The sequence below is a fragment of the Leptidea sinapis genome, chromosome 19, assembly GCF_905404315.1.
Source record: "Leptidea sinapis chromosome 19, ilLepSina1.1, whole genome shotgun sequence".
Lineage (NCBI taxonomy): Eukaryota > Metazoa > Arthropoda > Insecta > Lepidoptera > Pieridae > Leptidea > Leptidea sinapis.
In genome coordinates this window covers 8064559-8208737 of record NC_066283.1, presented here as the reverse complement: position 1 = coordinate 8208737, position 144179 = coordinate 8064559, and the positions used below count along the sequence as shown (strand labels likewise).

Below are 144179 nucleotides of genomic sequence, written 5' to 3'. Positions count from 1 at the left end.
GCGCAAGCGCATAGTGGAGGCCATTGACTCGGTATACGTGCGGCCGCCATATTGACGACGCGACGCCGTGCGCGGGTGCGGCATTGAGCGCAAAACTAGCGGCTTCTGTTGTGCCAGTTGCTACTTCGAACAGATCCAATGTTTTGAATAAGAGAATATACTTCCTCATCAATTCACAATAGGAACCTTTAGGTAGACACATGTCTGATGTTAGAAGAGAAAATTCAGTTTCTTTATAAGTATTATAGCTTTACAGTTTCAAAGTACCTACCTAATAGATACTAACTAATTTTGTCAACAAAATAAGAGTTACGACTCTGTACCACAAAGCAAAAAACTAAGTAGGTAGACCGTATATCTTATAGGAATTGATTATCATTGATTACTTACTTACAGGTATCTAGGTAGGTTACCCACCTACTAACGTCGATGTATGTGAAGGAAAAATAAAAAAAAAATAAAACAATGAGAAAAAAATTGAAATGAAGTTAATGGATACATTACCTTACGCAGAAATTATCTATGACCCATATTATCTAGGTACAAAAAAAATTACAGCACCTACGTCTCTAAGCAGTAGTACCTAAATTAAGTAGGTTAGTAAATAAAAACAACATAGAAAGGTACTTACTTATAACCGTGGTAGTTTTAAAAAGTTGAATTTGGTTACTCCTGATTCCAACGCTCCAGCCAACATTTTAAACGGCAAAATAAATTATAATCATCTCAAGAACGCGTTACATTTAGAAAAAGTGTTAATAAAAACTATAGAAGAGGTAGGTACATTGGTAGAGTTGCCAACCGTGCTCTAAAATAGAGTATTGTACCTACTCTATCTCATATATATACTCGCACCAATCAAAAATCATATTCATCATTTATACCTACAGAATTCGCAATATACCTACAGCATATCAATTGCAAAATAGCTACTCTGAAAAGCAACTTAGTAAGCAAGAAAACTATGCAAACAAATACAAATTCGATGTCTTGTCTCTTGGTGTTTTGATTTTACATCTAAAAATTAAATTTCAGTTCAATATTATGCATTAAAACACAAATTCATCCCGCCGCATACAGTCAACCAATCTAAGACGACACATCAACTATAATAGAACTGTTGCGGTATTAATACCCACTAATTCGAATCAATATCGTAGTACAGTAAAATGTATACGATAAGCGACATTTTGTAAAGGATATTAGTTTGTAATGGGGTCACATGTTGCAATACCCGAGCATGTTTTCGATGTTAATAGAAACTTATTTTCCCTGTTGTACGTTGCGCAAGAATATATTCGCGAACAGATAGCGAAGTGGGTACGAGCTGTGTGCCCCTCCATGCTCTCTTTAAGAGTCAGTTTACTTACATCTCGCTCACACTTACTGCCACACCTTACTAGCTATCTCGCTCGCTCACTATGACATTAATTCGAGTAGGTATCGTTGCGAAACGACGCAGATTATATAGCAGGTGGAATGCGCCGCCAAACTAGTTTAAATAAATGCTTTCACATGTTCAAAATATATAAGCGATATCATTATTATAATGAACTCTACATCAAGATCTTTTCTCGCATTAATTAGCTTGCACACTCTTTCACTTTATTTAAGTATTTTGTGCTATATAAATATATTACGAGTCAAACAAATTAACATTATATTTGGCTACTATATTATCTTAATTTATAGCAATTTAACTTTGAACGTATTTATTTGACATAATGCATTGTTAATTAACATTATCATCATCAGCCGGAAGACGTCAATTGCTGGACAAAGGCCTCCCTCAAAGATCTCCACGTCGATCGTTCCTGCGCTGCCCTCATCCAACGTATCCCGGCGATCTTGAGCAGATCGTCGGTCCATCTTGTGGGGAGGCCTACCAACACTGCGTCTTCCGGTACGTGGTCGTCGTTCGAGGAGTTTTCTGTGGCAGGAATGACGTGTTCTCCTATAATTATTGGTAGTACATACAAATGTTAATAGATATAAGGCATGTGTTAGATGTAACTTAATATGTACAACTGTAGATCCATCCAGGTTTATTACTTTAGTGTGAATGACAGCTACGTCTTACACTCGCAGTTTTAGTGTGAGTGCGTTGCGGAAAATAGACGTTATCAGTTCGCCGCTATTTTTTTCGACGACTGCACAGATGTCTAATTAGAAGTATAAATTATCTAAGCTCATTCCATTCGCCGCACATCCTAGACTATGTGTGTCATAAGCCGGTAATATATTTACCAGTGGGAGGCTCCTTTGCACCGGATGCCAACTAGATTATGGGTACCACAACGGCGCCTATTTCTGCCGTGAAGCAGTACAAGACATCTTATGTCTCAAGGTGACCAGCGCAATTGTAGTGCCGCTCAGAATTTTTGGGTATTTCAATAATCTTGAGCGGCTTGAGAGCATCAGCATTGTAATGGGCCTACCAATGACTATCATTTGAATGTCCTGCTCGTCTCAACCCTTATTTTCATAAAAGAAAAAAAATATGTGAAAGTAGAAATATGTTTTGATAGTAATCATACATCTGTTGGTATATAATAATTTAATAATAATAATAATATTGACACACTTTTTACACAAATTATCTTGCCCCAAGTTAAGCATACGAGGGCGGCACTGATAATTTCGGGAATCAAGGAAGTGACACAAATTACTATTTAAAATGTATTTATTGCTTTTCGAAGTATTCTCCGCGAAATTTGACACATTTTTCCATACGATGGAACCAATAATTGAAGCAACCGTTCCATTCGGAAGTTGGGTCTCCAAAATGGCCGTTTTGTAGGCATCCACAGCTTCTTCAGGTGATGAAAATCACTGACCACGCAATTTATTCTTTATTTTAGGGAAAGTATAGAAATCATTAGGGCTTAGGTCGGGGCTGTACGGCGGATGGTCTAATAATTCTATGTTTTCTTGCTCTAAAAACTCTTTATTCTGTGCGCGGTGTGAGAACTCGCATTGTCATGATGGAGGATGATGCGTCGGTTGCAGTGCTCTTTACGGAGTTCAGAAACGACCTGTGGAAAATAAATGCTAGCATACCATTCTGCATTAACCGTTCTTTGTCCCTCAAGAGGAATAGTCGCAACATGGCCGGTTTTGGAGAACGTGGCCACAATTTTTTTTGCAACACTCCATGAACGAACAATTTTTGTTGGCTTTAACTTATTTTCGAACACCCAAAGTCGTGACTGGTTTTTTGTTTCAGGTTCGTACACATATATCCAGGATTCGTCACCTGATACGATGTTGTATACAGCATTTGAGGATCCTGCGTGGAATCTTTCGAGAGTTCTGACGCACCAAGTAACGCGAGCCGCTTTTTGCTCTTCACAGAGCAAATGCGGTATCCATCGGGAAAACAACTTTTTTACACCTTATTGTTCATGCAAGATTATTTGTATTTGACTCATGCCAATGTCTAAAGTTGCCTGTATTTCGCGGTATGTCACATGTCGATCTTCCTCAATCAGCTTACGCACAGCATCAACGTTTTCTTTGGTGACTGCAGTTTTTGGACGACCTTGACGGGGATCATCACTGAGCTTGACACGTCCACGTTGAAATTCAGCAAACCAGCGATAAATGGTGGTTTTGAATGGGGCTTCATCACCAAATGCAGAAATCATCCAGTCAACACACTGTTTTTGTGTTAAACCACTTCGAAAGTCATAATAAATCATCGCTCCAGAATATTCTCGAGTCAATTCCATTTTCTGAACGACTAAACAAGTTTGAAAAGACCTTGTGACAAGACCGAGAATCTTTTTTTAAATAAATAAATGGTATTCGATTTTTAAAACCAAGGAGTTTTCAATTAAAAAGATTTTAATATGACAGGAACAGTGGAAATATTCCATTCCCGATACTTTTAGTGCAGCCTATATATAGCCTGTGTAATGGGTTACAAGACAATGATATATTTAATACAATATACTTACTTAAACATACATAAATTCATATAACCGTACATAAATACATTTAAACATCCATGACTCGGAAACAAACATCCATATTCATCATATAAATGCTTGCACCTGCCGGGATTCGAACCCGGGACCTCTAGCCTAGTAGGTAGGATCGCTAACCACTCAGCTATACCTATAGGTACAGATTTTCGCGCATTCTCGCAGTTATTATTCACGTATAACTAACTATAATAAGCAATGTGCGTGTGTTTGACTCCTGTTGCCGGCACGCGGCAGCGATACTGATAAGATAACAATAATCAATATTTTCGTGTGATTTGATAGTTTGACCGCTTCATGCTACGACTATGGCACTATGATGGGACACCGCAAAACATAACATATATTATGTAGAGTCTGTTCTACATTATCTATGCTCACGGAAAATGCAGTTATTAGGTATTATAGATAAAAGACCACCACTATTACCTGATACTTTATTATGAAAATAAGGGACCTGACGAACACGTTCAGCTGATAGTAATTTATACGCCCTGCCCACTATAATGCAGTGCCGCTCAGAATTCTTTAAAAACAAAGAATTCTGAGAAGCACTACAATTGCGCTCGTCACCTTGAGACAAGATGTTGTCTTATTTGGCCCAGTAATTTCACTAGCAACGGCGCCCTTCAGACCGACCCACAATAATGCTTTCACATTACTGCTTCACGGCAGACAAAATCACCCTTGTTGTACCCATAATGTAGCTGGCATCCTTTGCAAAGAAGCCTTCCACTGGTAAATGCCCTGGGACTTCACTATTATTCTTATGCCCCGGGGAAGCACAGGGCAGAAATCATTACCTAATTAATATTTAATTGCAATATTTTTTTAGTACAAGATAATATACGAACCGTATCGTTGTATTGATACCTACAGTGCCATCTTGTGTCAAAAGGGGGAGTTACGTCATGAAATCTATCTATGTACATACTGAATCTACCTACTGTATTACTATTGCATTGAAAATAATAAAAAAATTGATTTAAAGTCAGATATTACAGTATTGTTAAGATGTCCGTCTTAGTTCTATTGCATTCATTATTAGCATTAAATAAAATTACATAGCAGACGGTAATCACTGGTTGGCTCTGCACAGGGTTTCCCAGTGAGCCATCCAGAGGAATTTAATGCATTAAAGGTGCCTCTTTGTTTCTATTTTTGAGACTGAGACTGCAAATTTATATTAGGCATGAAGACCAATGTATGTAATTATAATTAATAATAAATAAATGAAATTGAAATTTGAAACACCGCGCAAGGAAGCTCGTTCTACAGTTTGATTGCACGTGGCATTAAGTTACTTGAAAACTACGCTGTGGAGGCACTGATGGTGGTGATAATATCCAACTTTGCAGCAAGCTATTGCAGTACACAGATCCTTTATGCTCCACACAGGTTGAAGATGCCTTTTGCAGTCAGCTGTTGCTTGTTTACGGCACATATTCTCGTGGTATATTGAACTAATCAGCTGTTATATTTTAATTATCAATACCTCGCACGCATGACTTTGTGATACAGCGCCATCTATCGTTTTGTAAGATTATTTTGTTTTGTTGTTCATTTATTGATTTAATTTTCACAATAGACTTTTAATAGCTGTAAAATGAAGGCATTTCATTTAAAAAATAGTATTATTTTAGTTCGACTTGCCTATTTTAGATTTGGAAATTTTGGATCACGAAAACTTTTTTCTCCGTGCAACAATTTTGATCAAATACAATCTAAATTTTTCTCCAGGCTTAGTTTAGGCATTCGTGAAAGTTTCATGAAAGTCTGTCCACTACCTTCAGAGATAAGTGGGTACAATAAACAGACGCACATTTTGCATAAAATTTGTATTTTTGTGTTCACATTATACCTACTTCCTTTACTATATCTACTTACCATCGGTTTTATGAAAAAAAATCCAATATACTCAACGACTCCACAGTTTTCTTATAAATTAGGGTAATTAAATACTGCGCAAATTGCTCAAGGCTACGCTGAAGGCATTCATGAAACTATTATGAAAGTCTGACGAGTAGTTTTAGAGATTAGCGTGTACAATAAAAAGAGACAGACAGGCAGACAGAAGGTAATTTTTTTTAAATCGTATTTTTGTATACACCTCCATTATAACCTACAATCAGATTTACGATAAATATCCGATGTACAAAAACGTCGACTCTACAGTTTTATATATAACTGTAGAGTTATACTATAGGATGAAATATATATGCTATAGATATTTAACAAATAATTTCATTTTTCTAATCAATATGGTTAAACTTACCGCAGTTCGAAGATCATGTAAGATTTAAAATTATTTAAGGATCATAGAGATCAAAATTTACTTTTATATTATACCATTTTAATAGCTAAATAATAATATAATAATTAAAAAAAAACGTTCTTTGATGTTCTCTACTCGGCGAAAGGAGTACCAAATTTCAAGTTTCAATATTTAACTTTTTATCTCTTATTATTATCTATTATATAGATTATGCATATTTTTCCATTTTAAGTTGTTCATAGGTACGTCCATTCTCACTTTCCGAGAAAGTGTAGAATAAACGTTATTCATTAAACATTTTTTTTTCACATTTTCGCCTGGTTCCACCTTTATTATGTAGGTACCTATTGTCATGGGTCCTTTAATGATACATAGATAATAAGTATTTTTTTTAGTTATGCCATGTAGCCAATTATTCCATAGTAAGTTTAAAAATACTTCTAAAGTACAGCGTCGGTGCCGCAATAGGTTGAACCATTGACTTTCATCACGGAGCCCAAGGTTCGATCCTTGCCCGCGTGTGTGTGTTTGTGATGTGTTTTCGAATTTATAAATCAGATTAAAATCACTTTATGTTACCATGTAGCTCAAATATATGAACACTTATGAATGTCAAAAAGTTTTCTTTTCTTTTTATATTTACAGCCACTTCGGAAAGGGTTTGAGGTTTAATGAGTAGAAGTGGCAAAAAACTCAATGCCACTCTATTAAATCAACATTTACAGATTCATCTGTTTACAAATCTATACTAATATATAAAGCTGCAGTGTTTGTTTGTTTGTTTGTTTGAACGCGCTAATCTCTGGTACTACTGGTCCGATTTGAATGATTCTTTCAGTGTTGGGTAGTCCATTTATCGAGGAAGGCTATAGGCTATGTTTTTTTTTTCAAAATTAGGGATCCGTAATAAAATTGCTATTTTGTAACACAAGGTGTAAAATCGAAAACCTATTTTTGCGTGCGCTGCAAAAACTATTGACAATAGAACAAAATGATGTACAGGCTATAATATAGGCAATATTTTATTACTTATAAAACTATCGCGTGAATTATACTTTATATGGCAAAACAACGTTTGCCGGGTCAGCTAGTACAATATATGTAGGTAAAGTGATGCAACAAAAATACACAAACATAAAATACTCGGTGCCTTACACGAGTAAGTCAGAAAAAAGTAAATCTAAATTAATACGTTAAAACAAAGAGTTATTAAGTACAGTAGATGCAACAGAATATGTACATTTATTCGACGCTTTATAAGTGATTCCTCTGGTGTTACAAGAGAGTGTGGTCTGTGGTGATCACGTACCATCAGATGACCCGCATTCTCTTCCATAAAAAAAGTGTAGGTAATCACCAGGAGCGTGCATTCAATATAGGCAACTAGGCAATGCCTACTTTAAGAACCCAAATTAATATATACCACAAGTGTGAAAGTTAATTTAGTTTCGTTATTCTATATACAAATTTCTATTGAACACCCGGTAATTTATGTGTGGAATACCTAAATTTATTACAATTATATTATTAGCTATATCTTTGTCTACCTTGCTGAAACACCAATGCACGCCCCAGATAATAACACATTTAAATTCATAATTTCATTCATTTCTAACTTTGTCTCCGTCGTCTCTTTTTTACATTTGTTGTATTCGTCTAGTATAGGTGTGCACTTAATTGTAAAAGCCATCCGTGATTAATGATGTATTGCTGGATTTCGCTAAGCGTTGTTTCAGAAAGCCACCGTAATTGAGTGATTTATGGATGTGGCTCCATTATATTCGACACGGCTTGGTTCCCAAGTGATGAAAGAATCCTGGATTTACGACATGTGTTCTGGGTCACTGCCATTTCTTTGGCAAACGATGTTGTCTGCTCGCTAACTGCTAATGATGTTTATGATTGGTAATGATAGCTAAAACGTCTTAAATGACAGTAAACTGTGGAAACTTACTGTAGTTAGTTGGTCAGTATGAATTTATAGCGTTGTTACTGAATCGACACACGAAGTCTAATATAAAGTAGAGCTTTTAATCAGCCCACAATCAACGTTCTTTTTAGAAATTAATGTCATCGTATCCGGTAAATTCGTTCACTACTCAAGATTCTTGTCTTATGAAGGTCATCGGCTGAGTCACCGAAATGTAGGAATAAATAATTAATGTAAATTTTGCTGAAGTATTTTTTTAAGTACAGTTTTAATTTACGCACTTTAAATTTTAATGTAATAATTAATTTTATATTTATAATTTACTTACGACAACTTCCTTCTGGACTTCAATTGTCAATCGTTAAACAATGTTTCTCTGCCTTTTACCATCACGACATTGATAGCCATCAAAAACATAACTTGTAAAAAAAACAAATCTTGCAACTCAATTCTTCTATCGTAAAATGTTGTGAGATAGCAAGTCGTTCAATTATTTAGTCCCTACTTAAGGCGAAGAGTAAGAAGAAAACACGCAAACATGGAGTTTTGAGACAAGTTTTGTGGTGAAAGTATAGCATTTCGAGCTATGAACACTACTTAGCCCTGTTACACATATCCTTCAGTGTTATTTGTAGGTTGCTAATGCTTGCTGTTGGTTATAGTTAACACTGCCGAGCCTTTTTGAACTACCACTTTTCTTTGAAGTTAAACAAGTTTTTTGGCATGGCGTGACGCATTTTTTTGGTACTTCTCTCAGAAAAGTTATTCTTATAGCTTGTACTTTTTTGTGTAGGTTCACTTATTCAGATTAGTAGTGAATAACGAGGATTGTTAGCATATGAACTGTTTTCCACGCAAGAATTTTGAAAATATTGGCTTTGTTACATAGATGGCGGGCCGGCAGCCGTGAACTCATATCGCTCAAGGTCGCTGGCATTTAGTGTCGCCTTAAGGGTTACCTACCGTATCAAGTTATAACGTAATTAGCCTATCAGCATCTAACAGTGACCATATCAATACTGAAAATATTTTATGTTTTAAATAAATATGTAGATTAACTTGGCCATCGCATGAAAACACAGTCTGTTTTATATTTTTTTATTACAAACACAATATATCTCAGAAGAAATAGGTACATATTATATTTAACATTTGAATGTCATTTTCTCCCACTATTGTATGAACGATTAACTTAGAGTGATAAAATTTGAACATGTAGGTATCAGGGACCGATAATAATACAATATTTTTATAACTTTGGCTTTGTAAGCTAAAATAAATTATAATTTAACAAAAATATAAGACATGGATATAAAATTTATTTGGAACGATACGTCAATACATATTTAAATATACCTTACAAATAAAGTTGGTATAAAGTTATAACTGATGATAAACAAAGAAAATGCAAAATGTTTACAATATCGTTAACAACACTGTCAATACAATGATAACTCTGAAGTTCAGAATGACAAGCTGCCTTGCAAATAAACGCGGGAAACGTTATACGTCCGAACAAACCATTTGTAAGTAAAATGTCTATTTGTAAACATTTTACATATTCTTGGTTTATGCTTAGTTATAACTTTATGCCAATTTTATTTGTAATGCCGTATTTGTTTTAGGTATTTGTACGCTTTCTTAACCTAACTTGTAACTGTGAAACGTACAGCTAGGCTGAACTTTGTCATTATATTATTGAATAAGCAATCTTGGACACCAAATTAATTTTGTATGAAAAGATAAGAAATGATTTATTAGGAAATAAATAGAATGACAAGTTGCTTTGCATCTATAGCAGCTATTCAGAGTGAACTTTAAGACTCCCGTCCCAGGATAAGCCGTGGTAACAGCTCTTGCAGATATCTTAGGGCTATAAGAATATAAAAGTAATAGTTTGTAGTTTTGTTTTTATGTTAACCAAGGACGAGATGGGTAGGACGTTCAGCTGATGGTAATTGATAGCCCTGCCCATCAAAATGCAGTGCCGCTCATGATTCTTGAAAACCTTGTGCGGTGTTTCCGGGACGATACGACATGGGTACCTTCAAAAAAAGCGCGTACACCTTCCTTAAAGGCCGGCAACGCTCCTGTGATTACTCTGGTGTTGCAAGAGATTGTGGGCGGCGGTGATCACTTAACAACAGGTGACCCGTAAGTCGTTTGTCCTCCTATTCCATAAAAAAAATCTGGGTGGCACTATAATTGCGCTCGTCATCTTGAGACATAAGGTGTTAAGTCTCATTTGCCCAGTAATTTCACACCGAAACACAATAATGCTTACACATTTGACATTACTGTTTCACGGCAGAAATAATCGCCGTTGCAGCACCCCATGTGTGGCACCCATAATCTTCATAATAAAGTTTTATCGGTAGATAAATACAGAAGCTCATATCATAACAGTTTGAGTCACTGCTGTGTTCACATTGGTACGGCCTGTTCGTATTACAAACATGTGATATCAATTTAAGGTAGGTAATTGCTTTTTCAAAATTTAAATTATCTTCATCATCCTCAGCCAAATCACTACTGGAATAGGTCCTCCCCCAAAGATATCCAGATCTATCGGTCCTGCGCTGCCCTCAACCGATCTATTTGATTCGATGAGGGCAGCAATATCTTGACCAGATCATCGGTCCATCTATTCACCCTATACCAACAGTGCGTTTTACAGTACGTGGTCACCATTCGAGGACTTAACTACCCCAACAGCCATCTGTCATTCAAGCTATGTGCGTTGCCCACTGCCACTTCAATTTCGCAATTGTCCGGGCTAAATTGATGAGTTTGGTTCTCCTACGGATCTCCTCATTTCTCATTTGATCTCGCAGGGAAACTCCGAGAATAGTCATCTCTCTATTTCCCTCTGAGGAACCATGAGCTTCCTCATCACGCCCATAGTGTGCAACCACGTCTGCTTTCCCTGAGACATCACAAATAATCTTATTTATTTATAAATAAAAGAATAGATTCATTATTTGTTTTATTGTTTGTTTATATACTTAGGTAATTATGGCTTGTTGAAACATGCGTATTAAAATTCTTTAATAGCAGGCAAATGGTCTTATGTAAGTTCCTAGACTAGGAAAGGAGGCTGGAATGAAACAGCCAATTTTTTACACAAATTGGACAACTGGGCTAATGTTTGTTTAGTACCCAGATGAAACCGAAAGAAGACATATAGACGGGAAAGGCATACAGAGAATACTAGGAAGCTCAACTAAAGATCTGAAATGATATCTTAAACAGCAAACAGCTTTCCGAAGAGTCTACACTACTTCAGCGATACATTGTTTCAATAATCGGATACACGCATTATAGCATTAGCAGATTTCAATGACATCGAGTTAATATTAAACACGGAGTAAAGCTTAACTAGTCGAGTTGTCGCTCGCGTTAATTCCCCGATCACGCATAACAATCCACCCCGCGGTTCTCTTGACTTACTTAATAGTATTTTTTGTGGCATGACGGCCGATTGCGCTACGCCACCCTTGGGCTTCGCGCAAAAAACCCTCAGCTCACGAAAACGTAGAATGTTGTTTCGGAGGAGAGGAGGGCGGGAGGGGTAAGTTGCCGCGGAGATGGCTATCGCACGCACACACCGCGTAGTGCACGCACTCGGCGTGACTATCCTGCGCTGGCCACTTAATTGTTATATTGCCGCAGTACAAATGACGAAACTGAAAGTTTAATTTTGTATTTCCATAATTTACAGAAGGGCGAATTGCTCTGAAATGATAATGAAACTATAAAATAACCTGAGAGCTAGATAGATCTTTTAGCCGTGGTTTCGTTTTGATCATTAGGTATTGAAGTATTTAACCCTTTCTAATACAAATTATAAAATTACACATTAATTAAATTACCTACCTACATTTAGTTAAATACTGATATATCTACATAAATAATTAATAAAGTAGGTAATAATAATAATAGGTAGATACGTAGGTACTTACCTTTCTAATTAAATGTCTATAATCCATTAATAATCCGAAATTGAAAATGAGCGTACGTTTTATGCCTTAATATTGGATACCTTGGTAAATAAGTAGGTGACCATATGCCAAGGTACCACTAATTTATACTTACCATCTAGTTATTTAATAATGAATGTGTTTCCATCCTAATCAGTTAAGTAGTTACTTAGTTTTATGAAAAAACTGGAACTAACATAAAATTGTTACTCCAGGTTTACTTACCGTGTCCGTAAAGAATACCTACATGAATGAATCAAGAATTGGATTTGGATGTACCTACTTAGGTATTACAAATCTGCGAGATCCTGCAAATGAAAGGCTATGTTGGGCAGGCTTTCTGGAATGTGCAACACCAGAGCTGCCAATACTATGTCAAAGTGGAATCGTTGAGGCCAAAACTGACAAAGGATTATAGCGCTATTTACCTAATACAGCCTACGTCCTACCACTAAAGTAATACCTACACCATTAATAGATAGGTATAAGGGGATAGAAACAACATTCACATGGAAACCATCTCAAAATCATACTGTAATACTCAAAATGAACATAGAGTCCTTAGGAGTAGGTAAGTAGCCAAAGGGCTTATCAAATTCATCCAATTAGATTCAAATATGAATACTTTTAATGCAACTGCAGTTGACTATTAGTTTCATAGATACCTACTGAAATAGAAGCAAAGCAATGCACACCATGGAATATATAACTTATTTATAGACAAGAAAACAAAATATTATAGATTATAGACACAGCTATAAGAGTTGCATTGCATTGAAAGTAGCAAACGCCTTCGATGAGCGTCAACAAGGCAAGATAGTCTCGGGGTGGAGTGCGGGGTCGGGGCGGGAGGTCTATCAGCATTTCGGCGCGTCCGCGGCCACACTCCCCCTCCCCCCGCCGCCGCGGCCCTCGCCCCTTCCTCGCCCACTCTAATTCGCCCTGCACCGTGCACCTCATAACCCGCGACGCTCCCCTCCTAGCTTCGCGCTAACCTTGAAAATAGTTTTACAGACACGAGGGTATTCACCCCGAGCCCGAATTCCGGGATCGGTCCTACACACCAGGATTGTTGACAACGCAGCCGAATTTCTTATAAGAAATGTTGGTGCGAGCGACGAAACGCCTAATGTGGTGCTGTATTTAAGTTTACGCGATACGCGGCAGGCAAAGGATATTTGATTGTTGTTTTTTCGTCGGGTCGTGTATTTAGTGCTTTGTATGCACAAGGAATAACATTGAAACTGAGCTTTGTGTCAAACTAGAATTTAGCATACGAGTACTTACCAAAAATTATATTACATTTTTATCATTAGATTTTAGATTAACCCAATTTACTAAGTGATATTTCTAGGTATCTACTTCCCAATTTAGAAAAACTGCAGTTTTCTTAATCAATGCTTTCTGTTATCTTTTACTTGTCTACCTAAAATACTTAATACTGTTCTTAGCCGATAAGAAGTTGTACCTAATCAGAGCAATTTTAACTCACTTACATGACCGAACTGTTAACAATTTTGTCTGAAATAGTTATTAATGCCACTATCAAGAAATTATTAGGTACCGACTATTGTAAAATGATTATTGATTGCGCAAAATCTAGCTTTATTTACTATTAGGTACGGCTTTTATCTTGCACGAAATACAAAGTCAAAATACATTTGTATCCAATTCCATAAAACCCTCGGAAATGGTCATACCCAATTACGAAACGATCTGTAGGACGAAATATTTTTTTGTTATGGTTGCGGATTTGTATCGGGTTAGTTACGAAAAAGAAGTACGAAAACATTTAATACAGAATTTCTTTATAAGTACTATCCTACTTAAGAATAGGTACCTTGTAAATTTCAGTGCTTAGGTTGTTTATAAAATAAAAAGAAACCGCATTAGATCAGATGGTGACTTACTTACCTATCGCTAGGTGTTAACTCAGATAATATTATTATAATTCTTGAAGACTAGCAATACCCAACTGTCTTACGTAGACCTATCTACCAGTGGGAGGCTCCTTTGCACAGGATGCCGGCTAGGTTATGGGTGTGGTGAAAACGGCGCCTATTTCTGCTGTGAAGCAGTAATGTGTAAACATTACTGTGTTTCCGTCTGAAGTGCGCCGTAGCTAGTGAAGTTACTGGGCAAATGAGACTTAACATGTCTTAACGTGACGAGCGCAATTGTTGTGCCGCTCAGAATTTTTGGGTTTTTCAAGAATCCTGAGTGGCACTACATTGTAATGGGCAGGGCGTATCAATTTCCATCAGCTGAACGTCATGCTCGTCTCGTCCCTTTTTTCATAAAAAAAAAGCTAATATAAGGTTCTTATGATACCTACAAATTGTGCCCAGTTCACTATTAGGTGTTTTGATACCGTATTGAGTTTCTAAACAGTACCTAATATCAGCAATTTCTATATCAACGAAAACCTTTTGAATGTATTACAAAACATAATCCGAGTAGATAAACTTGATGATCTAGGGAGCAAAGAATTAAAAAAAACAAAAGATAATGCTGGACGCTATTCAGCAGACTATAAACAGATCGCAAGAAACAAGGCAAGGGTGAGGCAGCAAAAAGTAAAGAAATAAAACATCGTTGCGCCCGCGCATTCACAACGTTCCTCACTTTGTTGGTCTTGCCCCTTCCCCGCGCCTCGCAACCCGTTTAAGCACTCCCTTAGCCCCTCCTCTTAATTGCATACCTACTTAACTGCGGACTTGATGCAGGCATGCACACTGCATGGCTTATGATTTAAAGAAAAATAAAAATTTAATAATTTAGTGTAGATTTGTTACAATTCTATAGCATTTTTCCAGACTATCTTTTTATTTAGCATGTCGTATGAAGTCCTAATTGAAGTTATTTTAATTTATATATAGGTACTTCACCTTCTTGAAAAATGCCTCCCTGTTGATGTGATTACGTACAGGTATGGTGTAAAAAACCCATTACTAATGTGGTTTTGCGGGCAGTAGATTTAGGTGCCTAAGGTATATGAAAATTCATATAAGTATAACGTATTATTCACTGACTGTTTTCAATTTTATTTGGACGACACAGATTACGATACTAGTCATTTTCAACTGTGCCTTATTCTTTAAAAAAAAGCTCTTAAAAAGGCTTTAAATAACGATCCTTTGCATTCAATTAGTTGTAATTGGGCATGTAATTTATAAGGTATCTAGTAATTTTCAATAAAAATTTCTTTCTTTCTTTCTTATTTTTAAATAAATACATAATATAGGTTTTATTAAGATTCCATTACTTTACATAATAGAAATGCATTTTTATGTCTTACAAAAGCTATGGCCACACTAGGTAGATACAGTCGATGCAAAAGATATTGTGAAGAAATACAGTATCGGCCTTACAAATAAACTTGGTATATAGTTATACCTGAGAATAAACCAAGTATACGCAATATTCTAGACAAGTTTATGGTTGGTTTGTTCGGACGTATAATGTTTTCCGCGGTTATTTGCAAGGCTGCTTGACATTCAGAATTATCATTGTATTAACAGTTTTGTCAGCGATATACGGCCGTTCCCAATATTCAGTCTATATCTTACTTGAGATAAAAATCGTAACTATCGTTGACTTTTCTGCCCCAATAAACTTATCCACAGTAACTCACCTTACTCGTCCACACTGTCTGTCAATGGGACGACGTATAGCTTACCAGCGATATAAGTTTGTATGGAAATTGCAATTCACACGTCCCAATATAAGACGATAAAAATGACTTACCGAGTATATTGGGACAGCTTCAGATTATTGACAGCTAATTACTGACAGTAAAAGCTAGTAATTTATCTCTATCTGTAGATAGTATATTGGGAACCGCCGTAACTATATTGGACATATAACTATGGACAGATAAGATCTTATCATTAAACGGTGATAGTAATGTATCCGTAACTAGAGATACGTTATTGAAAACGGCTGTTAAAGTATTTTGATGTTATCTATAATTGTTACAAAATAATCGTTTGGTCACACTTCACGATTACATCCTGTAGGTATAGAGATCTACTGGAAAAAGCGCCTTTACGAGAATTTTAGCAAATCTTCGTTGAATTAATTACGATACGAATTGTACAAAAGTCTTTAAGTAAATATAATATAATTGTTGTATCATATAAAATTCTCATGTCGCGGTGTTTGTAGTTAAACTCCTTCGAAACGGCTTGACCGATTCTCATGAAACTTCGAGTGCATATTGGGTTGGTCTGAGAATCGGACAACATCTATTTTTCATCCCCCTAAATCTTAAGGGTGGTCCACGCCAAATTTTTTTGACATTTTTTTTTATTAAAAGTCAGAATTAAAAAATACACACAACTTCAAATTTTCACCCATCTACGATCAACAGTTACTTTTGTATCGCGATTTTAATATCAGCAATACAACGTTTGCTGGGTCAGCTAGTTGCATAATATTCTTTAAATGACAGAGAGCGAAGTGCGATGTTTATGGGGTCGTATCGCATACCATAGACATAAGTATAGGTAATTTATTTGTTATTTCACAATGTTTTAAAACTCAACAATTCTTTTTAATTGTCATTGTAGTGGACATCAGTTCATACTAGTTTTCATAAGCATTTTTGTTCGAATAGCGGCCTAACAATGTTTTTTATACCTATTTATTTAATGATTTATAACAGTTAAAATTAACCATCGTGACAGAACTATGGTTATTTTAGTGATCTAATAAATTATTATAGTATAAGTTTAATAATACCTACTAAATACTTTAATCTACGGTCTGTCCATAATCTCTTGCTTTGTACACCTGTATAACTTCCTTCTTCAACAATTCATTTACTGTACAAGCTGTTAACCTATGGAATTCTCTTCCCTCTGAAATCAGAAAGGCTGAAACTCTCCAATCTTTCAAAACATAGCTCCATAACTAATATATTACTGTGACAATTAAAACAATAATTAAGACAAATTCATTACTAGTTCTATTCTTGGAATTATTTACTGTATATTTATGTTTAAATTGTATTATATGCATATCGATAACACCACCTTCTGTTATCTTTTCAACTAAAACTACTTCATTACAGGTTGCCTGGTAGAAATCGCTCTTAAGCGATAAGGCCGCCTATTGCTTTTTGTAGTCTCGATTTTTGTTATATTTAATTATTTTGTGGTGTGCAATAAAGATATATTTCATTTCATTTCATTTGCTTTTAAGCCACTCTGGTTTTACCAAAGTTATTGAAAGAAAAATCATTTATCCGCTCAGGCCAAAATTACACTGAATAGTGTTAAAGATGCTATTTCGGAAAAGTTGAGCTTTAACGAGAAGAACTCTTTTAAATCTTATTTCGAGTTTCAACCATTTTCATTAAGCATTTTTTATACAATAATATAATATACACAAAATTACTCAAATGTTTTGACTTTATCACAAAAAAAAGGAAAACATGTGATTTATATTACAAAAACACCACAACCAACAAAAACTCAAAAGAGTAATGAGTAAATAAGTAGTGACATCAAAAACATAACTTGTAAAAAAAAACCAAGTCTCGCGACTCAGTTCTTGTAACGTAAAGAATTGTGAGATCCATGTCGATCAATTTATTCAGTCCTCACTTAAGAGTCCTTCTTACCTCACTTAAGAGTTCGTCTTAAGTTATTGCGTAATTGCGTAACCTTATAGTGACCATATCAATATTTAAAATCCTTCATGTTTTAAATAAATAAATGAACTTGTCTCTTGCATGACACAATTATTTTATTCACTAAACACAGTGTATCTCTCAAGTAATACATACAAGAAAGTAATACTGAAGACGAAGGTTTTCAATAAGTGTATGTTGCCAGTGATGACTTACAGCACGCAGACGTGGTCGCTTAGTATGGGCCTTATGGGAAAGCTCATGGTCGCTCAGAGGGCAATGCTCGGCTATGCTCGAAATTTCCCTGCGAGATCCAATCAGAAATGAGAAGATCCGTAGGAGAACCATAGTTACCGACATAGCAAAATGATTGCAGAAGTGAATTGCTGAAGTGGCAGTCGGCAGGGCACATAGTTCGACCGACAGATGGCCGTTGGGGCAGTAAAGTCCTCGAATGGCGACCACGTACCGAAAGACGCAGTGTTGGTAGGCCCCCATAAGATGGACCGACGATCTGGTCAAGATTGCCGGAATGGGTTGGACGAGGGCAGCGCAGGACTGATCGTCGTGGAAATCTTTGGGGGAGGCCTTTGTCCAGCAGTGAACGACTTACGGCTGATGATGAATACATATTATAATAAATTAGAGTGTTTAGTCCGATGGCCAAGGTAATCTATTTATTTAAAATTTAAGTTTATTTAAACTTTAATAGAGGTGCCGGGTGCGACACCATTGTTGCACATACGCAGGGATTGGTTTCCCTATCGTGCATTGTTTATTCATGTAGCTTTAACAAATATTTTCCGATAGCTATTCGAATCCATTCAATTCAAGAAGAAAAATATCTGTAGGTACGTGCCGTGTGATAGGTTAACTAAGATTAAGGACTCCTTCAAGTATACACAGTATAATAGAGGACTCTAGGATAGTATTTAAGTTTTTATTTTATTTCTCCACGTTGGTCCAGTCACTTTTTTAAGATCGGTTTACAATGACTGTTATACCCAATTTCCTATTTCGCTTTTGAGATTGTACATATCAGGATATGACATAGCCATTGTAAGGCACTTCTATTTGATTGAAAAGAGCGGCCGTTGAACTTCATATATGTTCTTTTCACAGGCTTTATTTTTACCAAATATATATGTAAGATTGAATAAAGTTTTTTTGACTTTGACTACAGTATGCAAAAATTCAATCTTGGATTCCTAAAATTAGAATACTTGAGCTTAAGTCAAAGTTATTTTAAATCTGCATTTTAATATTCAAAATGAAACAATTATAATGATCTAACAACAATGCAACATGGCGACGCTAAATTAAGATAAGGAACTACTTACACTCTACTTGACTTGTGTCAATGTCCTGCGCTCTGCTGTAGGCCGGACAGGGAAAACCTTGGAGTAGCACTTAAATAATTCTTCCGGTCATAATAAAAACCTTCGTCAGTTTCCTTCAGGGATTTAAGTTGATCGTAATAGACCACGTATTTAAGTACCTATTGTAATTATGCACAATCAATAAACATTGTTTGAGCGAAATGTTTTTAAATTCGAAGCAAATATTTGTGAACCGTCGATGGCGCGGTGGTTGTTGTTGACTCTTGCCACGAAGCCCTCAGTTCGATCCTTGTACCAATTTGTATTCTACTTAGTCATCGCACGAGTGGGGTGACTAAGAAGAATACAAATATACTAGGGTCAGCTAGTATATATATATATTTAGTATTATATATATATTTAGACAGACGTTGTTCTGTATATAATAAATAAAATAACATCAAGAATTATTTAGTAAAATATGCTATGTTATAATGCAATAAAGTTGTTATAATGTTTTACAAACCGTGCGTCAATCAAGCGTCAATTTCATAGAAAATATGTCTATACAAAACAAATACTGGAAATAAAAATAATTAAATTAAATAAATTAAATAAATAAAAAAGTATCCTATCTCTCAAGTTGGACTTAATTGTACACCATGGGTATTACCAAATTAAAATCCGTTGATTATTTTAGGAGTCCATCGAGGACAAACAACGTGTCACGTAATTTATATATATTAGATATATATATATATATATGTGACGACCCATATAGCCGAATGGTTAGTGACCCTGACTACAAATCTAGAGGACCCGGGTTCGAATCCCAGTAGGTGCAAATATTTATATGATGAATATGGATGTAAGTGTCCGAGTAATGGATGTTTATTTGTATTTATGTATGTTTACCGTTGTACCCATAGTACAGGCTATGCCTAGTTTGTGGCAAGATATTTTGTGTTAAAGTGTGTCAATATAATTATATATAAAATAGTAATGGGATGCTGGTTTGCATAATATGCCGGCTAGATTATGTGTACAACGGTACCTTTTTCAGCCGTGAAGCAGTTATGTGTAAGCATTATTGTATTTCGGTCTGAAAGGCGCTGTAGCTAGTGAAATTACTGGGCAAATGAGATTTAACATCTTATGTCTCACAGTGACGAGCGCAAGTGTAGTGCCGCTCAGATTTTTTGGGTTTTTCAAGAATCCTGACCGACACTGCATTGTAGTGGGAAGACGTATCAATTCCCATCAACTGAAAATCCTACTCGTCTCGTCCCATATTGTAATAAAAGAAACGAGGAAATTTAATTAACAAATAAATAAACTTTAAGCCTGTATTTTTTGCATACATTATTAAGAAACTATTTATCACAATTCGCTACTCCACTATTAATTGAAAACATAACCCCCATAACAGGGCCGTACGTAATTTTTTGAAACTATTGGTTAAAATATTAATTACTTACAGGACCATCCATAGACTTACAATATACTAGTGAATAAACAAACAAAGCATGCAAGGTAGAACATCTCTAAAAGAGATACAGAAAGATAGAAAAGAAAAGCGAATCTATTGTTACTGTAACAGATTTTGATTGACAAGTCGTAAACAGTCAGCCACGCATGACATTAACTCCTTAGTAATTTAAATAATATTAAACTTTAACGGCCTTACAAATAAACTTGGTATAAAGTTATACCTGAGCATAAGCCAAGAATATGTATGTAAATTGTTTACAAATAGACATTTTGCTTACGAATGGTTTGTCGGACGTATAACGTTTCCCGCGTTTATTTACAAGACAGCCTGTCATTAGAAAAACTTCAGAGTTATCATTGTATTGGCAGTGTTGTCAACGATATTGTAAACATTTTGCATTTTCTTTGTTTATCATCAGTTATAACTTTATTCCAAGTTTATTTGTAAGGCCATAATTATTTAACAACATTCATAAATCAAAATTGGCCACTAATTAGGGCTGTCAAGTCATCTATACGCTAGTATATAAAAATAAATATATTTTTCTTTATTTTATGAAAATTTGTGACGAGACGAGCAGCACGTTCAGCTGATGGTAATTGACACGCCCTGCCCATTACAATGCAGTGCCGCTCAAGATTATTGAAAAACCCAAAAATTCTGAGCGGCACTACAACTGCGCTCGTCACCTTGAGACATATGATGTCAAGTCTTATTTGCCCATTAATTTCCCTTCAAACCGAAACACAGTAATGCTTAGACTTTACAGCTTCACAGCAGAAATAGGCGCCGTTGTGGTACCCATAATATAGCCGGCATCCGGTGCAACGGAGCCTCTCACTGGTTAAATATTTAAGAAGACCATAATATATAAGTAGACCATAATATATGCTATTTACCAAAATAATAACTAAGTCCAGTTAGTTGCCTAACTTCCGATTCTGATTCTGCTTCTCTTGTCGCTAAAATCTGTGTAAGTGACGTACTTGATCGATTTATGTCATTATTAAGTTTTTTTTTATCATCAATATGGGTATCATGTAGATTTCTATCCGGCTCATTTAATGGTAGGCTGCTATCAATCTAATATTACAATTTACAACACCAAATGAGCAATTCTAAAAACAAACATGAAGGAAGTAAGTATATCTAGGAAGAAGTTATACATGGTGTGGCCAATATATTGGATTAATTATAAATTCAAATATTTTTATTCAAAATAGTATGTAAAAATATTAAAAAAAAAGGATGTGACGTCACTTATTGAAACTCAAAAACTACCACCCATTCTAAAATGAATGCATCAGACCTGAGAAGAATGGGCGCAACAAACTCAGCGGGCTTTTTTTTCATCAAAAAAATATGTTTAGAAAGTAATATTATAGGTACACTTAAACTTTTTATTTGTATAAACTATTTATTAGTCATTTATGTTATAGGTACCACACAAACGTTTTTAAACAATTCTTTTAAATAACGTAAAACTTTTGTTTCAATCATTTTCTGGGATCTTGTTGTAAAAGCATATACATCGCCTAGAAAAAGAAAAAGACTTACTAAATCGATTTAGCCGAGTAGTAGACTTTATAAGTTTATGTCTGTTACTGGTGTTAACATTATGGTTATAACAGTTTCTAGAAAATTCACTTGTGTACCTATAAACATTATCAAAAATATATTGAGGGCAATAGTCAAAATGTTAATTTCTTTGAATTTTAGGACCTAGGTTACAAATAGCGCGATGAGCCCTCTTCTGCAGTACTTATTCAAGTACACGTAGCTATACAATATTCATAAATGTTAAGCCCAATTAACTGATGTTAGCTTCGAATTTTAGTATAAATAGCTGTAGTAATGTTTATAAAATGTGGTGTAACGTTCGTGCCTTTACTGATAAGGCCCACTCATAAGTTCGCAGGTCCCCAGACCGCCATTATCTCACGAAATGATCCAAAGGTCAACGCGAGTCGATAACTTTGTTTTTGCACATTACACTTCATTGTCTTTGACATAAAAACGAAGAGTACTTACTTATTTGGTTGAATGACTTGTGGTGGCTGGATGATTCTCTCACCGGGAAATATGCTTCATGTCTTTTTAATTCTTTTATTTTATTATTTTTTTTTAATTTAATACAATAGCTATAACTATGTTTTTACTTATTAATTTACATTTTTTTTAGTTACTCATATAAGGCATCGAGTATTTTGTTGCTTCACTTTGCATATATTTGTAAATTTTTTCACGTCAATATTTTTGGAAGGTTATTTACCGGGTTTTGTAACGTAAGTTTAGAATGCATACAAATTAATTCATAAAGCGCTTTTTTAACGCGTTTTAATAACAGCTTTAAAAATAAAGGTATATTCAACGAAAGTCAACATGAATTTAATTTTCTTAACATAGAATTTTTTTGTATCTTAAGTTGGTGTCTTTATATTTCTGGAGAGTGAAAAAATTTTGACGCACCATATGACAGTTCGGCTATGAAATTGTTTCATTCAATTATTACTCAAAATAGGATTCAAAATCACTTATTGAAAACTACCACCCTTTCAAAATAGTCTGCCTCAGACCTGAGAAGAACGGGAGCAAGAAGTTCAGCGGGCTTTTTTTTATATAAAAAATAGATTACAATGTGATATCGTACAATAAACATTTACAATTAAAGAGCCTGAGGGTGTTCGCTCCATTCCTAGTCTGTTGTGTCATTGAGAAAATCGTTCATGCTATAGTAACCTTTCCCACACAAACGTTTTTTAACAATTCTTTTAAATTTCGTAACACATTTGTTTTGTACATTTTCTGGGATCATATTGCAGAAGCATATACATGGCCCACTAAAAGACTTAACCTACAAGCACATGGAAAAACGTAATAAACAAAAAACATTTTAAATTTCAACAGAAAATTTTGTATATTACCTATATGCATTTGTTTAGGTGAAGCCAAGTGCACTGGTCACCAGCTATATATATATACATATTAAGTATATAAATAAATACCTATACGCATTTTATTACAAGTTTTGATGGAGTTAAATTTTTTGTTTTCTAAATAAGTGTGCACCCCTCCTCAACCGACCCCTATACACAAAGAATGCACAAGTCACATAGGCACCTGTGTATCAACGTATTCTATTCACCTGTAAAACGTATAGCAAATAATAATGTGTGGACAAGATAAAGATAAAAAAGCAGATTAAGTGCTTCAATGAGGATTATAATATCTTACTATATATAAATTACGTGACACGTTGTTTGTCCGCGATGGACTCTTAAACTAATGAACGGATTTTAATGGGGATTACTTCATGGAGTGCAGTTTGGTCCAACTTGAGAGATAGGATAGTTTTTATTTCGATTCGGGACCCATAATTATTTTTATTTTCAATATTTATTTTGTATGGACATATTTTCTATGAGAGAATTTAGTGATGCACGTTTTGACAGTTACGCTCTGAAACAATTTCATTATAACAACAGTGAGCATTTTTTACGAAATAATTCTTGATATTATTAACAAATTCCTATAAAACAGTATTTTTTTTTAATTAACTACAGAACAACGTCTGTCGGGGCAGCTAGTCATATTATATAGACATATTATAATTGTAAGTAGTACTTACTAATGCACATGATGTTTACTTACTAATGCATATGATGTTGCTTCGCATATGAACTATTATTTATATTTTTAGACAAGATTTAATTTGATCATCATTCACCATTTTGATTAGGCCGATACATTTAACATACCTAGCTACTCTCAATTATTCAAATAGAATTCCATATTGAATAACGGCCGTTTTCAATAACCTATCTATCCTTAGTTTAACTTACTAGAGGTAGACAAATCTATTGTTTTTCGCTTACTTACATTTCAATAACCTAACGACATAAAGCATTAAACTTTAACTATATTGGACATAACTATGGATAGATAAGATCTTGTCATTAAAAGGTGACAGCAATGTATCCGTGACTAGAGATACGTTATTGAAAACGGCAGTAAGCCTACTTCGTGTCAATCAAGTGTCAAAACTACAGTTGCATCGGTAAAAAATCTTAAATAAAATAATTTATTCCTGTTAAATCATGACCTACTTAACATAACACAGATAATCAATATCTGAGTAGGCATGTATTCAATCCAATTTAAAATCAATGAAATTGTTAACAAAATTAAATCCATTTCCACATTATCATGTAGACAAAATCTACGCGGACATAGTCGAGGGCTGCCGCTTGTCTTAATAAAATATTACTTTCGCTGAGTTACAACAGTGTTCGTTGCAACCGAATAAACTTTATTGGGACACTAGGATAAGGGTTCGCCACAAAAAATGCACAGTGAAAGGCCTGCGTGTCGCTTAAATTTTAACAAAAACTACGTCGGACCCCTCACACTATTTTTTTACTTTTTAATATAAATCTGGAAGCAGGTAGACAGCCCTCTCGCAAACTTAATAAACTTAATATTTTACATAATATACTTTATTAGATACTTTTACGTTATCATAAGTTTTAATAAGGTGCAGTCGATTCAACTACCTACCGTATTAAATTATTTTGAGGTAATATGAATACATTCAATGAGTGTTTTTTTTATAATTATTCTAATATATTATATAGGTACCGCAATGTCATAATAGGTACATACATAGGCTGCACTAAAAGTATCGGAAATGGAATATTTCCACTGTTCCTGTCATATTAAAATCTTTTTAATTAAAAACTACTTCGTTTTAAAAATTGAATACCATTTATTTATTTCAAAAAAGATTCTCGGTCTTGTCAAACTTGTTTTGTCGTTGAGAAAATGGAATTGACTCGAGAAAATTCTAGAGCGATGATTTATTATGACTTTCGAAGCGGTTTAACACAAAAACAGTGTGTTGACCGGATGATTACTGCGTTTGGTGATGAAGCCCCATTCAAAAACACAATTTATCGCTGGTTTGCTGAATTTCAACGTGGACGTGTCAAGCTCAGTGATGAGGTGGTCAAAACCCAGAACCCCGTCAAGGTGGTTCAAAAACTGCAGTCACCAAAGAAAACGTTGATCCTGTGCGTAAGCTGATTGAGGAAGATCGAGATGTGACATACCGCGAAATTAAGGCAACTTTAGACATTGGCATGAGTCAAATACAAATTATCTTGCATGAACAATTAGGTGTAAAAAAGTTGTATTCCCGATGGATACCGCATTTGCTCTGTGCAGAGCAAAAAGCAGCTCGCGTTACTTGGTGCGTCAGAACTCTCGAAAGATTCCACGCAGGATCGTCAAATGCTGTATACAACATCGTATCAGGTGTCGAATCCTGGATATACGCGTTCGAAACCGAAACAAAAAACCAGTCACGAGTTTGGGTGTTCGAAAATGAGTTAATGCCAACAAAAATTGTTCGTTCACGGAATGTTGCAAAAAAATGGTAGCCACGTTTGTCTCCAAAACAGGCCATGTTGCGACTATTCCTCTTGAGGGACAAAGAACAGTTAATGCAGAATGGTATGCTAGCATTTGCTTGCCACAGGTCGTTTCAGAACTCCGTAAAGAGAACTGCAACCGCCACATCATCCTCCATCATGACAATGCGAGTTCTCACACCGCGCACAGAATAAAAGAGTTTTAGAGCAAGAAAACATAGAATTATTAGACCATCCGCCGTACAGCCCCGACTTAAGCCCTAATGATTTCTATACTTTCCCTAAAATAAAGAATGAATTGCGTAGTCAGAGATTTTCATCACCTGAAGAAGCTGTGGACGCCTACAAAACGGCCATTTTTGAGACTCCAACTTCCGTATGGTTGCTTCAATGATTTATTCCATCGTATGGAAAAATGAGTCAAATTTCGCGGAGAATACTTCGAAAAGCAATAAATACATTTTTAAATAGTAATGTTGTGTCACTTCCTTGATTCCCGAAATTTTTAGTGCAGCCCTCGTATTAAGTATTTAACAGTTATTGTGAGCTTTCGGAAAGTTTTGTAAATATAGAGAACAGCCTTAAAAATCTAGGCTTGTTGTACGAAGTGTGCATTAACAGGCGAATGATTTTTTTTTATGAAAATAAGGGACGAGACGAGCAGGACGGTCAGCTGATCGTAATTGATGCGCCCTGCTCATTACAATGCAGTGCCGCGCAGGATTCTTGAAAAACCCCAAAAATTCTGAGCAGCACTACAACTGCGCTCGTCACCTTGAGACATAAAATGTTAAGTCTCATTTGCCCAGTAATTTCACTAGCTACGGCGCCCTTCAGACCGAAACACAGTAATGCTTACACATTACTGCTTCACGGCAGAAATAGGCACCGTTGTGGTACCCATAATCTAGCCGGCATCCTGTGGAAAGAAGCCAGAATGGTAAAATATAATAAATAAAATAAAAATGATCATAAGTATTTTTTTATGGAAAAGGAGGACAAACAAGCGTACTGGTAGCCTGATGTTAAGTGATCACCGCCGCCCACATTCTCTTGCAAAACCAGAGGAATCACATGAGCGTTGCCGGTCTATAAAGAAGGTGTACGCGCTTTTTTTGAAGGTACCCATGTCGTATCGACCCCCGGAAACACTGCACAAGGAAGCTCATTCCACGGCTTAAAAAAGCTCCTTGAAAACCGCACTGTGGAGGACCGCCCCACATTCAGATGGTGGGGATGATATCCTAATTTGTGGCATGTCGTGCGAAGGTGAAATTCGGCGGCATGCATCAGGTCTCTTCAGAACACTTTCTCTGATAAACGTGGTAGAAGACACACAATGAATTTTTTGCAGCTCAACGATTAGCCAGTCGTGATCATGCAATTAGACTTATTTACTTATTTTATTTATTTATTTAGATAGTTACACCAACAACACATCATTATACAATTAAAATTTTAGCAAGTACACAAGGGATAGTACAATACGACATGTCTTTACAGGTGTCAACAACATTTACAATAGTGCGAAAAGAATAACAAATTTGAACAATTAAACATAATAAAATTAAAGAAATGAAGAGTTAAACAAAAATTATGATAAAAAATGACTTAAATACATTTCTATTATAAAAAAAGAGTTTTATAAAATATATAACTATACAACGATAAAATAATTTACTTCTAGTATTTAACTTATATAACTTAGATCTTAATATTTTAATGCAGTCGGTTTTAAATTTATATATATTAACCATATGAAAAATATCTATATTACCATTTTTGGCAGTGATATCCTTATAAGTGCTCATAATTCTGTTTAAGGGGGCGTTTTTACCTATATTAGTTCCTTGAAAACCGCACTGTGGAGGACCGCCACACATCCAGATGGTGAGGATGATATCCTAACTTGTGGCGTGTCGTGCGAAGGTGGATTCGGCGGCATGAATCAGGTTAAACAGCTCTTCGGAACACTCCCCGTGATAAATGCGGTAGAAGACACACAATGAAGCGACGTCTCTACGCAACGCCAAGTGATCCAGCCGTTCACAGAGCACTGGGTCCCCGACAATTCGAGGTGCTCTGCGTTTCACGCGAGCTGATACTGGGGTGCGCCAGACCAGAGATGACAGCAATACTCCATGTGTGGCCGGACCTGCGCTTTGTAGAGCGCTAGTATGTGGGCCGGCTTGAAGTATTGCCGTGCTCTATTAATGACGCCCAGTTACTTTGAAGCCAATTTGGCTTTGCCTTCCAGATGACCACGAAATTGGCAATCGCTCGAGATTTCGAGACCCACTATTCTGATACTAGGCGAGGCTTTGAGGGAAGTGTTGTCGAAGAGCGGTATACGACAAATGGGGTTTTTTTAGTGGTAAACGCGCAAACTTAAGTCTTCTGGGGGTTAAATTGGACAAGGTTCAATTTTCCCCATTCCGCGACCTTCTCAAGAGAGGACTCGATAGAAGACACAATTTTCTCCCGGCACTGGTCAACGATTTCCCGAGAGAGACCTGCATGGCCCGTGTATATGGCATCACCAGTGCTGTCGTCTGCATAGCAGTGAATATTGGAGGTGTCCAACATATCATCGATATGCAGAAGAAACAGCGTGGGAGACAGCACACAGCCTTGGGGCACTCCAGCATTCACGGGCTTCGAGTTCGAGCAATATCCGTCGACAACGACCTGTATGCTACGCCCAGTGAGGAAGCTGGAGGTCCACTTGCACAAGCTCTCGGGAAGCCCAAATGATGGAAGTTTGGAGAGGAGCGCCTTGTGCCATACACGATCAAAGGCTTTCGCTATATCCAGGCTAACTGCCAGGCCTTCCCCCTTGCTTTCAATAGCCGCAGCCCATCTATGTGTCAGGTATACCAGAAGATCACCTGCCGACCGACCATGGCGAAACCCGTATTGTCGGTCGTTGATCAACTGGTGACCCTCTAGGTATACCAAGAGCTGACGGCTAATTATGCTCTCCATGATTTTGGAGAGCATGGAGGTAATAGCAATAGGCCTGTAGTTTGCCGGATCCGAACTGTCTCCTTTTTTTTGGATCGGATGGACAAGGGCAGACTTCCATGAGTCAGGGACTACGCCTATAGAATAAGAGTGCCGGAATAAACGCGTTAGCACCGGCGTCAACTCAGGGGCACACGTTCTAAGCAAGATTGGAGAAATGCCATCGGGCTCACTCGACTTCCTGACGTCCAACGAAAACAGAGCTCACCTAACAGTTTTCTGTCTGAACTGTACTTCAGGCATAGAGCTCTGACACCGCGGGATGGTCGGCGGTGTTTTTCCGTTGTCGTCAAGAGTCGAGTTGGAGGCGAGAAGAGTGCACAAGAGATCGGCTTTCTCTTTTGCCGTATGGGCCAGGGTGTCATTCCTCATGTGCAACGGCGGTATGGACGACTGGCTGAAGTTACCAAGAGCAGCTTTCGACAACGACCAGAACTTGCGTGTTCCGCTCGGGTAACTGGAAAGCTGCTCGCCGATTTTGACGACGTGCATAGACTTCGCACGAGCGATTTGCCGCTTAAAAAATCTGGAGGCACGGTTATATTTCCTCTTAAGAACTTTGCAGTTTGGATCCTTTGTGCCCAGCGCCGCAACCCAAGTTCGATACGCCTGTTTTTTGAAGTCAGCTGCTTTAACTGACGCATCGAACCAGGGCTATGATCTGCCACCGATGGGTACTACAGAGTTTGGTATAAAAATATACATACATATCGGATACTGCAACGGCGCAGGCACTAGGATCATCCGAAGGGAAACAAACCCTGCCCCAAGGGTAGGATGCAAAAAAGGAACGCATCCTATCCCAATCTGCTGACTTGTAGTGCCAAACGTGGCGGGTCGCTGGTGGTCTGCGAAGTTGGCGTCGGATAGGCACTACCACTACCTGACCAGGCAATGGTCGGACGTTCCGAGAGGGGCGTCGACAAAGACCTGGTAACGGGATCTGCTGGCATCGGGATGTGTAGTCAGCAGAAGATCCAATAAGGACGGCATGTGGCTATCCACATCCGGGAGCCGCGTAGGCGACTCAACCAATTGGGACAGACCATACGCCAATGCAAAATTGTACACAGATCGCCCTGCGTAGTCTGTGGTACGTGATCCAAGCCATTCGGCATTATGCCCGTTGAAATCATCACCGGAAATGGCCACCGGTCCTCGACACTAACCTATGCGAAACATAGCGGCACTGGGCCGCTACTTCACGCCGGTATTCTGTGTGAGTGTGGTAATTAACCCGGACGAGTCTGGCCCGATTGTGCTGACGTCAAAAGTTGCGGGCAAAAGTTCTGCTGATCGTTGGGCTGAAAATATTTTTGATAGGGAATCTTGGTCTGTTTCTAGGGACTGTAAGATTTACATTTATAAGACATTCTGGGGATATGATTCTACCATGTATAATTTTATGTAAAGTTGAAGTTAAGTTGTATTTTTGTCTTATTTCCAACGATTTGATATTGAAATGGTCAAGTCCTGTTTTATAGTCTGCACTATAGGGGCAGGTTTCATCTTTAAAAGCTAGAAAGCGAGTGAAATTACGTTGAATACGCTCTAATCTTTCAATATGGACATTATATTGGGGATTCCAAATTCAATTCAATTCTGAAATCTTTGCAAGTACGCTTAATAAAACCCAGCATTTTCCAAGACTTAAGTATGATGTTATCAATATTATTATTATTATTAAAATTTAGTTTTTTGTCGATAACTATACCAAGACCACGAACTAATGATCTCTGTTCCAAAGGAACATTATTAACGATGTAAGATGATGCAGTGTCAGTTCTATTTCTAGTGATCTTGATATGTACACATTTTTTTCCGGATTAAGTGTCATTTTATTTATATTACACCAGTTGCAAATATTATCCAGGTAACTTTGAAGAAGTCTTATGTCATTCTGAGACTTAATTTCTTCATAAATTTTTAAGTCGTCAGCGAACATTGAACATTTGCTAGATGTTATTTGATCCAAAATATCATTAATAAAAGCGTTAAAAAGAACAGGATCAATATGTTAGCCCTGAGGTACGCCTGATCTAGCAAAAAGGTATGTGAAGTGTAACCATTTGCAGTGACCCTCCGCCTTCTCTCTTTTAAATAAGATTGTAACAAATTTAATAGTTTACCATAATTCTCATAGAATTTTAATTTTGATAGAAGTATTTCATGGTTCACTTTATCAAAAGCGCTGGAAAAATCTGTGTATATGCAATCAATCTCAGCTTTGTTGTCTACGCCCGAAGAAAGATCCGTTACATAACCTAGAAGGTTACTGATAGTTGACCTGAGTCTACGGAAACCATGCTGTGCATTCGACATAACGTTCTGCAGATGTCTGGTTAAAATGGGACAAATATTTGTTTCGAATATCTTAAGAAATATGCTTAAGATTGATACGGGCTAATAATTTTTGATATTACCATTATCACATTTTTTGTGTATGGGTACAACATTCGTAATCTTCCAATCAGTAGGAAATATCCCAGCATTAACAGATTTTTCAAATCTGAAATTCAAAAAATTTTGAGAGTAAGTGTTAACTGCTTTACAATCTTTTTATTAAATATTGGAGGTATCCCGTCCGGTCCAGCACCTTTACTACCGTCAATTAATTCTGCTCTGACATCCAATACAAATATGTCCAAATGATTTGAGTTTTCTTTAGTGTTAGTTCCGCCAATATTTGTCGTGCCAGATTTCGGCGAGACAACACGTCCTGAGGATGCCTCGTGTAGAGGCGAAATACGTTTCGAATTGTTTAAAGACAAATATTGGTGGAATCAACATTAAAGAAAACTCAAATCATTTGGATAGTTATGGATTTCCGCAAAGTAACGCCTACTTCAATATTTTGTTTTTAATACAAATATAATAAATTTCTGTATATGTCTACATTTAAAGCTGGATGATGAGTATCGAGTTTGCTCAATGGGCTCCCACAATGTTCTACAGACATACCTTCAATGTTACAGAGTATTAAATCTAATAATTATTGTTCTGAACCAAGTTGTTTAAGGGCATAAAATCGATTAAACGGTATCCTAAATTACAATTATAATTAATTGGTAGCAAATGAGAGGAGCTGCTACTATCATATTTCCTGTTGATAAATCCCAGATTAAAGTCACCTACGATGATGATTTTGCCAGAATAAGACTGCATAACGTAACTACAATTGTCTAGAAAGTAATCCAGTGTGGTGGCCGTAACCGGAGGGGGTAAGTAAAGTGTAGAGAACAGTATTTCCTTGTAGACTTTATCATTGTCAAAACGACATTTCACTGATAGCCATAAATCTTCGCTGGTGCTTTCGAAATGGTTGACTCTTCTTGAAATTAAATGTTTGGAAACAGCCATAATAACAACTCCTCCATTTGCTTTGGATGAACTACTAGGACTACGATCTTTCCTGTGTACATCATATTTATCTCCAAACAGATCACTTTCGTGAATTCCGTCATCTAACCAAGTTTCTGTACCAACAATAATATCATAGTTTGATGTAAAGGTCGTTAGTATCACTTCTTTTACTTTGGACTAGAGTCCTCTAAAGTTTTGGTAGTAGATATTGAATTTTGTAATTTAGTTTAGATATTATATTACAGATTATTATTGGGATTGACGGATAGGCAGATCAAAATTTGTTAAGCGAATCGTAACACTTAATTTGTTTAGCGGGTGATTGATCAATTTTTCTAACAAATATGCGGCCGTTGCGTACCCATGTATATTTATATTGTTTCTCACGAGCAATTTGTCTTGTATGAGCATGTCAGTGAGCAGCAACAAGCACTGGCACCTTGGTCCCACCGTAGCCTAACGCCCTTATTCATAATGGTCCGCTAACTTTAAACAGCCGCTTAGCAGTGTTTTTTCTCATTCTGACTTAGGTCAATAGAAGAAGACAGAGTGAGAATTAGCAATGCTTTAAGTTAGCAAACTATTATGAATAGAGGTGTAAGTATGCAGAATTCAATTTAATAATGGAACTACTTTTGTTGAATTTAGTGACATACTTGACATTCCATATGCCTTAATCCGCAGTTACACCAATAATACAAGAGAAGAGAGAGAATGTGGGCGGTGGTGATCACTTAACACCAGATGACCCGTACGCTCGTGTGTCCTCCTTTTCCATAAAAAAAAATACACAGTTCAAACATCGTGTTATCATATAAAAAATACTTGATCCTTTTCTAATAGAAGTGGAGAACAAACGAGCGTACGTGTTATATGTTAAGTGATGACAGCCGCCCACATTCTCTTGCAACAGCAGAGGAGCCACAGGAGCGATGCCGACCTTTAAGGATCTGGTCTAAATATAGATTCCAAGTTCTCAAAAATATAATGGATCGATGTTTTTGTGGTGATCAGTTTATGATGATGAGCTAGACAGGTGCTGTTATGTCAGTACAATATGACTTCGTCCCTGGACCGTATTCCAGAAGGCGTCTCAATACATAACCTGTGTCTTCAAGTATATTGTTGACTCTTTTACGCATACTTATAAAGACAGTGACAAGACACACTTGATCACGAATACTAACTCAATACTGATTGAGACGACGTTATGTTTTCGAGCGAGATGACATGGGCTAGCAAATTATTAAATAAAAACGACTAAATTTCGCCGAAAAACCTCAAAGAGTAACTAATAAATATTTATCACGGAACCACCATCGCAACCCCATCCCTCATGTTATAAAAAACAAACAAAATCTAAGATTCCCATGCCCTCTTAACCACATTTTCGTTTTACTTTTTGTACGGTGTTCGTACTCATATTATTTGAATCCAGAAAAAAATTAGTTATTTTCTCATAATTCATTCGCAATCAACGTTATTATTATCTATTGTCTGTCTAGCTTTTTCTTATTAATCGTATTAAAAGTAGCAAAACACAATAAATTGGAGGTCAAATCTACATCAAAAATTTTTTTGCTGATAAACCTAATCGAAGCAAATTGAAAAATGATTTAAATATTCTTATTTTATTGTATTTTGGTTTGAGCTGAAGGTCTTGTTACCAAAGCTCTAAAGTCTAAATAAATAAAACTTTTTTTGGTTTCTTCGTCCCTCTTCGTCCAATATTAGGAGTTCAAGCCCATATAGCCAATAAATAAAACTAACTAAAAAAACTAACTTATTGATCGTATTCGACCTGTCAAATGTCATTGTCAGAAAAAAGCTTTAGAGTTTAGACATTTTCATTGTATGAACTCGAAGTTTTTTTTGCAATAACAATTAACTTAGATCTAAATACAATACGAACCAATTATACTAATTCGTTGCGTGATAAGAAAATTAAGTATTATTACTTTTAATTGAATAACTAACATATCAATCGGCATCCTGTAATCGCTAAGTAAAGTACAGCGATAAGTCGTAATAAAATATGGACTTTACAAATAAGGTTAACAAAAATTACTGTTTATAAATCTTTTAAAAATAGAAAGACATTTTTCAAGCATTATTTTATTATTACAGAATTTTCCACCGCTAAAAAACAGAAGGCTGTTAGATGCAGCTGCAGGGAAAGAAGTAGATAAAGTCCCTGTTTGGGTTATGCGACAAGCCGGCAGATATTTACCGGAGTTTCAAGAAGTTCGTGCCAAAAACGACTTTTTCACAGTGTGTCGCACACCCGAATTAGCTTGTGAAGTTACCCTGCAACCACTTCGACGATACGAACATTTAGATGCCTCAATAATTTTCAGTGATATTCTTGTTATACCACAGGCACTTGGTATGACAGTGGAAATGCATCCCGGTTTGGTAAGTTACTATTTATCGATATCTTAATGATGTGTTTTATATCAAATTTTAGATACATCCCTGTATGCTACTTGAAATTATGTTAAATGTCTAATATATCCTCTTAAGATCAAAGGTAAGGTGGGTTTCAATAATAACCGAAGCTACTCTGTAAACATCCAAATTTTTGTAGTGATAAAGGCTGAGCACTTCAACTAAAGATTTTTAAATCAATAATAAGTGTTATACATATCAGATTGACTTGAAATAAGTGTTGAGGCTTTGTATAAGATGTTTTGAAGAGATAAAAATAGTTGTTTTAAAACTACTTCCGGTTTTAATCACTACATTAAACAAAAAATTTAAAACAATAAACCATTTGAAACTCTTGCAGAATTTTAACTTCATATTCATAATATGTAATTTTGCACTATAAATATGGTTATTTTAAGTAGAGATGAAACGGATATCCGGTAACTATATGGTATCCGGCGGCCTTAATACTATCCGTCCGAATACCGGATAACTACCTACTATTCATTTATTTGCTGTATTAGTAGTTAGTTTTAGTATCACTTAAGAATTATAATTAGTTTAATTTTAGTTGTAAATTTTTAATCACACCATAGTAAATGAATGTAATAGAAAAAAATTAATGAAGTAGTACTCATACTGCACTAAAATGCAAATTATTTGCTGCCTATGCGAGTCTGTGTTTGTGTGTGCGATATACCAAACGGCTAAGTTCGGACGGATATCCGGCGGCCGGATATTTGGCTATTCAGCCAATTGGTAGGCTGAATATCCGGTATCCAGCCAAACTGCTATCCGTTTCATCTCTAATTTTAATACATTTCAAAAATCGAGGTAAAGTAATTGTTTCAATATATTATAGGGCAACATTGTAGGTTTTAATGGATATCAAAAATTATCTAGTTAGCTCTAGTTTTTGTATGAAATTTAATAAATATTAGATTAATTGATGATCATTTAAGATTCTCTTTCCATTAAAACCAATTTCCATAAAAACTGAAAAATTTAAAACTAAAATGTTCTTATTAGTTAGTAAAGCTAGATAGTTTGCATAGGACTATTATTATTTTTTAAAATTTAAATATGAACTACTAGGCTATTTTAAAAACAAAATCACTAAATAAAAACTTGAATGAATATTAAGACCACACCACCAAAGGTCCTTTGCAAGGTTCTATAAATGTTTGATTTGGACTCTTGATTGGAATTCTCAGGAATGGAATGAAATTCACTAATTTTACTTTTATTACCATTCAAAATTGAAGTGATAAACCTAAAGATTACTAACATTAATTGAGATTATTTCACCTGTATGTAATGTGCATACCTCTTTTTTTTATTGAATATTAGGATAAACAAGCGTATGGGTCACCTGGTGTTAATATAATATGACGAAGTAAACAATGCTCTATGTGACATCATGTACTGGTTTAGCGCCAATAAGTTATTGTTAAATTATCATAAAAGCAAATATATTAAATTAACCGCGCCAAATGTCAAAAATGTAGATGCGAATATTTTATTAAATGGAGAGGTGGTAAAACCAGTGGAATCTGCTATATTTCTTGGCATTACTCTTGATTCCAAATTGCAGTGGGGCTCCCATATTGAAGCATTGGCGAATAGGCTTAGTTCTGCAGCATATGCGGTTAAGAAAATTAGACTGTTAACTGACATATATATGGCGAGATTAGTATACTTTAGTTATTTTCTTAGTATTATGTCCTATGGTATATTGTTATGGGGCAGTGCGGCCGATATTAATACTATCTTTGTGCTGCAGAAGAGGGCTATTCGAACGATTTATAACCTTGGTCCTAAAGAATCATTAAGAGAAAAATTTAAAGAAATAAACATTTTGACTGTTGCTTCTCAATACATTTTTGATAATGTTTTGTATGTTCATAAGCACATTGAGGAATTTTCTAGAAACTGTGACATTCATAATGTTAACATGAGTAACAAACATAAACTTGTTATGCCTACTACTCGGTTGGGTCGAGTTAGTAAGTCTTTTGTTGGGCGATGTATATGCTTCTACAATATGATCCCAGAAAATGTACAAAACAAATGTGTTACGAAATTTAAAAGAATTGTGAAAAAACGTTTGTGTGGGAAAGGAATAGCATAAACGATTTTCTTAATGACACCACGGACTGGGAATAAAGCAAACACCCTCAGGCTCTTTAATTATAAATGTTTATTGTACGATATTACATTGTAATCCATATTTTATATTAAAAAAAAAAACCCCCGCTGAGGTTCTTGCGCCCATTCTTCTCAGGTCTGAGGCAGTCTCTTTGAATGGGTGGTAGATTTTGACGTTCAATAAGTGATTTTAAATCCTATTTTGAATAAAAATATCTTGAATTTAATATAAATAATCTTGCAACACCAGAGGAATCACAAGAGTGTTGCCAGCCTTGAACACCTCTATGTGCATCTAGTACTTAAGCCCTCTATTCACAAATTGCAATCTCTAAAGTCATCAACAATATACTTACTTTTTTACTATTTGAATTGGAATGAATACTAAAGTTTTGGTACCTTCAAAACCAGCATTGGTGTTAATTGCAACTTGCAATTTCAAATGCCTTAATGACTATGATTATTTGGTCCATTTAAAGGGTCCTCCGGGCTTACGAGGATATATATGTTACATACTACAAAGTTATACTATTTTTTAGTTTTGACTTAATGATAGTGACTCAATTGCTTAAATTATTTTGTAATAATAGTAAATCAATAGAATCATGAATTTTCTGAAAAGAGTAGCCGATAAAATATATGATAGTGTGACAGAAATATTTATTTTGTAGTATTAAAGTTATAAATAAGAAAATTGTTTATGTTGCAGGGGCCAGTTTTTCCAAACCCATTGATGAGTCCTGATGATATGGAACAACTTCAAGAAGATGGAGCTGTGTCTAGGCTGCTGTATGTTGGACAAGCTATCACCCTAACCAGACATAAAATAGAAGGAAGAGTACCACTGATAGGCTTCACAGGAGCACCTGTAAGATTAACATTTGTAATATGGCTTTGGTTACTTATGGCTTCGATATAGTTCGATGTACAGTATGTATTTTGCAATAATGAATTAAAGGTAGCCACATACTTGTTATGGCAACTTGAATCTTCGCACATCAAAATGCCATGTTGCAATCCTGCACACTTCAAGTTCGAAGACAGTTTGTCGGACAAAACAGAAGCAATGTTGCCTGTTCCCTTCTCACTGTGACTAAATGCGTCGGACCGTCCTAAAGCAAAAGAACGCGAACTGGCTTAGGGTAAGGCACAATCTATCGATAAATAGTGTTTAATAATATCGATTTATACCCGATTCAGAAAGCTATTTAACTTTAAATACATAGCGCAGTGTTTTCTGGGTTGCCAATGGAAAAATTACTCTGTTTTTTTTATACTTTTCAAAAATACCATAATTAGACCCCATTTTTGTATATCTAAGTAACTTACATAATTCAATGCACGAAAGCACAAATCAGTAGTATTCAAATGAAATTTTCGAAAATAAAGTTCAATATCCTGATGTGACATAGACACTAATTATGATGAACAATTCAAAATATTATAAAATCTTAACAAACTCATTTACCTATCCTATATAATTATTTAAAGTAATTGTTTTTTAATGGTAAAAAATAATTTTCATCAACAAGAACTAAGAATCAATGGTCAATCATTGTATGGTCTATTCTCCGCAACACAAATACTGTTGCGCGCCTATTTATGTGAAACTAACATGATTAACTCACATATTCTATTATTGGTTGGTTACGTGTCATGTACGTGATGACTTAACATCAGGTACCGACACTTGTCATACAGCCCGTACACATGTTGTCTTATTCAATCTTTATTGTTAGAGAATATACTTTGATAGTTCGAGAATTTAAAAATATTCCATATATATATATAAATCAAAAGAAGTAAAATAAAAATATTTATAATACAAGTACTATTTTACATTATTAGTAAGTGAGCTCACCTATGCAAATTAATATTTGGCCTTGCATGAGTTTATAATCTCAATTAATTTGTTAATTATTTAATTGAACCATCTTTGTTAAGACTTGAACGATTTGAAGGTTAAATACCTATTGTTAAAATTTGTACCCGGTATTGATATTTCCCAATTCTTATATCCAAAACCATTAAATAAGATATGAATTTGTTTTGCCTTTGTGTTAATTGGTACCGGACTGAAATAATCACTGGTTTTGTATCACTAGTATCATAGTATACAGTATGGACTGCATACCTATGAAATAAATAAAAATATAAGTAATACTAGTCCACAGAACAATCGCAAAATTAATAATTTAATTAAAAATATTAAATTGAAAAAGTGAAACTTTCAAACAAAATAAATAAATGTGCTAACAGTGAACACTACTGTACAGTCAATGTACATTGACCTCTGGATCGTCGGCTTCACCTTTGATTTGTTTGATTATTTGCGACGCAATAAAAATTCACTGTGTTCATTCTTACGAACACTTTTTTATTTCAGTATAACTGAACTGAACTTGAAATTCAATATTGTGCATCTTGTTTTATCTTCAAAAAACAAATTCACCCGTATACGCAAACGTCAAAGAAAAAATAAATGTCAAATTCACCGTAAAAAGGTCACCGTAAAGTGAAATAGTTGTTAGTGTTCATTTCAGTGCTTGATTCCTTCGAAAGGCAAACACGTCATAATCTATTCGCCCAGAAGACTCGCGATACAATGATCACTGATGAGTGATGACAACTGGTGAACATTCAAATAACTAAAAAATAAGTCTTTAATAGGGAAGACCTCACAATTATAATTTATCGATAATTTTTTACACTTATTTAGTAATTACCAAATACCTACCCAAGGCTAGGATACAACGATTTTTATGTTATTCGAATGTTATAATAATTTAAACAAATTATAAATTTAATGAACTTTTAAAAAATATTTTTTTACGATTAAACTTACGAAACTACTGTTTTGTGAGTTGTGAGTGACTACAAGGGTTTTTTGATGTGGCAGAGTCATGGTCTCGTCCTGTGACGACAGTACGCTAACTAAAAAACTCGAATTGTCGGGGATCCAGTCTCTGTGAACGACTAGATCACTTGGCGTTGCAGAGACTTTTCCCAACAACTGCTTGACCTGATTCCTGCCGCCGAATTCCACTTTCGCACGACTCGCCACAAATTAAGATATCAATTCCAACATCAGGATGTAAGTCCTTCCCTTACAGTGCCTTTTCAAAGAACTTTGATCCTTGACATACATATCTTCTCTTTAAAATCAGCCTGTACACCTTTCAAAAACCCCGCTAACGCTCCTGTGATTCCTTTGGTGTTGTAAGAGAATGTGGGCGGCGGTGATCAATTAATATCAGGTATCCCGTACCCTCATTTATCCGTTTAAAAAAACCTGAGTAGCAATAGGTAAGTTGGTACGGTTTTTAAAAATTAGATTGCTTTGTATTACAATTCATGTAAGACATTAAAACACGTTATTGTTTATTTCTACTTTGTTTATAATTATTATCTGTTTACTATTTAAACAAAAGAAAAATAATTTAAATACTTAGTGTGTAGTGCTTTAAGGGTTTTTTACGATATTTCTAGAAACACTGTGCGCTAAGTATTTAAAGTTAAATAGCTTTTTGAATTGGGTATTAATCGATATTATTAAATGCTATTTATCGATAGATTGTGCCCTACCCTTAGCCCGTACGCGTTCTTTCGCTGCTGTTCTTTCCGACAAACTGTCTTTTAACTTGAAGCGCGCGGGATGACAACATCGCTTTATGATGTGCAAAGATTCAAGTTCATTGAACCATTGACTTGGGTCAATTATTGTATATATATATGGTATATAATATACAGCACGATGATATTGGTTTAAAATTAAAAGTACATTTTGACCTAATTAGCGCACCGATTTCGTTCATGTTTTGTATATCGTCAGCAAATGCTATAACAAGTATGTGGCTACATTTAATTCATAAAAGCAAAATACATACTGTATATAGACACCCTAAAGCGGTAAAGAAACTACGCACGAACGTTCGAAAATACGCACGCACACAGACGCAGGTCTCAACAAGGCCAATAAGCGGACATGCACGACACCTACTTATGTATGAGTGCATTACATCTAACGTTTATATGTATTCTATTCTATTCTTCCTACTGTGACTTCTGTGGAAGTTATACCACAAGTGTGCCAGTGTCACGTTTAGGTAGACCACCAAGCTTAGAGTATTTGTTTTCTAATTTAAATGGTAGTGATCGTTGCTAAAGATTGAAACAAGTTTTATTTTCTTATACCTGATGCAAATATACATGCTGTTAGACTATAAAGGACATACACAAATATAATTACTTAGACATTTAAATAGGGCGGAGAACTTCAGGGGGTATAAAGTTGTACAAAGAAGGTTGCATTAAAGGGCGATTTAAGAATAAATGATCCACATTTCCCTCATGTAGACCACATTCACAAAGGGAATTGTCCCTAATTCTTAGTTTAGCTAAAAAAAATCATTTTCTATTTTTATTAATATGGACGTCTATCCATCTTTTGTAAATAATAGCGGTCGAATTCCACCACCGGACATTACGTCAAAATGCTAATACCACCCATATAACGTTGACGACTGGTATTCCACAACCGCGCAACCGCAAGAGCATACTCCCATGAGTATCCCACCTTAAAGGCCGGCAACGCATCTTTTGACACCACTCCCTATTCCGAGCCTCTTGCCCGTTTGCCCCCTCTTATATATGTTATATATGATACAGAAAAGGCAGATTTATCAAGAATTGGATATTTTCAGTTCACACTGATGGGATATATGATAGAAGGCGGAGGAAGTAAGACTATGTCGAAAACCAAGGAGTGGCTTGAAAATCATGCAAGAGATACTCACATACTTCTGAGTCTTCTAACAAGAGTTATAATTGACTATTTAGTTATGCAGGTAATAATGATGTATGACTGACAACCATACTCAAGAATTATTGTGCAATAGTTATTTATGCAACTGTTGTGTAATAAGGGGTATTAAAACACGAATGTGGGTGATAATAGTATCACATGAGTGTTTTAACACCTAATTATCAACAGTTGCATACAAGACTTTATCTACACCCAGAATATGAATCATTTAAAAGATTCTGAAACAGTTAGCTTACTGCTAACATTAAAACAGCCAGTCCTAGTAGTAACTTAATATCATACATTACTGATTTTATACAATTAAACTAAGTGTTAATGAAATACTTAATTATTTATTTTAGTAGTAATTTACATCTTGTATTGTGCAATTATTAAAATTCACTTGAATATTATGTTCTTTTGGAGCGTCTAAAATATCCGGCGGTGTGCTGTCAAAACTTCAATCGCTCATTTTTTCAAGAAAAATGGCGGGGTTTCGAATAACCTACTTTTTTTTTACGGCGCGCCAGGTTCTGGTAGTGTGGAACGCGCGTAAACGAAACTGTTCTTTTTTTGAAATTCATACAGTTACCACGCATCGAGCAATAAAAATGAGGCTGTTTGTTGATACTCTTTACGCATGAAGGGATCGAAAGATCGACCAAGGAGTGTTGTTATGAAATTCAGTACAACATTACAACACTCGTTTGGATGATGTAATGGTTATTACGACATTGGGTGTTTTAATGTTGGTAATAAGCTAACTGTTTCAGAATCTTTAATAGAGGATTTAAAGCAGTGGTGTAAATATATGTGTGTATGAAGATAATTAATATGACTACAACTGAATATATTTTTAAGGTTGAAAGTGGAGCACAACTATTACAAGTATTTGAATCCAGTGCTGATCACCTAACTCGTGAACAATTCATACAATTTTCCGCTCCATATTTGGCTGACATAAGAACTGGCGTCCGGCAACAACTTGGAGAGAAAAAACTGGAGCAAGTTTGTATGGTAAGAATATGGTTTATTAGGTCACATGATTAATTAAACTATCGATTTACATATGTTATAAGAAATGATGGGACTAGATTGTGATTATTTTATAGCTTTAGAAATGACTGTACAATATTGTATATTTTTATTGAAAAGAGCGCAAAAAAAGAATGCTGGGAGAGTTTGTTGCGCCGCTTCTTCTCTCTCAGAGCGCCATTTGTTTCCGAAGCGGTAGTAGTATCTAGTAGTTATTAGAAATGACATCAAAAAGAATTCTAAAGGAATCAATTTTGAGAAAATAAATTCCTTTTTTATGCCTTTTAATAATAGTTGTAAATTATATCTACTTGTTGAGATATTGAAGCAACACCATGGCTTACACGAATAAGATTTTGTTGTAAAAGAAACTTGAACTTGGGATGCTCCATATGATCAGATGACATGTGTAAGATTCCAGTTTTCTTTACTTATGAGATCTTCATTGTATGGTGAGAGATGCGCCTTCACGATTACAATCCAGCACTAGCCACGTTATAAGTGAAAAGCTACTCGCACTATTCAATTGTTGTTGAAATATGTTATGTTATTGTCGCCGTAGCTAGTGCGATTTCCTGGCTACTGAGACTTAACATCTTCTTTCTCCAAGATACGAGAGACTGCAGGTTTCACTGCGCATCTCGTCACTATTCCTCATATGAAAAATAATATTTATCTAATCTGTTTATTAGGTTGATAAGAGATTTATCCTAGTGTTAGTATCCTATATCACAATAAAGTAATAGAACAGTACTTTGACTTTCTAGAATCTTGTGGAACTCAATAGTTATGTCTATTGAGTGCGCGACATCAATCTTTTTGTATGTACCAACCCTAGCGGAGCGCCCTGACGTAGGTATAAATTTGAAGGAGACTGACTGAGATAGACTACTGACTGTTCTATTACTTGTATTGTACCTAAGTTATATTTTGTTAATGTGGTGTCAAAAAAAGTGTAATAAATAAATAAAAATATCTGTGAAGGGTTTTAATTTCCGTCTGTAATTTTTTGTAATTTTTTAAAACAAAGTCCCTGCTGTTGCTGCTACTGTGTTATGTGCGGCCCTTAGACTTTTTCCATATTTATGCACCACACCACAATGCATCCTCAAAACTTGATGTACCGGTTACTATTTTTCTTTAAACATTATTGTATTGATAGCTATTAGTATCTTAGAATAAGAAGGGGCCCATTAACTCCTAGGTTATTTATCTGTACTGATATTTTAAAGAGGTAGTATGTGAGGGTTGTAGTTGGATAATCTCCTAGATCTATTGAACTAATTGTGACAATTCTGATACCAATAGAAAGCCTTATTATTTGTGAGTGTCATAGGCACTAACCCGAAAAATGAAGACACAAGAAAGTCTTCATTTTTCGGGTTAGTGCCTGGTAGTTGGACTTGCAAAGTAATAAAAGGGTCAAACACTAAAAAAAATTTATGTGGCAAGTATGTTTGCCGGTTCAACTAGTATTAGTATTTGTAAATTAATTTGATGTTTAATTTTTCAGACAATATTTGCCAAAGGTGCCGGTGAATCTCTTGATGTCCAAGCTAAATTGGGTTATGAAACTATTGGGTTGGATTGGACTGTCGATCCAATCAAAGCCAGAGAAATTGTAGGACCGGATGTTACATTGCAAGGCAATCTGGATCCACAAGATTTGTTGTACAAGAGTCCTGTGAGTACTACCTTATCATTTTATGGTTGACACAACCATTTCTACCTTTTATTGGTAGTTTTTGACTTTCAATAAGTGATATCATATCCTATTTTGAGCAAAAAATTTTGAATTTGAATTCTGATAATCAACAGTCTTCCACAACACCATACCATGATAGTACTGTAAATGTATCAGGCACGTAAAGAAGGAGAACAAACGAGCATACGGGTCACCGATATTAAGTGATCACCGCTACTCAAATTCTCCTGCAACACCAGAGGAATTGAAAAATTTTGTTGTACAAGAGTCTTGAAAGTACTTCCTAATCATTTGATGGTAACCTTTACTACCTTTTTTATGGGAAAAAATAACTGCAAATTATTATGAGAGTGATTATGAGCAATGATGCTGCTGGAAATAAGGTGCCAGTCAATTAATAATTAATTCCATGATTCTCTTTAATATCATATATGCTACATTTGTTGACACTTTGGATATGGCATGCAAAGATTGGTCAAGGAACAGTTAAGGCACCCTATTCTTTTCAATAGTATTAATATTTTTGTGTTCGACTTGTTTTAACACAGACTTGGTATGATATGGGTTAATGGCAGACTCTTTTATAACTAAAGTTTCATAGAGAATTCAAATATTATTAACTGAGTTACAAAGTGGAAACAGATTAATAACATGGTTTCATGATACAAAATATCAGATTAAAACTTGTATCAAAAATATTTGTAATTTTTTAACAAAATTCTCTTGAATATGAAGCCACAACTTCGTAGGGCAAAATAAACCGGTATTATATGGGTTAATGGCAGCCTCTTTTAAAACGGAAGTTTCATGGAAAATTCAAATGTCAGTTAGGACTGACTTGTAAAGTTGAAAGGGATTGATAACATGGTATCGTTTTGTATCAGATTCAAACTTGTATCAATAAAATTAGTATTTTTTAACAAAATTCTCTAAAATACGAAGCCACAACTTCGTAGGACAAAATGTAATGAAAAAATTTAAACTGCATTCATAGATTTTACAATAATTGCCTGATTGAACCGGGAATCAAATATGATAATGTCAGCTTTTTTTTTTATTCTTCTGAACAATATTTTACATCCAAATGTTAAAATTCATTGTCTTCCTTTTATTTATATTTTTTTTATTGAATCTACCGCTTACTATGTTAAGGGTTGATCCACTCTTTAAATCAAGATTTACATTTCCATCGATTTAAAAATCATTTCAATTACAATATAATGTGTAAAATTATGCAACACACATACTCAATGTCAAAAGTAAGCCAAAAAAGTAAATGTAAATGAAAAGTTATTGAGTACAGTAGCTGCATCATCCACACACACCTTAAATAAATAAACGTATTCTTGTGAGCATTTTATAAGCGATTATAAATAAAAATATAAACAATATGTTATGTTTTTAAAGTGATAACCCTCACTTCTAGGATTAATACACAAATAAAATTTGAAAAACAAAATTTTATGAACGATGCGAACCCACGACCTCCGGCGTTCCGTGCCAGTGCTCTAACCAACTGAGCTAACCATTCGAGTACCGTCTCGCTACAAAATTCTGTTTGCTTTCTTCAACTCTCAGGTTGTGGCTTCATCTGATCTACTTTACAGGATCTACTTTACAGTTGATAAGCTGCTCAACCCCAATATTTGCATATTAGGAAATTGACTTGAGATGTCGCTCTTGTAAATCTAAACATAATAAATATATATATATATATATATAATAAATTTTAAGAATCTCCTTATGTTATGTAGCAAAAAATAAGCCTTATTCGTTCGGTATTTATTATAAGCTACAGGGTATTTTTTTTCTCGTGTAACGGGTTCAATTTCCAGTTCCTCAAATATTTAAAAATTTATGAACGGAATTTAAATTGTTTCAAGTGAAAACTTCTTAAGCGTTGTGATTTGAAAGTCGATGTAACGAAATAGCGACAGTAAAAAGATATCGACACATAAATTAATAAGATTTAACGTGGGAGAAAATGAGAAAGGAAGCGTTATACAGTGATTTGGTACCAGGTGATCATAGTTAAAGAAGAGATTGTCTTATGTATGACACGAATATATTCTGACGACATGCGCACGTATTACTACATAGACACCAGGAGAACATAAATATGATAGCGGTGTTGGTAATGTCTTTTATGGCGGTTGAAATGAAGAATCATTTGTCATCCGACCAACATGTACCAGGACTTCATATGCAGTTTAGAAGTTCATACCCAATGTACATCTTAAAATTATTATACAAGGGTAGTGTTGAACCGTTGTTGTTGTTCGTTGGTGTTCGTGGTTCTCTTTGTGCTCTGCTTTGTACCCTCTCCACTCGTGTTTACCAAGGCATAGCGGGTGTTATTACGTGTTTGTGCGCGCATGCGTAGTATAAAGCTTGAGAAATAGTTATTTATGCAACTGTTGTGTAATAAAGGGTATTAAAACACGAATATGGATAATAGTATCACATGAGTGTTTTAATACCTAATTATCAACAGTTTCATACAAGACTTTATCTACACCCAGAATATGAATCCTCTACAAGATTCTGGAACAGTTAGCTTACCTACCTAATATCATTAATTACTGACTATATACAAATAAACTAAGTATTAATGAAACAATTATTAATTTTAGTAGTAATTTACATTTTGTATAGTGCAATAATTAAAATTCACTCGAATATAATGTTCTTTTGCATCGTTTAAAATGAATCGTTTAAAATGTTTTGTAAACAAAACAATAAAAATATCGAAGAAAAATGGCGTGGATTCGAATAACCTACTTTTTTTACGGCGTGCGACGTTCTGGAAGTGTGGAGCGCGCGTAAACGAAAATGTTCTTTTTTTGAGATTCATACAGATACCTACCACGCATCGAGCAATAAGAATGTGGCTGTATGTTGAAACTCTTTGCGCATGAAGGGATCGAAAAAAACATAGGCGTTTTGTTATGAAATTCAGTACAACATATGGTTGGAATGGTTATTAGAACATTGGGTGTTTTAATGTTGGCAATAAGCTAACTGTTTCAGAATCTTTAATAGAGGATTTAAAGCATGGGTGTATAGATAAAGTCTATAAATAAAGAGTTTATTTCATCATTTTTATAATTAATAAAATTCTTCATAATTTTTGAAGGTTTCACTTCTACCACGTGTGAATTGCACACATGTTTTATTTTAAATTAAGATAAAGTCTTCTTTTAGTAAAATGTTACATCTATTTATTATATATATTTGAGGTATGTGGCATACCCGCGGGACGCCCTGTATCATCTACCATAAAAAAAAAATATTTAACAACAAATATTTATATTTTTGTTAAGATTAAAATAAATTATCTTTTTCTGTTTTAGGAGGAGATAAAAAGGTTAACAATACAAATGGTCAGAAAATTTGGAAAACACAGATACATTGCGAATTTGGGGCACGGAATAACTCCACAAACTCCTCTGGACAGCATGACTGCATTTACCCAAGCTGTACATGAGGCGTTTTAAATGTTTTTTTAGTATATGAAATGCATTATAGGTGTCTTATTGGGATATGATCTGTTAGGTAAACAGGAAACTAAATAAAATTACATTTTCATTGTCAGGGTTGGATTTTTCTTGTACGTAATATTTAAGAATATTTTTACTGTCAGATAATTGGTAAATAAATAATAATAGTAATATAAATTGTGTCGGTGGGGCTATGGCTATGCCATTACTTCTCATTTTAATGTATGTCCACCTGCGAAGACATTCAAAGATTGAATTTTAGCATCTCGAACTGGGGTTAAAAGACTCAGGTTGTTTTAACACACACTATAGGCACACAGTCTACTGTCTATGTTGAATTACAGATAATAGCTAGCATTTAGCCTATATATACCTATAATTGTCAGTAGTATATACTTATAATCTCTTGGATGTTGTATATAAAATAATTTAATCTATGTAATGGGCTGCATAAATGTCTATTATATTTATGAGTTATCGGGATGATAAATAATTATTACACTTACAAATTATGAGTGGTATTTATTAAATATACTTACAATATGACTTATGAGTGTATATTAATTTGTTATTAAATATTGTTTAAATTGCGTATGTTTTTAAATTCTGACTTGGTGCTGGCATATCTTCATCGTGGCAACCCGCAGATTTCTTCACATACTGGAATGAATTAACAGTGATTAATTTTATTTAAAACTAACTTGACCCGACAGATCTTGTTCTGTATATAATAAATAAAATAATGTTTTTATATGAATTTGCCAATAATATATCATAACATAAAAAATTACTTCGTAAAATATGCACCCTGCTGTCGTAATGAAATTGTTTCACAGCAAAACTGTCAAACCGTTCGTCAATAAATTCTCTCCTAGAAATCTGTACTGTACATCAAAGGAAAAACAAATTTGTTGTTTTTATTTAATTTTGCAGCAATTTCCTATTTATTCACCTTTTAAACCTTCCCTGGACTTCCACAAATAATTCAAGAACAAAATAAGCCAAATCGGTCCAGCCGTTCTCGAGTTTTAGCGAGACTAACGAACAGCAATTCATTTTTATATATATAGATGTATATCTGTTCCGTCTGCAAACAGTTGAAGATTATCACTGCACATCATACACTATTTAGATAATGCTTGTCATGTGCAATAAGTGTGTGGGGATACTCATAGCATTTCTTATAAAATGATGATGGTCAAAAGTTAAATAAACTTTATTTAAGTAGGCTTAAACTTTTTTGAAACATCACTTATAATATTTCTTTTAAATTACTGCATCTACCTACCATATGTTCGGAATAATTAGAGCTCTTGAGAAGAACATACAAGAAACTTAAGGCACCTCTTTTAAATCAATAGAGTACAATGGCTGTAATATACAAAATAAATGCTGCATCCACTAATCGTATTCAAAGTTAAAAGTGTTTTAAGCATCAAATATATCATATAAAGTAATAAAGAATAAACTGTATAAATATAAGTTATCATATATTGGATCCATCAATCTTTAGAGCTTTAATAATTCAGTGTTTGTGTAAGAATTTTTTGTGAAGATGAGAGTTGTGATTACTGTAATAATAAGTAATCACATCCAAACACAAAATGATTTATTAACTATCGACGGTCGACCTGGCACCACAAGCAGCAAAGAAAGGATAGGAGGACTTATAGTATCATACCTGGGGATTGACTTGGATTTGTTCATCCATCTCTTGTATATATTGGTGGAGCTTTGTGCAAGCAGCAATATGCTGTTCCAGAACACACAGTGTGTCCGGGGAGGCATACTTCTCAGGACTATCCAGAAACACGACCATTCCATCTTTCTGGTTTATCATAGCGTATATTTCGCCCTCTTCAATCTTAAAAAATGTTATGTAAAGTTAAGAGAGTATATTTATTTTTAACAATTTGCCATCAATATCAAAACTAAATATAAGATACAACTTGTGTGAGATTAGATCCACATATAAGCATTCGATGTGAGATTACATCCATTCGACATATCTGCAAAAGGCTTTTTTAAAGGACTGCTACTCTCTGGTTCTTCTGGTGTTGCAAGAGAATGTGGGCGGCGGTGATCACTTAAGATGAGGTGACTCGTACGCTCATTTGTCCTCTCTTCCATAAAAAAAGCAAATATGAAAAATAATGTTCTTATTTTGACTACAGTAATAAAACTTATTTTTTTATGTGGATATGGATGCAAACATGGATTGTGGATATCATCCATTGATGTACAATAAACAATTAAACTCACAATTACCCTCAAAAATTGTCTGAAGCAAAACTCTGCCTACGCGTCTATTAGGCAGAGTTTTCGTTCAGTTGTGTTTCGGCCGCGATTTTAATTCAACACCACGCAATGACAAACTGTTATGTGAAAGACTGTCCAAATAACAGCATAATATCCAAAGATAAAAAGGATAGTGTCGTATTTCAGGTAAGCCCCTTTAAATTAACAAAACTGTGTAACCGACTTGGCTTTTAATCATTTTGCTAAAAGGTATGTTCTTGCTTCGTGTTCGCATCTCTCTAGCGCGTGACGTAGCGTTTCTAATTCTATACAACAGACTTCGATCATTACTAGGACATAATAAGGTGTATGAATGAATGTTTTAATGTTCTCTTAATAGATTGGATTGCGATTGGGGGTCATGTTGTTTAGATCAATGATATTATCATTCTATTCTATAAAAAGTAATTAATTTGACTAAAAAAGTTTTTTATAGCTTTAAATGAAGTTACAAATTCTAAATGAGTTAATTTCTGACATTGATGGAAATATATTAGCTCATGGTCAATACAGTATATCTAAACACCCCAAATATATTAGAATGGTAGGTTTTCAAGTTATATCAACTATATATCATTATATATATGAAAAGAAATGAAAAGCTTGTAAGTAGTTGTATGTATATATATCATTGGACAAATCTCACGGCGACAGGGTTCTCTGAAGGTGTCAATATTATATTATACATACCATATTGAGTATATAAGCCTCAGCCTGCGAGGGTCCAGATAATTGTACTCGAGATGCGACATCAGTTAATGACAGTGTTAAGAATGTTTTAGTTAGACGCTGTATATTCTTCTTATACATTGAATTCAAGACCTTAAAATACAGAGAGAAATATAACAACTTCTTTACAACATATTTGCTAACAAGGAAGAAGTTATTCATAGGATTATTTATTCACTTTTACTTATAATGTATAAAGCCGGGTCCGCTGTTCCGTGTTTTCGTGTTTGTTAACACAATAACATGTTTTATAAAGCGATTACGGGCGTGGCTTAACAGTTTTGTTAAATAAAACATCTTAACATGTTTACCGCGACAAATGGATGACATCACCCGCGTTCGCCTGCGGGGAGGGATAATATGACAGCGTTCACTGAATGAAGACGTATTATAGTAGTTAGCAATAATTCTATTTCTTTTTTTTGTGATCGAGTGGAATAAAGAAAATACTTGCTTTTTAAACCTGATAACCGAATCATTAAAATAAATACAATATCGTTATATTATAGTTTTGTTAAAATATTGGCGTAGCGGACCGGGCTTTACTATTTCTACTTTTATAATTGACAACACAGTGAAAAGATTTTGCTACTACTACAGTCAATAGACTGAGTATTATAGAAATGTAAAAAAAAATGATTGACCATAAAAATTCCAAGATTCAGGCAGCAAATTTCTAAACCGAGAGACTTTAACAAACACCCACACATACGGTGGGTATCAGATCTATATGGGTGAGTGTTCCAAGAGTTATTTGACCGAATTCGACCAGCAAAGTTGGCATGAGAAAAATTCAAATACCATTCTTATTTTTTTATTATTCATAGCTATTATTGAGTTGGACGGGAGCACCAGTGGTGGTAAATATTTAAAAATGTCAATATAAAATTAATAAATATATTTAAGTACCTGATTTACTAGACCCATATTCTTATCCCTAATAAATGTTTCCCTATGTTTTACGGCTGCGTGCTGTGATGTTGCCAAGTCATGGTAGGCAACAGACAACGGTTTCAAAAACCGACTCACTACTTGTGAGGTGTATTTTGGAGTTTGAAGAATCTGGAGACACAAATAAAAAAAAATCACCCAATTATTTTATAACATTAGTAAGTATTAACATCTTTTAGATCATTACAGTTTATTTTTTATTTTGCACTAAATAACTTATAAAATTTTTACAGTGAATAAAGATTTTTTTTGACTTTGACTTTAATAATCGTTTAATCAAAAAACTTAGCTATACTTCAATCAAATAGGTACTAGTTTCAGCTTTGCATGTATACAGCGCAAGAATTTGGCTATCCATGAAGATATACAGAGGAATACAAAAATATCGCCAAGTAAAAAAGTCAACCAGATTGTTTGTACACACACCCTAGCATCTAACGTATTCCTAATCTTGTGTATTGTTTTAGTAAACATTTTATCACTATTTACAAAACCTTTTATAAGTTTACGTAAGCATGTTTCGCACGTTAATTAGTTCTTAAAAATGCCCAACGACAAAATATTACAGTTTATTTTTTGCAATTCTTTTAAGGACACACTCACAGAGGCATTTAGAGCACATTCGCACGTTGGCGGTGGTTGATCATAGTAATCACATATCATAACACATGTTTAATTGTGTTCTTAGGGCTAAATTCTTTAATTCTTGATTGACATATTTGATTGAGGAAAGTAAGTTAATTGTCAGAAAAAAGTTGTAGCCTTAAAAAGAAATTATTTTATGTCCCTTATAGTCCTAACAGCATGTATATTTGTTTCAGGTATAAGAAAATAAAACTTGTTTCAATCTTAAGCACCGATCACTGCCATTAAAATTAGTAAAAGAATACTCTAAGCTTGGTGGTCTACCTTAACGTGACATTGGCAAACTTGTGGTATACCTTCCACGAGAGCCATAGTAGGAAGAATAGAATAGAAAAAGAAATTATTGATATACATACTTGTTATACAATTGGATATTTTAGGGGCAGTAGATAGCGATTTCTTTTCATGGAAACGAGCATACGGGTCACCTGTTGTAAAGTGATCACCGCCGCCCACATTCTCTAGCAACACCAAAGGAATCACAGAAGCGTTGCCGTCCTTTAAGGAACGCGCTTTTTTGAAGGTACCCATGCCGTATCGTCCCGGAAACACAGCGCTAGAATGTGGGTCCGGCTTGAGGTATTGCCGTGCTCTATTTATGACGCCCAGCTTCTTTGAAGCTAATTTGGCATTGCCCACCAAATGACCGCGGCATTGGCGAAAGGATGGCAGAAAGCCCGGCACTTAGTCTGGATATCGCGAAGGACTTTGATCGTGTATGGCACAAGGCACTTCTCTCAAAACTTCCATCATTTGGGCTTTCCGAGACCTTATGCAAGTGGACCTGCTGACAGCTTCATCACTGGATGCAGCATACAGGTAGTTGTTGCCAGTTATTGCTTGAACCCGAAGGCTGTGAATGCTGGAGTGCCCAAGGCTGTGTACTATCTCCTACAATGTTTCTTCTGCATATCAATGATATGTTGGACACCTCCTGTGCAGACGACAGTACTGGTGATGTTGTATACACGGGCCATGCAGGTCTCGTCAACCAGTGCCGGGAGAAACTTGTGTCTTCTATCGTGTCTTCTTGATAATGTCGCGTAACGGTTGCTGCAACTACTGCAACGGCACACTTCTAAAAGGCCCTAAATGGATACCCTTGGGCCTGGGCCTCCCTATTCTATTTAAGCCCCGGGGAAGCAAATCCAAGTGATCCAGTAAATGCACATACAAGCAAGCGAAAATTCAAATAAAACATAACCTTTGGAAGTGGAATTTGGTTACTATTTAACTGCAACTATAACTTATAAAAATTTTATTATTTAATTCAATTATGTCAAATGATATATTACCTTTCCATGTAAAATTAATGATATTAGAATATATTTCTTGTGAGCTTCTAACATAATATGGGATACAAGTATTGCTGGAACTGTTACAACAACTTCAAAAAAATATAAAGCTCTTTCATAGTTTTTTAATGCAGCATATATCATCCCTCCATAATAATAATACAGCAGGAAGTGTTTGGAATCATTATTTCCGCCAAGCTAAAAATATAATTTATTACAACAGTGATGAGAAAATTTAAAAGTAGTTTATAAGCCTCAATTCAATTTATATATGAAGTGGAAAATGTAACACAGGCACACAATTCACAATAAAACAATATTTTTCTAAAATTTCAAGGATACCTAACCTTTAACTTTTTCAGATCTATAACAGCATCAGCTGGTTGGAGTACAACAAACAGACACACACAATGGCCCAATCAAGGGGCTAAGTGCCTAAATGGCTGTTTAAGTTGGGCAGTTAAACTAATTTAATACTGAAATCCTTAGATAATTTATACATCTAGACAGACCTCTTGCTACTAGATAAACAATGAAAACAGTCCAGTTTTATTACTTGAGTGTGTGTGACAAGCTATTTCTTACACTTGAGATTTGTGTGTCAGTTTGCATTAGTGTGTGAGCATTGCTCAAAATAGAGCTTAACTGTCAACCTCATTTGACATTTTCACAGCTGTACCAGTCAGTCTATGTAGACATATAAATAATCTAAGCTGAAATCATATTAAAATTATCCAGATATGTAGAAATAACAAAGATCTGGTCTTTCTAAACACTCTCTTGACAACTTTATGGTTGCTGGTTTTATTAGGTTGTTGTTATATGGTTGTTTAGGAAGACAACCAAATGAACCAAAGGGTTTATCACTATTTTCCAAAATTTCCTTGAAATATAAAGATAAATAAGCTTACCTCACAACTAATTCCTGTCACATCTGTGTCCAAAAATTCAAGGGCAGGTTTCATACACTTTGACAACAAGCATAATTGACATAAATCAGCGTGAATTGATGTAAGCTGGGAATCAAACAGTTGGATTTTCCGAATAGCTTTTTTCAAGATTTCTATACCCTGAAGTGGTTGTTTTGTTTCAACCAAATGATCAGTTAAATGGTGACATAGTTCTGCATCTAAAAAATAATCCCATAAATTCATTTGTATGACTAATACAACAGATTGTTATTAAAATGACTTCAAAGTTCTTCAACATACATAATTCAGGACAAAACCGTACTTGTTCTCCATTGCAGTTATTTATAAAATCACAGACTTGGTGGAACAAATTAGTCTTATCAGCATCTTTAGCCTAAAAAATAAAAAAAAAACTGATTTTATATTAATTTACATAACAATCCATCTCTTGGTTTATTCCTGGACAAAATGACATTAGTTAGACATAAGTCTTGGTAATTATGTGTGTAAGAAAATTAAAGATATAAACAAAGAATTTTATATCACATGCAGAGCAGAATGTATGATGAAGTATTGTTTAATCCTTGTCTTTTCCATGATCTGAATAAGAGTTTACATGAAAGTGTTGATGTCAGTGGAAGAAGTCATAGAATTATGTGAGGGTAGAAGTATGGGTATACAAAGAGAGGTCCATTGTGCCTGCCTATGCTAGATACTTGGTAGTTATCATGATTGTTGAGGTGTAACACATAGAAAAACTTATGATTCCATGATTGTACTAAAATTATAAATATTAAATCCCTTTTTATGCTCTGACAGAAAATCTTGCTTACACACCCACATTTATACATTCACTGCATACGCCAGAGTTATGATAATACAGCCAGACATACAATACAAATTTACACTTTCATACAGGTCTTGGTTATAAAAAACACACACATGACTCAGGGATGTGTTGTGTTTAAAGCAAAATGAAGTGAAGTTACAGTTAAAATAAAAAGACATGGTATACACTATTTCATAAAACTCTTGTAAAAGTGAACACAAATAGGAAAACTTAAAAGGAATCAGAAGAAACTAAATAAGAAAGTTATTGTTTACCTGTGCCACAAGTACTGCTAGGACTCCAAGGGAATGCTGTTGAACATCCAAGGTTTCAAGAACATTGATTAAGTGGGCACTATTTCTCTGTAGTACTTCATCAGACTTGAGTATAATATCAGACAAATCCCTAAAATTTCCTGGAAAAATAATCTTCTTAGGAATGGCTTTTTAGCACGAATTTTATCATCATAGATGAAGACCAATATCTAAGGAGATAAATAAATGTTTAACTAATTGGCGACTTTTTATTCCTACTACAAGATAAGCAAGAATTAAACTGACCTGATGCTGATATGGTTCGTACATTATTTACAAATTGCTCCAAAGGTGATGCCATCATAAATTGTCGCCTAAAAAGTTTAAACCAGCAATAATATTGAGAAATGTCGCAAGTAAATATGATGCACTTTGAACACAAATACAAAACATTAGAATTTAGGCTCCTAGCCAACTAGGGCCTAGGTAGTTGGAGGGACCACAGCAGAAAGTTCGCACTTCGCGAAAAAGAATATAATTACCAAATTATGAAGGTAGATACCGCGAAAAAATGCAACACGGTCACAAGCAATTCGCATCTAGTGTTTTTTACTCTATTTGTCGGTTGTCCGGTGCAAAGAATATTTTTACTCTTTTTCACTGCTGACTGCACAGTGCACACAGGTTACAGAATGTCAGAATAATAATCTCATTAGAGTAAATGTACTACATGATAATGCACGCTACAGATAATAGAAAATTACCGACTTTTTACATGCTCTTTGGAATAGTTTGGTCGCGGGTCGAATCGCACCACTACACTGACACCGCTCAAACGCATACACGTAGTACTTAAAGTTAATTGCGGGAATAAAATGAATTTGATACTTTAGCAAGTTTGAATTTAGTTTTTTTTAATACCTATGTATTTTTGATATTGTTGATGATTTTGTTAAATATTAGAACATTAGATGGCAATTCTGTCGCATAACATCGTGTGCAGTAAACGCAGTTTTTTTTTAAATCCAAGATGGCCGCCGCGCAAAATTATGAATTCAGCAATATGGGTATCGTATACGAGGTTATCGAGGGTGCAGAGAACGATCTTGGGATCATTTTTGAAATCGAAGATGGCCGCCGCGCAAAATTATGATTTTAAGAATATGGGTTTCGTATCCGAGGTTCTCGAGGGTGCAGAGAACGATTTTGGGATCATTTTTGAAATCCAAGATGGCCGCCGCGCAAAATTATGGTTTCAACAATAGGGGTATTGTCTCCGAGGTTCTTGAGGGTGCAGAGAACGAATTTGTGATCATTTATGAAATCCAAGATGGCCGCTGCGCAAAAGTATGGTTTCAACAATATGGGTATCGTATCCGAGGTTCTCGAGGGTGCAGAGAACGAATTTGGGATCATTTTTTAAATCCAAATTGGCTGCCGCGCAAAATTATAATTTCAACAATATGGATATCGTATTCGAGGTTCTCGAGGGTGCAGAGAACGAATTTGGGATCATTTTAGAAGTGAAACTTCTTTGCCCGCATGAGGGTTAATTTTTACGGATGAAACGGAATGAAGCGTCACGAAAATGAAGGACGTTTTTATCCAAGAAGAGGGGAGGGAGATTAAGTCTGATTGAGATAGAGCGAGAAAATTCGAATGTAGCATGAAGCAGACGATACCGCTATGAAGTAAAACAACTTCACTACTAGCGTTGTATCATGCAGGTTTAGCACGCGGCCGCGAGTATGTAGAACTACTAGCTTTATATCGTGCAGGTTTAATGAGTAATAATAATAAGTAAAACATCTAATAATTTCCAATATTGACAAAAATCAATTGATTTAGAGAACAGATTAGGAAAATAATTATTAATATAAACGAGATTTAAAAATTGGTTTTCACAAATAAGTTTCACTTCTAACATGTGTGCTTTGTACGCACGCCATTTTTTGTGTGGTCTGGTGCTTTGGACGTAGCTGCCCCCCTAAGGATACCTCCCCTAAAATGGAGTTGAAAAAAATATTAGAAACTTACCTTGTGGGGTATCGTTGGATAGGTCTTTGAAAGTTAAATTCAGGTTTGATACATGACATTTCCTTTGGTCTTTTGAAAATAATGCGGTATTAAGGAAGATATACGTTACATTTATGTAATAGCATATACCTTATGATTACAATATCTATTGAAATAACTCTTCTTGACATAATATGGTGGTAATAATTGATAAGAAGGGTACCACAAGAAGTGGTTTAAAAGGGGATGAAATTTTTTTTGCATGTAGGGTATCATTAAATAGGTCTTTCAAAATCAAATTTTGAGATTTTGTAATTAGATTGGTAGCGGAATGTGTTTTGTAAATATTTTGGGTGAAAAGTCGAAACGTAAATATTTCTATATTTATTATTGTTATTGTTAGACAGGCCTTTTATAATATTATTTAAGTTTATGAATGAATTCTAATTTTGACGAAGTAAATGACACCATGAAGAAAATTTTGTAGATTTCATAGGCGCCATCTTGAATTTCGATTTTGACCCTGTATTCATTATTGTTGACCCCGAAAACCATGAAAATGACACCCATGAAGAGAAGTTGGTTATTTTCATGGATTTCGATTTAATAAGACCTTATATTTAGAGATGAACTTATAAATCACTAATTCTTCAAAAAAATACAGAAAGAAAATTTTTTGAAATTCTGACTGCGTACAAAATATGTAAAGTATCAAAGACAGTATTGTAGAGCTTATAAAAAATATTCATGTTCGTACAGCGATCTTATATCTGCTTTCCTTACGTAATTTTTAAGAGACAAAATTATGTAAGTAGTAGCAGAAAACTGATCCTGAATGAAGGCCCATTTCGTCAATTTTGAGTGAAGAGGTAACGGATAATCGTTTTTACGACATAAAATATCAAAATTTCAAATCAAAAATTTACCGCTAATTGGAGATAAAGAAGTAGGTAATCAATTTGTGGCAAATTTTAGTTTTGTTAGATTTAGTTTCATTTCATCACAAACTCTACCGAAAAATATCTTATTTTTGTCGGATTCGTAAACGCGTCCTTATACGAGTAGATCCGCGTTCAATAGACTCGCCGAGGCAAGTCGTATCGAATCACCGAAGGGCGCCTACTATACGGACTGTCATTGTTAAATGTGACCAGCCGATTATTCCGTAACCCTTATAGATATAAAAAAAAGCACGTTACCTAATCAGTTTATTGATATCAGTAACTCATGAAAATCAAACGAGAAGTATCCAATATTTTCATATTAAACTCTCCCATACATTTAGAATAAGATTAGTAGAGAGGTTTGAATTTCCTTGTTTAAAGTGGTATAGGACTCATTCCACACAATCATATATTACATAAAATAATGATTTTCAAGTAGATACGTCTTGAAGATTATTTATTTGAACTGGCTGGAAAGCAACACACTCCGAAAAATAGATACTCTTGAGTTTTGTTCTAAATTCAAAAACTTTGTCGCGTGTTTTGGGCGCCAATTTATTGTTTTTGTTATTTGCGTGATTGTTCCATTGATAGATTGAAAAATGGAGATCGGATTATTGGGCCATATTTTACAGTGGAACCATAACCGGACAGAGACATTAATTGCTTGAACCCGAAGCCCATGAACGGTGGAGTGCCCTAAGGCTGTGTGCTGTCTCCGACACTGTTTCTTCTGCATATCAATGATATGTTGTAGGTGCAACATACATTGCTATGCAGACGACAGCTCTGTTGATGCCGTATACACGGGCCATGCAGGTCTCTCTCGGGAAATCGTCGACCAGTGCCGGGAGTAACTTGTGTCTTCTATCGAGTCCTCTCTCGAGGTCGCGGAATGGGGTAAATTCAACCTTGTTCAATTTAACCCCCAGTAGACTCAACTTTGCGCGTTTACCACTAAAAAAAACACATTTGTTGTATCACTGCTCTTCGACATTTCCCTCGCCTAGTATCGGAATACTAGGTCTCGACACACTCGACGAGCGATTGCCAATTCCGTGGTCATCTGAAGAGCAAAGCCAAATTGGCTTTGATGAAGCTGGGCGTCAAGGAGGGGACATATGGAGTATTGCTGTCATCTCTGGTCTGGTGCACCCCAGTATCAGCTCGATCCATTTGACCACGTGCAACGCAGAGCAGCTCTAATTGTCGGGGACCCAGTGCTCTGTGAACGGCTGGATCAATTGATGTTGCGTAGAGACGTCGCTTCATTGTGCGTCTTCTACCGCATTTATCACGGGGAGTGTTCCGAAGAGCTGTTTCACCTGATTCCTGCCGCCGAATTCCACCTTCGCACAACACGCCTCAAATTAGGATATCATCCCCACCATCTGTTTGTGTTGCGGTCCTCTACTGTGCGCTTTCTTCCACGAACTACAAAGCTGTAGAGTGAGCTTCCTTATGTGGTGTTTCCAGGACGATATGACATGGGTACCTTCAAAAAATGCGCGTACCTTCCTGAAAGGCCGGCAACGCACCTGTGATTTCTCTGATGTTGCAAGAGAAAATGGGCGGTGGTCATCACTTAACACCAGGTGACCCGTACGCTTGATTGTCCTTAAAAAAAGTACAATGTTATGGACGTAGGATTTTGGATTATTCTTTGTGTGGATACAGCTCAAGATCATCAACGTCGGGTGCACCTTTAGTTTTTTATGCATCATAAGAAAACTAAATTCAAGCATGATTGCAAATTAATTTTTAAATGAGTAAGACATTCGATTTTTACTTCTAGTTTTTGATTTTATTGTTTATTTTGGTGAGAATAAAAATTTTTACAGCATGAATACATTTTATTTAAAATTACATTATAATCTTCAATAAAATAGTTTAACAAGAATTAAAAATATATAATAAAAAATAATTAAAATAATATTAAAATGTAAACATCTCAATTTCATCATCACAGCTCAAGAAGTGTAAACATCATCAAGATACATTTAAAAATACAAAATATTCCTATTTTTTGTTCTACATTCATAAAGCACTTACATATGAGTTAGAAATTGGGAGTCTCAAACATTACTGCCATCATCAACAAGAACCCATCATACCGCTACCTCCTGGCTGACTCAAAAACCAAATTCTAAAGCACAAGCATTGAAGAAACTCCCCAACATTAATGCTAATATGGCAAATCACCTTATAAAGCTCAATTGAATTCAACTTATAAGATAATGGTGGCCCTAACTGGTCATTGTACTTATAATAAACATCATACATTTGCTTGTGCTTTACTGGGCTAAACATCTTGGCACCCCAAACTTTAGAAAGGAGAGGAGGTGGCTGAGGTTCATGGAGGTGTTGGGGTGGCAGGAATGACAATCATATTCCTACACACCATAATATGCGCACAGTTGTTGAATTTCGGAAATTGGTCTGTTAATAGCATACCAAACATTAATATTATATAAATTATTACTCTGGTAATGTACATTGACTGTTCACACAATCTTAGTTGATTAGACTGATTTGAACTGAGCAAGTGTTAAATAGCAGAGCATGGCACATCAGTCTCATTCAATAACCACAAAATATATTGCTCAGTATGACAAAAGAAGTTTTCACTTCAATAACACTTGAATATATGTAATATTTTAAGGTACTTGTATGCATGACACAAACTAGTATTATATTGTTTACTTATTTTCATTTTCCTATGTCGCCCGAGTAACATGCTATGTAACACCAGTACTATGTGTTACACTCTGCCCACTACAATGTAGATTGATATGAGTACCACTCAAGATTGTTAGAAATTCAAAATGTCAAATCGGCATTACAACTTAATTGGTAAACTTGAGATATACAATATTAACTCTTTCAAACCAAATTCAAACTAGATTCAACAAATCATCAAAATGATAGTAATGTAACAACCACATCTTATAGTATAACTTGGACAACATTCAGCATCAAGTTTTAATTAACAAACCTTTATTTGGTCTACAATTAGTTTTTAAGTATTACAAAACCCAAATAACTCATTAAAAGATTCTGTCAATCTATGCTTTTCAATGTATTTTGAAAATTCACTCATATTAGGATGTTTCCCATTGTTACATGCATTTTGAAAATGCAGCTCTTCAAAATTTTGAAATCTCTGTTGACTGTCTTGTCTACTCAACTTAAAGGATTCCATTTTCTTTAGTGCAATTTTTTTCCAAGTCATAGATCTTATTATTTTCCACCATGCATTACAATCACTTTCAATACCTTCTATACATATGACTCCAGGCTTTCCTGGTAAGCAAAAACCAGTTAAATTTAATTCTTTTGCCAATCTCAGGATTTCATCCCGTTTTTTCTTACTATAGATATGATGAGACACAATCCAATATCTTGCAAACATGTCCTTTTTTGCTTTTAAAGTATTGGTTGAAGTAGTTTGAATTTTTAAGGAATCATCATTTTCAACCTTCTTAAAACTTATAACATTGTCTTGCACCCATAATATAATAGTATGCAAACAAACCTCTCCACCAATGTGTTTTGTTTTTACAAATTCCTGCAATCCTTTATTGAAATCACTTTCCTCCTGACGATTTAATTGATCACATCTTACAGTTACACTTGGTTCCTGGTGTGGGTATAGAGTAGGCAAATTTATAAGTATTTCCAATTTTAATTTATCTACTAATATATTTATTGTAAGGTCCAGATGTCGAGGAGTAAAAATAGTTTTTCCATGTATGTACTGGCTAATTTCTTCTAGTGCAATTTCATCATTCACTCTTAGCTCATTATAATTTGAATACATTGACTGTAACAATTCAAGTTCTTCCAATTGATGAGATAGAGATAACATCATTTTTACTTGTAGTGTATCCATACTTATGATATATATGTACAAACAAGGTTTCCGTTTCCAAATAAAACAATATATTTACTGATAGCAACAGCAAGATATCAACACCTATAAAGCCTACAAAGTACAAGTGCTAACTAATGAGTGTGAGCGCACCTACACCTCTTGGAAGTTGAAATGCGTTGGAGACAGAAGTGAGTACGGACTAAGAAGTTAGTAAACCTGGCTAACAAAATGAAATAATATAAAATCACCTTGGAGCAATTATCGAATCACAATAATACAGACCAATTAAATTGTATTTTTCCACCGATCCTTAACATTTCAGTTTCTAACTGTCCAGATTTCCACAAATGAATCCACAAGAATACCGAAGATGCATGAATAAATTTATTATATTATGTATTTTTTTTTTCTTCTTTTGGCAATAGCGTTTACTTTTTGCCAAAAACGTAAATTAAAAGATTGGGAAACTAAGTTAAAAAAGGATACGGAACACGGGAAAGGATCAGATAAGTAGAAAGAGGATTGAAACGGATATTAAAAATTTCATAAATATACATATATACTTGCTACTTACACAACATTACAAATATTTAAACTTTAATATGATTCTGAAGAATGAAAGATGACAATATTTTATAAAATTTACATGGATACATAATAAGACAGGATATACAGGTAGGAAAAGGAACATTAAGAGATATTAGATCATTCAGGAATGAGGAGTGGTCGTATAGAGAACATGAAAAGAAAATGTGATCTAGATCACATTTATCGGATTCACATTCACACATGTCAGTAGATACAATGCCTAATCTATTAAGATGAACAGGAGTGCAAACATGACCCAAACGCATTCTTATGATAGAAGAACATACTAACTTATTGCATTTGGCACGGAAAAACCATGGTTTAAATGAAATAAGTGGCTGAAGGTTAAAATATTTCCTGCCTTTTGATTGACCAGTTTCAGTCCAAAGTCTATTCCAACAATCCTGAAGGTGAACTATAGGAAGAGCACCTAGATCCTGGCAAAAAACTTTATAAGGGAAAATGTCGCCATCGACCACGGCTTCATTAGCTAGTTGGTCTGCTTTTATATTACCAGGAATGTCGCTATGGCTGGGGATCCATACAAACAACACAGAAAGACCAAAGTGATTGCATTTATTTAATAGATTTCTTATTTCTATGACAACAGAAGAAATGTTTTTTGATTTAAATGGGAACCTATTGAGAGACTGTAAGGCACTTTTTGAATCAGAGAAAATTATTGTTTTTGGAAGTTTAAATAGAATAATATATTCAATAGCCTTAAAAATGCCATAATATTCCCCAGTAAACACCTATGTTTCCGGAGGTAGTTTAATTTTCTGTGATATTTTAAATTGAGCGTGATAGACACCTACACCAACGGGATCCGAGGAGGAATGTTTAGACGCGTCTGTGTAAATATGATGGTAATCAATCCAAACAGTATTTTTAAGAAGATTAAACGAAAAATTTGTACTAATATCGTGCTTATTTAATTCTGAGTCAAAATTAATTTCTGGAAGCAACATTAATGCTTTAAAGCTAGTACTGAAAAGAGGATAATTAATGGATCGATGAATAGGAGCTTTTATGTTGATAAATTTCTTAAAACTATTGATTAGACAAGGTGGTTTTTTATTTGACCAATATGCAGATGAATCTTTATAATGAGAAAGTTTCTGAAGTTTGTTATAAAGAGAGTGGTTAAGAAACTGAAAAGATCGGAATATAAATTTGTCTGCTAAATATTGACGACGTAGATGTAGTGGAGGATCACCACATTCTACTTGAAGAGCATTGATAGGACTTGACCGCATAGCACCAGAAACTACTCGTAAAGCTTTGGACTGTATGAGATCTAGTTTTTTAAATGCCTTAACACTACCAGGCTCCAGCAAGAATGTACCATAATCTAATATACTTCTTATAAGAGCATTATATAACAATTTCATGCAAAAAGGGTGCGCACCCCACCAAACACCTGACAGACATCTTAAAATATTAAGAGTACGCTCACATTTAGCATTTAGGTAATCACAATGTGGGATACCAGTTAGTTTCGAATCTAAGACAATTCCCAAAAACTTAACATTATCTTTAACTGGAATCTGATAACCCTCATAAAATATAGAAATAGGAGGAGGAGTTCTTGATCTCGTGAATAAAACTATTGTACTTTTTCAGGTGATAGATCAAGGCCATTTAAGTCCAACCAAGTTTTTAAATTTATCAGCGGTTGTGTTATAGAAGAACTAGCTTTTTCAATAGAAATATCACGACAGTAAATTAATAGATCATCAGCATACTGAAGAACATTTACACAATTAAGTGATGATTTTAAATCGTGTGTATAAATATTATACAATATTGGGCTAAGTACTGATCCCTGGGGGAGGCCCTTTGAAACAAGTCGAGTAATTGACTTCCTATCATCTAGTTTCAGGATTATGTATCTTTCGGAAAGCATGTTTATGATAAAATTTGTTAATAGCAGAGGTATATTAAGTTGTAAAAGCTTACTCTTTAAAATACTTACTACGACATTATCATAGGCACAATTTATATCTAAGAACGCAGCTATTACTGATTTATTATTTGAAAATGATAATTGAATATCAGAAATGAATATACTTAAGCTGTTAATAGTACTTTTCCCACGTCTGAAACCGAATTGGGATTCACATAATAGACCGTTATGCTCAACAAACCATTCTAAACGATTTTTTATAAGATGTTCTGTAATTTTCATCAAAACAGAAGAAAGTGCGATTGGGCGATAGGCAGAATGGTCTGAAGAACACCTATTAGGTTTCAGTACGTGAATTATTTCTTGACGTTTCCACGTGGAGGGGATGTTACCAGATGTCACTATGGAATTTATAAGAGATAAATAATAAAATAAAGCATCATCATCTAAATGAGAGATAAAGGAATACGGAATACCGTCCAGTCCAGGAGCAGAATCCTTAACATGAGACAATACACCTTTTAGTTCAGTGAGAGAAAATATACTGTTTAAACCAAAACAGTTATCATTATTTATATTTATTACAGGGTAAACAATTATTAAGTCTTCAGGAACGAAAGGTGGAGCCAATTTATCTAAAAAGCTATTAACTAAATGAAAAGGGATTGATTTTGGAGATGAATATTTGTATGCAGATCTAAACCTTCTTATATTTTGCCATACAAGAGATGGTTTGACATCAGGTGATATTGAATAGCAGAAATTTTTCCAGCCATCAAATTTCTTTTTCTTTAGAGATTTTGAAGTTTCTGACATACTCTTTGTAAGAATTTCAAAATTCTCATCAGTGGAACATTGACAGTATGTAATTTCAGTATATTTTCTTCTCTTTACTGCCTCAGTACATTCGTTATCCCACCAAGGAGGAGAAGGAATAAAACCCAAAGAGCTATTTTTACTTGGAAAAATCTCATTGGCAACCTCAATAAAGATTCTTGCTAAAGAATCTGCACACTGAGATTCTGTACCTGGATTAATTTTTGGAAGTGTAATAATTTTGTTTTTTATTAGATCTTTATATAAATCCCAATCAACATCATTAAGCTTATATTTTAAACGAGGAGAATAAGTTTTATGTAATACTTTATTGTTATTATTGCAGGTTGGAAATGATAATAATAGTGGGAGGTGATCACTACCAAAAGTAGATCGTAATGGATCCCAGGACAAAGAAGAAGCAAGATTAGGTGTAGTGACTGTTAAATCTGGAGCACTTGGGCCCTCGTCAGGATGAGAACGTCGTGTAGGACGACCATCATTTAATATACACAAATTCACTGAATCAAATATATCTATTAATGTGTTACCATAACTATTAGAAGATAAGTAACCCCAGGATTCATGGCGACAGTTAAAATCACCAAGGATCATAAAAGGCTTCGGAAGAATGGAAATAATATCTTTAATTTCATTTAAGATTGCAGAAGAAGGATGAGGTATATAAATAGATACATAACAGATATTTTCAACTAAAGCAGCAATAATAGAAAAATCATTACTGTGAGAAGGAATAGAGAAGAGAGAAAAGGAAAGAGGGTGTTTCACAAGCATGGCTACTCCGCCATGCCCATCCACACGATCTTCTCTGAGACATGAATAACCACGAATCTTAAATAAAGATCCTGGTTTCAACCATGTCTCTTGAAGAGCACAGATATAAGGTTTATATTTATTTAATAAATAAATAAGATCACTTTTTTTAGGAGTGATGCTTTGACAATTCCATTGAAGAACTTTGTCCATTATTTGGTTTATAAATTTGAGTAATTGCAGAAACTAATAAGGCAGCGTTGGACGGTGAAAATTCATTCGATTGACTAAGAGATTTTATAAGAGAAATAATTAAATCAATTACTGAGGATTCCAAAGGATTTTCATTTTCTATGTTAATTAATGCACATCCATTAGAGGGTTGGGGAATATTAAAATCCCTTAAAATTTCTTGGTGAGCAGATTTGTCATATCCTTTGCTAAGTGTAGGTGGAGGCTTTGGTTTAACAAAAACAGTTTTTTTATATGAAGTATTGTTTATAGCTTTAGGTGTTGAATGTTGATGCTGGGTTGGAAAAGTATTAGGAGTGATGTTAGGTGATGAGAGTAATGTATCTGCATATGAAATTCGAGAGACAGATGGATGTATCTTTGAAGCTTCTGAATAGGAAATACAGTTTTTAGCCATTGATTCCTTTATAGCTCTTTGTCTTTCATATTCTAAACATTTTTTATCAGTTGCAATATGGGAACCTTTACATAAACAACAAGATATAAAATCATCTTGAACAGAGCACTTGTCACCACTATGTCCTTGACCACATCTAAAACATCTTGGTTTAGATCTGCATTGAGATTTCACATGACCAAACCGACAACAATTGTAGCATTGAATAGTAGGATATATATACAAGTCTACAGTAAGAGAAGTGTAGCACATATATACTCGTTTAGGCAAAAACTGCCCATCAAAAGTAAATACCACAGACTCAGTACATTTAAGATGGTTTTGTCCATCAATCATCATCTTTCGTTTTATTCTCCTAATTTTTATGATTGGACCACAGCCAATAGGAACAGAAACATCATCTTTTATTTCCTCTTCAGACCACTCAGCTGGTACTCCTCTGACTATTCCTATTCTACTCACAGAAAATGATGGAATAAAAGCCTTATATTTTTCATTTTCTAAATTTTTGTTTTCAACAAAGTCATTTGCATCTTGGTACTTAGAAAAAGAAATAGATAACCTATTCCGGCCAATCCTTTTTAAACTTCCATTCACAATATTTTTAATAGAATTTCTTTTGAGAAAACGACCAAACGTAACTGGATGTAAAGTAACATTATCATCGGGAGATGAATACTGTTTCTGAATGTGTACAACAAAAGGAGCAGCATCTAATGAGTTATATAACAGCCTTGCAACAGGGGGCTGTGGCTGTTGTGGAGTGTCTGTGTTATTTTTTTGTATGGTCTCTACTACTATAGAAGAATTATTGCAGGAATCGACTTTGGAAAGAATTTGTTTGTCACTAATGTCTACACATTTGCAATCACTTTCCTTAATATCCTTCTTATCACCACGGTGTTTTCGGCGTCTTTTATTACAGTGTCTGCATATTCTGGGTCGAGCTGACACTCTTTTACGGCCACTAGATGTCTGAGACACAGAACCATCTGTATCCATCGTGCTACCTTCGTCATTATTAGAAATTGTCACTACATGACCTATATCAGGGGCTGTCCCCCCAGGATCATCCGGGGGGTCCATCATATCATAGAAAAGTGAAGAAAAGAAGACTTACCAATAGGATGAAATTTACACAAATTAACACTTTAATAAAAACTAACTACTAAAATATATACAATCTACAACTTATCTGATCAAAATATCAAAATATTTACATGAAATTTAAAAATAAAATGAAATATTAACAAAATTACGTGCGACCGATCTTAAGTTTCCCGCCCTTTTCTATATTATGTATATTAATTGATGATTTGATGAGTTCCCTATATATTAATATACTCTTTGTGAGTATGTAATAATGTAGGTAGTATGTCGAACTCTGGCGAATCAACATGACACCTGTAACTTGGTGCAATACCAACAACCAAAGAGAATTTAAATAATAACTATGGCGCACGAAAAAGTTTTTGTTTCCATTTCACTTTCTCGTACGAAAACGAATAATTTATTTATTTTTAATAGGCGTCAATAGGCGTTTTAGGCATATTGTATATTATTAAATGATATATGAAACAAAAGAAATAGTTATTCGTAGTATTGTATTAGATTTATTTATTTAGTATAGTTAAACAGTTTAATTTTACTATCACACTGAATCGACACTAATCAATTCCTACTATTCCAGATAGCTATCATAATCATCTATTTTATTTTTTTATGGAAAAGGACAAACAACCGTACGTGTCACCTGGTATTAAGTGATCATTGCCGCCCACATTCTCTTGCAACACCAGACAACACTCACAGGAGCGTTGTCGGCCTTTAAGGAAGGTTTACTCGCTTTTTTGAAAGTACCGATGTCGTATCGTCTCGGAAACACCGTACAAGGAAGTTCATTCCACAGCTAGTATGTGGAAGAAAGTTCCTTGAAAACCGCACTGTGGAGTAGCGCCATACATCCAGATGGTAGGGATGATATCCTTATTTAATTTGTAGCATGTCGTGGAAGGTGGAATTTTGTGGAATGAATCAGGTGAAACAGTTCTTTGGAACACTACCTGTGACAAATGAAGACAAACATTGAATCAACGTCTCTACGCAACGGCAAGTAATGCAGCCGTATAGAGAGCACTGGGTTATTCGAGCTGCTCTGCATTGCACGTGGTCAGATAGATCGAGCTGATACTGGGGTGTGCCAGATCTGAGATACTAGATACCAGCAATACTCCATATGTCCTCAGAATGTGGGCTGGCTTGACGTATTGCTGTGCTCTATTTATGACGCCCAGCTTCTTCGAAACCATTTTGGCTTTACCCTCCAGATGACCAAGGAATTGGCAATGGCTCGAGATTTCAAAACCCAGTATTCCTATTTCAGGTAAGGGCTTTAAGGAAAGTGTTGTCCAAAGAGTGGTGATACAAATAGGTTTTTTATTGGTAAACGCACCAACTTGAGTATTCTGGAAGTTAAATTGTAAAAGGTTCATTTTACCTCATTCCACGACCTGAGAGGACTCGGTAGAAGACACAAGTTTCTCCTGGCATTGGTCGACGATTTCTCGAGAGAGACCTGCGTGGTCTGTGTATACGGCTTCACCAGTGCTGTCGTCTGTATAGCAATGTAGGATGGAGGTGTCCAACATATCATCGATATGCAAAAGAAAGAGTGTAGAAGATAGCATATAACCTTGGGGCACTCCAGCGTTCCAAATATTATGACAGTATACTGCCAGGAAATATACATCTTTTTAAATTGGCTAATATGCACTGGGTTATTCGAGCTGCTCTGCATTGCACGTGGTCAGATAGATCGAGCTGATACTGGAGTGTGCCAGATCTGAGATACTAGATACCAGCAATACTCCATATGTCCTCAGAATGTGGGCTGGCTTAACGTATTGCTGTGCTCTATTTAGAATAGTGATGTACACAGTGTCAATACTCGAAACAAACATAAACTCGTAATTCCATCTACTAGGCTCCGTAAAATTGGTAAATCTTTTAAAGTGGATTGTGTTATATTCTATAATAAACTCCCAAATGAAATTAAAATGTTACCTATTAAAAATTTAAATGTATCCTAAATAATAAATTAACATCTAAGGCCTATTTTAATGTGAAAGATTATTTGAATGATAAAGATTGTTGGAATTAATGTTCTAAATTTTGTTAATGAATATTGTTATACTCATTTGAATGCTATTGTAACTTTTGTACTTCATCCTGACTTGCACTGAATAACTTATAAAGTTTTACAGTTGACTTTGACTTTGTAACAGTGTTATAATAATTAACGTTTTTCGTGATGAGCGCGTGGATGGGTATAAAATGTTAAACTCGCGTAAGAACACGTGACTGATCGAAATTGTTGTTGCACATGTCTTTGCATTTTAAAATCTTCGAGTTATTCTCTTGCTTGTTTTATAGGTTTATTTTTACAAGAGAGTTTTCTCTTCATGGAGTTGAATTGCAGTTCCCGCAGCCTTGCGGAACACCAGTGTTTCTGGGTTTTAAGTCGGAGCATGCACTGTTGATAACAACCTTGATGATTGATCGATCAGCTATAAGCTAGTGACTCATTTGTACAACTTCTAGGGAAGCCCTTAGGATGGCACTTTCGCTATAAGCGCTTTATGCTGTGGCAGTCCGATCAAAGGCCTTCACTATGTCTTAACTCACCGCCAAGTGCTCCTCTAGGTATCCCAAGAGCTGGTGGTTGATGATCGACTTCATTACTTTGGAGAAAATGGAGTTTATGGCAATGGGGCGGTAGTTGGACGGATCCGAGCGTACACCTCTCTTAGGGATCAGGTGCACTAAAGCCGCCTTCCATAATTTCGGGACTACGCCTGGACAGCCGGAAAAGACGGTAAGGACCGGCGCCAGTTCTGGAGCACATATCTGCAGCATTGTCGGGGGAATGCCATCGGGCACACTCGATTTATGAATGCCCAAGGTGCCTCAAGCACGGAGCCATGCCGGATTTTTACCTCCGGCATGTATGACTCGCACCGCGAGTATGCGGTGGTGGTGCGCCTTGGTCATCCAGGCCTCTATCGAGTTGGACGCGAAGAGGGAGCCCAAGAGATCAGCTTTCCCTTAGCGTCATGGGCCAGCGAATCATCATCCCTGTGGAGTGGTGGAATAGCTAGAAGTTTTCTTGGATTATAGCATATTAGATATTTGTTTACTTGTTGTTAAAAAAAATTAAGTTTTTTAACGTTTAGTAGTTTTTTCTTGAAACAGCTCTTTATAATCGATGATAATGATAGTGACATAATAGTCTGAAAAAAAATCTGAAATAGAATTATTGGTATAGGTATTGGTAAAGGGCTCCTGTTTCCGCAATTAGACCGCTTAATTGGGTCCATTTTGCACGCAGTGTTGGCCAGTCATTCCAACCAGCCCAGCTCCTTCCAGAAGTTCAGAACACTCCTGGGGTGTTCGCAGACTTCCTGGAGCGACCTTGTATTTACTAAGGTTTGTGCCCGTTGGTTGGCCACCCCAGCACATTCCAGGATTAAGTGAGTGACCGTTTCATCTTCGGTTAGACAGCCCCTGCACTTAGGACTGTCCGTAACGCCGATTGTAAATAGGTGTTTGTTCAGTGATGTGTGACCCGTTAGGGTGCCGACCATAATTCGGATGTCGCGTCTGTTTAGGCTAATAAGTCGACGTGTCAGTTTGGGCGATAGTGCAGGAATCGCCTCTTTCGACTGTCTGCAGCCTGAGACATTTGTCCATCGGGTTCTATGTAGGTTGTTGGTGAGAGAGCGTATCCATGACCGCATTTGGCTAAAGGGTAGCGGCAGGACTGGCCCTAGGTCAGCCACTTGCGTTTCCGACCCCCGCCTTGCAAGTTCATCCGCTGCATCGTTCCCCAACGAACCGCTGTGTCCTTTGATCCATTGCAGAGTTACCCAGTTGTTAGAGGCAGCTTGTTCTAAGGATCGGTGACACTCGTATATCAGCGCTGAGTTATAGATGTTGCTCCACAGCGCAGTCAGTACTGCCATACTTTCGGATAGAATACGGATATAATATCCGTGTATTTTCCTTCTTAGTATCGCGTCTGCAGCTTCCTTGATGGCTATGCATTCGCATTGGAATATGGAGCTATGTATGCCTAATTGTATAGAGGTGTGTATATTCAGTTCCTGTGAGAGAAGAGAGAAAGAAGTGAGTGTATGCCAGCTCCAGTTCCGGCTGCCATTTTGGAACCGTCTGTGTAAATTCTGAGTTCATTTACACCTGACTGGTCTGCTCCCACTTCGAATAGTTGAATACGGTAATTCTTTTGAAAGATGTGTGTTTTGGGTATTCTATCACAGGGTGCCTCACAGAGTGGGAAATCCTTCCTTACTCTGTTCCAGAGGTTTCCTGAAAGGCAGTCATCATTCTTGCATACACTCATCAGCTTCAGGCGGAGAACCGACATTGTCGCCTCATGTTGGATATGTATGTCAAGCGGTGTGAGCCCTAGAATGGTTTCTGGGGCAGACGTTGGCGTAGTGCGCATGCAACCAGTTATGGCTGTGCAGGCCAGCCGTTGGAATCGCTGCAGCTTGGTTTGTACGGTTGTTAGCTCTGTCCTGGGCCACCAAGCTATTGCTCCGTAGGTGATAATTGGTCTAATAACTGCTGTATATAGCCATTTACATATCTTTTGAGCAAGACCCCAGGTTCTCCCTACGAGTCTTTTACACTGCCAAAATATTATACATGCTTTTTCCAGCTTGTCTGAAAATAGATCTGAAATAGAAAAAAATATATGAAAGTGACGATTTAGCGTGATTGAAAATATTAAACTTTTAAATCAAAGTAAATAAATAATAATATATTTTATTTGACACACATATGAATCACACACACACACAAATTCAAATTCAAATATTTTTATTCAAAATAGGATTTATAATCACTTATTGAACGTCAAAATCTACCACACATTCAAAGAGACTGCCTCAGACCTGAGAAGAATGGGCGCAAGAAACTCAGCGGGCTTTTTTTTATATAAAATATGGATTACAATGTAATATCCTACAATAAACATTAATAATTAAAGAGCCTGAGGGTGTTCGCTTTAATCTCAGTCCGTGGTGTCATTAAGAAAATCGTTTATGCTATAATAACCATTCCCACACAAACGTTTTTTAACATATCTTTTAAATTTCGTAACACATTTGTTTTGTACATTTTCTGGGATCATATTGTAGAAGCATATACATCGCCCAACAAAAGACTTACTAACTCGACCCAACCGAGTAGTAGGCATAACAAGTTTATGTTTGTTCCTCGTGTTAACATTATGAATGTCACAGTTTCTAGAAAATTCCTCAATGTGCTTATGAACATACAAAACATTATCAAAAATGTATTGAGAAGCAACAGTCAAAATGTTTATTTCTTTAAATTTTTCTCTCAATGATTCTTTAGGACCTAGGTTATAAATCGCGCGAATAGCCCTCTTCTGCAGCACAAAGATAGTATTAATATCGGCCGCACTGCCCCATAACAATATACCATAAGACATAATACTATGAAAATAACTAAAGTATACTAATCTCGCCGTATCTATGTCAGTTAACCGTCTGATTTTCTTAACCGCATATGCTGCAGAACTAAGCCTATTCGCCAATCCTTCAATATGGGGGCCCCACTGCAATTTGGAATCAAGAGTAATGCCAAGAAATATAGCAGATTCCACTGGTTTTACCAGGTGGTATGGAGAGGTCTCCATTTAATAAAATATTCGCATCTACATTTTTGACATTTGGCGCGGTGAATTTAATATATTTGGTTTTTTGATTATTTAACAATAAGTTATAGGCGCTAAACCAGTACACGATGTCAGATAGAGCATTGTTTACTTCGTCATATAAAACTTGGCTTCGTTTCACTTTGAATATAAGTGAAGTGTCATCCGCAAACAATACCACCTTGTGTTTTTTTTCTACAAGGTTAGGTAGATCATTTATATAAATTAGGAAGAGGAAGGGTCCAAGAATAGACCCTTGTGGTACCCCCATACCGAGAGGAGTCCCAGGAGATCTGCTGCCATTCATCTCGACCCTCTGAATCCTATTATTTAAATATGAGATCAGAAGATCTAGTGCAGATCCTCTTATACCATAGTGGCATAGCTTCCTGACCAGCGTTGAATGTTGAACACAATCAAAAGCCTTAGATAAATCACAGAAGATACCAAGTGCATTCTGTGATTCCTCCCAGGCCTCAAAAATATTCCTGATGAGTTCAACACCTGCATCCGTAGTCGAGCGTCCCCTAGTAAAGCCGAATTGTTTTATATGAAGTAACTTATAAGTGTTAAAGTGAGTAAGCATTTGGCTTAAAATATTTTTTTCAAAAATTTTACTAAGGGTCGGCAACACCGAAACAGGGCGATAGTTATTCGGGTCAGAAGTGAGTCCCGATTTAAATATTGGTGTAATTTTACTATACTTCAGAAGGTCAGGAAACACGCCATGTTCAATACAGCTATTAAAAACTAGTGCTAGATATGGTGCTATGACGTCAATAACAGAACTTATTATTTTTACAGATATGCCCCATATATCAGCAGTTTTTTTCATTTCTAAGGATCTGAAAGTTTTAATTATTTCTGCTGGGCTAACAACACTGAATTGGAAATTTTGTTTACATTCCTTAACATTTTCCAAAAGAAGTGACTCGGCAACACTGGTGGAGGAGACAAGGGTGCTTGAGATGGAAACTGGAATGTCAGAAAAAAAATTCTCAAAAGCAGAAGCTACTTCCTGCTCAGAGTGGATTTTTGTATTGTTTATTATTAGATTATATTCAAACTTGCAGTCTTTCGCTCTTCCAGATTCCCAGTTAATAACTTTCCAAGTCATTTTTATTTTATTTGAAGCATTTTTAATTATTTCTCTAATATGCATTGACTTAGCAATAGTACATACTTTCTTAAATAATTTTGAATAATTTTTCACATATACAAGGAAAGATGCATCATGATTACATGATGATCTCTCACTATATAGTTCATATAACCGTTGTCTGCTCCTATGAATACCAGCTGTTGCCCAGTTGTTAAATGACAAGAGACCACCCGAGTTGACTGTCTTTGAAGTAAATATAGAAGCAAACTCTGTTTTAATTATTTTAAATAACTTACCATACATCTCATTTGGAGTACTGTTATAATTCAAATACAAGTTTGAGAGTTTTTCTGAAACATTGCCTCTATATTTCTCCATTCGCCTATTGTTTACCGGAACAAACATAAACTTTTTAGTTGAAGTACATTTGTTCCCTTCAATATTAAAAGAGGCTAATTGACCAAAGTGGTCTGAGCTCAGTTTACTAATTATTGATTGAGAAATAGGTTTATAATTAGTAAAAATATTATCAATACAGCTTTTAGAGGTGCTGGTTACTCTAGTAGGTTCTAAGAAAATATTTGATAAATTATATGATTTAAACAAAGATTTGAATCTAATACTTGTGATGGATTTTTCTAATAAGTTAATATTAAAGTCACCACAAATCATAATATATTTCTTAGATTCTGATAATTTTGATAGAACCTCCTCCAATACACTCTCAAATAACTCATATAATGCATCGGGGGGTCTGTATATACTTACAACAATGGCACACTCAAGCTCTGCACAGGCTATTTCAATGGTACGTTCAACAGAGAGGCCCACAATATCTTTACGGTCTTTGAATTCAAATGATTTACTTATAAGTATAAGAGAGCCGCCACGTGTTGCCTTTTCTCTGCTAAACACTGGAGTTAAAAATGAGCTCATATTTTCTAACACAAATCTAATACAAAATACAAATTAGCATTTATTTTATTTTTGTTTTATTTCCATATAAATCGAATGACAACTACAAGTTATTGCCTAAAACCGATAAATATATGTAATTTAATAATATACAAGACGTTTACAAAATAAAAATATTCGTTTTCGTACGAGAAAGTGAAATGGGAACAAAAACTTTTTTGCACACTAAACATGGCTGCATGGCTCTGCCCTTGCCACCAAAGAGAATTTCAACACTACGTTCCTTGCCACTCCCATTAACGGGAAGAAAAAAAAATATTGAATAGCCCACAGACCAGTTGTAGATCTTTTAGTTTTTAACGTTTTACTGTTTTTTATCGAGTTCGAATATCGATTCTTTAGAGTTGTAATCAAAGAGTATAATAATGGTAGTTAGTTACTACCTATAATATTAAAACTCAATGTTCCAGCGAATTATTGATTGAAATAATATGAATACTGAATAATTATTTCACTGGACAAAACAAAAAATAAATTATTACGGCTTTTAGTAAAGCGATCAAGTTCCTACTTCCTAGAAGACAAGCAAGTTGCAGATATGAATAATGAATGGAGTTAATATTCGGTAGAATAATCAAATAAAGAGATTTTAGGCAAAAAAATTCATCATTCAATCAGCATTAAGGAGTTAAGCTTTATATAAATTATATAAAAATGTATCAATGTGGAATAAGACAAGTGGAGGAGAGACACGTTCCAAATCAAGTAGATCTTATGGTTTGGAGTCATAGGCTTGATTTATTAGCACTTAGTAATTTCAAAGGTATAATATTATGGCCAGTTGTATTAAACGAAATATGCTCTTAGCACTTACTGTCATATATTTTTAGGCGAAGTACAAGTTCATAGGCTCCACTGGCAAAAAGTATGGAATTTGCCACCATATAAAGAAAATGTTCTGGTAGAAGCAATGGAATGGAGGCCTGATGGTAAAGTAAGTCATTATTATTCAAACAGTCTAAGTTTTAGATCCAATGTAATAACATTATTGTATATTAATTCCCACATATTTTTTGTTTCAGGCATTAGCAATTGGATACAACACTGGAACTGTTTATATCATAGATATAGAAGATAAAGGAATCCTTGGTAAATATGATTTTGCTCGAGAAACTGAGGATTTTCATGAATATAAGAATTATGGCATTCCATTCATAAGATGGGCAGTGAAAGCAGGCACATTAGAAAATTCTTCTGACTACAATATATATGTATGTATAATTTTTAAGACTGGTTTAAAGGTTCTTAACAATCTGCAATATCTTTTAATTTTACATAGCTGACTGTTGATATTCAAATTCATTATTATATTATCTTAATATATACAAATCAAGTGTCCTGATGTTATTTCCAGTGAACTCCTAACCTAATAAGAGTGTAGTTTAGCCCAACTTAAGAGTTTGAATAGTTTTTATTTTGATTTGGGCATACTTATTTTTATTTCATATGGACATATTTTCTATGAGAGAATTTATTGACACATTTATAAATAACAATTTCATTGTAATAACAGAGTATGTTTTATGAAAGAATTCTTAATGTTAATATTATTGACCAATGCATAATAAAACAGTATTTTATTTATTATGTACAGAACAATGTCGGTCAAGTCAGCTAGTAATCATATTATATGCTATGAGGAGGTCTTAATTTAACTAGTAAAATATTATTGAACTTCTTTTCATTTAAACCTACAAAATTTTCACAAACACCAACTCTAATAAGAGCTTTTAAAATACAGATATAAAACTTATGCCTTTACTCTAATTCCAATTTTTTTAAGGATGACTCAACAATATTTTTACAAAAACCTTTGTCACCTAGTACAAGTACTGAGGAAAGCACAAAACTATTCAAAGAAAATACAGAACACACTCAACTAAGTATGTTGATGATAACATATGGCTCAGGATATATTTTTATGAGTATTTTTGGTTCATATCCTTATGGAAGTATACATCTACCACAGATAACAAAGAATGAGTATGGAGAATACAAAATTGTTGATATCACTCTATCAGATGATTTTAGTATGATGCAAGTACTTTACATTGAAAGGCAAACAAACAATGTATTTGTGGCTTTTGTTAATACAACTGTTTTATCAGCGTATTGTGAAGAAATATCAATTGTAGCTAACAAACATGACAGGATTATTCATCTCATGTCACATCTAGACAAAACTATGAATTCCATTACTGAAGCATGGGAGCACATATTACTGGAAATGGACACTAAGATGGCATATTATGCTTCAACTGTACCAGAAGGAGGTGTGTCTGCTGATTTGCTGGAGTTATTGATGTTGGGTGAGTTTTCAAATACACATACATCACTGGCCATATGAGGTCCATAACTCAAATAAAAAATATTAAACCCTTATAGATAATCAACATTTTAAATTAATCCCATTAAGCCGAGATCTATAAAGTGTAGTTAGTCTTTGCTCAGACTTTACTCACATAAAACTTAAGGGAGTGTGATAACACGCGAAATCGACTTGCATTGGGCTATCTTAAGCTCAGTATAATTTTACCTGTCAAACTACTATAAAAACGAAATAAAACATTGTGCAAAGCTTACAGCTAAGTTTTATATAAGTTAAGTCTGAGCAAAGTCAAAGTATGTTTTTTTTTTGTTTTTATGGAATAGGAGGACAAACGAGTGTACGGGTCACCTGGTGTTAAGCCACCGCCCACATTGTCTTGCAACACCAGTGGAATCACAAGAGTGTTGCCGGCCTTTAAGGAAGGTGTATGTGCTTTTTTTGAAGGTACCCATGTCATATCATCCCGGAAACACCACACAAGGAAGCTCATTCCACAGCTTCGTAGTATGGTTTATAGACCTCAGCCTTAGACTCAATTTTTTTTTATGTGTAATATTAAAATCTAGATTTAAGCATGTTCTGCCACACTAGAGAAATAAAAATATTTATGCTTAGTTAGTATCATTATTAAATTTGTGTATAAACTTTTTGTGATTATTATTTTAGGTGTTCCTTCTGATGAATTAGAACTATTTTTGCTGCAAGAATTAACAGCAAAGGGTCTTAAAAAATTTGGTAGTTCTGTTGAACTGAGTTATTCCACAATTCAAAAGCTTGTTTTGAACCAGTTGAACATTGTTGGCCAGAATCTTACATACTACTTATCTGAATTAAGAGGTTTAACAAGAGTTTCAGATCGATATAAGGTATGTAAGTTATATAAGTGGTACTTGTTACATTTAATTCTAATTTTGTGTGCTGATTAATAATTATTGTAAAACATTGCCTATAGAGCTAACAATAACTTAAATGCACAACAGTGTTCCATAACAAATTAATATGATTGTATTTGAATTTATAAAAAAGCACATATAATATTTTTTTATAAGAAAAAGACTACATATTAGCATAGTTTTCTCCTATGTATGCCTATTTACTCTGGTCTTGAAGATTCCTTAAGGAGCCATTTACATAATTAAGCTAAGAAATAGATTTGTGAGGCACTAACAATACTTGAGGATAAAATGCCTAAGCTAAGTTGGAATCAGTTTTTTGTTACCAATAAAATGTTTAGTTATTTCATGTAGTTTTATCCTCACAATTTTGGAAAATCAATTAATAACCAAGTTGTTTTTACACGCTTTTTATTAGTTTCACCTGTATGTTTGTAACCGACTTCTTTGGGCGCTATTTTGACCCACTTTAAACGGCTAGATTTCGTTCAAACTTTGTAGATTTATCGAGTGACATTATACACTAATTTGACAAGATTATTCTATTATACAATATGCAAAATAAGATTTTTGCCAATTTATATAATTTTAGAATAAATAAATCACTAATAAGCACCATCTAGTAATTTATTGTAAACTATAAAGGAATCGCGCGACATGTCAAGACAGTTCCACAAAATTATAGTATCTAATTCGTTTAGAAGCGAATAGATGGCGGTGAATTTGTGTTTCACGCCATCTAGCAGCATTTTAATAAACTTTTAAGGCAATTATGAAATGATATCATGGAATATACGCGTATACAAATGATTCTGTAATGTTTTTATTTACGAAAAGATGGCGCTGTTTAAGTATTCTGTTTCCATTATAAATTATTAAGATTAAGAAGTGATTTAACTGAGCTACTTATTATCAGAGCTAGTTCGGTGATCTCCGGCTACCTGAATTAAGCGCTTTATATAAAATTCAACTAAAAAACAGAAAATAAATTTGAATAAATTTAAATTGAAAATAGTGTAAAAAAATATATTTAATTATAAACAAAAGCGTGGGGTTTAGAAGATTATTTTAATAATATCGTTATAGTTGAATTTTATTTTTAATTTTTTGTTAATTTGATCATTACATTTTGATTAAATCAATAAAAAATAATATCGCTAGTGACATACAAGCTAGGATAGTAAGAATCTAACAGGTTTTTATGTAAAGATTGAAATTGCAATGTGACCCCCTTGTTGCAATTCACATACACACAGCTCGGCTTTGTTTCTGGTGGAGCTCACTCAGATAGTTTCAGACATGGGATTTAGGTCAGAACTCCGAACGGAGCAATCGAAATGAGGAAACTCGACCTATAGCATATGACCTTCCATATCAGCTTACCTGGTGAGCGTGAGCATATATAAAAATTATGCAATCCAATGAATAGGCACCAGAAATTTTGAAAAGAAGATTATCTTTAACAACCATCCTTAGTATTATATTTCCAATGTAAATTTTAAACATCATGGTACATTATATATACTTAAATTTTGGAAATGGGTATGTGAAGTATAGTATGGGTATTAATAAATTAACTACTCAGTGTACATAATCGAAATTTAAGTAATTATGCGCAACAACATGGTCACCAGAAGTCACAGAAGAATGAATTTGTATCTAAGCGGCCAGCGGACAGTAAGAGTCGGCGGACACACGGACCTGTCGGCGCTTGAGTTCAACTATCGAAAGAGTGGCGCACTCAATGGCGAAGTTTCCACACATCATTTATTATAAATATTTGTTTAAAAATTAGTACCATATTTTATTACAGAAATAGAATGAGAATCGAATACCAAGTGTTCTCCCTAAATATTGTTAGTATCTCACAAGTCATTCTATAAATTTACTTTATTAACCATTAATAATAATTTATTTAGAACAGCTTTGTCCTGTCCCTTTTTAAAAACCAATAATTAATATAATATTGATTTGCATTTATAGATATATTTATATTCGGTTTAGGTAACTGGAGTTGAGGAAAACAAAATAACAAATGCAATAAGAGCCTGCTTTGCATTTTTAAACAAGTGTTTAGAACTACAGCAGGTGATTGACCTGTCCATGAGAAATTATAAAGCATTCTTCAGGTGGCTGTTTGTTGTAATTGTTCGACTATTAGACGAACAGACTTCAAGTGATATTGTGAAAATAACTCAACAAGAACTTACACATATTGCTGACTTCTTATACAATTTTGATAAAGTTCAATCAGGCAACAATGAGAGTACAACTGAAAAACCAGTAAAATTTAATTTGGAAAGACTTGGTCAGTACTTGCAGGATCAAGAGATAACATTATTACCGGATGATGAAGATAATCCCTGGCATAAGATTTTGAAGGAAAATGCATGTTTATTAAAAGAGAATGATACAATATTTTCTATATCTGAATTTAAAAAATATTCACTTGTACAACAACATAAGCATCTGACACATGAAATCAATAAACTGTTTGATTTTCATGATAAACATATTGCTAAATATTTTTCTGTTTATAACAATATAAAGTGTTATAATGGGGAAGCCGATATGAATTGGAAAGAAAATTTAAGGATATCTCAAATTTATGATACAAATCGGCAGGCATTTATGATGGCTTTTATAAATAATAAAGTACCAGAAGAAGGGTTACATTTTATGTCAGTGAGCACAAAAGAAAGAGTATGTTCAGGAACATTAAGTAGATATACATTTTCATCAAGTTTGATTCAAGAGGGGGACAATATTCTTGATGAAAATTTAGATATACTGGATATCCAGTTTTATTCGCCTGAATACCTTTCCTTACTTTTAAGACATCCAAGTATTGCAGATAGTACAGTTTTTGTGCAGCTACCACTGAAAATTGCACTAGATAATTCTCAAGAATTTAACTTGAAATCTAAATCAATTGCCTTCAATGAGCAAGTAGCACAAAAAAATATATCACCACTATTAGATCAGAGTGTTTACAAAGTTTTGGAAAAAATGAGTGGTTTTAGAATTGCAGTGTCAGGAGCACGTAAAGTTTCAGTTGTGTTATCTAACCTTCAACGAAAAGTGAGAGTTTTTGAGATGGAAACAAACGGAGATGAGGATGAAGAGGATACACTGGATTCTACATCACAGTCAAATATAACTCCTGCAAGTGAAACAAGTCATAATAACACTGATCAGTTTAATAACACAAGAGACATTACATTGTAAACTTAGTAATATCAAAAATTCTTCATAAAATTTGCCCTATACTTAAATATGTATATTTCTAAATGAGGCTTACATTTGGAGATTTTATTTGTATATTCTCAAAAACTGAATTAAAATCTGTATCAAGACCTTGATTATCTATGCCATACAGTAGTTGATCAGACGACTGGTTTCTGCTGGGTCCAGCTACTGGCTCTATTGTTGTTGTTGTTTGATTGTAAATCTCATCACCATCCTCTTCCTCTAATTCATCCACTGCAATGTAATTTGCAATAATCATTAAAAAAGAAAAACAAGTTTAATAATTTGTTTTATTTTTATTCACAATTAGTATAAGGTCTTTTGGATATAGATAGTTGTGTTTATATTATAATAATAATGCATTTATGGAACTGACCAGTGTCCTTAGATTATGTAATAATATTTAACATATTGCAAGGTTAAAAATAATGTCTTCTCGTCACTAATGTAATACTCATTATTATTTTCATATATCTGTAGTTCACTGTCCAATTTGCGTTTTTTTAAAGAACATATTAAATTACTAATTTGGAGCAACAGGTGTATTTTGCATTACTATGACATTATAATATTTACATACATAGATGTCCAAAAAAATAGTATAAGGATGAGAAGATTAATTTAATAATGTCTAGCAGGACACCTCTAAGGGCTATTTAAATCAACCCTATGTATGTTCCAACATTATTGATAAATAATTAAGATTTTATTCATCCTGACTTATAAGAGATTATCATCGACATCAATTATAGAGATATACTCTACTTGATTTTTGTGTTTAATTAGGTAAATATCAAGCCTTGCAAACACAAAAACAATTGTCATGGGATCCAACCATAGTCTTAAAAATGTTTCTATGATACACAAAAGAAATAAAAATGTGCTCAGACTTTGTTTTAAAATTTACTAGTTAAATCATGTATAGACCCCTAAAAATTTAACCCGTAAGTATCTGGTTAATGCCTACATCATTTGAAACAAATGTATCAGTATTTTGTCCTATTGTAATTGCCATGAGATAGTCAAATTCACCTTAGATGCTAATAGTAATACATAGTTATTGAGTTACTTGTAGTCAAGTCATATGTATGAATCCTTGTTTTAAAATGACTATTTAAAGATGGTAGTTTTGTAAAAAAAATACCTGGCACAACTGTCCTTCCATCATACTTTTTCCACTGTTTTCTTAATCTTAAATATATAACTGCACAAGCAATTATTATTAATATGGAAACTACTATGGCAACAAGTTTAATAGCATCCATTGCAGTAGAACTGGAACCCTGAACAATCATTTCTACCTCTCCAACTGATATGCCTGATCCATCAAGATTCTTTGACACACATTTATAGTATCCAGCCTCATTGGGAGACACATTCTACAATAATAATAAAAAATATGATTATAATATCTAGAAATTGAGTTGGGTTCACTGATAATTTTTGTTAAAAAGAACCAAAAATATGGTTTATTAGCAGTAGAAATATACATAGAGTTTTCACCAGGGGCAGAATTGCCACAGTTATTGGTGTTTCTATAGAAGGTCATTTTATATTAGTGTACTCAAATCAAATCAAAATAACTTTATTCGTGTCATTCAGGTCACGGAAATGACACTTATGAATGACAAAAAAATATTTTTCTTATTGAATCTACCGCTACTTCGTAATTGGCTGCTACTGTAACTTAAGAGTATTGGAGTGACACTCCACACTTTAGGAAATTGAGATTTTCTACCTTTAAATCTTGCAGTGTTTGATGCAATCAAAATTAGAATTATATTGTCATTGCTATGGCAGCTTATACTGCTTAACTTTAAGAGGGTTGGATGATTGTGTCATGAGAAAAGGAAGTTTGGTGAGTAAGATGGTTCTATGGTGGCAACTTTGAGGGGAGAAGCATCCAAATGTGCTGGAAAAATAAAAAAAAATTAAGGGGGATGCATAAAGCCCAAGATATGATACAATTATATAACTCCAGCTAAAGCAGGCCTACATAATGGGTTTTTCTAGCAGACAAAAAAAGAAGAAAGACTTCACATACTTAAAAAGCAATGTGATAATAATAACTTCCTGATTGGTGCCGTTGCCATATGGCCACCATGTAGTACAATGTTAAAAATTTTGTGCACAAGACATTAATGTACTTAAGGTGTATATGAGCACAATTTTTTAAGGAGTGTTTTATTTCTACAAAATTAATTGTTAATGACAATTTTACATCAGTTAGTGCTAGTGGTTATATAAAACTTACATCAATATGAAGGCGTCCAGATAAGACCTCATATTTGTATTTTCTTTCATCATAGGTGTTACCTGGTCCGATGATTTTATTTTTGTCAAATAGCCAAAACATAAAGTTGTGGTTGAAGTCATTGCTTACACAATTAAGTACAGCTTTAGTTCCAACAGGAACCTCTTTAATAATGCTGGACTTTAATTCATGGATATTATCCATAATGGAAATAAAAATTAGATTTTTCTAGTCTTATTATATCACTAGACACCACAGCTATTTGTCATCACATTGCCAGCAATGTTAGTGAATTCTTGCCAAGTACTAAATTATCTCAGTCACATGGTTCTTCATAATTCAATATATACATAAGACTCATATTACCAGGTTCTTGACTTAATATCTACTACTTCTGCTGGAGTTTTTTATTAAGTGCATGAAAACTTCCACACATAGCACTGGTAGTAACATCCATAAAGGTGTCATAACAACATATATTGGCAGATAAATTTTTGTGTACTCTAATTTTATGCAAATTACAATCTGAGCTGCCATTTTAAGAACAATCGCTGCGATATACCACACATTTTTATTTATTGTGCCACGAAATCTCTCGATACCATTTCTGCAATGTGATACCATGTGGAATACGACATATATTAAAAGTATGCTATCATAAACCCACATCGGAATAAATACTATAAACCAATTCCAATGAGTTCTGGATTCTAATCGTAAGCAGAGAAGAATGAGGAAAACCAGAAAAATAAACCATGTAAAAAGTGCTCTATGTAGAATAGCCATCACTATTACATTAAATAAGGAAGCGCCGATTTAAGTTTAACTCAAATATAAGATTTATAAATATTACGATAAAGATTAGTTTTTCTTCAATAATGTTAATTGCAAATGCAATGCAATGATTAATGAATCTAAACACGGTTCAACAAAAACGGTTGTCAGTTTTATTTGGCACCGCACAATATGCGCATTCAGCCAAGTTTGTCACTTGTCAGTTTACCTATTTCTTTTTCACATTTTTTTTTATTTAAATTTTCCGTTCGGGCTAGGCAAAATTTCTTCGACCACACAGCCTCATGTCTTATTTTTTTCCCATTCTATTCACCTTTACGAAAGTCTATCGACGCGTATTATTTTATGTGTAGCAAAAGAATGCTTATAGTTAGGATAATTTCAGTGAATATTTCTGAAAGCTATTGAAACAAGCTATAACAGCATGCATAAATTATTCATATTGTGTTTTATATTTTATTTTACACATACGACACAAAGTCGTTATATTTCAGAATAAATGAGTATATTCAATGAAAGAAAAAAGGTTTTATTTATTTTTGGTTATGGTTTTATAGTCAATTTTATATTTTCATTCTAAAACAAAACAAAATATTCATGCTTTCAAAGTAATAATTTGAGATATTCATTCCGAATGACTAAGAAGAATCCCTTGACGTTGATTGACCTTGAAGTGCGAGATCGCTTGTGTATGTTATAAAATGTAACTATGCTATATTTAGACAACATAACTACTGAAATATATTTCACCATAGTTTTTCAAGTAAAGTAAACATATTTCAACATATTCCAAAATAAATTAATAATAAATGTGGCTAATATGGCAAAGAAAGATTATATACTCCCCAATTATGTGCTTCAATAAATACTCGTATTGCGATACTGCATAAAGTACAATATTAATGTACCAGTTCCGAAGTCAGGGGATAAGGAAGATACTGATTGCTGACAATTATAGACCAGTTTCTGTTCTACCTACAATAAGTAAAATTTTTCAGAAAACAATATTAAATCAATAAAATTGTTAAACCATTTCTCTGGTAATAACATCTTACATTCCAAGCAATTTGGTTTTGCGAAAAATCGTTCAACATCTGATGCCAGCATGGCGTTGATTCGACACATACTTAATGCTTGGGAGAAATCAGGTCGTCTAACGTCGTAGGAATATTCTGTGACTTTTCAAAAGCATTTGATTGCGTAGATGATTCTATCCTTATCCGTAAGCTCAATTATTATGGAATAGAAAGCAACTCACTTGCTCTTATTACTTCATAATTAGCTAACAGAACCCAGAAAGCAGTAATTAGTCATGAACATTTATCAGGAGCTGTAATGCGGATGGGCGTTGCTCAGGGTTTTTTCCTGGGACCTTTCTTATTCCTAGTCTACATGAATGATTTGCCATTTTTAGCCTCGAAAGAATGTGAGATTGTTCTTTTTGCAGACGACACTTCATTTGCTTATAATATTGATAGACATTCACAGAATATAGATAAAATAAACCTGTCCTTTCAGGTCAGGGTGAATAATTTGTCACTTAACACGAGTAAATCAAAATATTATATATTCTTAATAATTCTTTATTACTTTTCATAAAATAATTTATATTATTTAAACATATGTTGGATGCAGCACCTTACAAACTAATTTGTTATTTATAGTAAAGCCATTGTAACATATTATGTTTGATTGAAAAGAGTGGCTGTTGAGTTTCTTGTATGTCCTTCTCACGAGCTCAACTTTTTACGAACATATTAATTAAGCATAAAATTAAATAATTCAGTAATTTAAAAAAAAATTGTAGTGGGATTCAAAAGCGCTTAGTTTAATCCTTATTGAATAAAGTTTATTTGATTTTGACTAGACTTTGAAATAAATAATAAAAAACAGACAAAAGAAACGACGCTCCAAAGTCCTTATTTTTGAATGGACGCTATTTCAAGTCAAATATATATCAACAAAAACTATATATCATACTGTTATAATTTATCTAATGTTTTGGGATTAAAGTTCAGATGTAGTATAAAAATAACAACTTACCAAATATTGGGTACTACTTAAGATGCCGTCGTACCACTTCGCTGCGGCGCATATTTGAGAGAAGCGAGGTAAACTTAGTCTGTTTACAAAAACAAAACAAAATCAATCAAACAAGATTTGACCAATCGGCTCAATTTTTAAATAAATATAAATAGCGCGAGCTAATTTACATTAATTTGTAAATCATGTTTGTTTTTAATCATAATAATTGAATCAACTCGAAATTCAAAATTCTGTCTCAACAATAACCTAGAAAATTTCGAATGGTTTCTATGAGGTCAAAAATTTTTAAAAATCGGTCCAGAAATGGCCGAGAAACAATTTAATACAGAAATCAATTGGAATCACCTGTTGGAGCTCCGCTCAGCTTCGCAAAATAACATAAAAAAAATCTGCGCATTTCACTATAACGGCGGTGGCCGATAAAGACTTTTATTTGATTATAATTTCAAAGGAAAATAGCAAATTCCTAATAATAATAGAAGGCGAAAAATCGAAAGAAGTCGTATGGATTTCGTCAAATTGGTACATAATATGGACCAATGGTACGCTAAAAGTTAATATTAAGGAGTATTGGCTCGAACGTTCCACGCATCCACCAGCTTCAAGTTTAATGAGTTTATTATTTCTACTGCCAAAATTTTCGTTTCCGTAAGGTTTCAAATTTATACACGTTATTACTTTAAATCATAGATATGTTATCCCACTGACGTTAGACTTACATGGTTTATTTAATAATTGGTGAGGGGATACTAACCCCTCACCAATGATTAAGTGAAATGTAATGTCAATATTTTTTTTTTCATTTTTTTTTGGTTTGATCTTGATGATCTCGTTACCAATGCTTTCACATTTTTGTACACTACGGAGTATGTACCTGTACACATTTCACAAATATTCAAGTTACTTTGAGTCATTTTATTGATTTTATTCTTTTAAAAAAACCAGAAACCATCGTGAGCTTATGCACAACACTTTGCTGAAGATTCATCACATGATCAAATGCATAGTAAATTTACGATTTAAAGGATTTTTTTTTTATATAAATAAGGGACGAGCAGGACGTTCAGCTGATGGAAATTGATACACCTTTCCCATTACAATGCAGTGCCGTTCAGGATTATTGAAAAAATTCTGAGCGGCACTACTGCGCTTGTAAGCTGAGACATAAATTGTCAAGTCTCATTTGCCCACCTTTAGACCAAAACACAGTAATGCTAGGGATATACGGACAAATATTCTTTTTTGAAGTGAAACATCTTTAGAATTGTTGTGACTTGAAGCTCGATGAAACAAAAAAGGGAGACGATAGAGAAATTTGATTGTATTGGATTCAGCCAGCGGAGAATGTGATAGAATACAAGACTCGGTCTCAGTACAAGAAGTACTCATGGAGCAACTGTTTATATCTTCAATACATTTCCATGAGTATTTTTAATCAGGAACTTTTCAGAAGTTTTAAAACGAAAGACTAGGCGGTATGGTTTATAGAGTATAGCCTCGCCAACGTCCATACCATGTTGAATACATCGGTTCTCGTCCGATCACCGAAGCTAAGCAACGTCGGGTGCGCTCAGTACTTAGATGGGGTAGGAGTATAGCTTCAAGCCTGCCCCTAATCAGCGTTCGGAACCGTACTATAATTATCGTACACATACGATAATTTTGTGCCTACGTACGATGTACGATAGCATATTATTATCGTACGCAGATTGTACGATAATTTCTATCATGATGCAAAATTTGAGAATTTATATTATTTCACTCATGCGTTGATAGTCTAAATCGCAGTAGCATGATTTTATTTTGTCCAATAAAATCTTGGGAAAATACCGGGAAATACAAGTTCTCTATTCCTTTTGGTCCTTACGATCCGCTCTACTAAGTTTCACCACTGCCGATACTGTACCTTTATCCAGCGCCTGCTGTACACGCTTTCTTATTGGTTAGTATAACATCTACCAAAGCGAACAAGAGAATATAAGTTCGATATTTCGATTATGTTCACACTTCATATGTATCGTATATTTTCGTGTAGAAAAGTTGGCAGTTATTTCGTTATATTATTATGATTATATGTCTGTACTCGCTCTGACAAACGGAATTATTCAAATTAAGTGAAGAAAGAAGTACTTGCATGCATATCAATATTACAATTTATATGATTTATTTATCTATAATAGACATTATCCTAAAAAATACGATAATTTCGATCCATGTACGATAATTTTTACTCCTCTGGTACGATAGTCAATCCACTTCAAGTTGCTAACGCTGCCCCTAATTAAGAAAAAAAAATTGTAAATATTATTATTTCGTCTACAGAGTACAGGTTATGTTGGTTTCATATTGGTATGGTTAAAATAGTGAATAATCTCGTATAAAAACTTAAGGTTTAAATGGATTGGGTTTTGCAGAATTCATAGCTTTCATGCTCTGCTTTGAATAATACAATAATATTTCGGAACACAATTTTTTTCAAATCGATAAGTTCGTATGAGGTCGTTGAAACATACAGAAAATTTGCGATAATTCAACGATCAAATCAAACCTTATGATTTTAAATTCAAAATGATAACTCAAATAATTTTTATAGTAACGGGCATTAAATTTTTGTTTATGCCTCTATAGTAAGTTGATTTTAGATATAATAATCCTCAATTAAATGCTTAGGTGATTACATAGTATTACACTATTGTTTAATTTTCAGCCGGTCAACAGATTTTGAAGTGCATAGAAATTGGCTTGCTATAACACATAATAGATCTATTGAACAATGGTATTTTGATACTACATCTGAATGGACGTTGGATTATCCTCCTTTCTTTGCCTGGCTGGAATTAGGCATATCACATGTTGCAAAGTTTTTTGATCCTGAAATGTTGAGAGTAGAAAATCTTAATTATGCCTCGGACATGACAGTATTGTTCCAAAGGTTATCAGTTATTATGTTGGACTTTTTCTATATTTATTCAGTGAAAAGGTGACCAAAAATATTTATAATTTTTTTTCTTTTATAATAATTAGTGTTGTTGATGTCACACTAAAACTAGTTTAAATCAGGTGCTCAGATTTACTGGATAATGGAAAGCTTTTGGTGTTTGTATTATTGGTCTCCAATCCCGGGCTTATCATGGTGGATCACATCCATTTCCAGTATAATGGATTTTTATTTGGATTGCTATTATTGTCTGTTTCACATATGATAACAGTAAGTATGGCAAACATTACTAATGTGAAAATGTGTTATTAGATTGTTTTACTAAACTTACACTAAACAAAAAAAAAATAACCGGCTTATTTCTGCTGTGAAGTATTTATGTGTAAGCACTATTGTGTTTCCGTGTGAATGGCGCCATAGCTAGTGATATTACTGGGCAAATGAGACATAACATCTTATATCCCAATGTGACAAACACAATTGTAGTGCCTGTATATTTGAGTATATCACTGACAATAATTATGTCAATGTGAAGTTGATGATTCCAAATGTCAAGCAGCCTTGCAATTAAACACAGGAAACATTATACATCGGAAACCAATCATAAGAAAAATATCTATATGTAAACATGTTGCATATTCTAGGTTTATTCTCAGATATAACTATATAGCAAGTGTATTTGTAAGGCTTTAAGTGTTTTGTGATGGCAAAGTATGTGCACTTACAGCATTACCAAGTTTTATCGTTCTACTTTTGAGACATCCTAAGATAGCTATGCCGCAATCTGCAAGAACATAATATCCTGTAAGACCGTGTTTCTACCAGAGATTTCTGATGATCACATACATAGGAATAGCTAGGGATGTGTTTGTTAAGATCCAACAGAACTGTTTCAAAGCTTTAGCAATTCTATTGGTAGCTTTTCCAAAGTGGTGGTAAATGTTAGTTTCTTAGTCATTGTATGATCTAAATGAGTAAATAACATTTGATTTGATTGATTTCACACAATCAGATGGGTCATCTAATGATATAATATTGACACACTTTTTACACAAATTATCTTGCCCCAAGTTAAGCATATAATATAGACTGTGTTATGGGTTACAAGACAATGATATATTTAATACAATATACTTAAACATACATAAATTCATATAAACATACATAGATACATTTAAACATCCATGACTCGGAAACAAACATCCATATTCATCATATAAATATACAGCAGCCTTACAATTGGCTATTGCCAAAGCCAAAGCCAAGCTTTGAAACAGTTCTGAAGTGATTCTGTTGGTTCTTAACAAACACATCCCTAGCTATTCCTATGTATGTGATCATCAAATATCTCTGGTAGAAACACGGTCTTAATGAGCAAATGATTATTGCCCTTGTTTTAAATGATCTTTCACAGTTTGAGCATTATTTATCTCATAAATACCAGAATGTTACTTAAGTTAATAAAAACTTAAGCATATAAAACAGACTAGTAGATACTCTACTTAGCTAAAGGTATTATATATTATATATTGGAAAATTTATGTCTAGAAAGATTGCAGCAAACTATTTACCACTATTTTCAGCAACACACAGACGAGAACAAAGTGACTAATATATCACAAGTCATGCACACTAAAGTAATAAACCTAGCCTGTTGTCATGTTTTGTCTAACAGCAAGAGAATTTATCTAGACATGTAAATTATCTAAGGGTTATTATTACATGAACAATGTAACAATATGTGAAATACTTTTTAAGAGTTATACTATACATTTAAACTTTTAACCATCAACAAAAACATAGTGACGACAGGATCTACAAGTCATGTGTCAAGCAGTGCTTCTTCACAAGGATGTCACATGGACCAGCCATTACTCTCCTAGTCATATCTTGGGGAAGGCTGAAGGGTCCTTGCCCATTAAAAATGCCAAATGTTCAACAGTTTCTGTGTGTACCGACTAGTTTCGGACCATTCTGTTATTCAGTATCGCATATCGGTACCCACACCAATAAATTGTGAGTGAAACTGTATTAATAAATAATGATTTGATGTCTCACAAACATTTTAAAAATAAAGTTTATGTGTGCTTTTAGCTTGAGCTTAAAGTTGACAAACTTGATTAGCATTGTGTAACTATTTAATTTATTGTATGTGCTGCTAAACAATAAATTAATTTATTTTCAGGGCAATTTCCTGAAGTCAGCATTTTGGTTTGCAGTTTTGCTTAACTTCAAGCATATATTTCTGTACATAGCTCCAGTGTATGTTGTATATTTAATGAGAGCATATTGTTTTACTGTGTCATCTGTAGATGGTGTACATACTCCATGGAATTCATATTCCATCACAAATTTCATTAAGTTGGCTATCATTGTAGTCACTGTCTTTGGTATTTCTTTTGGGCCCTTTATTCGTCAGTTACCACAGGTAAGATCCTTAAAGTTTTCATTAAATTTTATATTAAATAATTCTATGTATGATATAATAAATATTCTACAGCACCTTTTTTGTTTTAAGTAACTATTACTGTAGTAAATATCACTGCATAGTATAAAACAAAGTCGCTTTCTCTGTCACTATATACCTATGTATGCTTAAATCTTTAAACTACGCAACGGATTTTAATGCGGTTTTTTTTAATAGATAAGAGTGATTGAAGAGGAAGGTTTATATGTATAATAACACCCATTAAATAGTGGAGAAATACTGTTATTTTTGAGGTTTCATTTTTCCGCTTACGTGATTTATCAAAATAATGTACTAAGTATTGTACACATTGAAAAGGTCTAGAGAATTCTCTGCTATAGTATATGTCTATCTCTTATGGATATCCCACAATAACATTTTTTTACGACAAATAATGGCTAATTTCCGAAGCGATTTTAACCAATACAGCATTAATCCTTATCTATTTAAATACCTTAAATACATTGTTGATATAATATAGATCTATATGGCCCTTTACAGCATATGATTTAAATGAATATTTTCGAAGATATAACAGATTTAAAAATTGCGGGACGTAGCGTTTGCGGCGAATAAATCAAAACTACTTAATCGATTTTAATCATTTTTTCTGTGAATGACATAGGCTATATATAGCTAGAGGTTCCGGGTTCGAATCCCGGCACCTCTAGCTGCATTTATATGATGAATATAGATGTTTGTTTCCGAGTCATGGATGTTTAAATATATTTATGTATGTTTATGTAAGTATTAAATATATTTGTATTAAATATATCATTGTCTTGTAACCCATACCACAGGCTGTATATGCTTAACTTGGGGCAAGATAATTTGAGTAAAAATGTGTCAATATTATTATTATTATTATATATTTTATACCCGTGCGAAGCCGGAGCGGGCCGCTAGTATTGGTTATATAGAACATTGAAAGAATCCGCGAATCTATATAAATTATCATTATGTTGTTATCATGCAACATTATTATGCAAAATATCAAATAATAACTTGACTGCACAATATTGTTCTGAAATCTGAAGTCACCTCGAATGTCGAATATTTGCGAAAGTATGTATCGATGTACCGCGTAAAGAAATCTCGACTTAACAACTATTGTATAACAAGTAATTGGTACCTAGTAGTAGTAGGGAGTATATTATTGACAGCTGCGACATAATATAATAATTTATTAACAGAACTAGCTGACCCGATAGACGTTGTTCTGTATATAATAAATAAAATAATGTTTTTATATGAATTTGTCAATAATATATCATAACATCAAAAATTACTTCGTAAAACATTCACCCTGCTGTCGTAATGAAATTGTTTCACAGCAGAACTGTCAAACCGTGCGTCAATAAATTCTCTCATAGAAATTATGTATGGACACATCAAAGTAAAAACAAATTTGCTGTGTTTATTTAATTTAGCAGCATTTTCCTATTTATTCACCTTTTAAACCTTCTCTGGACTTCCACAACTAATTCAAGACCAAAATTAGCCAAATCGGTACAGCCGTTCTCGAGTTTTAGCGAGACTAACGAAGAGCAATTCATTTTTATATATATAGATTATACTGTTGTGTTTTCGGCACTCGTGAGATATAAAAAAGTATAAATGGTAAAAAAAATATAATGAACATTTTGTATATTTCAGCTATTTTCCAGACTATTTCCATTCAAGAGAGGATTGTGCCATGCTTATTGGGCTCCTAATTTTTGGGCGTTGTATAATTTTTGTGATAAAGTTCTACAGCATCTATGTAAGTTTTTACAATTAATTAATATATATTATTGATTAAATAACAAATTGTCACACAAGAAATTAAATTAATTATTTTAGGTGCAGCATTCGGTATTAAAATCCCTCGTAATGTTGCATCAATGACTGGCGGTCTTGTGCAGGAGTTTGAACACGCTGTGTTGCCAACGATCAAACCAAATGTCACATTTTTGCTAACCGTACTTTCGATGATGCCAGCTCTAGTAAAACTATGGCACCTTGGAGCTGACAGAAGATATCGCAATATGAGTTTCGTGAGGTTGGCTATAATTATTACAAATTATTTAATGTTTGTTTTATTAAGTTTTAAGCTTATCATATGTACAATTCACTTTATGGAATCACCTGCTGGCTGCTGTATTAACAAACCAATTGCCTCTGGCCATTCTTGCACTATGAAATTGCAGATGTCTATAGGCAGTCACAATTCACATGCCCATTTGTCTCCCCTAATATAAAAAAACGATCAATAAAACCACCTCCTCATTATTTAGTAGTAATTGATCATACATCCCTGATGTCTCTCACTCTATTATTCTTTGTATTCATCACCTGTGTATTATTCAGTAGATCCCGATCTGAGCATGGAGCATGACTAGATAGAATTTTCACAAGGATTTGTAAATCGAGGATTTATTCCTGTTTCGCCCCGGGCTTTCGTCCCATATTCCTGTTTCGTCTCACTTTTTAAAATGTTATTTTAGTACAGCCAGAAAAAAAATGTGAATTACAACAATATTCTAGATAGATAGATGTATAGAGAGAGATATGTAAGAGCAATAGGTTACACGAGACCAAACGATGGCATGAAAGGAGTTCATAAACGTATTACAGGATATTATGTTCTTGCAGATTGTGGCACAGCTATCTTAGGTTGTCTCAAAAGTAGAACGATAAAACTAGGCACAAAAATATCATAAACGGACCAAGTACTTAGTAAAATTATCTTGATTCCGAAGTCCATGCATCAAGATGAAGGTGGAGAAAGCGATAGATAAAAGTTAGGATTTTAAGCATAAATAAGATTGTATAATTATCACAATATAAAGAATATTTATTAATAAATCACAATTCGAATCACAGATAGGTCTATTAACTATTCTATCAACAATTTAAATTTATCATCCTAATATAGACCGCTATACAAGTAAAAAAATCACAATTAAAATCACAGATCAGTAACATAAATTATTAGGTTTTAAAATATAAAGTAAATAATAATCACAGATCACTAACATTAATTATTAAGTTTTAAAATATAAAGTAAATAATAATTACAGATCACTAACATTAATTATTAAGTTTTAAAATATAAAGTAAATAATAATTACAGATCAGTTGCATTAATTATAGACAACATAAAATCACCTAAATATATTTTTTTATTTTAACATAGTTTTTAAATTTATATTACATTTTGAATTAGTGAACTTTTAATTAGTTAAAAGGCTCCTTTTTCCATTAATTGATTTCTTGTATTGAGTACTAAGTTGTTGAGTTCATTAATAATACTTATCATCAAAAATAAGATTTTTAAAATATTTTGTATGCTGTCCGTACAATCAGGGTCGAGAAAATAATTTTTTGTGTAGGGCGAAACAGGAACAAATCAAATCCAGCATTCTAGATGTAGAAACGTGGCGGTAAAATCAAGATAATTCCGACATGGAACATACCAGAAATATTTCGTTAAAGTAATTCTGTGTTTGAAAGGATACAGCTAAATACAGCCTTCACTGAATGGCTTCTTTAAAAAAAACTTAACAGTATGTTTATTACTTTGATTGTTTTTGAGTATTTATACTTTAAACATATATTTCTGTTAATCATGTTTCGATTGTGACTTTGTTGTGTGCACTAATTGAAATAAATTACTCAGATTAAATATATATAGTGCGGTCCTACAACGGCGATAACCGCGATGTTAATTGAAGACTCGGTAGAGCTACTAAAACGTATTCATAAAAAATATATCTAAAAATTAAAGTAAATAATTGAAATTTACAAGCAAATTATGTATACATATGAAACAAAATTTTAATCATCCTTATGTGGGCGTTACTCACCTCCGAGTAAGGAATGGCTACGGATCAGCGTGAGACAAGTAGGAGTCAGTGAGGAGGAGGCAAATACTAGACTTGTGCAACCTACATATTGTAAAAGTAAATTACAGATACTTGACAGTTTGTGCAACCTACATATTGTAAAATTAAATTACAGATGCTTGACGGTTTGTGCAACCTACATATTGTAAAAGTAAATTACAGATGCTTAACAGTTTGTGCAACCTACATAATGTAAAAGTAAATTACAGATGCTTGACAGTTCGTGCAACCTACATATTGTAAAAGTAAATTACAGATGCTTAACAGTTTGTGCAACCTACATAATGTAAAAGTAAATTACAGATGCTTGACAGTTCGTGCAACCTACATATTGTAAAAGTAAATTACAGATGCTTGACAGTTTGTGCAACCTGCATATTGTAAAATTAAATTACAGATGCTTGACGGTTTGTGCAACCTACATATTGTAAAATGAAATTACAGATGCTTGACAGTTTGTGCAACCTACATATTGTAAAATTAAATTACAGATGCTTGACAGTTTGTGCAACCTACATATTGTAAAATAAAATTACACATGCTCGACAGTTTGTGCAACCTACATATTGTATAATTAAATTACAGATGCTTGACAGTTTGTGCAACCTACATATTGTAAAAGCAAATTACAGATGCTTGACAGTTTGTGCAACCTACATATTGTAAAAGTAAATTACAGATGCTTGACTGTTTGGGCAACCTACATATTGTAAAATTAAATTACAGATGCTTGACGGTTTGTGCAACCTACATATTGTAAAATTAAATTACAGATGCTTGACGGTTTGTGCAACCTACATATTGTAAAATTAAATTACAGATGCTTGACTGTTTGTGTAACCTACATATTGTAAAATTAAATTACAGATGCTTGACTGTTTGTGCAACCTACATATTGTAAAATTAAATTACAGATGCTTGACGGTTTGTGCAACCTACATATTGTAAAATTAAATTACAGATGCTTGACAGTTTGTGCAACCTACATATTGTAAAATTAAATTACAGATGCTTGACAGTTTGTGCAACCTACATATTGTAAAATTAAATTACAGATGCTTGACGGTTTGTGCAACCTACATATTGTAAAATTAAATTACAGATACTTGACAGTTTGTGCAACCTACATATTGTAAAATTAAATTACAGATGCTTGACGGTTTGTGCAACCTACATATTGTAAAATTAAATTACAGATGCTTGACGGTTTGTGCAACCTACATATTGTAAAATTAAATTACAGATGCTTGACGGTTTGTGCAACCTACATATTGTAAAATGAAATTACAGATGCTTGACTGTTTGTGCAAACTACATATTGTAAAATTAAATTACAGATACTTGACTGTTTGTGCAACCTACATATTGTAAAATTAAATTGCAGATGCTTGACTGTTTGTGCAACCTGTTCGTTCATGTTTGGGTGGCATGTTCACGAGAAGGCGATATTACTTGTATTGATACCATTAAGGTGAGTTTTCATAGTTTAGAGAAATTAGTGAATAGTCTTATGGAAATTCCGGGTGGTAGCAATATCTAATTAGTATATTTCGGGACAGTGATCCGCCCGCCGTTCACAAAACGTAAGAGTCGTGAGATATATAGGCATTTTGTGCTTGAAGTTGCTTCATTGGGTTAAAATTGAAAAACATAAAAATTTGATCGGCCTCGCTTCATTTATATCAATTGAGCAGCAATGGTCGTCTAGCAGCATGTGAGTGCTATGATTGGCCATTGATAGCGTACATTTTAATATAATTTAATCATTTAATTTGATTTTGACACATTTATATGATGAATATGGTCATGGATGTGAAATAGATGTGAATTTATGAATGTTTAAGTAAGTATATTGTATTAAATATATCGTTGTCTTGTAGTATCTATAGTATAGGCTATGCCAAGTTTGGGGCAAGATAATTTGTGTAAAAGTGTGTCAATATTATTATTATTATTACATACCGAAAAAAATCCGAAATAAATATTAGAATTACGATTCTTAGACCAGGTAAACTTTTATTGAGATTCTTACATTTTTAACATATACCTACAATCCAAATTCACTCGAGTAATCAATCATTTAGAAAGAATTGTTGAATATAGCCATCCGTCGCGGATACTTAAAAGTTTAGACGATTGTCAATTCTAATTGGCATGTTAAGTGCGCGTGTACTATGACGTCACAATTCATAAAAAGAACCAAGTGGAGAGAGATCAGGTTAAAAGTTTATGTATTATGTTGTTATACTTTTACTCGCTCTGAGCAATGGCGTATTTTTTCAATTTCATGTTATAAAAAATATAATTGAAAATATTGATGGAAGCATAATTCTGAAGTTATATAAATTAACATTAAATGTCATACAATTACGCCTTTTAATGGAAATAATTATATAGTTTCCGATTTCAAATACGATAAGTAGATCATTTTAATTAAGTTTTTTCTTTTCATTTCTGTATATGAATATAATGAATGTTAGATAAAATATTTCCGAATTTTAGAAAAAATGTGGTTTAATTCATTCGAGGAGAAAGAACTAAACTGTGCGCGCCGTTTATTAAGTTAGCTAGAGTTATTGGAATGTATTCAATTTTACAATAAAATACTTATATAAGTATATAAAAGCTAATTTGACAAAGAAGGCTTACTATTTATTGATTTATTTAATAGGAAGCCCACGTTGTATACAATAATAAGGTAATACACCTTATGGTATATTTACACATTAATTACTTATATTATTTAAAATCGTATACCCCATTTACGGGCTAACTCGACATGCAATTAATTACTTAATTAAATTACAAGTAGGTACTTAAAACATTATCAACATATGACAATTTCCTCGTTTACTTACTATCTAAATTACTTTATAAACTACCCACATAAAAATATAAAAAACTTATAACTCTAAACAAAAATAATAAAAACTAAATTTTATATAAACTAAATTTAAAATACAGCAACTATTATTAAATACGAAAAAACGAATGATATTATTCAATTAAATGATTTTTAACTATAGTGTAGTAGATTATATTATAGAGGATAATGATGCATGGTTCTGCGCAGGCGCGTAAAATTGTATAATGTTATATAAATAGGCTTGTTATATGATTTAAAGATGGACTGGCAGTTTCTTATCAGTTCTTCTCCCCATGTGAAAGCCCCTTTAGGAACTGACTGACTGACTAACTGCAACGCAGAGCAGCTCGAATTGTCCCCACCCAGAGACCCAGTACTCTGTGAACGGCTGGATCACTTGGCGTTGCGTAGAGACGTCGCTTCATTGTGTGTCTTCTACCGCATTTATCACGGGGAGTGTTCCGAAGAGCTGTTTAACCTGATTCCTGCCGCCGAATTCCACCTTCGCACGACACGCCACAAGTTAGGATATCATCCCCACCATCTGGATGTGTGGCGGTCCTTCACAGTGCGGTTTTCAAGGAGCTTTCTTCCACGTTCTACAAAGCTGTGGAATGAGCTTCCTTGTGCGGTGTTTCCGGGACGATACGACATGGGTACCTTCAAAAAAAAGCGCGTACACCTTCCTTAAGGGCCGGCAACGCTCTTGTAATTCCTCTGGTGTTGCAAGAGAATGTGGGCGGCGGTGGTCACTTAACACCAGTTACGCAAGTTTGTCCTCCTATTCCATAAAAAAAAAACTGATGTAGCTTCATGATGTTTTCCAAATGTTGTTGCAATTTATTGTTATTGTGACTCCCTATGTTAAAGAAATATACTTCTATTTCTATAAAGTGTTGCGTGACGCCGCGCTCCTGAAAAGCGACCCACACTTGAGCGTTTACATCACTGACCTCTACTATTTATCACTGGACTGGCGGCTGTCAAAGTGCTTTTGTGCCTGTTTAATATTATCCATTTTGCCGCTACTGGCCACGTAGCGAGAGTCTGCGGTACTAAAACTAGTGACGACACGGTTGTCGTCAGCTAAACAAACATCAATAGGAAAACTACAAAAAATATTGTGTACTTTAATACGTTGATTCCTGAAGTAAAAATAACACGGAAAACGACCGAAATTAATTCAAAATGAAAAATAGTTTAAAGTATTGTACGTTTCTCTCGCAGACATTTGTATTATACGTCAAAATTAGTTCACTGGACGCTCGCGAGTGGCGCTTCAAATAGGCACAAAAATTAGCTGTCAAACACATGGAACAACCAGTCCAGTGGTATTGATACAGGTCAGTGGTTTACATGCATGTATTCTACTGTCATAAAATATTACTGTATCTGACATGTGTTTAGCAAAAGTACAGCCCATAGTCGAGGTGATTTTAATAGAATTTAATAAAAATAAACATTTATTATATCATGTTTCAGTTTTCTATCAGTACTTGGCGTGGATGACGCAAAACTCTTCTTATTCGCAACAACAGTGGGCCACTACTCGCTTTTCCCCCTCTTGTACGAGAGAAACCTGACGCCTATAAAGATACTCCTACTCTTGACACACTGCGCTGTAGCCTTCTCCTACATACCAGGTCTCTATGAAGTTCCGAAGACTAAAAAAACTAGAAGACGCGATGTCATAATTGTACCCATGATGACATGTGTCGAGATGTTGTATTTCTATGGACTGTTAATGCTCTGTGTTTATGAAAATGTTATACATTCGTTGTTAGGGTTGGATAAGACTTTGCCGTTCTTACCGCTGATGATGACGTCTGTTTATTGTTCTCTTGGGGTATTCTATTTCTGGGTGTCGTACTATCATTACTTTTTAACATTTAATGTAAGTAGTGTTCCCATATTCAAGGCGCCTAGAAGTATGGAGTATCAAAAAGTTAAATAATGAATAAAAATTGAGCCATCGCGGAAAGCCTGGCCGATGTGAAACATCGAAACTGTTATGTATTGAATTGCATGAAATTGTGGTTATAACATTGTATATCGTCAATGAATGATATCATTTTTACATCTAGATAGACTATGACAGCTGTGAATAAAATTTAGTTGGCAATGCACGCACACTACCACAAAGTGTTATACAAATCGCGAGTGTAAGACGTAGCTTGTCACGCACACTAAAGTATTAATCCTGGCCTCTTTTACATTATGCATTTATTTATTTTTTATGGAACAGAAGGACAAACGACCGTACGGGTCACCTGGTGTTAAGTGATCACCGCCGCCCACATTCTCTTGCACCACTAGAGGAACTACAGGAGCGTTGCCGGCTTTAGATAGATTTGTTGGTGAGGATTAGCTACTTAACTCATTTATATAGTTAACCAGTGATAGCACTTAATATTCCATAAGTGACCGCTTATTTAAGTGTAATGATTATCCGTAAAGGTTAAATAAGTGTTTATGTCTTAGATACACTTATGATTACATATTATGTTTGTTTACGGTTTAGATACCTAAATATCATAAATTTTTTATATCTTTAGAATATTTAACAGCCTGCTGTTGGAATGGTTAATCGGATCAGTGAAAAGACTCCAACTGTCCCTTTATGGTCTTAAAATGTGATTTGTGTTTATGGTATTATTGCACTAATACAATTTCAGTGAAATTAAAAGCAGATCTTAGATTAAGGAGTGGTCTCCGCTGCGGTACACCTAGATACCGCACTGCCTAAGAACAATAGCTTTTTTTACTGCAATTTTTATATTGTAGTGTCTGTTGGCTATTTGTAAAGATGCTTGTGTGCGTGGCATCGTGACACTCACAGACAATCGGCATGTTTCAAATTATATACCGTACTTATATACGCTTCGTGTTATTTTACATTGAAATTAATTAACTACAATATATTTACTGTGGTCCCAGTGTCTTTCTTATTTCTTGCAGTATTATTTTCACAATTTTAGTTTCAATTATTAGCAAAAGTTTGACAGAATATATATGACATTGTGACACGTCAACGTCACATATTGTACTTACCCTATTATTAGTTGCCGCACTTTACGACTATGCCTACGCTATCTAGTTGGAACGCAGCGGAGACCAATCATTAATCTAAGAAACAGACATTCCTTTTTTTGTAAATGACTCGTTTGTAAGATTTATTGTGAAATGTCGATATTTTATTTTAGTCATGAGTAAGTAAGTAGTTAATTTTAAATAAAATTAAATCAACTTAAATAATTGTTTTATTTTTGTTTGGCTTACGTTTGATGTTACGTATGAGGTTCCGACACTATTATTTTGGTTATAACGGACGATTCATTTAGATTTTAGAGGTATTTATTCAGACTCGGAGCTTACATTTTCGGTAAATGATACAAGAGGCTAATGGTATCTAAAGTATTAAATAAATACTTTGGTCTGAAAATACTGTTTTTGATCTAATTCCTGAAACAGTGCGACTGTTGCGCATTTTTTTTATTCAATTAAGCAATATCCAAAAAGCGGCCAAGTGCGAGTTGGACTCGCCCATGAAGCATACCGTAGGAGCAAGTAACATAATATAAAAGTTCCTTAATAAAATTGGTTAAAACTTAGTATCCCTTAGCACGAATTTGGATGTAAAAAATTGTTGTATGTAGTTGATAGAGCTTTAGTCCACGATTACAATGATACCAATACCAAGTTCTTATTACAAGGTAATGCACCGTTTTAAAGAAAATAACGAAAAAAATTGTAACCTAAAACAGGTAAATCACTTAATAAACACTAATGAAATCGCGGCGGGAGGCTAGAAACTGTCATGAAATGATTTTGGTTTCTTCGTAAAATATTTGGACAGGCAGTTTAAGCCCATACAGCCATAAATTGTATGAAAAACGGTGAAATGAAATGTAAAAAATAGTCTATGACAGATTAGACGGCTTCATTAATAATTATTTTTAGATAAAAGGAAAACATTTATAAAAGGGTTTATTGTTCATGTTCATCAATCCACAAACATCTATCGCCGCTGCCGCGGCACGCTAAGCTCGGCTCGTGCGTTGTTTTAACTGTTCTAACATAACTTAACCAAACCAATTTTAATGACTTGTAGTTGATAGAGCTTTCATATTCAAATTCAATCATTTGGTCCACGATTATAGTGCTACCATTCTTATTACAACGAAATACACAGTTTTCAAGAAAAACCAAAATAAAAGTCTACCCTCCCTCTCCCTAATTTGTTAATGGGGGGAAACGCCTACTATTTGGTTCTGGCACTCGCCGGCCGCTACCGCGGCACGCTACGTTCGGCTCGTGCGTTGTTTTAACTGTTCTAACATAACCTAACCTAACCAATTTTAATGAATTGTAGTTGATAGATCTTTGGTCTACGACTATAGTGCTACCACTCTTATTACAACGTAACACACAGTTTTCAAGAAAAACATTACATTGTTACATTCATTTCACTGTTTTTCATACAATTTTTGGTTGTATGAGCTTGAACCCTTTGCCTGTACTTATATTTTACTAAGAAACCAAAATCATTTTATGACAGTTTCTAGCCTCCCGCCGCGATGGCAGCGCTCATGTAGTGTTTATTTCGTGATTTACCAGTTTTAGGTTAGAATTTTTTTCGTTATTTTCTTGGAAACGGAGCATTACCTTGTAATAAGAGTGGTATCATTATAATCGTGGACTAAAGCTCTATCAACTACAATATTTTTTAAATCCAAATTCGTGCTAAGGGATACTAAATCCAACCCATAAAATTTGAGTTGATTGAAGTTATTAATGTACCTACATCATATATTTTTTTAGTTTTATCATTCTCTTATTTTAGAAGTAACAGGGCTGGGGGACACACATTTTTCCCCTTTCGAAGTGTCTCTCGCGCAAACTATTTAGTTTAGAAAAAAATAATATGATAAACCTCAATATTAATTTTGAACACGTATGGGTTTGATGAAAAAAAATTTTTTGAGTTTCAGTTCTAAGTATGTTATATAACCCCCAAAGTTAATTGTTTTTTTTCTATTTTTGTGTGAAAATCATAATGCGGTTCACAGTATATATCTACTTACGAAGTTTCAACAGTACAATTCTTATAGTTTCGGAAGAAAGTGGCTGTGACATACGGACGGACAGATAGACAGACATGACGAATTCATAAAGGTTCCGTTTTTACGGGTACGAAATCATAAAAATATTCGTATAGGTAAGTATGTTACTATCATCTGAAAATCCGTTGCAACAGATACTTACTTAGTAAAAATACACAAACTAAATATAGGTAAACTAAATAATTAAATATACTATTGATAGGTACTTATAGAAAAGGCCTGCAAGATTATTTACAAAATGAGGGTAGTATATTTTTATATCTCAGTAAATGTACCTATAAAGAATGATCTGATGGCATAGCAGAGTGAACATGATCAAAGGGATTCGGTGCTTTACAACCACAGTTGACAGCCCTTGTGTAATCGGGTGTGGCCACGAATTCAATGAATTAGTACACCTGACACACATGTCTCTTTGCTGTATAATCCTGTTTGCTCCACGCTCTGTTTCACAAATTTAAAACTATAAATACGTCGACTTAAGTATATAATATCTAGTATTTATTTGTGCTGTGGCAAAATATTTTTATCCTTATCTAAGTTGGTTATTTGTGGACATTGTGCAGTGTTAATTAATTATTAATTAGCAATTTTACTCTCTGCTGCCAAAGTAAGTATAAAGTGTATAAGTAGAACATCTTCACGATAATTAGGCGACATACCGGTAGAGTCGGTGAGGTGGGGGCAGAGGACACGTGCCTGCGATCACTACATGAGTGTCGGCGGAGCGGTCAGAGTTAGCACATCGGAGTTATTAACTCATAATAATTTATTTAATTTTGAAGTGAATAACTTCATAAGGGAGTAACGTTACGCGTTACGGCGCCAGTCGGTCTAACTTCCCTTTCTCTCACGCATACGTCAGTGGTAGGCAGGCTACTCCTCTCTCACTCAAACCAATTGGTACTTTTATAGGATCAAAAAATGATACTAATAATGTACATACACAAAAATTCTAATGTACGTACATATTCAAGAATTGTAACTAAGAACCTTCTCAGATACTTTGAAGCATAAATAATAATATAAAAATATCAGGAATTTGTTGTCAACCATAAGTCAATTATAACGTCAAAACATTGCTAATAAATTGACGTTTTTCGTTTTTACTAATTAATTGTTTTACCTAAATAAAATCTAAGGTTTACGGAGACAGTGTTTAAGTAATGGCTGACGACGAAGATGAAGGCTTTGGAGGCATGTACGAAGATGGCCATTGGGTCTGGGATGAAGAAGCGGAGAAATTAACTTTTGTGAGGTTAAGTTCATATTAACAGATAAAATATATAAAGGGAACTGTTTAAACCGAATGAGAACTCAGAAAAAAAAATACCTAAAAAATCTTGGCTAAGTCTATTAATACGGGTACTGTACGAATAGGCTGTTGCTATTCTTCCGGCAACTGGACGAATGAATTTAATTAGTCGTCCGATTATCGGATTAGAGAGAAAAAAGACATCATTGAATGAAATTTAACTGTTCTAACATAACTTAACCTAATGAATTGTAGTTGATAGAGCTTTGGTCCACTATTATAGTGCTACCACTCTTACTACAACGTAATACACAGTTTTCAAGAAAAACCAAAATAAAAGTCTACCCTCCCGCCTCCCTCCTCCCTAATTTGTTAATGGGGGGAAACGCCTACAATTTGGTTCTGGCACTCGCCGGCCGCTTCCGCGGCACGCTACGCTCGGCTCGTGCGTTGTTTTAACTGCTCTAACATAACCTAACCTAACCAATTTTTATAAAACATAATGATAGAGATTTGGTCGATGTTTATAGTGCTACTAATCTTATTACTATACACAATTTTCAAGAAAATAACGAAAAAAAATTATAACCTCTGAACGGGTAAACACGTAAATATAACACAGATCATACATTCGAATAGGTAATTAAAAAATCAGACAAATGTGTTATGATAAGTTTTTTAATACATAAAAAAGGAATCACAAAATTAAGAAAAACCACTTTCCGACTGAGCTAGGTCAACTTTGAAAAAAAAAAAAAAATAAATGTACGAATAAATATAATTTATTCGTCCAGTACCCGTACAAATAGCAACTGCGAAAAATCTTTTCATATTTATTCTGTCATGAAAATGTGTAGGTACATGAACGAACTGGTATACACGATAGCTGTAAGGATCCATAAATGTTTGATATATTCTTCATCATAGCTAGACGAAGCATCATGGATCATGTATGCAAATGTTACTTATAATTTTATTTTAGTAAGGTTAACGCTTAGTATACCGTTGCACGAATTATGAGGTGATAATATTTTACTTGATAGAGCTTTAGTCCACGATTTTAATGCTACCACTCTTAAAACAAAGTAATGCACAGTTCCAGAGAAAGAAGCATTATAACCTAACCTTAAATTATCACATTTTTAAGGGTTGGGATGGTTCCCCAATTTGTAAATGCGGAGGAAAGAAAGGCCTACAAACGCCTACAATTCGGTTCTGGCACTCGCCGGCCGCTGCAGCTGCTGGTAACTGTTCTAACATAATCTAACGTTGGTTAGGTTTTTTTTCATATAGATAGAACTTTGGTACACGATTAAACTGCTACTACTCTTATTACAAGGTAATGCACAGTTTTCAAGAAAATAATGAAAAAAATTCTAACCTCAAAACGGTTAAAACACGTAAATAAAATGCTACAAGAGCGCTGGCATGGCGGCGGGAGACTAAAAGCTGAACACAAATCAGAACACAGGAACATTCACGAACTACGATAGAAACGAAATAAACAATACAGGAAATTAACGACATCTATTTTTTTTAATTGATGAAGACGTCTTGTCTGTTCCATACTATTTTTCTCTTTTCATGTCACTGTTTTTCATTTACGTTTGACAGTTTTTAGCCTCCCGCCGCTATGTCAGCGCTCATGTAGCGTTTTATTTACGTGATTTACCCGTTTTAGATTTTTTTTCATTACTTTTCTTAAAAACAGTGCATTACTTTGTAATTAGAGTGGTATCATTATATCCGTGGCCTAAAGCTCTATCAATTACAATATTTTTTACCTCCTAATTCGTGCTACGGAATACTAAGTCCAATCCTTTAGTAATATGGAGTACGTATATTATATAGAGGTCAATGTATAGGGCTTTGTTCGGAATTTCCCTGCATCATCGAGTCAGAAATGAAGATATACGTACCAAAGTCACCGACATACCTGGAATGATTCTGAAACTGAAGTGACAGTGGACAGGGCACATAGCTCGAAGGACAGATGGCCATTGGGGTAGTTAAGTCCTCGAATGGCGACCATGTACCGGTCAAGAGGTCTAGGTTAGAAATAGGAACGTGTATATATTTCATAAAATTAAAATTTCAGTGATCTCCCACCTAAACCAGTAGAAGCCATCCATATACCCATAAAGGCACCCACAGGGACTGTTGAATTCAGAGACGATGTTGATTTAATTGAACAGGTATATTGGTTTCTTATACGTGTATCTATATAGGATTCACACAAAATATATTAATTTTTTTAAACACCTTGTATTGTGTAAGGACGCCCTTGGTGATAACATCACAAATAAAACTTCATGTATGCACGTTTTTCGGCAAAAATTCAAATTTATATTTAAAATACCATAAAATAAGATAAACAACCATAAGTTATGGTTGTTTATATTTTGAACCTATAGTCTGTGTTCCTTAGTTCGACACTGCCAATAACAAGGATTCATGAAATATTTTATTTAGTGTAAATTAATGCATTTGTTTTTATATTAGACGAGGCAATATGCTCATCTGATGGGAAGTGAGAAGTGTCACCCATGGACATTTACAATACAAAATCTCTTGTTATACATCCTGACTAATATTATAATGACGAATGTCCGTTTGCTTGTTACGAATTCACCCTTAGGTTCTCAACCGATCACCACAAAATTTTGCACGTATTTCGATACGAATATTTGTTCGGGTCTATATGGAATAAATGTAGCTAAAGAAAAATTTGGAACAGAAAAGAAGGGCTGCTTGAAGGGAAATGCTTCCGTTTTTCGATGTTTTTGTATCTAAACAAGACCCTATACAAACGAATCCGCAAGTACAGGCGAATATTTTAAAATATTTTTCTGACTGATTTTAGATTCGATTCCGGAGACGTTACCAAAGAAAATTAAAACCAGGACAGCCCGATATAATAACTCTCCAAGTGTGTAAATCTATTTAATATTTCTATACTTCTGTAATATAAACTAGCATCATTTTTGTTTTAGATATTTTAAAATCAATCTGGTTTCACTAGGGGCTTACCAACAATTAATACTAGACTCATTGAGTACATCTTTGACGCCTGGGAAGGGTCACAGTATGCATTGGACATTTATTGTGATTTGTGCAAAGCATTTGACTGTTCCACCATGAAACTTTACTCTTAAAACTAAAGCATTATGGAGTTAAAAGTAGAGCCCTAAATCTGTTAAAATCATATTTAAGCGGAAGAGTTCAGATAGTCGATGTAAATTGCAACATTCTTGGGGCAAACCTGTAGGAATAGGTGTTACGCAGGGTTTTATTCTCGGTCCTTTCTTGTTTCTTATATATATTAACGATCTACCGTTTGTGGTAGATGATTGCCATGAGATTGTATTGTTTGCTGATGATACTTCACTTATTTTTAAAGTGAAGTGACATGCAGGTATTGATGACGAGGTAAACAATGCACTCTCAAAGATAGTGCGTTGGTTTGAGACGAATAATCTTCACTTAAACAGTAAAAAAAAAACAAAGTGTTTATGGTTCATTACACCAAACACAGCGGAGGTACAAACCAACGTACTTATAAATGACCAGGGTTTTGAGCCTGTGGACACTATGATCTTCTTGGGTATCACGTTGGATAAAAGGCTTCAGTGGGGTCCACATATTGCCCAACTGGCAGATATATCAGCTCTGAGGCATATGCTGTTAGAAAGATTAGAGAGTATACGAATGTTGCGACCGCTAGATTAGTGTACTTCAGTTAGTTTAACAGTATCATGACGTACGGTATTTTACTGTGGGGTCATGCTGCTGACATTGATATAGTGTTTGCCCTGCAAAAGAGAGCTATTCGTGCTGTATAATATCAGCTTGGTTATAGATATATATCTCAAAGAAAAAATTAAAGAAATAAATATTATGAGTTATGACTGTTCATTGTCAGTACATTTATGAAAACTTAATATCCTATTATTTCCTATTAATAATATTATTAATGTGAAAGTTTGTATGTCTGGATGTATGTTTGAACTTCTTTAACGCAAAAACTACTGAATGGATTTTGATGAAACTTTACAATAATAGAGCTTACACACCAGAATAACACATCGTAACAAATCGTCACCTTTTTGCTCTTAATAGTGATTTTCATTATTGCGAGTATAACACTAGAAATAAGAGATTGCTTGTAACTAGTTCTAGTAGGCTTCATAAGATATATAATACCTTTAAGGGGAAATGTATACACTTTTATAATAAAGTCCCCAGCCACTGGTCAGGCATTATCTATAAATTAATTTAAATGTTTTATAAACATTGTCACTTTCGTAAATCCTATTACTCTACAGCTAAAGTAGAATATCTAAGTGATCAGACAGCCTGGTACTAGATTATGATTATTTTATACCAATAGCAATGACAGTAAAATATTGTATATTTTTATTAAAAAGAGCGAAAAAAAGAATGCTGGGAGAATTTCTTGCGCCTCTTCCTCTCACTCAGAGCGGCATTTGCTTCCGAAGCGGTATTAGTATCTAGTATATTAGAAGTGACATCAAAAAGAATTCTAAAGGAATCAAATTTGAGAAAATAAACAGCGTGGGGCCACAATGGCGACATCAAATGAATGCACTGCTAGAGCTTCTTGACTGTCATAGATTTAATATAATCATAAATTTATTATTATTATAAAAAATCAATTTTAATAAATAATATATAATTCACCTACACATAACGCGCGGGTTGAACGCAAAGTTCAGGAATGCGATAGTGCTGTGACCTAATAATAATTGATGCCTATAATCATGAGTTTGTCGATAAATTTAAACAATGCCCCAAGTTTACCATTTTAACCTAATAATTAAGTCTCAATTTTTTGTTGTGCCTTCAACACAATGTCTCAAGCATTTATCGCCATTTCTCGAGCGTGGCGATGAATAAAAACTCGTATGGTACATCACTACACTGTAGACGCGGGAGGCGAGGCGCGCAGACGGCGGAAGGAGAAGCTCCCATTATTTACCGCAGGCCCTGATTGAATCCAACTCGCGTGATAATTTTAAATAAGTTTCCATAACATCATTTCGGAACAACCTGTAAGTAATTAGACCAAGAGCTAGTGGACCCTCCGAGTAACGGTATGTCTAAGCCTAGTAATTCTTATGGGAATGAGTCATAGCTTGCTAAGTACAATAACCATCACCTGGCACACCTCGACCCTACAAGTCATCAACCCCTATAATTTTGAAAGTCTAGGAAACATTTGAAAATTTTTATATGATTTTGTATATTTGTTATAAAGTTTGAAAAAAAAATTTACAGGCGTTTTTGATAAGCACAAGTCTGGTACAGGTGTAATATGTATAAATTCAAATAAACTTTATTCACACTGCCATTCATACAGGATTTGCCACAGGAAAACAAAGCAAGAGACAATTTGAATAATATGTTAACCCTATTGTCTCATTCAAATTATGTGACATATAATGGTAATTTATTATGTAGTAACATACACATAATTGATATTAATAATATAATTAATCATAAATGTAAAATGTTGACATTTGATAGGTTACACCTATCTAATTTTTATAAAAGACAGATAGCTAAATCGCTATCCTTTTATTTATTTTATAACTCAGCCAATTATTTGGCAACTCGGTCCCCTGCTTCTATTGAGCAGGTTAGTAAGTCGACTAGCACTGCTTCTATTGAGCAGTGTAATAGCTTGTTGGACTCTGCTCCTATTGAGCAAAGTAATTATTTGATTAACACTGCTTCTATTGAGCAGTCTTATAGTTTAGTTTCTGGTTTGGAATATGTTCCAAATTATTTAAATTAGTCAATAAGACAATAGGGGACTCCTCTAGCAATATAAATACACAATGTACAAGTAATAGTAAACATAATAATTGTAAAGTTATAAACCTGATGCACCAAAATATGCAAGGATTGTTAGGTAAAGAACTGGAACTGGAGTTACTAATGAACCATGAAAATATTGATATCTTATGTCTTACTGTACACTGGCTTAGAAAATATGAGCTCATTTTTAACTCCAGTGGTCATCGGGTGGCAAGTGTGTTTAGCAGAGAAAAGGCAACACGTGGCGGCTCTCTTATACTTATAAGTAAATCATTTAAATTCAAAGACCGTAAAGATATTGTGGGCCTCTCTGTTGAACGTACTATTGAAATAGCCTGTGCAGAGCTTGAGTGTGCCATTGTTGTAAGTATATACAGACCCCCCGATGCATTATATGAGTTATTTGAGAGTGTATTGGAGGAGGTTCTATCAAAATTATCAGAATCTAAGAAATATATTATGATTTGAGGTGACTTTAATATTAACTTATTAGAAAAATCCACCACAAGTATTAGATTCAAATCTTTGCTTAAATCATATAATTTATCAAATATTTTCTTAGAACCTACTAGAGTAACCAGCACCTCTAAAAGCTGTATTGATAATATTTTTACTAATTATAAACCTATTTCTCAATCAATAATTAGTAAACTGAGCTCAGACCACTTTGGTCAATTAGCCTCTTTTAATATTGAAGGGAACAAATGTACTTCAACTAAAAAGTTTGTTTGTTCCGGTAAACAATAGGCGAATGGAGAAATATAGAGGCAATGTTTCAGAAAAACCCTCAAACTTGTATTTGAATCATTACAGTACTCCAAATGAGATGTATGGTAAGTTATTTAAAATAATTAAAACAGAGTTTGCTTCTATATTTACTTCAAAGACAGTCAACTCGGGTGGTCTCTTGTCATTTAACAACTGGGCAACAGCTGGTATTCATAGGAGCAGACAACGGTTATATGAACTCTATAGTATGAGATCATCATGTAATCATGATGCATCTTTCCTTGTATATGTGAAAAATTATTCAAAATTATTTAAGAAAGTATGTACTATTGCTAAGTCAATGCATATTAGAGAAATAATTAAAAATGCTTCAAATAAAATAAAAATGACTTGGAAAGTTATTAACTGGGAATCTGGAAGAGCGAAAGACTGCAAGTTTGAATATAATCTAATAATAAACAATACAAAAATCCACTCTGAGCAGGAAGTAGCTTCTGCTTTTGAGAAATTTTTTTCTGACATTCCAGTTTCCATCTCAAGCACCCTTGTCTCCTCCACCAGTGTTGCCGAGTCACTTCTTTTGGAAAATGTTAAGGAATGTAAACAAAATTTCAAATTCAGTGTTGTTAGCCCAGCAGAAATAATTAAAACTTTCAGATCCTTAGAAATGAAAAAAACTGCTGATATATGGGGCATATCTGTAAAAATAATAAGTTCTGTTATTGACGTCATAGCACCATATCTAGCACTAGTTTTTAATAGCTGTATTGAACATGGCGTGTTTCCTGACCTTCTGAAGTAAAATTACACCAATATTTAAATCGGGACTGACTTCTGACCCGAATAACTATCGCCCTGTTTCGGTGTTGCCGACCCTTAGTAAAATTTTTGAAAAAATTATTTTAAGCCAAATGCTTACTCACTTTAACACTTATAAGTTACTTCATATAAAACAATTTGGCTTTACTAGGGGACGCTCGACTACGGATGCAGGTGTTGAACTCATCAGGAATATTTTTGAGGCCTGGGAGGAATCACAGAATGCACTTGGTATCTTCTGTGATTTATCCAAGGCTTTTGATTGTGTTCAACATTCAACGCTGGTCAGGAAGCTATGCCACTATGGTATAAGAGGATCTGCACTCGATCTTCTGATCTCATATTTAAATAATAGGATTCAGAGGGTCGAGGTGAATGGCAGGAGATCTCCTGGGACTCCTCTCGGTATGGGGGTACCACAAGGGTCTATTCTTGGACCCTTCCTCTTCCTAATTTATATAAATGATCTACCTAACCTTGTAGAAAAAAAACACCAGGTGGTACCTATTTCTCAATCAATAATTAGTAAACTGAGCTCAGACCACTTTGGTCACTAGCCTCTTTTAATATTGAAGGGAACAAATGTACTTCAACTAAAAAGTTTATGTTTGTTCCGGTAAACAATAGGCGAATGGAGAAATATAGAGGCAATGTTTCAGAAAAACTCTCAAACTTGTATTTGAATTATAACAGTACTCCAAATGAGATGTATGGTAAGTTATTTAAAATAATTAAAACAGAGTTTGCTTCTATATTTACTTCAAAGACAGTCAACTCGGGTGGTCTCTTGTCATTTAACAACTGGGCAACAGCTGGTATTCATAGGAGCAGACAACGGTTATATGAACTCTATAGTATGAGATCATCATGTAATCATGATGCATCTTTCCTTGTATATGTGAAAAATTATTCAAAATTATTTAAGAAAGTATGTACTATTGCTAAGTCAATGCATATTAGAGAAATAATTAAAAATGCTTCAAATAAAATAAAAATGACTTGGAAAGTTATTAACTGGGAATCTGGAAGAGCGAAAGACTGCAAGTTTGAATATAATCTAATAATAAACAATACAAAAATCCACTCTGAGCAGGAAGTAGCTTCTGCTTTTGAGAAATTTTTTTCTGACATTCCAGTTTCCATCTCAAGCACCATTGTCTCCTCCACCAGTGTTGCCGAGTCACTTCTTTTGGCACTTCACTTATATTCAAAGTGAAACGAAGCCAAGTTTTATATGACGAAGTAAACAATGCTCTATCTGACATCGTGTACTGGTTTAGCGCCAATAACTTATTGTTAAATAATCATAAAACCAAATATATTAAATTCACCGCGCCAAATGTCAAAAATGTAGATGCGAATATTTTATTAAATGGAGAGGTGGTAAAACCAGTGGAATCTGCTATATTTCTTGGCATTACTCTTGATTCCAAATTGCAGTGGGGCCCCCATATTGAAGGATTGGCGAATAGGCTTAGTTCTGCAGCATATGCGGTTAAGAAAATCAGACGGTTAACTGACATAGATACGGCGAGATTAGTATACTTTAGTTATTTTCATAGTATTATGTCCTATGGTATATTGTTATGGGGCAGTGCGGCCGATATTAATACTATCTTTGTGCTGCAGAAGAGGGCTATTTGCGCGATTTATAACCTAGGTCCTAAAGAATCATTAAGAGAAAAATTTAAAGAAATAAACATTTTGACTGTTGCTTCTCAATACATTTTTGATAATGTTTTGTATGTTCATAAGCACATTGAGGAATTTTCTAGAAACTGTGACATTCATAATGTTAACACGAGGAAAAAACATAAACTTGTTATGCCTACTACTCGGTTGGGTCGAGTTAGTAAGTCTTTTGTTGGGCGATGTATATGCTTCTACAATATGATCCCAGAAAATGTACAAAACAAATGTGTTACGAAATTTAAAAGAATTGTTAAAAAACGTTTGTGTGGGAAAGGTTATTATAGCATAAACGATTTTCTTAATGACACCACGGACTGGGATTAAAGCGAACACCCTCAGGCTCTTTAATTATTAATGTTTATTGTACGATATTACATTGTAATCCATATTTTATATAAAAAAAGCCCGCTGAGTTTCTTGCGCCCATTCTTCTCAGGTCTGAGGCAGTCTCTTTTGAATGGGTGGTAGATTTTGACGTTCAATAAGTGATTATAATTCTATTTTGAATAAAAATATTTGAATTTGAATTTATTCTGTTAATTATTAATTTAAGAGTCTTATGTACATTATGTTACAATTAATAAAATTAATTTTACCCATAAAATCTATTTTCACGAGTACGTCACATAATCACGGTGGTGATTAAAATTGAGCTTTTAAAATATGTAAATTGTTTGTTTGAAAAATACAAAATTTCAATTACTTACTTTAATTTTATGCTACGCTATAGATAATAAAGTGACGTGAACGATAACTGGGAATGAGTATTGAAGTCCTAAGAGTTGCTGTTAGCGTTGATTACAAGTAGTGACGGGAGTGTGGGTGGTAATAATTAAACACTTCGAATTTTTACGACTTTCCGTGCTATGAATGTGGGGTATCAAAAAATATGAAAATTTAGGGCAGATAGATGCAAAAAAATCTAGACCTCAAACACATAATACTATCTACTAGGTAAAATTCCTATAGCTAAGAACCAACGAGGCGACTTTGAGCACTAAAGTTTTACCGAACACAGTATAAGAGATACAGCAAGATAAAAAATGTAACTGTAACCGATTTTCATTGACAAGTCATATACAGTCAGCCATTCTTGGAATTTTTTTCTTAGTATTTTGAATATAAGGCTAGCTAATTCGCACACTCGCATTAACAAATCAAAATTGGTCACGCGTTATCGAGCTGTAAGGTTGTCTTTACACTATTATATTCTAAATCATTGGGGCACCGAGCTTCTATCGGAAGCTGGACAAAACCGGGCAAGGGGAAACGGGGCGGCTCTGTTGAGTTTTAGATATTTCCTTCTTATTATGGAAAACAATAATACAGATTTTGAAAACGACGAAAACCTGTTGTATCTAGGACAGTTTTTTAGAAATCTTTTTTTATTTGACGAACTGTACGCAAACCTATTTTTGCATATTTTGAAAGGTAAAAACCAAAATATCAAAAATGAAAATTGCATACTTATCTACATGTGTTTTAATAATAACAACGAAAAAAGGGATTTATGGCCAAGGTACAACATACCTACCCTATGTACCTAGGCCAGTACTATGGTGTACCTAGGACCATTGAGGAATTGGGGATAATTTATGGAAAATATAAATATTCTTAACTAAAACCGTTTCTATCTAACTACAACTAATCATGTTTTTAAACTGTACTGTTATTAATCCTGAAATATTTCCCTATCACCAAATCTTTAATAATATCTGTACACAAATGGAACCAATGAACGCCATGTTTCACAATTACGTTTCGCTGTCTCGTCATGGTCTTAAAATGTGTACAATGTATATAGATGACATTATGTTTTAGACGTCCGTGTTCAAAGACGCGGCGCAAAGCTTAGTATTATTAACATTTAAGCTTGTGATAATCAGAGGCTTAGTTGATATTTTAATAATGTTTACGCAGGATGTTAAAGATATCGCGTTGTACACGGCTCCAGTGAATATTTTAAGCCCAATGTTAATAAACATGTTGCACTTGCCGACGACGGAAAGGTTCATTAGAGCTCTCATCTTATTCTGCCAGTATTACTTACAGGTAAAAACGTGTTTCTCGTCAGATTGTTCACTTAACAATTTGGATGTTTTATGTGAATAGCTTCTGTAAGATTTCAGAGGAAATGGCGCTTCGTATACTTGAGTTGGAGACCAAGATACGCACAAAACAATGCGAAATACTCGAGGGGGAATTTCGTGAGAATTTGTCCGATTTAAGGCTATTAGTTGCTAAAGAATACAGCACGATGTTGATTGGTGAGTTTATACTACGATACCTTTATTAGTAACAATATAGACCGAAAGATCCTTTCATTTTTTCACGAATAGCAAATTAACAACTTATGAAAATATTATGATGTATCCGGTTGATTTGAGTTTTGGTGCCAGGTCGACCTGTTATAGTTATTAAATCATTGTATTTGTTGGATGCGATTACTAATTGTTCCACATTGCATCCTTACACATATAATGAGTTCAAGCTCTAAAGGTTGATACATCCAATAATTTATATTTATACAGTTTATTCTTTATTACTTTTTATGAAATAATTTATATTCTATATATATATTTATGCAGCACCTTACAAACTAATTTGTTTTGTATTTTACAGTGTATTGTAAAATACTCTATTTGATTGAAAAGAGTCGCCATTGAGTTTTTTGTATGTTCCTCTCACGAGATCAATTTCATCCGAACATATAGTAGATTCAGTAATTTAAAAGCGCTTAGTTTAAGCCTAATTGAATAATGTTTATTTGATGATACTTGATGGTTTGTGGGCATTTCTGCATTGCTAACTAAATACATTGTTGTGTAATTGTAGAAGACACAAGTCACTGCTTCTCAGCAGCCCGTCCTTACACTAAACATTCTGTCAGTAGTCTGTGCACGAGTAGACAGTTGCTATAGTCTTCTCATTGTAATATTTTTTTGTGTCAAAGAGAATGAATGTATTAATTGTGTCGTATTTTATAAATATATGGCTAAGTGGATACGTACTACATTGTTCATATTTATTATTTAGGTGGAGGTGATATGAGAAAGTTCCACCACATGGGACCTGAGAAGAAACGGCGATCCTTATCTGACAAAGACGCACGGCTGTTTGAGACGCTGTTGCGTATGTGTGTACAGATTGTATGGCTGGCACTCGGACGAGTCTCCTTCAATCAGATAGGTGCCAGTAACATTATTTTATCCGGGTGTGTCACTATAAATTATGATACTGTTGGACTTATAGAATACTATCTATCTACTAAGTCTTAATGTTTGTTCTTTCTGGAGCCGTTTTATTATGCTTTCGATTAGATCAAGGTTTGAGAATATACTGTGTGAGATATATTGATTGCTGTTCCATCTCTCTCGTCGATATAGCATGAATTTATACCTAGTTTTCCGGGAAAATCCTTGCATTTTAACTATTAGCTATAAGTTTAGGTGTTGCACAAATTACAGTATGATATAAAAAGTAGACAGGTATGGTCGAGCATAAAATAGTGCAAGAACTATGAGAACCTACAAAATATTATCTTTATTTTGACCCTTAGAGTCTACCCTTGCCCTACAAATAAACAAAACAAGTGGCAGTGTTTTTAAACCTCTATAGTGTGCCGCCCAAATGTACATATTACATACAAATAAAAAATGAGAGGCGAAACGCTTTTTTACTGCTGTTAAATATTAAGTCTTATCACAACTCATGAATGTCCAAACCAATAAGGATATTTTTCCATCTAACAATCCATTTTGCAGCACTAAGCAACAAGTTCAGCTGTTCAATGCTGTAACCAAATTCCAATACATAGCGCTCTTATATTTTTTATTATATTTTTCAAAACAATCGAGACGTCTCGTCACAGTAAGTAGCGAATCGCAACTGAGCCAGTGTTGCGGACCTCCGCATAACCGTGACACGATATCGCGAGTCACTTCCACTTGTATTATATACCCAGCCATATGTATATATAGCCCATTGAAATTGAGTATCAGAGTATTTGCAGATTTTATTGTATTTATATTTTTAATAATTATCTGTTACAAAATCTGAGTGCTTAGCCAATATCCAATACTTTCATACCTTATTTATTTCTAACACTTGTAGCGTGTTATTATAAATAATAAGTTTTTTTATGGAATAGTAGGACAAACGAGCGTACGGGTCACCTGGTGTTAAGTGATCACCGCCGCCCACATTCACTTGCAACACCAGAGGAATCACAAGAGCGTTGCCGGCCTTTAAGGAAGGTGTACGCGCTTTTTGTGTAATTTGATGCTTCAATCATTCTGACCAAGTTTCCACACATTTCCTAAGCTTGCTGATTTTTTATTGTATCTATATTTTAATGTTATATAGAATTGGAGGTGAATAGAGTATTCAAGTCTGAAATTTTCAACGCTGTTGAGCACAACTTACATACAAACTATATAGTGAAGATGACAAAGGAAGAACACAGCGTTCTACTCGGACACTGCGTGCGAAAGGACAAGAAACTCAACACCAGATCGCCGCTGATGAACGAAGTGTTTTGTCACAGGGAGATCGACTATCGTATGATGGGTATAGGCGTCATCAAGTGTTCACAGTAAGATTTATTTGTTTCCGTTTATAAACAATATGTTATGTTTTTAAAGTGATAACCCTCACTTCTAGGATTAATACACAAATAAAATTTGAAAAACAAAATTTTATGAACGATGCGGGATTCGAACCCACGACCTCCGGCGTTTCGTGCCGGTGCTCTAACCAACTGAGCTAACCGTTCGAGTACAGCCTTGTTATAAAATTCTGTTTGCTTTGTTCAACTCTCAGGTTCATCCACAGTGGGTTGGAAGACCGCATCGTTTTTCAAATTTTATTTGTGTGCTTCCGTTTATGTACGTTTATGTATCGGCGTTGAATAAGGTCTGTTTGAAACAGGGTGCTAGGACGACGCGTAGATCCCAATCAGCGTACATACGGGGTTACAGGGGGCTACTGACAAAGTAAAAGTCAAAGTCAAAAAAATCTTTATTCACTGTAAAACTTTATAAGTTATTTAGTGCAAGTCAGGATGAAGTACAAAAGTTACAATAGCATTCAAATGAGAATAACAATATTCATTAACAAAATTTAGAACATTAATTCCAACTATCTTTATCATTCAAGTAATCTTTCACATTATAATAGGCCTTAGTTATTAATTTATTTTTTACGATACATTAAAATTTTTTAATAGGTAATATTTTAATTTCATATGGGAGTTTATTATAAAATATAACACAATCCACTTTAAAAGATTTAGCAATTTTACGGAGCCTAGTAGATGGAATTGGAATTTGACACTAAGTCTTCCGGTACGTGGTCGTCATTCGAGAACTTTTCTGCCCAGTCTGCTTTATCAGTTACCAAAAGAACAATTCAACGTCAAAAAGTATCCCACAAAATTAGACAAATTTCGTGAAATTCACCACTAGTTCCTCACCCCGCGCGTAACACCACCCTTCCATAATTTTAAGCAGGATCTTTGAAAAGTTTAATATTATGTAACCATTTGGTGTTTTCCTAATAAAAATATGACCGCATGTTTACGATCTTTTAACACAACTCGACCTGTATTGGTTTTCAAAATTACTGGTGTGTAAGAAAAGAATAGAGAGAATGTAATTGAACGAATATTTTAACAAAAAACAACCCACTGAATGTTGATAACAACAATATAAATTAATCCCGCACGGGAAGCACCAGCTTTAGAATAAAATAAGAATCATTGAAATTGGTTCACCCAGTCGAAAGTTCTGAGGTAACAAACATACGAATTGAGAGCCTCCTCCTTTTTGGAAGTCGGTTAAAAATAGGTGATATCTACTATAGAGGTAGTTACGGGCTTTTCGTTTATTATAAAACGATTACTTACGTCGTAAATTCTATTTTATTCAATTGGTTATCCATACAGAATGTCACCAAGACTGCACTACATGAAAGGAGCTGTGGCAAGTTCAGAAGAGACATTGTCTCAGCTTGGAATAGTTATTGGCATCGTTGGCCTGCCGCGGTCTACCTTCGACACCATGCTGAGGCCTCTACCCACCTCAACCGAATCGGCCAAATCAAAGGGCTCCGTTCAGTTAGTAATAATTAATTCACCTAAGCTAACAATTTGCTACTAAGTTTAGTATGAAACGTGCAGTGAGATTTGACATAAGTTTGAAATACTAATTACAATATGGCGATGAAGTATAATCCGACTAAGTTTGATAGCGAATAGTTGCTTAAACGTAGTGGATTTCGGCTATCTACGTTTTTTATAAGACTATAGCCGTAATCTGTCAATCTATCAATCACTGCACGTTTCATATAATCGCTTTTTTCTAAGAGAGTTTCGCTAGGCTGAATATCGCGATGAAACCAAACAGTAGCCAAATCTATATCTAAGAATATGTAATAGTAAGTACATATACTCAAAGAAATAGGGACTCTTGTTACCATCCAATAAGGTGTAATTCAAATCACACAGCGCTATTTAACTATATTTTTATTCACGTAGAATTGCCTCTCTTTCTATCGGGTGACTCTTACTTCTTCTGACGACATTACGGTTGTCTTCTTCACCTAAAACTGTGCCTAGTATAGACTATTAGTATACATTATAGACTATAGAGTCATCTTATAAAAATAGCTCAGTTTTTCTTAAATATGAATAGATATTTTGTCGTCATTTTAAATCAATATTCTTTCGATGTTAAACCTACATTAGTTGGAGATTGTAATGTATACTAATTAATGGAGAGCCGGTTTTTTGGCGCCTTATTTCATTTGCTCATTTGGGAACAAACTTGTAACTGTCAGTGTCAACGTCAGTTGTCAAGTTCTCGTTTCCACTCTCCGCTTGCTCATCCCCCCGTCCGCACCCCGTTCTTCTACTCCTACCTCTCTCACACTCTCTCGTCGGTGGATCACGCATTCTCACGCTTGCGCAGCGCACCGCGACCCGCGTATTCTCGTAATTTTAATGGCGGTCCCGCCATCTTACTAGCCTCATCAGTGACTAAGTGACCTAACCACTAAACACGAATTAAACGAAGAAGAAAGGATTTATATAAAAGCCAATTGTTTCCTCCGGGGGCTGAAGAGGAGTACCAGCATTTATCAGGTCAGATCCCTCCGTCCCTGTATATCTTTCCTCACACGCACATGCGCGGTTATGTTCTTCGGTTATACTGCAAAAACTATACAACCGATCGGAATTATACTTATACCGTAAGATTCTGCGTGTTGAGGAGACAGGAAATAATATTTTTTTAATTTATAAATTATATATTCGCAATACAAATAAATCAGTCAATGACATTTGATTACATATGACAACTCATACAATGAACGGGGTACGTAACATAAATGATAACGTTTGCCGGGTCAACAGTTGTAGACTATATATAATTTGAAAGCTAATTTTTTCTGTTGAAAGTTTTGTTCTAAGTCAGTCTTGAAATGCTTCCAATCCATTCTTTTCATTAACATAGCCATAGTGTACCGAAAACCCTGATCTGACTGGTTTTCATCTGCACCGTATTCACAAAAAACTACCTTTTTTTATGGAATAGGAGGAAAAACGAGCGTACGGGTCACCTGTTGTTAAGTGATCACCGCCGCCCACAATTTCTTGCAACACCAGAGGAATCACAGGAGAGTTGCCGGCCTTTAAGGAAGGTGTACGCGCTTTTTTTGAAGGTACCCATGTCGTATCGTCCCGAAAACACCGCACAAGGAAGTTCATTCCACAGCTTTGTAGTACGTGGAAGAAAGCTCCTTGAAAACCGCACTGTGGAGGACCGCCACACATCCAGATGGTGGGGATGATATCCTAACTTGTGGCTTATGAAATTAGATCTCTGTACAAGGTTGCATGATGGCAAAAATTATTATAACCTGAATTATAACAGATCTCTGAGATGTTAAATTGTATTCACATATTGAAAAATATTAAATTTTTCACCAGTTCGGCGCAAAGCTACTCATCGAAAAGTAGTTCAAGTAATAAAAAGAGTCAGCTGGTCGCCCAGAGGATTTATCCGGAAGTTGTGTTGCCTCGTAAAGAATCTCGGATGTAAGTTACAAAGCGGTTACTAAGTTATTGTATATCGACATTATAATTTTTAATCAATCAACATTGTCGCGGTGTTAATCTCTCGATGTTGTTGACAAAGGGGCGCACATCAAAGGGGCGGGTGAATTTTTATCACCATTCATTTAAACCTGGACAGAAACAGAAAATAGTAAACCCAGCGCAGTTTCGTTCAAGTATATACTATAGACATAATTCAGCATTGTATTGTAAACACAGCGAAAGAAAATGGCTTTGTGAGTTCTTAATCCATATTATATATATTATATACATAACTTGGATTTACTTCCTGTTTGCTAATATTTTTTTTTTAATTGTTTCTGTTTCAGTTTGGAATTCCCACCGTCCTTCCCAGATGACCCCGAAGATGTACGATCCTGTAGTGAGACGCAACGCCGTCGTTGGCAGAACAGACTCCTGAAGCTACTTCATCCACATGGACGCTGATGCTATTAGTTAGAAAATGGCCTGTTACATATCTATGTTAGGTACCACTAGTGCGCGATAAGATGACACCTGAAAGTCTTAGGGTCAGATTTATAGAGCGAACTTAAACTTTGTCAGATTACTCAAACTTATAATCAAATAATGTAAAAGTTTCTTCAATAATAATGGTAAATGTACTGTGTATAAGGGAACGCGCGCTTGACCTTTCCATTGGTACTGTCTTAGCTTCAGCTCAGCATAATCTCGGCTGTCAAATGACTATAAATGCCAAATCAAAGATTGCGCTAAACTATAAACTCAACTAAGATTTACGTAAGTAAAGTCTGAGTACGCTATATAGATCTCAGCCTCAGACGCGTGCTTGCAAAAATATTAAAAAGTAGAGAAGCACTTTACGCGAGTCTTAACTTATCGCGAATGAAATAGTACCAACATTTAAGTATTTTATTGTTGTGTGCGATGCAACTACTAAATATGTTGCGTTTACTGTTGACTGTTGTTGCTCCTTGACTGATACAGATGCTATTGAAATATGCGATGTATATCTGTCTAACACTAACTGTCTGCCTGTTTGTGATTTTGCTTTTTCGTACCATATAATATAAAACTTGTAGCATTTTAGCTACGATCACAAGGTATATTTTTTGTTTATTTTTCAGTCGTTAACAATTTCTCATGAAATAAGATTATTTATTGATATATTTAAATATTGATAACCTATAGTAGTAGTGACAATTTTGCCAATACTTTCATCAAATAATTGACATGGGAAGATTAATATTGTTACGAAGTAAAACATTCACTCGGTAGAATTATTTTGTAGTATTTTTTAAACAACATACGCTTCTGTACCTATATCTAGTGCATGCGAATCAAATGGTAAATTTATTCTACTGTTCTACAATAATTTATTGTTATTTTAACTGATATACATGAATAACTATTTCTTATTATATATATTTATTAATATAGGGATTGTTTTAATTTAATTAGAATATTATAGAATAGCCTCAAGTATCTTCAGGCTATTCTATTTTTATTTTATTTTGAGGCTAAGAAAGATACGTGAAATCCGTAACAAAACCATCAGACACAAAACCAACCTTACAGATGTTCTTGTAAAAATGAAATGGCAATGTTCAGGACATGTGGCTAGGGTCCCAGACCAAAGATGAAATTTAGAAGCCACAAGGTGAAGTGGTCCCTCAGGTAACGGATATCGAGGTAGACCCAAATGGTGGAGTGATGACATCCTCAGTGGCAGGTAAAAATTGGCTGGAGAAAGCAAAAAATAAAGAGTTTTGGAAAAAGGTGGAGGAGGCATATACCCTGGATAGAATGGGATTAAGATTTATAATAAGGAACGCTATTAGTTTAAGGTATATTTTTTTAAGTTAGGTACTAACAAATTAAAATCTGTAATCTATAGTCTTCAATAAATATGCTTATTATATTATATAACACAATAGAACTTACTGTTTTACAACAAAGCCTTACATTTACAATAATATAAAACAAGATATTAACTAGATTATTAATAAAATAAAATAAAATAAAATTAACTAAAATACAACCGACTTCAAAAACACTATTTCAAAATAATAGATATAATATGCACTAAAAAGTATAAAAATAATTGGGTATTTTTATACAAGGAATCCGTTTGATCATCATATTCGACTACGACAATTACTTGACTATAACTATGTTATGCTAGATGACTTAAATATCCGGATATCATAAAAAAGATTCGGCCGAGTATCGTTAATTTGCTCCTAAGAATTCAAGAGTTCCGTTAATTTGTCATGGATTCCAAAATCAAGACCAAATTACACGAGAAGCACCAGCTTTCAAATAAAAAAAGAATGATCAAAATCGGTTCACCCAGTCGAAAGTTTTGAGGTATCAAACATAAAAAAAATACTGACGAATTGAGAACATACAAACATACAAACATAAATAAATATTAATATTAGGCACCTACCCACCACTTCAGTTAAGGTAGCCAATCCTTAGCATATTCAGCTTAGCTAGCTGGATTATGTACCTAGATCTCTGAGTTTGGAGAGAAGGCGAACCGAACAATTTTAATAATAAGTTACTTAATGCACACGGACGAGTAAAAAAAGAAGTACTCCGTGTCACCTTATATAACAGTGAAGCACCAAAACAAGCCGGTAAACGTGTAAATACATAGCCCCACGCACACCCTTACACTACTACAAGCCGATCGACCGATCGGCCGCCATTATGAGATTTGCTATCGTCTGTGACAGATCAGTTTGCGTCGCAATAAAATATTATAAAAATGCCGTCATGCGTTGTGAAAAAGTATAAAAACAACTATATAAGTATTTGTGGCCATATATGATTATTTAAGGGAAAAAAATTGTGTAACTGGTATCCTCCGTAACCGCACACACACTAGCATAACGGTGCTGCACTTGCTAATATCACGGCGCGGAGTCCTTCTTTTTTTACATGTCCGTGTTAATGCATTGTGTTCTGAAAGGTTAAGAAATATCACCATTTCATATTTAGACATTTCACTGAAATGAATAGGCCTTATTGAAATCGTTAAAGCTTCGATAAAAGTTGACGCATTAATTAGATAAGTGGTTGCCTATCAGAACAGCCTTGTCACGCAAGCGGATATTATTTATTTATTCATAAGGTTTTATGAGCTACTTCCCATAGTAGTTTACTTCGGGAACAGTGGGGAATAAATTCGGTACTATATTGCAGCAATTTTTATAATACAAGTTATTCACATTCGGAATGATTTTTGGACAGTATTTTATTATCTATATACTTACATTAACTAAATCACCATAGAATAAATCCAAACATTTTATAAATATAAAATGGCATGTCTGATGGTAAAAGTTGTTAGTAAATTATCTTCTTCTGCCTGTAGACAAAGTATATCTCAATTAAATCGAAAGAGGCCAATTATTTTTTTTTTAATAAAAATAAGGGACGAGATACGCAGGAGGTTCTTCTTCTTCTTCGTCGTTACACTCTTGACAGAGCGGTCGTGGTCATCACGAAGTGATATCTTTTGGGGCAGATGTGATTCGCCACTTTTCTTCTTCCCCTCCACTTTGTCCTGCATGATAAGGCGCTCAATGGACTCACTCTCACGTCGGGGGACGTGTCCGAAGAACTTAAGAATGTGACTCTGTATTAACACCGAAAGGCGTTATTTTATGCCAAGTTCTAGGAGAATGGAGACGTTGGTGCGAAACTCGGTCCATGAAACTCCCAGCATTCTCCTCCAGCACTTCATCTCCAGAGCATCAATTTACTTTTTCTCGGCTTGTCGCAACGTCCACGTCTCTGAAGCATACAAAAAATATTTGGAAAACAAGTGTTTGGACGAGCCGGATTTTCGTGGCTTTTGTTATGTTTCTGTTTTACAATTTTTTTTCAATCTCTCCATCGCAGTTCTTGCTATCGCCATACAGCGCTTTACTTCATCTACGCATCCTCCATTGTTTGAGATTAAAGCACCATGATATACATAAGATTTCACGACCTTGCAGTATCCAATCTGCGTGAGGTCGGGCGAGTTATTGTTGATTCGATCTACAATCATCGCATAACGAAGGACGCAAGACGTTCAGTTGATGGTAATTGATACACCCTGCCCATTACAAGGCAGTGCCGCTCAGGATTCTTGAAAACCCCAAAAATTCTGAGCGGCACTACACGGCTCTCAGATTTTTAAGAAGTACAATTGACAAGAACGTAAAGCCTGACAATTCAGCTTAATAGACATCCTAATCTGACCACTCATTTTGGGCCCAAAACCTAAAGTGCTGGACAACGAAAAAAAAAAATTTTTACACACATTAATGTCCTTATTATTTGGCACCAAATGAGTGGAACTGATACTTTAGCGGTTAAAAGACATTTAAGTTTTGATTTTCTCCTATATTTTGCCAAAAGTATCTGTACAATTTGATTGCAAAGTTTGAAAATATCCAACCTGCATTTGCTATTAGCATTTACAATATTGACTTTAGGAAATTGTTATCTTACTTAATGATCAGATAAAAGTGGCCGATCATTCGGTGTACTTTTTTTTACTGGCTATTATTACTATTGTTTATGGTTCACGTGAAAATAATACAGCATTGGAAGGTGTAAAAGAAACTTTAATGCAGCCTTGCTTTGTTCTTCTTTCGTTTGGCTATGTAGCGCAGCCATTTACACTTTTGCATCTTGACACTCTGATCTTGATACGCTTCATGACGAGACTCAGTCGGAAAGCAATCGGTGGGCTCAATTGATCTGTAAGAGTTTTATTTATTTATTTATTTTTTATGGCAGAGGAAGACAAACGTGCGTACGGGTCACCTGGTGTTAAGTGATCACCGCCGCTCCCATTCCCTTGCAACAACCACCTAACAAACAGCATGTAATTTACTGACGATGCTAAGCCAAACGATTGCTGACAAACCGTTGTGTCCTCTCTAACAGAATCTTAATATCTTAGGTAATTTAAACGTCTAGCGCGCTCCCTTAGAAATTTTATCGTCCTGGAAACACTTTTTTTTTTATGAAAATGCGGGACGAGACGAGCAGGACGTTCAGATGATGGTAGGTGATACGCCCTGCCCATTACAATGCAGTGCCGTTCAGGATTCTTGAAAAACCCAAAAATTCTGAGGGGCACTACAATTGCGCTCGTCACCTTGAGACATAAGATGTTTAAGTCTCATTTGCCCAGTAATTTCATAAGCTACGGCGCCCTTCAGACCAAAACACAGTAATGTTTACACATTACTGCTTCACGGCAGAAATATGCGCCGTTGTTGTACCCATAATCTAGCCGGCATCCTGTGCAAGGGAACTTCTCACTGCATAAAGAAGCTCTTTCCACAGCTAATGTTTGTCTAACAGCAAGCTCTATCTAGAGTCTAGACGTAAAAATATCTAAGCAAATGTTAATAGTAAAGGTGGACTAACGTTGTTATACTTTTCTCAGGTAAGTGAATATCCAAATACGTTTGTTGTGGGACGTCTGAAGTTGAACTTTTCTGCCTGTTTGACATTCTGTTTGATTGTCTGCAAATGTTTTACAAACATAATCAACAACAACGCGGTAACTATAGTCCGACAACTTCGTGCGCGACCGTCCCACGGGGTGACAGACGGTAACAGCGGGTAGCGGGTGATGTTGCGGGGAAGGGCAACGCGTGAGACTGCCGTGACCCGCACAAAGTTGTCGAACTATTATACACTTGTACTTAAGTTGTTTCCACTTCATGACTGAATTGAAATATTCAGGAAAGCTTCAAATTCATCGAAAACTTAGAGACTCAACCAAATACTAGCGTACAAACAAAACGTGCGACACAGTAGCACATTCCTAACGGGAAACAGCAAGATAGAGAAGGAGAGGTATAGTGACTGTAACCGATTTCGAATGACAGGTCGTAAACAATCAGCCACGCTTTAGCTCCTTAGTGTTTATATTTTAAAACATAGCTACCGCACACATTGACAAATAAATATGCATCTTGACTTGGTTACGATTTATCGAGATATACGATGGGTAATGGTATGGTAAAAACTATAGTACAGCGCCGTTCCATGTTTCACATTTCTTGTCATAATTATATTATTGCTTATTATTTGCGGATTTTCTTATAAAACCTCTATTACAATATATTTTATTGTGTAAAATGAACTATAGGCAGTAGTAATGCTTGCAGAATTACTTCAAAACTGTGTTGCAAACATAACATAACAAACTTATTGACACAACGTAATAACTGTGAACGGCGATGTAGTTATTGCTTCAAAGACTTAATTTTTTTATTGGACAAGTTCAGAAAACTTACAGCTACGTACATATTTAAGGATTAAACTATTATAAAAACAGAAAGATATTTGCAAGATAGTTTTTGTTTTATTGTGTTTTACACTTAATATATTATATAATCTTCATTTACTTTACATAAATTAAAAGTTTTTATTTACTTGCCGTCTAAATTCAATATAAAGTTCGCAGGCTCTAGTAAGAAAGCTGTTCTGTCTTTAATTACATTTAGCTAATTGTATTTTGTTGTATCTAAATTGTTTAAACTTACGTGATACATAATAAATATTATTTATTTAAAACAGCTTTACTCATGGTTTGTCGGAGTTGGTACCGACTAGTTTCGGAGGTCCTTCAACAGGGTGAGTGTAGTGGGTTCGCGTCCCGTCTTAAACGGAGGACCTGCGAATGGTCTGAAACAAGCCGGTTTTGACACCGAGCCAGCAGCTTCAGATATCCGCAATGCCAGAGACCTTTGAGATGGAGGAAGGAGGGCTGTGCTATTGGCTCCCAAATTTGTTTGTAAAACTTTCATTGACTATACATTGCTATAAAGCTGCGTTACATAATATACTAAATGGACAAAATTCACAAACGAATTTGCCTAGCTACATGAATACGAATAACATTTAAACAGCAAATGTTCGCCAGCCCTACAAAATATAGACTAAGGCTGAGATCTACATAGCGTACTTAGAGTTTGCTCAGACTTTACTTACGTGAAACTTAGCTGAGTGTGGTAAAATACTACTGATTTAGCTTAAGGCTGTGGACCGAGCCAATGGCCTAGACGAATCGAGCGGAGCTAAGTTACCTCTCTCGCACTCTTGTGGTGGTGGTTTCGCCATAGTTTTAATTCGGTATTAGAAACATTTTTAATTTATAACAAACATAATACAATTTTCTTTACAAGACTAACTAAACTTTGTTACGTTAAATAGTATTGGTGTACAATTAATAAATTTTTGTAAAATTTGCATCTAGATTGAATGATTAGTATGGCTCCTTCTGTAAAAGTTAGGGGTATTTTGATGAATTTTCTTCTCATATTCTGTAGATGTATATATTTTTTTTTAATATAAGCTTAATATATCAAGAAATGGTTTCAATAATGCGCTTCTTTAGCAATTTCTTGGGATAGCAGCCATAAGCTCTGCATAATTTCAACTGTTAAATTATTATAAAAACAAAGATTATACTAAGCTTACACTTAGCTATGTTTTACGTAAGTAAAGTCTAAGTACGCTCGTATTTAATATAGTGAACAAAACATTAGAATACCTCGAAGCGGACTTTTTGCGACCACCAGTCGAAATACTAGTATTTGACGTTCCTCCCACCACTGAAATATCGTGTAACATTATATCGAACTGTGCACGGCGCAGTCCAACGATACCAAGAGAAAGTCCTATTTGTCTCAATTTGGTTTCAGATCCACACAACAATGTTTCTAAGACAAGTAGTCGTTGGCTTAAGCTGAAATTATACATATATGTACCGGAAGACGTAGTGTTGGTAGGCCTGACAAGATGGACTGACGATCTGGTCAAGATCGCCAGGATACGTTGGATGAGGGCAGCGCAGGATCGATCTGCTATACCCTTAGAATGTAGGGCATAAGGCTGATTAAGCATTTAATATTGATTAGTCAATATTTTGATTACTATATATACAGCACGACCTACCGGGAGCAAGGGCAGTACTTAGTCAGTCAATCGCCGGTCTTCTATCCTAATAAACGTGTTATATTTAAAGTACTAATTCTACCAAATCTATATTCTCTGTATCTTTTCACTGTTTCTTTGATTATTGTATGTGTGTGAAATAAACATTTATTTTTAAAAAGGGAGATTTTCCTTTGGGTATAACAGATCGCCGTGGATATCTTTGGGGGAGGCCTTTGTTCAGCAGTGGACGTCTTCCGGCTGATGATGACGAATACATAATATATTTATGAGAGTATTAAATTGACGTACTATACACAAACTAGACTTGTTAAATAGCAACTAGCAGCGTTATTTAATACCTATACATTAACTTATACAGATAACATTAAAACATTCTTTCAAATTAACATCTTATTTCGTAACGGTAAAGTTCAAACGGTTCAATTTTGTATAAGCTCATTAGAAGCTCGGACGCACACACGAGGCAAGTACATTTTGTTTTAGCAACTGAAATGTAATTATTTAGCAAAATGATTAAAAACGTGAAGTTAGTTACTCATCCGGTACCACAGAGGCGTCTATTTCTGCCGTGAAGCAGTAATGTATAAACATTATTGAGTGTCGGTCTGAAGGGAGCCGTAGCTAGTGAAATTACTTGAAAAATGTGACTTAAAATCTTATATCTCAAGGTGACGAGTGCAATTGTTGTGCCACTCATAATGTTTGGGCTTATCAAGAATTCTGAGCGGCACTGCATGGTAATGGGCAGGGTGTATCATTTACCATCAGGTGAACGTCATGCTCGTCTCGTTCCTAATTGTCATTAAATAAGTCTTGTTATTAGGGATAAGTGGGACATACCTATACACTATTAAAATCTGACGAGCTTGAGTAAATCTTAAAATCATAAGTGCGCTCCTGGGATACTCCGGGGTATTTAAACTTAAAAAAAGATGATTTACATTTTATTGTTATTTCTGGAGACAATAAAATAATATTCAATCAAAATTTGGAGCTTCTATTGTTCTTTATCAATTAACAAAAGGAAATTACCCCGAATATTTCAAAACCCCAAGTCCTAGCTGTGGGTGGTCTATGTGACGATCGCAGAATACTTCGTTAATTAAAGGCGAAACGACGTTTAGCTTCGTACTTCGATTCAAGCATTGACCACGGAGAACAGAGCTCAACCTTGAATTCATTTTACCATTCTGTACCGTACTATTATAGATGTCAGACTTCAATATACGATTTATTTCATTTTCTGAAAGATTATCAAAGAATGGATCAAGGACCGTAAGCTTAAAAGAATATTAGGTATTGACATCGTACTAACCGTACATTTAAGATTTGTAACCAAAATTTATGAACGATGCGGGACTAGAACTTGCGACCTTTCGGGTTCCGTCCGAGAGTAGATCGTATATCTTGGTACGTCTTGTTCGGTAGATTTGAAAGAGCGATATCCCAAGTCAACCTTCTAAAATTGAATTATTGGGGTTGAACAGCTTATCAACTGTAAAGTAGATCCTGTAGATGAACCCACAACCTGAGAGTTGAACAAGAAATAACAAGATTAAAGTTCGATGCGTCACTCGAACGGTTGGCTCAGTTGGTAAGAGCGCTCGGATGGAACCCGAGAAGCGTGAGTTCGAGACCCGAATCGTTCATAAATTTTGGTTACAAATTTTATTTGTATCCAAATCCAATTCACAAATGTAGGATATCACTTTAAAAATATCATATTGATCATACTAACCGACTTGCTTAAAGCATTTCCTGCCAAGTGCTATCCAGACGATTTGAATCGCAATTCTTGTGAAATTCTTAAAGAATATTATATCTCTCTTACTTAGTGAGAGTTTCTTTCTTGGGCCCATGTGATGAAATCTATCTAGGCCCTCCCCTCCTACAAAATACAAGATTTCCTTGGATTATATTTAATCCTTCTGTGACATTAAATTTGTTGACATTATACATAGGTACTAAATGAAATATTAAATTATTTACATCTTATATTATAAATTTATTTTTATTAATATTCACGATTGCATTGTGAAATTCGACATGTTTCAGTACGTCAGTAGGGTGTTGGTACTTTGAGCATAATTCAATGTACCTAATCAGCAAAATTGTACAAAGAAAGGAAGTAGATATTCATAATGGGTCTATAATAACGATCATATAGACAACTCGATAACATATATTACATGTCAACAGACTAAACATATTATATTATCATCTTAAGTACAATGTTTCTTGCGAATAAATTTCATTTCAATCTTATTGTATGTGCCAACCCTAGCACTCCATCCGGACGTAGGTATAAATTTCAAGGCGACCGTTGAGTTACGTTTCTGTTCTATTACTTGAATTGTGCTCCTGTGATATGTCTGGTGTTGCAACTAGGTTATTAGGGCTGCAGTGATCAGTACCATAAAAAATTAAAATTAAAATTTGAAATTATTTATTTAATTTAAACTATAGTTGTGCACTTCTCTTTGTAGGTATATTAGCTCCTACATCAATGTCCCTTAATAAAGCGTACGTCGGGTCTCATTATGCAGCCCAATGATCTAACTTGCTGAAATTTCTGTTCGTGTGATTGATAGATTTAGAGATAGTTGTAGTAATTGTTGAATGCTACCACATAAGACTGGTTAAGTTCAGCCTACATATTTCGTCGATTAAAGACATAATTTTGAGATAACATATTTTACATGTAAATAATTCCACATTCACACGATATATCTGGATGTGTGGCGGTCCTCCACAGTGCGGTTTTCAAGGAGCTTTTTTCCACGTACTACAAAGCTGTGGAATGAACTTCCTTGTGCGGTGTTTCCGGGACGATACGACATGAGTACCTTCAAAAAAAGCGCGTACACCTTCCTTAAAGGCCAGCAACGCTTCTGTGATCCTCTGGTGTTGCAAGAGATTGTGGGCGGCGGTGATCTTTTAACAACAGGTGACCAGTACGCTCGTTTGTCCTCCTATTCCATAAAAAAAAGATAAGGCTGATTGATCATCACTTCATCTTAAAGTAGTTACCTAGTGCCGACTGCTCATATTACACAAGACCGGTTAAGTTCATTTTTTTTAATTCCCACATTGTTCCTCGACTGTTTAACGAACAGAAATTGAAGGCATACATTCTGATATATCACATCTATAACGAGTTTTAATCCTTTACAGAGATTTTTTTTAATGAAAATAAGGGACGAGACGAGCAGGACGTTCAGTTGATGGTAGCAGATACGCCTTGCCCTTTACAATGCAGTGCCGCTCAGGATTCTTGAAAAACTCCAAAATTTCTGAGCGGCACTACAACTGCGCTCGTCACCTTGAGACATAAGATGTTGAGTCTCATTTGCCCAGTAATATCACTAGCTACGGCGCCCTTCAGACCGAAACACAGTAATGCTTACACATTACTGCTTCACGGCAGAAATAGGCACCATTGTAGTACCCATAATTTAGCCGGCATCCTGTGCAAAGGATACAATATGATATATATTTTAGTATAGGAGGAAATACATAGTTCTTTGATTAAATTATATATATATATGAAGCCGCAAAAGTGTCAGTTAGTACCTAAAATAATGATGCAATATTCCTTTGCAACAAGCAGCCGTAAATCTTCTAGATCTTCTCGGTATTTCAATTCGACCTGAACACCGTTCTCGGTTCGAATTTTCCTTTCTAATTCCAGCGTGCGGTGATTCATTTCATCCGATACCTGGAAAATGCTCTTGAATGTTATTTAAATGTTATTATACTCTGGTCCGTTATTGGTGTGTGGATGATGCAGCTACTGTACTGAATAACGTTTGTTTTGTATTAATTACATTTACTTTTTTGACTTACTCGTGTAAGGCATTGACTATTTGATGTTTGAGTGTGTTTGTTGCATATTATATACACTTTACATATTATATTGTAATGGAAATGATTTGTAAAACGATGAAAATGGAAATCTCGATTTAAAAGAGTGCCAATGAGTTTCTTGCTACTTCTTCTCATTAGCTTTTACCAGTACCATTGACATCTACGAAGTAGCGGTAGATTCAATAAGAAAAAAATATTTTTTTTGACATTCACAAGTGTCATTTAATTGACCTACATTGAATAAAGTGATTTTGATTAGATTTGGTTGGTTAATAAGTCAAGAAAATAACCCTCACTTCAAGGATTAATACACAAATAAAATTTGAAAACAAAATTTTATGAACGTTGTTATCTTATCTTAATAAACTGCTCGCAACAATGTCATCATCTGCAAAAAAATCTTACTTGTATAAAAAATTGCGTATATAATATCAAAGCTCGCAGGAACCTCTCAGTCGGCGGCATATGAAGAATTCCTATGATTTCCGGTGATAATGCGGACATCGGTGCTGTGAATATTACAACGTCTTTCACATCCTGAAAAACATCACATTATTGTTATAGTCAAATTTCAAGTTACTAACTTCGTCATGTTGAATTTTGACGATTCACTGTCTTCACTGGTGTCTCCTTAAAATCGTTATTCAAAGACCGAAGTACGCTGTTGGATTGGACATTAACCAAGGCTTCTTGTTGGATTTGCGGTTTGAAACCCAGAACCAACCGATCGTCGAAGTTTGACTAAGTATAATATATATAGATACTAATATATAATAAATTGTTTGTTTCGTTGAAACCAAAGTTGAGTTGTTGTTGAGACTTTCGTACGACATGCCATAAGTTAGGATATCATCCCCACGATCTGTATTTGTGACGGTCCTCCACAGTGCAGTTTTCAAGGAGCTTTCTTCCTCGTTCTACAAAGCTGTGGAAGGACCTACCATTGCGGTGTTTCCGGAACGATACGACATGGGTACCTTCAAAAAAAGCGCGTCCACCCGGCAACGATCCTGTGATCCCTCTGGTGTTGCAAGAGTATGTGGGCGGCGGTGATCACTTAACACCAGGTGACCCGTACGCTCGTGTGTCCTCCTTTTCGATAAAAAAGAGAAAACAGAGTAACTTCTCATGCGCAGTACACAGTAGTGCAGGGTCCTATTTATAGAAGTTTATTTTTTTTCATCTCAAATTGCAATGGTTTTCAACTTGTGCGAACTTTCTCTAATGATATTCAATGAATTGTCGATAACAATAATAATAATAATAATATTGACACACATTTTACACAAATTATCTTGCCCCAAGTTAAGCATATATAGCCTGTGTTATGGGTTACAAGACAATGATATATTTAATACAATATACTTACTTAAACATACATTAATTATGATGATATATTAGTGTTCACAACGCGCAATACGTATTAAAAAAATCACGTGGACTATCGGAGTAACACAAGCCAATGTTTGAGGCTATAGAAATAGCAATAAAATGGGTTTTTATAAAACAATTATTCACCATCGCATTTTTGTCAAATGCTTATTTCAATAGAGACTATCAAAATAAAATCATAACATTTTCCGCCATACTCGTTATGTGTTTATAAATCATTTGCGCCAATATATTATATACATTATTTATTTATATTTTTATTGGATAGCTAAGATCACTTGTATAATAAATCACAATGAAAAAGTAACTCAAAGTATCAAATATAGTCAACTGATGCGTACAATTTACACACCTGCTGCTTTAGTGCTCTTGCTGAACATGTACTATGAAGTCATATTTCATTACAACAAAGAAAAAAGTGAAAATTAATTATCATTTTTTAACCGACTTCAAAAAGGAGAAGGTATTTTTTTTATGTATAAACACCGATTTCTCTGAGATTTATGATCCGATTTACGTAATTCTTATTTTGTTTGATGTGAAATAGATGCCATTTGGTTCCATAAAAATTTTACATAGTTTGGCCCAGTTGTTTTGATTTTATGGACATTTATATGAAAATTATCGTCTACCTAGATGACAAAATTGTTTTCTGTGTACGGCTTTTTTTGGAGTTTTCATTCAGGTTCATTATATTTTATTATTAACTGACACTAAAACGTAAAAAATAAAAAATAAGTTACGTTTGAACAAACCGACTTCAAAAACTGAAAAGTATCAACTAAAAATTTAATTTAATACACCTCTTATGCAAACCTTTACCTTTAATATTAATAATTTACTATTATTTGTATGTGCTACATATTAATAGCTTTGAAGTCGGTGCCTAGCTTTGAAGTTATTGCAATTGATTTACGTTAAATTCGATGAGACCAATGGTGTTTAGTTTTTCTGATTTATTTGTACTTTTTTACGTACCTACTTTCGCGTTGGTGAAATTTTAAAGTATTTGACTGTTATATAAATCATATTATGGATATGGGTCTCACAAAACAGTTATTTGAAAGTTAACGTATTGTTTACCTTGTCCGTTTTGCCAATGAGATCTATTAACTGCTAAATTAGCAGAACCAAATGAATTTATACCGTCGATTGTAAAAAAAAACTTCTATCACTGATAGAATAATATAATTTAAATTTCATTATTACTTGAATCTAAGGCTAGCTTTTGGTTAGTTGAACTAAAGACTCTTATGTGTACTTAGTATCTTATGTCAATCACTCTTGTGTTTTTCTCTCATTTTGATATTCATTAACTCCAAAATCTAAACATCCAACTATTGTAGAAATTAGTCGACCATGTGCTAATGTATATTCTGAAGTATCTACCTGAAGAGTCACAACGTCATCCACTTCTGTTTTTCTTTGTAAAAACTTCTTGAATCTATGCTGTAAAAAGAAAATTATATTATAATATTTAAGTTGTTTTTATAACATTTTATAGTCTTTATTTAAACAAGCATTTCCTGTTTTGATCATATTATGTATATATATTTGTATATATATTATGCCGATTTTGGAAAGAGATCTATTTGGATGAGATTTACAACAAGGTGTTTTTAGGGGGCGACAAAACAATCTTGCTCAGTGGATCAATAGGTTTATTACATGATCATATTGTCTATAGTATTTTCTTTATTTAAATGTGATAAAGTCTTATAAATGATATTGGCGCTCATTACGGCTGCACGCACGATAAAATGTCACGTTCTGCCTGAGCCAAGCGTGCAAGAGAGAGCGATGAACAAGCGATAGAGAGGCAAGATCGGCCTAAGCGTTCGGTTTGTGACGCGTATTGTTGTTTGATTATTAAAAAGTGGCGTCGTTCGGCGAGTGCAGTAATAAAAGATATTTTGTTAAGATGTTATCCTTGCAACCAATTTTTTTAATGAGAAAACGTGTTTAAGCGAGCATGATGTTTATCTGATGGTAGGTGACAGAGGCACACATCCTGAATAGCACTCAGGATTTTCGAAACACCTAAAATTCTGAGCGACATCTCAACTGTATTTGTCACTTTGAGACATATACGAGATAAGATCGTAAGATCTCGTGTAAGATAAGTACTCGTAAGATGTTACATCGCAGATCAGTAATATCACAAGCTACGGCGCTCTTTTAAGCGACACGCAATAATGCCCATTCATGCTCAATAACACGTTTTTAAAGGTTTTCATACCATGCAGAGTTAGATCATCTAGATCTTACAAATATTATGTAAAAGTACACCCAAAGAATAACATTATTGATTTATCTAAGTCTTTGATGGACAGCCTCGGATTCAAATTCAAATATTTTTATTCAAAATAGGATTTATAATTACTTATTGAACGTCAAAATCTACCACCCATTCAAAAAACTGCCTCATACCTGAGAAGAATGGGTGCAAGAAACTCAGCGGGCTTTTTTTTATATAAAATATGGATTACAATGTAATATCGTACAATAAACATTAATAATTAAAGAGCCTGAGGGTGGTGGGAACGTTTTTTAACAATTCTTTTAAATTTTGTAACACATTTGTTTTGTACATTTTCTGGGATCATATTGTAGAAGCATATACATCGCCCAACAAAAGACTTACTAACTCGACCCAACCGAGTAGTAGGCATAACAAGTTTATGTTTGTTCCTCGTGTTAACATTATGAATGTCACAGTTTCTAGAAAATTCCTCAATGTGCTTATGAACATACAAAACATTATCAAAAATGTATTGAGAAGCAACAGTCAAAATGTTTATTTCTTTAAATTTTTCTCTTAATGATTCTTTAGGACCTAGGTTATAAATCGCGCGAATAGCCCTCTTCTGCAGCACAAAGATAGTATTAATATCGGCCGCACTGCCCCATAACAATATACCATAGGACATAATACTATGAAAATAACTAAAGTATACTAATCTCGCCGTATCTATGTCAGTTAACCGTCTGATTTTCTTAACCACATATGCTGCAGAACTAAGCCTATTCGCCAATCCTTCAATATGGGGGCCCCACTGCAATTTGGAATCAAGAGTAATGCCAAGAAATATAGCAGATTCCACTGGTTTTACCACCTCTCCATTTAATAAAATATTCGCATCTACATTTTTGACATTTGGCGCGGTGAATTTAATATATTTGGTTTTATGATTATTTAACAATAAGTTATTGGCGCTAAACCAGTACACGATGTCAGATAGAGCATTGTTTACGTCGTCATATAAAACTTGGCTTCGTTTCACTTTGAATATAAGTGAAGTGTCATCCGTAAACAATACCACCTTGTGTTTTTTTCTACAAGATTAGGTAGATCATTTATATAAATTAGGAAGAGGAAGGGTCCAAGAATAGACCCTTGTGGTACTCCTATACCGAGAGGAGTCCCAAGAGATCTCCTGCCATTCACCTCGACCCTCTGAATCCTATTATTTAAATATGAGATCAGAAGATCGAGTGCAGATCCTCTTATACCATAGTGGCATAGCGGTGACCATAGAGGTCATTAAAACCTTTAACCACTTGTGCAACAGCTTGGTATATAATAATAGGTTTTTCTCTGCAATAGTAGAGTACTTATATATTATCAAGGGCGCTAAACCTCCATACAAATATAACTATAATATAATCATACTTGTTCCAATACGTCGATGTCATCGCGAAAATCTATTTTTTTGAGGATCTTAACAACTTCTTCCTCTTCCGACGGTGGTAAGTCACTGTGAAATATTTATAAGTAATTAAGTGAACTATTTCTATTATTACTATGTAAGTTTTTTTTATGGAAAAGGGGGGCAAAACAGCATAAGGGTCACCTTATGGTACGTGATCGCCGCAGCTCATACTCGTGTTGGACTTAGTACCCCGTACCAATTAGGAGGTAAAAATATATTAGTTGATAGAGCTTTAGTCCACGATTATAATGAAACCACTCTTATTACAAGGTAATGCACCGTTTTCAAGAAAATAACGAAAAAAATTCTAACCTAAAACGGCTAAATCACATAAATAACTTGAACCTTTTTATTTTATTTATGAAAATAAGGGACGAGACGAGCAGGACGCTCATCTGATGGTAATTGATGCGCCCTGTTCATTACAATGCAGTGCCGCTCAGGATTCTTGAAAAACCCCAAAAATTCTGAGCAGCACTACAACTGCGCTCGTCACTTTGAGACATAAGATGTTAAGTCTCATTTGCCCAGTAATATACCCACTATTTCCTACTAGCTACGGTGCCCTTTAGACCGAAAATCGGTAATGCTTATACATTACTGCTTCACAGCAGAAATAGGCGCCTTTGTAAACCATAATCTAGCCAGCATACATAAGCGCTGGCATGGCGGCAGGAGGCTAAAAACTGTCGTAATTTAATTAGTAATAATTTTTAGACTAAAAAGGCTACAACCCAGAGTAGTAACGCCACTAAAAAACTTATTTTTCTTTTATTTCCTTTAATGTTTATTCCGTTTTCCTCAAAATATATTATTCTGTTTCTATCGTAGTTGCGTGAATGTTCCTGTGTTCTGTTTTATTTACGTGTTTTACCCGTTTAGAGGTTAGAATTTTTTTCGTTATTTCTTGAAAACTGCGCCAGAAACGCATTGTAGGCATTTACCTTTCTTTTCTCCCCATAAAAATGTCGCAACCTTTAAAAAGTCATAATTTGAGGTTAGGTTCAAATTCTTAATTCTCTGTAATGATGCAATACCTTATATTAAGAGTGAAAGCATTATAACCTAATGGATGAATGATGAATGGACTAAAGATCTATCAATTACAATATTTCACCTGATAATTCGTGCAACGGGATACTAAGTTTTAACTCTTTACTCTCTTATAACACCAGAGGAATCACAAGAGTGATGTCGACCTTATGAAGTATTGAATAAACGTAGATATGAATTAGAAAACTGAAAACACATGGGTATGTAGTGGGCGAGGATCTAAGTAAGTTTGTTTTTCGTGGGAATAGGAAGACCATACGAGATGGAACTTATAACAACATATTACCAGCGGCACTGCAAAGTAGGTATGCTATAACTAACCAGTAAAACATGAGCTTTTCATTACTCATATCCCATTCCCAATGGCCATTCTCGTACAAGCTTTCGTAAAAATCAAAATCGTCAACACCTTCATACATTTTATAAAAATATACGCAATATAATATAGTAAAGTAGAATTAAAAGTTAAATTATTATATAATATACAATATTAAATAAGACTAACATATTTGTTACCAATAATAAAATGACATTGTCATTTACAAAGAGATGTTTAAATGTCATACTTTCATACACATTGATCATATACCTCAGCCTAGCGAAATTTTTAAGAAACAAGCGATTCACTCGATTGTATGAAACGTACATTGATTGACAGATGACTGCAATAATCTTGTAAAAAACGAAGCTTTCAAACTTTGCCGGATTATATTTCAGCTCAAGAAAGTTAGCCCCCCAGATTTTTTTTATTACATCGTTAGTTCGCCATTTGTTCTTGATTGTTCTGTATAACCATTTGTTTGATCTCGATTTTTTTTTTAATTTGCAATTCATTAAAATTGGTTAGGTTAGGTTATGTTAGAACAGTTAAAACAACGCACGAGCCGAGCGTAGCGTGCCGCGGCAGCGGCCGGCGAGTGCCAGAACCAAATTGTAGGCTTTTCCCCCCATTTTTAATTAATTGTTTTTAAATAAACAACAAAAGAACAAACAATTATTTATAGCGAACAATTAAGAACAAACTACGAACTAACGATATGCGTGATATATGATATTGAAAATTCAAAAATAGAAAAAATTTTTACTTTGGGGGGCTAAGATTGATGAGCCTTATATTTCGTCGCCATATGTCAAACCGTTCCAGAGAAAAAAGAATTTTAACCTAACCTCAAATTACGAAATTTTTAAGGGTTGCCACTTTTTTATGGGGAGAAAAAAAGGGAAATGCCTACAACACGTTTCATACTAAACTAAATTTCAATGTTTACTAAGGCAGTCACGCCTCTTATTACGTAGTATTTACATCCATTTTGTTATGCCTATTAAATAAAGTAAATTTGAAAGGATTAAAACGCGTGTTATTGAAACTGTATTTTACACTACCTTTTTTGCGTGAAAGTTACATTTTATTATTTAACCCGACGTTTCGTGAACTTTTCAGAGCTCGTTTTCAGGGGGAGGCATCTTAGGCACTCTTTGGGCATCCCCGTTCGATTTGTCCGTACCCACTGTACGTTTTACCTTGAAGCGCGTACCTTTCGTTACCGATACGAAGAAGTCCTCTCTTCCCCACGTATGCTAACGGATAAGGCTAAATAAGGGCTCAGTCTTCTCACCACTTCTATACATATCGTATACCAACGATATCCCCATCCCTAACGGCCATTCCCAATATTCAGTCTATCTCCGGTTGTGGCCTACTTGAGATAAAAATCGTAACTATCATTGACTTTTCTGTCCCAATAAACTTCGACGTTATCTCATCTTATCCGTACACGCTGTCTGTTAATGGAAGGATGTATAGCTTACCAGCGATAGAAGTTTGTATGGAAATTGCTGTCAGTAATATTGGCTGACTCCAGTAATATATTTCTTAAACCCACATTTTCAGGGGATCACAAGCTGAATCATTATTCATTGCGTAGTAAAAAAATATTTTATTGTGTAATTGTATTGCTAAATTAATAATTATGTGCAAAACCTTTTTATGTTGAATACTTGGGGTTGTTCTTTGCACTGACTGACTCAGTTCAAGTGATAATGAATTTTTGTAACTGAGTGGAATATGATGAAGCCAATGAATAAAAATTACGAGGAGCGTGTAAAATATAAAAAAAAAAATATGACGATTACGAGTTCATACATAGATTCCGATTGAACGAATTCTTCTCTCAACGATTTGCTGATGGAGACCTAACATTACATAAAAGGAACCTCTAAATAATAAGTTATGGTAGTGTATAATTGAAAAGTACCATTATTTTATCGAATATCGCCTTTACATGAACAATTGCTGACATTTTACGCTTTGGGTAGGTACTATATTGGTATAAGTAAGTGACAACATAGGAGTAAATCTAAATCTGCCGCAAGTCGAATTGTGAAATACGACTTGAATGAATTGATGAAATTTAATGATATACGAGTAAAATATGATATTTTTTTTCAACAGATTCAAACATAGATGGGGTCTGGAATAGGATAGGTGTTTTCACTGAATATGCAAACTGCAAGGTGTC

The 144179-nt window shown here is 34.5% G+C and overlaps 9 protein-coding genes, 1 long non-coding RNA gene and 1 other non-coding gene across 13 annotated transcripts; 5 read left to right on the top strand and 6 right to left on the bottom strand.

Annotated features, from left to right (window-relative positions):
- The first annotated feature begins 34270 nt into the window (after positions 1-34270).
- LOC126969775 (uroporphyrinogen decarboxylase) lies at positions 34271-48642 on the top strand. Its single transcript, XM_050815337.1, has 7 exons — positions 34271-34486; positions 34561-34848; positions 37718-37876; positions 41712-41855; positions 42674-42829; positions 44361-44531; positions 47906-48642. Exons 1-7 carry the CDS (start codon positions 34469-34471, stop codon positions 48047-48049), a joined length of 1080 nt encoding a protein of 359 aa, XP_050671294.1. The 5' UTR covers positions 34271-34468; the 3' UTR covers positions 48050-48642.
- Positions 48555-56691, bottom strand: LOC126969773 (COP9 signalosome complex subunit 3). The gene is made up of 10 exons (XM_050815336.1): positions 56507-56691; positions 56271-56338; positions 55986-56125; positions 55182-55275; positions 54882-55099; positions 53971-54168; positions 51989-52141; positions 51041-51172; positions 49734-49916; positions 48555-48712 (listed from the first exon to the last, which is right to left on the bottom strand). The coding sequence occupies exons 2-10, from the start codon at positions 56326-56328 to the stop codon at positions 48635-48637; spliced, it is 1254 nt and encodes a 417-aa protein (XP_050671293.1). The 5' UTR covers positions 56329-56338; positions 56507-56691; the 3' UTR covers positions 48555-48634.
- Positions 56692-60756: 4065 nt separating this feature from the next.
- LOC126969777 (RWD domain-containing protein 2A) lies at positions 60757-63502 on the bottom strand. Its single transcript, XM_050815339.1, has one exon. It carries the CDS (start codon positions 62814-62816, stop codon positions 61944-61946), a length of 873 nt encoding a protein of 290 aa, XP_050671296.1. The 5' UTR covers positions 62817-63502; the 3' UTR covers positions 60757-61943.
- Positions 63503-66077: 2575 nt separating this feature from the next.
- Positions 66078-67223, top strand: LOC126969788 (uncharacterized). The gene is made up of 2 exons (XR_007730448.1): positions 66078-66343; positions 66458-67223. It is a non-coding gene; the product is annotated as an uncharacterized LOC126969788 (long non-coding RNA).
- A 9455-nt stretch (positions 67224-76678) lies between these two features.
- LOC126969764 (anaphase-promoting complex subunit 4) lies at positions 76679-83129 on the top strand. The gene is made up of 6 exons (XM_050815323.1): positions 76679-77137; positions 77205-77308; positions 77397-77585; positions 78158-78683; positions 79370-79569; positions 81601-83129. Exons 1-6 carry the CDS (start codon positions 77029-77031, stop codon positions 82822-82824), a joined length of 2352 nt encoding a protein of 783 aa, XP_050671280.1. The 5' UTR covers positions 76679-77028; the 3' UTR covers positions 82825-83129.
- Positions 82779-85346, bottom strand: LOC126969781 (uncharacterized). The gene is made up of 3 exons (XM_050815347.1): positions 85100-85346; positions 83990-84224; positions 82779-83079 (listed from the first exon to the last, which is right to left on the bottom strand). The coding sequence occupies exons 1-3, from the start codon at positions 85301-85303 to the stop codon at positions 82883-82885; spliced, it is 636 nt and encodes a 211-aa protein (XP_050671304.1). The 5' UTR covers positions 85304-85346; the 3' UTR covers positions 82779-82882.
- Positions 85347-85475: 129 nt separating this feature from the next.
- On the bottom strand, positions 85476-86014 carry LOC126969785 (transmembrane protein 60). Its single transcript, XM_050815349.1, has one exon. It carries the CDS (start codon positions 85883-85885, stop codon positions 85478-85480), a length of 408 nt encoding a protein of 135 aa, XP_050671306.1. The 5' UTR covers positions 85886-86014; the 3' UTR covers positions 85476-85477.
- Positions 86015-90238: 4224 nt separating this feature from the next.
- Positions 90239-103353, top strand: LOC126969768 (probable dolichyl pyrophosphate Glc1Man9GlcNAc2 alpha-1,3-glucosyltransferase). The gene is made up of 8 exons (XM_050815327.1): positions 90239-90567; positions 90648-90920; positions 91001-91148; positions 93064-93306; positions 95002-95107; positions 95188-95386; positions 98617-98703; positions 101581-103353. The coding sequence occupies exons 1-8, from the start codon at positions 90509-90511 to the stop codon at positions 102050-102052; spliced, it is 1587 nt and encodes a 528-aa protein (XP_050671284.1). The 5' UTR covers positions 90239-90508; the 3' UTR covers positions 102053-103353.
- Positions 103354-106292: 2939 nt separating this feature from the next.
- On the top strand, positions 106293-125088 carry LOC126969772 (protein phosphatase 1 regulatory subunit 36-like). 2 transcript variants are annotated; one of them, XM_050815334.1, is made up of 10 exons: positions 106293-106479; positions 108575-108671; positions 109340-109405; positions 117478-117609; positions 117680-117824; positions 118594-118746; positions 119923-120151; positions 121502-121672; positions 123545-123652; positions 124000-125088. In XM_050815334.1, exons 1-10 carry the CDS (start codon positions 106388-106390, stop codon positions 124115-124117), a joined length of 1311 nt encoding a protein of 436 aa, XP_050671291.1. In that variant the 5' UTR covers positions 106293-106387; the 3' UTR covers positions 124118-125088. The 2 variants fall into 2 exon arrangements, with proteins under 2 accessions (XP_050671291.1, XP_050671292.1); XM_050815335.1 differs by lacking the exon at positions 106293-106479 and adding an exon at positions 107586-107720.
- Positions 120258-120331, bottom strand: Trnaf-gaa (transfer RNA phenylalanine (anticodon GAA)). The gene has a single exon. It is a non-coding gene; the product is annotated as a tRNA-Phe (tRNA).
- A 3168-nt stretch (positions 125089-128256) lies between the features above and the next one.
- Positions 128257-142175, bottom strand: LOC126969771 (uncharacterized). Of its 2 annotated transcripts, XM_050815332.1 has the most exons (11): positions 141982-142175; positions 140568-140652; positions 138284-138343; positions 135908-136039; positions 135209-135353; positions 133374-133523; positions 132668-132878; positions 132476-132556; positions 131229-131423; positions 129092-129190; positions 128257-128413 (listed from the first exon to the last, which is right to left on the bottom strand). In XM_050815332.1, the coding sequence occupies exons 1-11, from the start codon at positions 142077-142079 to the stop codon at positions 128278-128280; spliced, it is 1392 nt and encodes a 463-aa protein (XP_050671289.1). In that variant the 5' UTR covers positions 142080-142175; the 3' UTR covers positions 128257-128277. The 2 variants fall into 2 exon arrangements, with proteins under 2 accessions (XP_050671289.1, XP_050671290.1); XM_050815333.1 differs by lacking the exon at positions 132476-132556.
- Positions 142176-144179: the final 2004 nt, after the last annotated feature.

What these genes read in the sequence shown, in the direction of transcription:
- LOC126969775 (XM_050815337.1), top strand. An exon ending in TGGAAATGCATCCCGGTTTG is followed by an intron (nt 34,849 to 37,717) that starts GTAAGTTACTAT and finishes TTTATGTTGCAG; the next exon opens with GGGCCAGTTTTTCCAAACCC. An exon ending in ATTTGTTGTACAAGAGTCCT is followed by an intron (nt 44,532 to 47,905) that starts GTGAGTACTACC and finishes TTTCTGTTTTAG; the next exon opens with GAGGAGATAAAAAGGTTAAC.
- LOC126969773 (XM_050815336.1), bottom strand. Translation starts at nt 56,328, where the DNA reads ATGATGGCATCACCTTTGGAGCAATTTGTAAATAATGTACGAACCATA. An exon ending in ATATGGGTCTAGTAAATCAG is followed by an intron (nt 51,173 to 51,988) that starts GTACTTAAATAT and finishes CTGTATTTTAAG; the next exon opens with GTCTTGAATTCAATGTATAA. An exon ending in AGGCTTATATACTCAATATG is followed by an intron (nt 49,917 to 51,040) that starts GTATGTATAATA and finishes ACATTTTTTAAG; the next exon opens with ATTGAAGAGGGCGAAATATA.
- LOC126969777 (XM_050815339.1), bottom strand. Translation starts at nt 62,816, where the DNA reads ATGGATACACTACAAGTAAAAATGATGTTATCTCTATCTCATCAATTG.
- LOC126969764 (XM_050815323.1), top strand. Translation starts at nt 77,029, where the DNA reads ATGTATCAATGTGGAATAAGACAAGTGGAGGAGAGACACGTTCCAAAT. An exon ending in AGCACTTAGTAATTTCAAAG is followed by an intron (nt 77,138 to 77,204) that starts GTATAATATTAT and finishes ATATATTTTTAG; the next exon opens with GCGAAGTACAAGTTCATAGG. An exon ending in AATGGAGGCCTGATGGTAAA is followed by an intron (nt 77,309 to 77,396) that starts GTAAGTCATTAT and finishes TTTTTGTTTCAG; the next exon opens with GCATTAGCAATTGGATACAA.
- LOC126969781 (XM_050815347.1), bottom strand. Translation starts at nt 85,303, where the DNA reads ATGGATAATATCCATGAATTAAAGTCCAGCATTATTAAAGAGGTTCCT. An exon ending in CTGGACGCCTTCATATTGAT is followed by an intron (nt 84,225 to 85,099) that starts GTAAGTTTTATA and finishes TTATTATTGTAG; the next exon opens with AATGTGTCTCCCAATGAGGC. An exon ending in TGGAAGGACAGTTGTGCCAG is followed by an intron (nt 83,080 to 83,989) that starts GTATTTTTTTTA and finishes ATTACATTGCAG; the next exon opens with TGGATGAATTAGAGGAAGAG.
- LOC126969785 (XM_050815349.1), bottom strand. Translation starts at nt 85,885, where the DNA reads ATGGCTATTCTACATAGAGCACTTTTTACATGGTTTATTTTTCTGGTT.
- LOC126969768 (XM_050815327.1), top strand. Translation starts at nt 90,509, where the DNA reads ATGATAACTCAAATAATTTTTATAGTAACGGGCATTAAATTTTTGTTT. An exon ending in CTGTTTCACATATGATAACA is followed by an intron (nt 91,149 to 93,063) that starts GTAAGTATGGCA and finishes ATTTATTTTCAG; the next exon opens with GGCAATTTCCTGAAGTCAGC. An exon ending in TAAAGTTCTACAGCATCTAT is followed by an intron (nt 95,108 to 95,187) that starts GTAAGTTTTTAC and finishes TAATTATTTTAG; the next exon opens with GTGCAGCATTCGGTATTAAA.
- LOC126969772 (XM_050815334.1), top strand. Translation starts at nt 106,388, where the DNA reads ATGGCTGACGACGAAGATGAAGGCTTTGGAGGCATGTACGAAGATGGC. An exon ending in CCGATATAATAACTCTCCAA is followed by an intron (nt 109,406 to 117,477) that starts GTGTGTAAATCT and finishes ATGTTTACGCAG; the next exon opens with GATGTTAAAGATATCGCGTT. An exon ending in ATACAGCACGATGTTGATTG is followed by an intron (nt 117,825 to 118,593) that starts GTGAGTTTATAC and finishes TTTATTATTTAG; the next exon opens with GTGGAGGTGATATGAGAAAG.
- LOC126969771 (XM_050815332.1), bottom strand. Translation starts at nt 142,079, where the DNA reads ATGTATGAAGGTGTTGACGATTTTGATTTTTACGAAAGCTTGTACGAG. An exon ending in GAAAAGCTCATGTTTTACTG is followed by an intron (nt 140,653 to 141,981) that starts GTTAGTTATAGC and finishes AATATTTCACAG; the next exon opens with TGACTTACCACCGTCGGAAG. An exon ending in ATACGCAATTTTTTATACAA is followed by an intron (nt 135,354 to 135,907) that starts GTAAGATTTTTT and finishes AGCATTTTCCAG; the next exon opens with GTATCGGATGAAATGAATCA.